This window comes from Heterodontus francisci, unplaced genomic scaffold (assembly GCF_036365525.1).
Source record: "Heterodontus francisci isolate sHetFra1 unplaced genomic scaffold, sHetFra1.hap1 HAP1_SCAFFOLD_493, whole genome shotgun sequence".
In the NCBI taxonomy this organism is placed as follows: Eukaryota; Metazoa; Chordata; class Chondrichthyes; order Heterodontiformes; family Heterodontidae; genus Heterodontus; species Heterodontus francisci.
This window is the reverse complement of record NW_027141629.1, coordinates 32,057-176,235: the sequence shown is the minus strand read 5'-3', so window position 1 is coordinate 176,235 and position 144,179 is coordinate 32,057. Positions and strand designations below refer to the sequence as shown.

The 144,179-nt window shown below is 49.1% G+C and overlaps 1 protein-coding gene across 1 annotated transcript; it reads right to left on the bottom strand.

The window, feature by feature from the left end:
- Positions 1–57,871: 57,871 nt before the first annotated feature.
- LOC137364204 (probable G-protein coupled receptor 139) lies at positions 57,872–140,762 on the bottom strand. The gene is made up of 6 exons (XM_068027577.1): positions 140,693–140,762; positions 137,574–138,454; positions 63,110–63,257; positions 62,151–62,228; positions 59,653–59,763; positions 57,872–57,900 (listed from the first exon to the last, which is right to left on the bottom strand). Exons 1-6 carry the CDS (start codon positions 140,760–140,762, stop codon positions 57,872–57,874), a joined length of 1,317 nt encoding a protein of 438 aa, XP_067883678.1.
- Positions 140,763–144,179: the final 3,417 nt, after the last annotated feature.

Here is a 144,179-nt window from a genome sequence, read left to right as displayed (position 1 = left end):
AGAAAGCAGAGAAAGAGATGGAAAGCAGAGAAAGAGACAGAAAGCAGAGAAAGAGTCAGATTGCAGAGAAAGAGACAGAAATCAGAGGAAGTGCCAGAAAGCAGAGTATGAGACAGAAAGCAGAGAAAGAGACAGAACGCAGAGAAGTAGACAGAAAGCAGAGAAAGAGTCAGAAAACAGAGGAAGAGACAAATTGCACAGAAAGAGACTGAAGAGGAGAAAGAGACAGAAAGCGGAGAAACAGACAGAAAGCAGAGAATGAGACAGAAAGCGGAGAAAGAGACAGAAAGCAGAGAAAGAGACAGAAAGCAGAGAAAGTGCCTGAAAGCAGGGAAAGAGGCAGAAAGCAGAGAAAGAGACAGAAAGCAGAGAAAGAGACAGAAAGCGGAGAAAGAGACAGAAAGCGGAGAAAGATACAGAAAGCAGAGAAAGTGCCTGAAAGCAGGGAAAGAGGCAGAAAGCAGAGAAAGAGACGCATTGCAGAGAATGAGACAGAAAGCAGAGAAAGAGACAGAAAGCAGAGCAGGAGACAGAAAGCAGAGAAAGAGTCAGAAAACAGAGAAATAGACCGATTGCAGAGAAAGAGACTGAAGCGGAGATGGAGACAGAAAGCGGAGAAAGAGGCAGAAAGCGGAGAAAGCGACAGATTGCAGAGAAAGAGACAGAAAGCAGAGAAAGAGACAGAATGCAGAGAAAGAGTCACAAAGCAGAGAAAGACACAGAAAGCAGAGAAAGCGAAAGATTGCAGAGAAAGAGACAGAAAGCAGAGAAAATGCCTGAAAGCAGAGAAAGAGGCAGAAAGCAGAGAAAGAGACAGAAAGCAGAGAAAGACACAGAAAGCAGAGGAAGAGACAGAAAGCAGAGAAAGAGACAAAAAGCGGAGAAAGAGACAGAAAGCGGAGAAAGAGACAGAAAGCAGAGAAAGTGCCCGAAAGCAGAGAAAGAGGCAGAAAGCAGAGAAAGAGACAGAAAGCAGAGAAAGAGATAAAAAGAAGAGAAAGAGACAGAAAGCAGAGAAAGAGACAGAAAGCAGAGAACGTAGCTGAAAGTAGAGAAAGAGGCAGAAAGCAGAGAAAGAGACAGAAAGCAGAGAATGAGACAGAAAGCACAGAAAGTGACAGAAAGCAGAGAAAGTGCGAGAAAGCAGAGACAGAGACAGAAAGCAGAGAAAGAGACAGGTAGCAGAGAAAGAGACAGAAAGCATAGAAAGTGCCAGAAAGCAGAGTAAGAGACAGATTGCAGAGAAAGTGACAGAAAGCAGAGAAAGAGACAGAATGCAGAGAAAGAGACAGAAAGCAGAGAACGTGCCTGAAAGTAGAGAAAGAGGCAGAAAGCAGAGAAAGAGACAGAAAGCAGAGAATGAGACAGAAAGCACAGAAAGTGACAGAAAGCAGAGAAAGTGCGAGAAAGCAGAGAAAGAGAGAGAAAGCAGAGAAAGAGACAGGTAGCAGAGAAAGAGACAGAAAGCATAGAAAGTGCCAGAAAGCAGAGAAAGAGACAGATTGCAGAGAAAGTGACAGAAAGCAGAGAATGATTCAGAAAGCGGAGAAAGTGCCAGAAAGCAGAGAAAGAGACAGAAAGCAGGGAAATAGACAGAAAGCAGAGAATGCGACAGAATGCAGAGAAAGAGATGGAAAGCAGAGAAAGAGACAGAAAGCAGAGAAAGAGGCAGAAAGCAGAGAAAGAGACAGAAAGCAGAGAAAGAGACAGAAAGCAGAGAAAGAGTCAGATTGCAGAGAAAGAGACAGAAATCAGAGGAAGTGCCAGAAAGCAGAGTATGAGACAGAAAGCAGAGAAAGAGACAGAACGCAGAGAAGTAGACAGAAAGCAGAGAAAGAGTCAGAAAACAGAGGAAGAGACAAATTGCACAGAAAGAGACTGAGGCAGAGAAAGTGCCTGAAAGCAGGGAAAGAGGCAGAAAGCAGAGAAAGAGACAGAAAGCAGAGAAAGAGACAGAAAGCGGAGAAAGAGACAGAAAGCGGAGAAAGAGACAGAAAGCGGAGAAAGATACAGAAAGCAGAGAAAGTGCCTGAAAGCAGGGAAAGAGGCAGAAAGCAGAGAAAGAGACACATTGCAGAGAAAGAGACAGAAAGCAGAGAAAGAGACAGAAAGCAGATTAGGAGACAGAAAGCAGAGAAAGAGTCAGAAAACAGAGAAATAGACCGATTGCAGAGAAAGAGACTGAAGCGGAGATGGAGACAGAATGCGGAGAAAGAGACAGAAAGCGGAGAAAGCGACAGATTGCAGCGAAAGAGACAGAAAGCAGATAAAGTGCCTGGAAGCAGAGAAAGAGGCAGAAAGCAGAGAAAGAGACAGAATGCAGAGAAAGAGACAGAAAACAGAGAAAGAGGCAGAAAGCAGAGAAAGTGCCGGAAAGGAGAGAACGAGACACGTTGCAGAGAAAGAGACAGAAAGCAGAGAAAGTGACAGAAAGCAGAGAAAGTGCCAGAATGCAGAGAAAGAGACAGAAAGCAGAGAAAGAGACAGAAAGCGGAGAAAGAGACAGAAAGGAGAGAACGAGACAGATTGCAGAGAAAGAGACAGAAAGCAGAGAAAGTGACAGAAAGCAGAGAAAGTGCCAGAAAGCAGAGAAAGAGACAGAAAGCAGAGAAAGAGACAGAAAGCGGAGAAAGAGACAGAAAGCAGAGAAAGAGACAGAAAGCAGAGAAAGAGACAGAAAGCAGAGAAAGAGACAGAAAGCAGAGAAAGAGGCAGAAAGCAGAGAAAGAGACAGAAAGCAGAGAAAGAGACAGAAAGCAGAGAAGTAGACAGAAAGCAGAGAATGCGACAGAAAGCAGAGAAAGAGACAGAAAGCAGAGAAAGAGGCAGAAAGCAGAGAAAGAGACAGAAAGCAGAGAAAGAGACAGAAAGCAGAGAAAGAGTCAGATTGCAGAGAAAGAGACAGACATCAGAGGAAGTGCCAGAAAGCAGAGTATGAGACAGAAAGCAGAGAAAGAGACAGAACGCAGAGAAGTAGACAGAAAGCAGAGAATGCGACAGAAAGCAGAGAAAGAGACAGAAAGCAGAGAAAGAGGCAGAAAGCAGAGAAAGAGACAGAAAGCAGAGAAAGAGACAGAAAGCAGAGAAAGAGTCAGATTGCAGAGAAAGAGACAGACATCAGAGGAAGTGCCAGAAAGCAGAGTATGAGACAGAAAGCAGAGAAAGAGACAGAACGCAGAGTAGTAGACAGAAAGCAGAGAAAGAGTCAGAAAACAGAGGAAGAGACAAATTGCACAGAAAGAGACTGAAGCGGAGAAAGAGACAGAAAGCGGAGAAACAGACAGAAAAGCAGAGAAAGAGACAGAAAGCGGAGAAAGAGACAGAAAGCAGAGAAAGAGACAGAAAGCAGAGAAAGTGCCTGAAAGCAGAGAAAGAGACAGAAAGCGGAGAAAGAGACAGAAAGCGGAGAAAGATACAGAAAGCAGAGAAAGTGCCTGAAAGCAGGGAAAGAGGCAGAAAGCAGAGAAAGAGACACATTGCAGAGAAAGAGACAGAAAGCAGAGAAAGAGACAGAAAGCAGAGCAGGAGACAGAAAGTGGAGAAAGAGTCAGAAAACAGAGAAATAGACCGATTGCAGAGAAAGAGACTGAAGCGGAGATGGAGACAGAAAGCGGAGAAAGAGGCAGAAAGCGGAGAAAGCGACAGATTGCAGAGAAAGAGACAGAAAGCAGAGATAGAGACAGAATGCAGAGAAAGAGTCACAAAGCAGAGAAAGACACAGAAAGCAGAGAAAGCGAAAGATTGCAGAGAAACAGACAGAAAGCAGAGAAAATGCCTGAAAGCAGAGAAAGAGGCAGAAAGCAGAGAAAGAGACAGAAAGCAGAGAAAGACACAGAAAGCAGAGGAAGAGACAGAAAGCAGAGAAAGAGACAAAAAGCGGAGAAAGAGACAGAAAGCGGAGAAAGAGACAGAAAGCAGTGAAAGTGCCCGAAAGCAGAGAAAGAGGCAGAAAGCAGAGAAAGAGACAGAAAGCAGAGAAAGAGACAAAAAGAAGAGAAAGAGACAGAAAGCAGAGAAAGAGACAGAAAGCAGAGAACGTGCCTGAAAGTAGAGAAAGAGGCAGAAAGCAGAGAAAGAGAGAGAAAGCAGAGAAAGAGACAGAAAGCACAGAAAGTGACAGAAAGCAGAGAAAGTGCGAGAAAGCAGAGACAGAGACAGAAAGCAGAGAAAGAGACAGGTAGCAGAGAAAGAGAAAGAAAGCAGAGAAAGAGACAGAAAGCATAGAAAGTGCCAGAAAGCAGAGAAAGAGACAGATTGCAGAGAAAGAGACAGAAAGCAGAGAAAGAGACAGAAAGCAGAGAAAGTGCCAGAAAGCAGAGAAAGAGGCAGAAAGCAGAGAAAGAGACAGAAAGCAGAGAAAGAGAAAGAAAGCAGAGAAAGAGGCAGAAAGCAGGGGAAGAGACAGAAAGCAGAGAAAGAGAAAGAAAGCAGAGAAAGAGACAGAAAGCAGGGAAAGAGTCAGAAAGCAGAGAAAGCGACAGAAAGCAGAGAAAGAGGCAGAAAACAGAGAAAGAGGCATAAAGCAGAGAATGTGGCAGAAAGCAGAGAAAGAGGCTGAAAGCAGAGAAAGAGACTGAAAGCAGAGAAAGAGACAGAAAGCATAGAAACAGACAGAAAGCAGAGAAAGAGGCAGAAAGCAGAGAAAGAGACAGTCAGCGGATACAGCGTCAGAAAACAGAGAAAGAGGCAGAAAACAGAGAAGGAGGCAGATTACAGAGAAAGAGACTGAAGCGGAGAAAGAAACAGAAAGTGGAGAAAGATACAGAAAGTGGAGAAAGCGACAGATTGCAGAGAAAGAGACAGAAAGCAGAGAAAGTGCCTGAAAGCAGAGAAAGAGGCAGAAAGCAGAGAAAGAGACAGAAAGCAGAGAAAGCGACAGATTGCAGAGAAAGAGACAGAAAGCAGAGGAAGTGCCTGAAAGCAGAGAAAGAGGCAGAAAGCAGAGAAAAAGACAGAAAGCAGAGAAAGACACAGAAAGCAGAGAAAGAGACAGAAAACAGAGAAAGAGACAGAAAGCAGGGTAAGAGGCAGAAAGCAGAGAAAGAGACAGAAAACAGAGAAAGATGCAGAACGCAGAGAAATACACAGAAAGCAGAGAAAGAGACAGAAAGCAGAGAAAGTGCCAGAAAGGAGAGAACGAGACAGATTGCAGAGAAAGAGAAAGAAAGCGGAGAAAGAGACAGAAAGGAGAGAAAGTGACAGACTGCAGAGAAAGAGACAGAAAGCAGAGAAAGAGACAGAAAGCAGAGAAAGCGCCAGAAAGCAGAGAAAGAGACAGAATGCAGAGAAAGTGCCAGAAAGCAGAGAAAGAGACAGATTGCAGAGAAAGAGACAGAAAGCAGAAAAAGAGACAGAAAGCAGAGTAAGTGCCAGAAAGCAGAGAAAGAGACAGATTGCAGAGAAAGAGACAGAAAGCAGAGAAAGAGACAGAAAGCCGAGCAAGTGACAGAAAGCAGAGAATGATTCAGAAAGCGGAGTAAGTGCCAGAAAGCAGAGAAAGAGACAGAAAGCAGGGAAATAGACAGAAAGCAGAGAATGTGACAGAAAGCAGAGAAAGAGATGGAAAGCAGAGAAAGAGACAGAAAGCAGAGAAAGAGGCAGAAAGCAGAGAAAGAGACAGAAAGCAGAGAAAGAGACAGAAATCAGAGAAAGTGCCAGAAAGCAGAGTAAGAGACAGAAAGCAGAGAAAGAGACAGAAAGCAGAGAAGTAGACAGAAAGCAGAAAAAGAGTCAGAAAACAGAGAAAGAGACAAATTGCACAGAAAGAGACTGAAGCGGAGAAAGAGACAGAAAGCGGAGAAACAGACAGAAAGCAGAGAAAGAGACAGAAAGCGGAGAAAGAGACAGAAAGCAGAGAAAGAGTCAGAAAACAGAGGAAGAGGCAGATTGCAGAGATAGAGACTGAAGCGGAGAAAGAGACAGAAAGCGGAGAAAGAGACAGAAAGCAGAGAAAGAGTCAGATTGCAGAGAAAGAGACTGAAAGCGGAGAAAGTGACGGAAAACAGAAAACGAGTCACAAAGCAGAAAAAGAGACTGAGCGCAGAGAATGATTCTGAAAACAGAGAAACATTCAAAAGCAGAGAAAGTGACAGAATGCAGGGAAGGATACAGAAGTAGGGAAAGAGTTAGAAAGCAACGAAAGAAGCAAAGTTCGAGAGGATAGAAAATCATAAAGAGCCAACGAAAGAGACAGAATAAGTCATAGAGATGGTGAAGGACAGAATGAATTTAGAGCAATAGAGAAAAGACAGCAAGAGACAGAAAGAAAAACTGGAGGAATAAAGCGGAGGGAAAGAATGGAGGCACTAAGAAATTGCAGGCACCAGAGGGACCGCCAGAAAGCCAGAGAGAGAGAAAGACACACAAAAAAATCACAGAGAGAGAGAGAAACACACAAAAAAAGAAAAAAAGAGGGACAGAGAGAGGGAGACAGATTGAGAGAGAGAGAGGTTGAACAAGAGAAAACCAGAGAAGGAGAAAGACACACAGAGAATCAAACAGAGAGAAACACGGAGAGAGAGAAAGAAAGATAGAGAGAGAAGGAACACAAAGAGGCAGAAAGGTAGAGAGTTAGAGATTGATATTGAGAGAATTTGAAAGAAAACCAGTGAGAGAGAAAAACACAGATAGAGAGATTGAGAGAGAGATTGCGAGCGAGAGATTGAGTCAGAATGAGGGAGAAAGACAGAGGGAGACAACAAACATGTGATACTCACCATCCCACATTGTTTTCGCTCCATTGTTGGACTCTAGCACCTTCCCTCCATCAGCTCGCCAATGGGGAAAAAATCCTGTACAGGGGCAGTGGGGTGGAATTGTAGAAAAGAGTCAGGACTGGGACAGAGAGAGGGGGATTCAGGCTGGAATCTCTCTCTCTCTCTCTCTCTCTCTCTCTCTCTCTCTCTCTCTCTCTAATACACACACACACAGTGTAATCAGATCGAATTCACCAGGGCACAGAGATACAGAGACTGAGACACAGACACTCACCTTCAGATACTAGCCGCATGGAAAGAAAGAATGGTGGATGATGTTGTCCCAATATATCCCAGAACCGGTCACTCATATAGCTAATCCACCCAAAATGCTGCACATCCAACTCGCTCTCAGCTTCCTCTATCTGGCCACTCCCTCCCAGGTATGGGACAGCCCAAGGTGAGTCTTTGTGTAAGTAGGGAATGAGGGAGTGAGGGTTCATTAGAGCCATATCCCAAATGGACCATTCCAGACAGAAACCTGTCTGCCTGTCTGGCTCTCTCCCTCCCCAAAAACATCATTAACAGTGCAGAAAAACTGCTTTAATTTTAAAGCTGGAGGGGCTGCTTTTGATAATGGTCATTTGACACAAATTGCTTTAATGTCTGTCAATTTTCATCTCCAGTGAACAGAAATCTCATAAAATGACTGAAAATGTCTCATTGTATTTACCTTGAAATTCTAACAGTTTTTTCTTGAGAGGCCTGTTTGACTGCAGCACAAACAGGCAGTTTTTAATCGGTTAATGATGCAGCCAAGAGAACTTTTCCAACTGCTGAAATTTCACACAAAAATTTTGACCCCTTTTTGCAATTATATTTGTCAATGATTATTTGTACTTTATTTGATATCGCTGTATTTATATATTGTCTTGTAATCAATTGAATAAACTTTCTTAACATTTATCGCTTGAATGTTACAGGTGTTACACAGCTGGAAAATGGCCATTTAGCACACATTGTATGAAAGATGTTCCACTTTTCACCGCCTGTTAATATAAAGCTTAGCAATAAAGACCTCCACATTCTGATGAAGAGTTTGTGCTGTTGCAATAAAGTGTCACTTGTTTCCCTTTGCTTCCTGGCTGTTTATTTCATCTGCTATCCTGGGGGATTGAGAAGGATTTTTGATCATCGCTTGTCCACATTCAAGAGGTTCCAGTTCCTCTACAGCTGCTGTACTGGAGAAATAAATTGCATTCAATATATTTCCCTCAGTTTGGAAACATGAGGAGAGACAGTTTACACAAGCAGAGAGAAGAAACAAATAGGCAGGGGGTTATTATGGTCTGGAATTCACTCTCTGACAGGTTCCTGAAAGCAGATTAAATACTAACTTTCAATAAACAATTGGATCAAAACTTCAATTACTCGTAGTTACAGTAGAGATGATACCAGCATAAAAGAGATGTGAAAGAGAAAGATGCCATAACGTTAGTGATGAAGAACTCAACAGAACTTATTTAGAGAGTTTTTATTTGTCAGTGATTGAGTTTTATTTGATGCAGTTGTTAATTTATGCATCACCCTGAATCGCTCAAAATAATTATCCAAACAGGAACCAGCAAAATGTCACAGATTTTTAGAGAGTGTCAAAACATCCATTTAACACAAATTGTTTTTTTTTATTCAGCATCTCAAGTTTACATAAAATACATTGCACAACCATGTGGAAACTTCCAAACCCTCAGCAACAAAGAATGGCCCATCAGAAATAGCTCAGCATCTCCAGCTGCTGGTGTTCCTGTCTCACTGCAGTTACTGCACCCTCACCATCTCCATCTTCTGGTGTCCCTGTCGCACTGCAGTTACTGTCCCCCTCTCACCATCTCCATCTGCTGGTGCCCCTCTCTCACTGCAGTTACTGTTCTCCCTCTCACCAACAACAAAGAACAAAGAAAATTGCACCACAGGAACAGGCCCTTCTGCCCTCCAAGCCTGCGCTGATCCAGATACTCTATCTAAACATGTCGCCTATTTTCTAAGGGTCTGTATCTCTTTGCTTCCTGCCCATTCATGTATCTGTCTAGATGCATCTTAAAAGACTCTATCGTGCCCGCGTCTACCACCTACACTCGCAATGCGTTCCAGGCACCCACCACCCTCTGCATAAAGAACTTTCCACGCATATCCCCCCTAAACTTTTACCCTCTCACTTTGAACTCGTGACGCCTCGTAACTGAATCCCCCACTCTGGGAAAAATCTTCTTGCTATCCACCCTCTCTATACCTCTCATGATTTTGTACACATCAATCAGGTCCCCCCTCAACCTCCGTCTTTCTAATGAAAATAATCCTAATCTACTCAACCTCTCTTCATAGCTAGCGCCCTCCATACCAGGCAACATCCTGGTGAACCTCCTCTGCACCCTCTCCAAAGCATCCACATCCTTTTGGTAATGTGGCGACCAGAACTGCACGCAGTATTCCAAATGTGGTCGAACCAAAGTTAGATACAACTGTAACATGACCTGCCAACCCTTGTACTCAATACCCCGTCCGATGAATGAAAGCATGCCGTATGCCTTCTTGACCACTCTATTGACCTGCGTTGCCACCTTCAGGGAACAATGGACCTGAACACCCAAATCTCACTGTACATCAATTTTCCCCAGGACTTTTTCATTTATTGTATAGTTCACTCTTGAATTGGATCTTCCAAAATGCATCACCTCGCATTTGCCCTGATTTAACTCCATCTGCCATTTCTCTGCCCAACTCTCCAGTCTATCTATATTCTGCTGTATTCTCTGACAGTCCCCTTCACTATCTGCTACTCCGCAAATCTTAGTGTCGTCTGCAAACTTGCTAATCAGACCACCTATACTTTCCTCCAAATCATTTATGTATATCACAAACAACAGTGGTCCCAGCACGGATCCCTGTGGAACACCACTGATCACACGTCTCCATTTTGAGAAACTCCCTTCCACTACTACTCTCCGTCTCCTGTTGCCCAGCCAGTTCTTTATCCATCTAGCTAGTACACCCTGGACCCCATGCGACTTCACTTTCTCCATCAGCCTACCATGGGGAACCTTATCAAACGCCTTACTGAAGTCCATGTATATGACATCTACAGCCCTTCCCTCATCAATCAACTTTGTAACTTCCTCAAAGAATTCTATTTACTTGGTAAGACATGACCTTCCCTGCACAAAACCATGTTGCCTATCACTGATAAGCCCATTTTCTTCCAAATGGGAATAGATCCGATCCCTCAGTATCTTCTCCAGCAGCTTCCCTACCACTGACGTCAGGCTCACCGGTCTGTAATTACCTGGATTTTCCCTGCTACCCTTCTTAATCAAGGGGATAACATTAGCAATTGTCCAGTCCTCCGGGACCTCACCTGTGTTTAAGGATGCTGCAAAGATATCTGTTAAGGCCCCAGCTATTTCCTCTCTTGCTTCCCTCAGTAACCTGGGATAGATCCCATCCGGACCTGGGGACTTGTCCACCTTAATGCCTTTTAGAATACCCAACACTTCCTCCCTCCTTATGCCGACTTGACCTCGAGTAAACAAATATCTGTCCCGAATGTCGCTAACCTCACTATCTCCATCTGATGGTGTCCCCGTCTCACTGTATTACTGTCCCCTCTCACCATCTTCATCTGCTGGTGGCCCTGTCTCACTGCAGGTACTAAGTCTGTTTGCACCTCCAGTGTTTCTAGTTTTTCAGCATTTAGAAAGTACTCTGTTCTGTTCTTTTTTCCCCTAACATTTAAATCCATCCACCACTGTTTTGCCCATTCACTTAAGGTATTAATATCTCTGTAAATGTATGCTTCCAGCTACACTGCTCACAATGCTGCCTATTTTTGTGTCATTGGCGAACTTGGGTATGTGGCATTCAACCCTTCATCTTCAATCATTAATAAATATCGAAAAACTATGACGCAGACGGGTTTTGCACTAGCAGACAGGAGTGAATCATTCCATCCTGGAGTTTTCTTTGATTCCTGATTTATGTTTTAGTTTTTTTTAAAAAAAGCAGAATTCAAATTCACAACAGCCCAGTGTGATTTGAACTGTGGCTTTTCCAATCATCAGCTCAGGCCTTCAAATTAAAACCGTTAAAAAGAGATTGAATCTCCTACTGCTATTGTCTGACTGTCTCTGGTTTTGTATATTGTTTCCTTCATGTGGTGCGCCATAAATACCCTCAATTCTCTGCATTTTCAAGGGACACAAATCAAATTCTCATCTGACACCATGAACCTGTACTTTCAAGTCCATTAAAACACCCCTATTCCCTGGTTCTACAGCTCCAGCACCCGGGTTTCGTTCTGGGTACTGTTTGTGTGGAGTTTGCAAGTTCGCCCTGTGTCCACGTGGCTTTCCACCGGGTACTCTGGTTTCCTCCCACAGCCAAAGACTTTCAGGTTGATAAGTAAATTGGCCATTGTAAATTGCACCTCGTGTAGGGAGGAGAATGGTGAGGATGTGGTAGTGAAAATGGGATTAATACAGGATTAGTATAATTGGCTGATTGTTACTCAGCACAGAGTCGGTGGGCCGAAGAGCCTGTTTAAGTGCTGCATCTCCCTATGACTTCCTTAATGCAGGAATGTCTGAATGGAACAAACTTATAACACATTACCTCAAACGTTTGCTAACACTGGATTAAGCTGAGAAATCCAAGCCCCAAATTGAATCTTTAAGACAGAAAAAAGTCTGTCCCTGCACTCATTTTAACATTGTATCATTTAAGTTATATAACTTCTCCTCAGCCTTCCATCAAAAATGCTTCATTTCACATTTCTTAGCATTGAAGTTATCCTGCCATGGGTCTGTCCATTTCACCAGACTGCCTCTATCCTCCTGAAGTCTGCAACTCTTCCCTATTCTGCTTAATACATTGCAGATGGCACAATATTGAAGTTATGCCCCGTAAACTCAAGTCCAAGTTATTACTATATGTCAAAAATATCATTCGTCCTGATCCAAACCCCTGGGAATACCACTGTACCGCAGTGTACACTGTATGCAGAGATTACAAAAGCAGGGAGGTTATGTTGAACGTTTATAAAGCTCTGGTTTGGCCACAACTGGAGTATTGTGTCCAGTTCTGTTTCCCAAACCTTAGAAAGGAGATGTGGATCCTTGTGAGAGGGCGCAGAGGTGATTTACCACAATGATTCCAGGGATGAGGTATTTTAGCTACAAGGTTAGTTTGGCAAAGCTGAGTGTGTTCTCGTTGGAACAAAGGAGGTTGAGGGATTATTCAATAGACGTATACAAGATTATGTCAGGTAAAGATACCGTCCTCCATTCTGAAACAGCCATTCAAAACTACTCTCTGTGTACTGTACCTTAGCCAATGTCGTATCCACTCTGTGGATGTCCCGTTCATTCTTTGAGCTTTTATTTTGCGAACCAGTCAATTATGAGGCAACATTATGACCTCCTCATGAGCTAGTTGGTCCCAGAATTCTGCATTTACACCGTCACTTCAAAATTCCCAGGGCTGGTAAAGCACAAGTTGTGGTACAGAGTAAAGTTTCATCTAGTATGCTCCGTCAAATATGCACAGGGCAGCTGAAGTACACAATAAGTACAGAGCAAAGCTCTGTCTACCCTTTCCCGAAAACTCCCAGTGCAGGTACAACACGGGTTAGCTGGAGTTACGATCAGTTGACATATACCACCTTCTCGCCTCCTCAGTCTACACCTCTCCCTATCGATCACTTACTGTGTCACCCTCTCTCTCTCTCTCTCTTGCTCTTTCTTCCTCACCCTTATCTCACTGCAGTCAATGCTCCCTCTCATCATCTCCATCTGCTGGTGTCCCTGTTTCACTGCAGTTACTACCCATCTCACCATCTCCATTTCCTCGTCTCCATGTCTCACTGCAGTTACAACTCCCTCTCATCATTCCATCTGCTGTTGCCCTGTCTCACTGTACTTACTGTCCCCTCTCACCATCTCCATGTGCTGGTGGCCCTATCTCGCTGCCATAACTGTCCTTTTCACCATTTCCATCTGCTGGTGTCCCTGTTTCACACCATTTACTACCCCCTCCCAGCATCTCCAACTGCTGGTGTCCGTTTCTAACTGAGGTTACTGCCCCCTCTCACAAACTCCATCTGCTGGTGTCCCTGTCTCACTGCAGTTACGGTCCCGTCTCAGCATCTCCATTTGCTGGTGTCCCTGTCTTACTGCAGTTACTGACCCCTCTCACCACCTCAATCTGATGGTTTCCCTGTCTCAGTGCAGTTACTTCCTCCCGCTGACCTCCTCCAACAGCTGCTGTCTCTGCCTCACTGCAGGCACTGCCCGTTCTCACCCTCTCCATCTCCTGGTGTTCCTGTCTCACTGACGTTTCTTCCCTGCTCACCATGTCCATGTGCTGGTGCCCCCGTCTCACTGCAGTTACTGTCCCTCTCACCATCTCCATCTGCTGGTGTCCCTGTCTCACTGCAGTTACTTCCCACTCTCACCATCTCCATCTGCTCGTGTCCCTGACTCACTGCAGTTACTGCCCACACTCACCATCTCCATCTGCTGGTGTCCATGATTCACTACAGTTTCTGCCCTTCTCACCATCTCCATCTGCTGGTGTCCCTGATTCACAGCGTTGCTGCCCCTCACCATCTCCATCTGCTGGTGTCCCTGTCTCACTGCAGCTACTACCCACTCTCACCATCTCCATCTGCTGGTGTCCCAGATTCACTGCAGTTACTGCCCCCTCTCAACATCTGCATCTGCTGGTGTCCCTGTCTCACAGCAGTTGCTGTCCCCCCCCTCACCATCTCCATCTGCTGGTGTCCTTGATTCACTGCAGTTTCTGCCCCTCTCACCATCTCCATCTGCTGGCGTCCCTGATTCACTGCAGTTTCTGCACTCTCCACATCTCCATCTGCTGGTGTCCCTGATTCACTGCAGTTACTGCCCGCTCTCAGCCTCTCCATCTGCTGGTGTCCCTGTCTCAGTGCAGTTACTTCCTCCCGCTGACCTCCTCCAACAGCTGCTGTCTCTGCCTCACTGCAGGCACTGCCCGTTCTCACCCTCTCCATCTCCTGGTGTTCCTGTCTCACTGACGTTTCTTCCCTGCTCACCTTGTCCATGTGCTGGTGCCCCCGTCTCATTGCAGTTACTGTCCCTCTCACCATCTCCATCTGCTGGTGTCCCTGTCTCACTGCAGTTACTGCCCACTCTCACCATCTCAATCTGTTCCTGTCCCTGACTCACTGCAGTTATTGCCCACTCTCACCATCCCCATCTGCTGGTATCCCTGTCTCACTGCAGTTACTGCCCACACTCACCATCTCCATCTGCTGGTGTCCCTGATTCACTGCAGTTACTCCCCACACTCACCATCTCCATCTGCTGGTGTCCATGATTCACTACAGTTTCTGCCCCTCTCACCATCTCCATCTGCTGGTGTCTTTGATTCACTGCGTTGCTGCCCCTCACCATCTCCATCTGCTGGTGTCCATGATTCACTACAGTTTCTGCCCCTCTCACCATCTCCATCTGCTGGTGTCCCTGATTCACTGCGTCGCTGCCCCTCACCATCTCCATCTGCTGGTGTCCCTGTCTCAATGCAGCAACTGCCCACTCTCACCATCTCCATCTGCTGGTGTCCCACATTCACTGCAGTTACTGCCCACTCTCAACATCTCCATCTGCTGATGTCCCTGATTCACTGCAGTTTTTGCCCCTCACCATCTCCATCTGCTGCAGTCCCAGATTCACTGCAGTTACTGCCCCCTCTCACCATCTGCATCTGCTAGTGCCCTTGTCTCACTGCAGTTACTGCCCACTATCACCATCTACATTTGCTGGTGTCCCTTTCTCACTGCAGTTACTTCCTCCCTCTGTCCTCCTCCATCTGCTGGTCTCCCTGCCTCACTGCAGGCACTGCGCCCTCTCAGCATGTCCATCTGCTCGTGTTCCTGACGCACTGCAGTTACTGCCCCTCTCACCAGCTCCATCAGCTGGTGTCCCTGACTCACTGCAGTTACCGCCCCCTCTCACTATCTCCATCTGCTGGTGTCCCTGTCTCACTGCAGCTACTGCCCACTCTCACAATCTCCATCTGCTGGTGTCCCAGATTCACTGCTGTTACTGCCCACTCTCACCATCTCCATCCGCTGGTGTCTCTGATTCACTGAAGTTTCTGCCCCTCACCATCTCCATCTGCTGGCGTCTCTGTCTCACTGCAGCTTCTACCCACACTCACCATCTCCATCTGCTGGTGTCCCAGTTTCACTGCAGTTGGGGCCCACTCTCACCATCTCCATCTGCTGGTGTCCCTGATTCACTGCAGTTTCTGCCCCTCACCATCTCCATCAGCTGATGTCCCTGTCTCACTGCAGCTACTACCCACTCTCACCATCTCCATCTGCTGGTGTCCCAGATTCACTGCAGTTACTGCTCCCTCTCAACATCTGCATCTGCTGGTGTCCCTGTCTCACAGCAGTTACTGTCCCCCCCCCCTCACCATCTCCATCTGCTGGTGTCCTTGATTCACTGCAGTTTCTGCCCCTCTCACCATCTCCATCTGCTGGCGTCCCTGATTCACTGCAGTTTCTGCACTCTCCACATCTCCATCTGCTGGTGTCCCTGATTCACTGCAGTTACTGCCCGCTCTCAGCATCTCCATCTGCTGGTGTCCCTGTCTCACTGCAGTTACGGTCCCGTCTCAGCATCTCCATTTGCTGGTGTCCCTGGCTTACTGCAGTTACTGACCCCTCTCACCACCTCAATCTGATGGTTTCCCTGTCTCAGTGCAGTTACTTCCTCCCGCTGACCTCCTCCAACAGCTGCTGTCTCTGCCTCACTGCAGGCACTGCCCGTTCTCACCCTCTCCATCTCCTGGTGTTCCTGTCTCACTGACGTTTCTTCCCTGCTCACCATGTCCATGTGCTGGTGCCCCCGTCTCACTGCAGTTACTGTCCCTCTCACCATCTCCATCTGCTGGTGTCCCTGTCTCACTGCAGTTACTTCCCACTCTCACCATCTCCATCTGCTCGTGTCCCTGACTCACTGCAGTTACTGCCCACACTCACCATCTCCATCCGCTGGTGTCCATGATTCACTACAGTTTCTGCCCTTCTCACCATCTCCATCTGCTGGTGCCCCTGATTCACAGCGTTGCTGCCCCTCACCATCTCCATCTGCTGGTGTCCCTGTCTCACTGCAGCTACTACCCACTCTCACCATCTCCATCTGCTGGTGTCCCAGATTCACTGCAGTTACTGCCCCCTCTCAACATCTGCATCTGCTGGTGTCCCTGTCTCACAGCAGTTGCTGTCCCCCCCTCACCATCTCCATCTGCTGGTGTCCTTGATTCACTGCAGTTTCTGCCCCTCTCACCATCTCCATCTGCTGGCGTCCCTGATTCACTGCAGTTTCTGCACTCTCCACATCTCCATCTGCTGGTGTCCCTGATTCACTGCAGTTACTGCCCGCTCTCAGCCTCTCCATCTGCTGGTGTCCCTGTCTCAGTGCAGTTACTTCCTCCCGCTGACCTCCTCCAACAGCTGCTGTCTCTGCCTCACTGCAGGCACTGCCCGTTCTCACCCTCTCCATCTCCTGGTGTTCCTGTCTCACTGACGTTTCTTCCCTGCTCACCTTGTCCATGTGCTGGTGCCCCCGTCTCACTGCAGTTACTGTCCCTCTCACCATCTCCATCTGCTGGTGTCCCTGTCTCACTGCAGTTACTGCCCACTCTCACCATCTCCATCTGCTCGTGTCCCTGACTCACTGCAGTTACTGCCCACTCTCACCATCCCCATCTGCTGGTATCCCTGTCTCACTGCAGTTACTGCCCACACTCACCATCTCCATCTGCTGGTGTCCCTGATTCACTGCAGTTACTCCCCACACTCACCATCTCCATCTGCTGGTGTCCATGATTCACTACAGTTTCTGCCCCTCTCACCATCTCCATCTGCTGGTGTCTTTGATTCACTGCGTTGCTGCCCCTCACCATCTCCATCTGCTGGTGTCCATGATTCACTACAGTTTCTGCCCCTCTCACCATCTCCATCTGCTGGTGTCCCTGATTCACTGCGTCGCTGCCCCTCACCATCTCCATCTGCTGGTGTCCCTGTCTCAATGCAGCAACTGCCCACTCTCACCATCTCCATCTGCTGGTGTCCCACATTCACTGCAGTTACTGCCCACTCTCAACATCTCCATCTGCTGATGTCCCTGATTCACTGCAGTTTTTGCCCCTCACCATCTCCATCTGCTGCAGTCCCAGATTCACTGCAGTTACTGCCCCCTCTCACCATCTGCATCTGCTAGTGCCCTTGTCTCACTGCAGTTACTGCCCACTATCACCATCTACATTTGCTGGTGTCCCTTTCTCACTGCAGTTACTTCCTCCCTCTGTCCTCCTCCATCTGCTGGTCTCCCTGCCTCACTGCAGGCACTGCGCCCTCTCAGCATGTCCATCTGCTCGTGTCCCTGACGCACTGCAGTTACTGCCCCTCTCACCAGCTCCATCAGCTGGTGTCCCTGACTCACTGCAGTTACCGCCCCCTCTCACTATCTCCATCTGCTGGTGTCCCTGTCTCACTGCAGCTATGCCCACTCTCACAATCTCCATCTGCTGGTGTCCCAGATTCACTGCTGTTACTGCCCACTCTCACCATCTCCATCCGCTGGTGTCTCTGATTCACTGAAGTTTCTGCCCCTCACCATCTCCATCTGCTGGCGTCTCTGTCTCACTGCAGCTACTACCCACACTCACCATCTCCATCTGCTGGTGTCCCAGTTTCACTGCAGTTGGGGCCCACTCTCACCATCTCCATCTGCTGGTGTCCCTGATTCACTGCAGTTTCTGCCCCTCACCATCTCCATCTGCTGGTGTCCCTGTCTCACTGCAGCTACTACCCACTCTCACCATCTCCATCTGCTGGTGTCCCAGATTCACTGCAGTTACTGCCCCCTCTCAACATCTGCATCTGCTGGTGTCCCTGTCTCACAGCAGTTACTGTCCCCCCCCCTCACCATCTCCATCTGCTGGTGTCCTTGATTCACTGCAGTTTCTGCCCCTCTCACCATCTCCATCTGCTGGCGTCCCTGATTCACTGCAGTTTCTGCACTCTCCACATCTCCATCTGCTGGTGTCCCTGATTCACTGCAGTTACTGCCCGCTCTCAGCATCTCCATCTGCTGGTGTCCCTGTCTCACTGCAGTTACGGTCCCGTCTCAGCATCTCCATTTGCTGGTGTCCCTGTCTTACTGCAGTTACTGACCCCTCTCACCACCTCAATCTGATGGTTTCCCTGTCTCAGTGCAGTTACTTCCTCCCGCTGACCTCCTCCAACAGCTGCTGTCTCTGCCTCACTGCAGGCACTGCCCGTTCTCACCCTCTCCATCTCCTGGTGTTCCTGTCTCACTGACGTTTCTTCCCTGCTCACCATGTTCATGTGCTGGTGCCCCCGTCTCACTGCAGTTACTGTCCCTCTCACCATCTCCATCTGCTGGTGTCCCTGTCTCACTGCAGTTACGTCCCACTCTCACCATCTCCATCTGCTCGTGTCCCTGACTCACTGCAGTTACTGCCCACACTCACCATCTCCATCTGCTGGTGTCCATGATTCACTACAGTTTCTGCCCCTCTCACCATCTCCATCTGCTGGTGTCCCTGATTCACAGCGTTGCTGCCCCTCACCATCTCCATCTGCTGGTGTCCCTGTCTCACTGCAGCTACTACCCACTCTCACCATCTCCATCTGCTGGTGTCCCAGATTCACTGCAGTTACTGCCCCCTCTCAACATCTGCATCTGCTGGTGTCCCTGTCTCACAGCAGTTGCTGTCCCCCCCTCACCATCTCCATCTGCTGGTGTCCTTGATTCACTGCAGTTTCTGCCCCTCTCACCATCTCCATCTGCTGGCGTCCCTGATTCACTGCAGTTTCTGCACTCTCCACATCTCCATCTGCTGGTGTCCCTAATTCACTGCAGTTACTGCCCGCTCTCAGCCTCTCCATCTGCTGGTGTCCCTGCCTCAGTGCAGTTACTTCCTCCCGCTGACCTCCTCCAACAGCTGCTGTCTCTGCCTCACTGCAGGCACTGCCCGTTCTCACCCTCTCCATCTCCTGGTGTCCTTGATTCACTGCAGTTTCTGCCCCTCTCACCATCTCCATCTGCTGGCGTCCCTGATTCACTGCTGTTTTTGCACTCTCCATATCTCCATCTGCTGGTGTCCCTGATTCACTGCAGTTACTGCCCGCTCTCAGCATCTCCATCTGCTGGTGTCCCTGACTCACTGCAGTTACTGTCCCCCCTCTCACCATCTCCATTTGCTGGTGTTCCTGATTCACTGCAGTTTCTGCACCTGTCACCATCTCCATCTGCTGGCGTCCTGAATCACTGCAGTTACTGCCCACTTTCACCATATCCATTTGCTGGAGCCCCTGTCTCACTGCAGTTACTGCCCGCTCTCATCCTCTCCATCTGCTGGTGTCCCTGTCTCACTGCAGTTACTGCCCACTCTCACTATTTCCATCTTCTGGTGTCCCTGATTCACTGCAGCTTCTGCCCCCCTCTCACCATCACCGTCTGCTGGTGTCCCTGTCTCACTGCAGTTATTGCCCACTCTCACCATTTCCATCTTCTGGTGTCCCTGTCTCACTGCAGTTACTGCCCACTCTCACCATCTCCATCTGCTGGTGTCCATGATTCACTGCAGTGTCTGCCTCTCTCACCATCTCCATCTGCTGGTGTCCCTGATTCACTGCCGTTTCTGCCCCTCTCACCATCTCCATCTGCTGGTGTCCCTGATTCACTGCAGTGTCTGCCTCTCTCACCATCTCCATCTGCTGGTGTCCATGATTCACTGCAGCTTCTGACCCTCACCATCTCACAATCACTGTGAATTGCAACTTTGTCCATTTTGCTGTGGGTCCAGGGGAGGCTCAGTTGAATTCAGCTGTGCATTCCAGTGACACTTTTTCAAAACAATTCATGAATCATCTGCAGAGGAAATCCCACCTCAAACGGTCAGATTATCAGTAAAATGTGATCTCAGAATCAAATTTAAGATCATTTCAGGGCTCAGTGCTGCGAATATAAAATGTACTTTCTGTCCTGTGGAAAGTTTAGTGAATGGGATTTAGTTTCAGAGTTTGAAACCCTTCAGCTCTTTCTATGATTTCATTAATTTAACAATGAGATTGACAGGATATTTCACCACGTATTTCAGCTCCTGTCTGAATTTAGTCTGGGTCACAACGTAAATACATGTGTTGGTGCAGGAACTGAGCATCTGCAGCATCATTGATGTGTAATTTGCGGTATCGTGAGGCTCAGTGTCAGAGAAAGTATCCCGAATATCTACAATTCGCTTATAAATGACATACACAACCCGGGTCAGCCACAACAATATAAAACTGCCGGATATACTGAGGAGTAAAACAATTGATTTTCTCCGATTGTCCATCTCTAGGTCCTTGTTATTCTCTACATTTCTGTGGCTCCGGAATCCCCTGCGGACTTTACTGGACAATAAAATACGTCTGACCGTCAGAATATTGAGCAGCAAAATCAGAAATACCGGGACACAAGGGATTAAAATGAGGTTAAATAATTCAAATGCCCCCCATGTGGGGGAAGTGAAGAAGCTCGGTTTATAAACACAAAGCATGGGAACGTTATCAATAAAGTACCTTGGTTCAAATGCAAAGTAAACTGGGACATTCTCTAAACAGCCCAGCACACTCACTGTTCCTGCAACCACAGCCGCCATTTTCTTGGTGCAATAATTTGTTTTCAGCTTCTCACAGCAAATGGCCACAAATCGATCAAAGGTGAAAAAGACTGTGAGCCAGACAGAAATAAATGTGGCTGCAAAAAACAGAAGGGAGATGAGACAACACATGGGAGTAATGTTCAGGAATGAATCTGGGAAATACATGAAAACAATCCACAACAATATGGGACCACAGATAACGACCAGGAGATCAGCCACTGCCATTGCCACCAGGTAGACAGTGATACATTTGGAGAGACCGCACTTTCCTCGGGACAGGATCACAATCGTCACCAAGTTAACTGGAAGAGAGAGAAAAGGAAACAGAGAAATTACTGATCAGACCTGGAGACAAAGAAGCAGTTTGACAGGATCTGGGCTGAAATTTCCAGCTTTGTTGCTGCATCAAACAATGAAAACTGTTTCATTGACCTGGGCAGTGCTTTGCCACAGTGAAATGTTTGAAACACAATTGTTATTAATGAATTGGGAAGTTGATCTGGAAAGCGAATAAAGTCAGCACTGGAACTACTGAAAGTACTGAGTGAGGATGCAGTACCGGTCGGGAAATGAGAAGGGGTTTTACAGAGATGGAATCCAATGGGTTAAATGGGGATTTATCTCCAGACTGTCGGTCGGGAAGGTTTGAGAACAGCGGGATGTGCAGCTGGTTGGTTTCTGTGGGTTCAGAGAGCCAATAGGGGCCAGTACAAGGTGGGAAAAGTCTGAGAGCAGCTGCGGTGAGTTTGAGGGTTGGAACTTATATGGAAAAGGCAGCTGGAGGTGGAACAAGTGAGTGAGATTGGGAGACAGAGAAGGAAAAGGACATGTTAGAGCTGGAGAGGAGACAGGAGCAGATGGTCTGGGAAAGTGGATAAAAAGAAGCAATGAACAGAGGATTCAACACAGTGAGAGAACAGGCTGAGATTCACAGGGAGAGACTGCTGCAAAGTGATAGTGCACAGCTAATTTATCGATCCCAGTAACATAACTCAATTAATACATTCAAACAATAATACCTGTAGTTATTGGTGCTGTAGAACATTTCATTGGTTATACAATTTAGTCAATACATTTAAATTTGCACAGTCAGTTAAATGTCAATTTAAATATATTTCTGACATCAGCCTCGCTCTTTATTGAATTCAATGGTCACAGAGATTTTAAAGTGCAGTATTTAAATAATGAACTACCATCAGTGAAGAACTGATTTTATTATGTTTATTCAGCCAGTAAGTAAGCAATTGGAACTTTCTACAAAACAAAATGAGGGGCTGACAGAAATGAACACTGAGGGAACAAGTCCAACAGTAAAATTAACACAATCCGACAACTGACAACTTCAACTCTCAGTTTCTCTCACTAATTACTCTGGATATTCTAACACTTTATGTTAGTGATTTATTCACACCTCTGCTTATTCCTCTTTCACTTTCCTTCTGGTTAATTGTTTCCCTCTGTTTCATTCTCACTGCTCCTTTTCTAAGTTGCTCACCCTGGCTTATTGGACTCCTCACACCTTGCAAACTGGTACTTAATGCCACTTTTCACATGCGATGTATTCCTCACATTCTGTGCCTGTGTTCTGTTCACCAGCCCCATCTTCAATGATTCTATTCTCAGAGTCAGTTTTCTCAATGGTGAAACCTCAGTGAATAGTTTAATGTCTCAACAGAGCGCACAAATCTCCATCTGTTCACCTACACTCTTCATTTCATCCACAATGCATGGAATTAACAGAATCTAAAGCTTCTTCCAGACAAACTTCACAATCATTGAAATTCATTCTCCTGGAATTATAAAGTACACCGTTAGAATGTGGGGTTGTTAAATTAATAAAACACCATCGGCGCTGCTGCTGATAATCTGTAGAAAAATGGAAAGACTCTTGATTCCAACTGATACAGTGTAAACCAATAAAACATCACATCAGTACTTTCTGTTTTCCAATGTAGTTTAGTGACAGTGAAGGCTCCACGGTGAAGCAGGGAAGGAGATGTGAAAGAGGAAGCAGCAAACTCAGTTCAGTAGCCAGACCTCTGAAGCAGCGTCAGACATACATAGTATATTTTATAACAGTGATAACCAATAAATACATTGAAATCCCTGTTAAACTGAACCATGTTATTGGGTTTGGGAGAATATTGTGGTGCCTCCTTGTCGCATTGATACCGTGGGAGGTCTTGTTATCAAAGGGCGAAAATTAATATCATAAAAACATTGCACGATTGCTTAGTTGCACATCACGAAAGTGTGAAAATCTCCTGATGCTCTTTTTCTTGATCTTAACCGAGACATCTGATTCAAATATATTAAATAAACACAATAATCCAGTAACTATTCCAGGGTTACTAAAACCAATACCATTAAATATAATGCAGCTCCTGCAAGACCGAAAGAGTAGACAATGAGGAGATTCCAGCAGTAAATTGTTGGTAAAGAACAGGTGGCTGTGTGAAACACAAAGTGATAAATAATACCGAGTACAGCAGCACAGTTAACATCGAGTTACACCGTTATGAACTGATATACAGGCTTACCAGGAACTCCAATTGCAGCAAGTACAGGGTAATAAATCGATGCGATCTGAAGAAGTACTGAATATCCCATTTCTGTGAGAAGCAGAGACTTCTGTTAGTCTGGAACCCACAGCTCCAGCACTATGAGCTGATCCATTCCAACGGGTGCTGATTTATACAGGATATACGTCTCCACTGACACTGTTATACCCCTGATTATTGCTATTATTTACACTCACCTGAACAAATATATTACATCAGCAGATTTACTCTGATGCAAATAATGTGTTGAATAAAACACAATCATTTCAATGTCAATAACCTTTTCTTTCAGCCAATCTGAATACCAGACTTTTCACCACAGCATATTCCATCAGCCACTTTCTTGCCCACTCACTGAAGAAGTCCATACTCCATACTCCATATCCTCTCTGTGTCCTCCTCACAGCTTAATGTCTCACCTCAGTTTGTGTTATAAGCTAATTGGATACATTACACTCCATCCCTTCATCCCCAATCAAATATCCCCATGATTAGCGACCCTGTCTTCATCTGTTTAAGACCAACAATCTATTTCAGTTATTACTGCACTAGATCCTGCGTCTGCTTATAAAGCGCGAGACCCTGCCTCCATTATTACTGCACTAGACAACGTCTCGGTTTGTTACACTCGGCCATGTCTCTGGTTCTGCTGTGTTTCACCCAGTCTCAGTTTGTACTGCATAAGACCATTTCTATGTTCATAATACAATAGGCCCTGTCTTTACCCTGTATCTCACCCCAGGTTTCCCCTCTCTGTGTTCCCTTTGTGCTTGGCTTGGGAGTGTTTACTGGGACATTGCCGGTGGAGATTTACTCTGTATCCCTGGAATTTAGAAGGTTAAGGGGTGATTTGATTAATGTTTTAAAGATAATAAGGGAAAATGATGAGGTATGCAGAAAGTAACTATTCCCACTGGCTGCGGAGTCAGGAACTTTGGGGCATAGTCTAAAAATCGAAACATAGCCTAAAACCATTCAGGAGTGATATGAAGAAAGCTATCAACACACCAGGTGTGATATTTGTTTGGAACTTTCTGACACAAATGGTTATTGATGCTGAGCCACAGTTTTCATTTACTTTTACATATAATGTTGTTGAAAACATATTATTAAAAACAACTGATACACTTTATAAGCAGGGCAGAAGGGAGACAGGGTGTAAGGAGTGCTTGGCAGAACCTTAGTAATAATCCCCACGTTCTGTTCAGTTTATTATTGGGGCTTTCGTGTGAGTGTTTTAGGGTGAGTATTGGATATTGAGTGTTTGATATTTTCAAACTACAGTGACTTTCCCGCAAAGGGCAAGAGTTAAAGGTTCGAAATTAACCACGACATGACTGAAAGCATGGTTGTCCAAGGGGAGAGGGAAGGAGAGAGTGAGTAAAAGAGGGAGAGGGAGAGATAGTGTGAGATAGACTCGGATTAAGTCATGGAAACTCGCTGCCTTGGTGTTGTACAGGGTGATTGTGAGCCTGGATCCTGCTTTCCATCTCTGCCAAGTTTTGTTCCCATTGAGGTAAAAACAGGGGAGAGATGCTGAACAGGCAGCCGATTCACAGCCACCCTCCTCCCCTCCACCTGGTTTGCACCATTGGTACCAAGTCCGAGTCCAACCCAGTGTTTCTTTCCCTTTCTGTGTATCTGCTCCCCGACTGTCTCTGCCTGCCTCCTTGTGGCCCGATGGGGGAAGGGACAGATCAGCCATGATCTCACATGGGGTGGGACAGGATCAAAGGGTTGAATGGCATCCTCCCGTCCCGGTGCCAGTCAGTGTGTGTGTGTTTGTGTGTGTCTCCCTCTGTTTGATTCCCTGAAGCCGATGAGGAGAACAGGTGAAACAACTTTCTGCAGAGAGGGATGTGTCTGGAGCTGGGATCTTCCTGTGCGTTAAAGGATCAGAATGCCAGTTAGCTTCTGGAGGTCCTTGCTCAACGCCCGGCCCTGTGTCTGGCCGGATATGAGTTAAAGGTGCCGGGGGGTCTGGGAGCCAGTTGAGGGAATTCCAGTGGCTTATCCAGACCAGGGATTAAAGTGAATTAAAGACTGTCGGGAGATAGAGGCAAACCGAGGAAAGTGATGGAGGTGGGAATTACACAGTGGGGGAGAGGGGGATGGTGACTGGGACAGGAGTTACACGGGGGGGCGAGTGGGGGCAGCTGTTCACGGGGGAGATGATACAGAGTAGGAATGAGTAGAGCTTTTGCAGGACAGGGAGGGTATTTAGAAAGGGGGTTGTTTACAGTGGGGGCAGCGGGGTGACATAGATTGGGGTCAGTTAACGGAGGGGGGGTTATTAAAATGGGGATCTGTTCCCGTGGGGGCGGTATTTAGATGGGAGTCTGTTCCTGGGTGGGGGGTATTCAGATGGGAGTCTGTTCCTGGGGAGTGGAGTATTTAGATGGGGGTCTGCCACCGGGGTGGGGTATTTAGATGGGAGTCTGTCCCCGAGGGGGGAGGTATTTAAATGGGAGTCTGTACCTGGGGGGGATGTTTAGATGGAAGTCTATTCCCGGGGGTGGAGGTATTTAAATGGGAGTCTGTTCACGGGGGTGTATTTAGATGGGAGTCTGTTCACGGAGGTGTATTTAGAAGTGAGTCTGTTCACGGGGGTTTATTTAGATGACAGTCTGTTCACGGGGGTGTATTTAAATGAGACTCTTTTCACAGGGGTGTATTTAGATAGGAGTTCGTTCACGGGGGTGCATTTAGATGGGGGTCTGTTCCCAGGGGTGTATTTAGCTGGGAGACTGTTCACGGGGGTGTATTTAGATGACAGCTTGTTCACGGGGCTGTATTTAGATTGCCGTCTGTTCCTGGGTTGCGGGGGCATTGTAGCAGGGGTATTATAAGGGGATAATTAGATGGGGGTCTGTACAAGGGTGCAAAAATTTGTGTGGTGGATAAAAATTGCAGGGGGGATGATATTGTGGGGTGGCAAAATATTGCGGGCAGGGAAAAATTGTGGGGGGAGAAATTGCGGGGGATAAATTGCGCGGGGGGTAATTGAGGGGGAAATTGAGGGGGGTTGCGGGGGTGGAAATTGAAAGGGAGAAATTGCGGGGGGGGTGAAATTGAGAGTAGGGGATATTGTGGGGAGGGGGAAATTGCAGGGTGGGAATTGCGGGGGGGAAATATTGCAGGGGGAAATTTCAGGGGATGAAATTGCGGGGGTTAATATTGTGGGAGGGGGAAATTGCGGTGGTGTAGAAATTGTGGGGGGAGTTGAGGGTGGTGGGAACATGAGGGTGGGGGAAATATTGTGGGAGAGGAAATTGCGGCAGGAAAATAATTGCTGGTGGGAGAAATTGCGGGGGGGAATTATTGCTGTGGAATAAATTGCGGGGATAAAGTGAGGGGGGAGTATTGTGGGGGGATGTTGTGGGGGTTGAACATTGCAGGGTGCAAATTGAGTGGGGCAATATTGCGGGGGGGAAATTGCAGGAGAAGTAACTTGCGGGGGGAGCATTGCTGGGTGGGAAATTGAGCGGGGGGAGTATTGCTGGGTTGAAATAGTAGGGGGAAAAACTGCAGGGGGAGAAATTGAGGGGGGAATATTGTGGTGGGGGAAATTATGGCGGGAAAAAATTGCGGGGGGAAATGAATTCCGGGGTGACTAAATTGACAGGAGGGAATTGAGTGGGGGGCATATTTCCTGGGGGAAATTACGGGGTGGGGGAATGGGGTTAGCAAAAGAAAGAGAGAGAAAAAGAAAGAGAGAAATGAAGGAGAGATAAAGAAGGAGAGAAAAGTTAGAAAGAGAAAGAGAGAAGATAGAAAGAGACAAATAAAGAGAGAGAAAAAGAGAGAGACAAAGAAGGGAGAGAAAAAGAATGAGAGAAAAGATAGAAACAGACAGAGAAATGGAGAGAAGACAGAAATAGAGAAAAGACAGAAAGAAAGAAAAGACAGAAAGTCAGAAAAGACAGAAAGTCAGAAATAGAGAAAAGACAGAAATAGAGAAAAGACAGAAATAGAGAAAAGACAGAAATAGAGAAAATTCAGAAAGAGAAAAGACAGAAATAGAGAAAAGACAGAAATAGAGAAAAGTCAGAAAGACAGAAAAGTCAGAAATAGAGAAAAGACAGAAATAGAGAAAAGACAGAAATAAGGAAAAGACAGAAAGAGCAATACAGAAAAGTCTGAAAGTGAGAAAGACAGAAAGTCAGAAATAGAGAAAAGGCAGAAATAGAGAAAAGTCAGAAAGACAGAAAAGTCAGAAATAGAGAAAAGACAGAAATAGAGAAAAGACAGAATTAGAGAAAAGACAGAACAGACAGAAAGTTAGAAATAGAGAAAAGACAGAAAGACATAAAAGACAGAAAGTCAAATATAGAAATAAGTCAGAAATAGAGAAAAGTCAGAAATACAGAAAAGTCAGAAATAGAAAAAAGACAGAAAAGACAGAAAGTCAAATATAGAAATAAGTCAGAAATAGAGAAAAGTCAGAAATAGAGAAAAGACAGAAAAGACGGAAAGTCAGAAATAGAGAAAAGTCAGAAATAGAAAAAAGACAGAAAAGACAGGAAGTCAGAAATAGAGAAAAGACAGAAAGTCAAATATAGAAATAAGTCAGAAGTAGAGAAAAGTCAGAAATAGAGAAAAGACAGAAAAGACGGAAAGTCAGAAATAGAGAAATTACAGAAAGACAGAAAGTCAAATATAGCAATAAGTCAGAAATAGAGAAAAGTCAGAAATAGAGAAAAGTCAGAAATAGAGAAAAGACAGAAAAGATAGAAAGTCAGAAATAGAGAAAAGACAGAAAGACAGAAAAGACAGAAAGTCAAATATAGAAATAAGTCAGAAATAGAGAAAAGTCAGAAATACAGAAAAGTCAGAAATACAGAAAAGTCAGAAATAGAAAAAAGACAGAAAAGACAGAAAGTCAGAAATAGAGAAAAGACCGAAAGTCAAATATAGAAATAAGTCAGAAATAGAGAAAAGTCAGAAATAGAGAAAAGACAGAAAAGACAGAAAGTCAGAAATAGTGAAAAGACAGAAAGACAGAAAAGACAGAAAGTCAAATATGGAAATAAGTCAGAAATGGAGAAAAGTCAGAAATAGAGAAAAGACAGAAAAGACAGAAAGTCAGAAATAGAGAAAAGACAGAAAGACAGAAAAGACAAAAAGTCAAATATAGAAATAAGTCAGAAATAGAGAAAAGTCAGAAATAGAGAAAAGTCAGAAATAGAGAAAAGACAGAAAAGACAGAAAGACAGAAATAGAGAAAAGTCAGAAGTAGAGAAAAGACAGAAAGTCAGAAATAGAGAAAAGACAGAAAGTCAGAAATAGAGAAAAGTCAGAAAAAAAGAAATTACAGAAATAGAGAAAAGACAGAAAGTCAGAAATAGGGAAAGGTCAGAAAGAAAGAAATGACAGAAATAGAGAAAAGACAGAAAGTCAGAAATACAGAAAAGACAGAAAGTCAGAAATAGAGAAAAGTCAGAAAGAAAGAAATGACAGAAAGTCAGAAATAGAGAAAAGTCAGAAATAGAGAAAAGACAGAAAGAGAGAAAAGTCAGAAATAGAGAAAAGACGGAAAGACAGAAAAGACAAAAAGTCAGAAATAGAGAAAAGGCAGAAATCGAGAAAAGTCAGAAAGAGAGAAAAGACAGAAATAGAGAAAAGACAAAGTCAGAAATAGAGAAAAGGCAGAAAGTCAAAAATACTGAATAGACAAACTCAGAGAAATAGAGAAAAGACAAAGTTAGAAATAGAGTAGACAGCAAGTCAGAGAAATCGAGAAAAGGCAGAAAGAGACACAGAAAAAGAGGAGGGAATAAAGAGGAGGGAAAAAAGTGGAGGGAAAGAACTGAGACACAATGTAATTGCAGGCAGACAGAAAGCCACTGAGAAAGGCACACAGAGAATCACAGAGAGACTGAGAGAAAGAAGGAATTAGAAATGCATTGATACAGAAAGACACACAATCACTCAGAGAGAAACAGAGAGAGAGTGAAACACAAATTGAGAGAGAGAGAGAGGGAGAGAGAGAAAGAAGGAGGAACATAGAGGGAGGGAGCGAAACAGAGAGAGAGAGAAACACAGACAGGGAGAAACAGAGACGGAGAAACAGAGAGAGAGAGAGAGAAAAACACACAGTGAGAAACACACAGAGAGAAACAGAGAGAGAGAGGAACACAGAGAGAGAGAGATTGAGAGAGAGAGAGAAACAGAGAGTGAGATTGAGAGAGAGAGAGACAGAGAGATAGATTGAGAGAGAGAGATTGAGGAAAAGAGAGAGCGAAACAGAGAGAGAGAGTGAAACAGAGAGTGAGAGAGAGAAACAAAGAGAAATAGACACAGAGAGATTGAGAAAGAGATTGAAAGAGAGAGATTGAAAGAGAGAGATTGAGAACACATTGGGGAGAGAGATTGAGGGAGAGAGATTGAGGCAAAAGGATAGAGAAAGGCAGAGAGAGACAATAAAGTTGTGGTACTCACCATCCCACATGGTCTGCGCTCCATCGTTGGACTCTAATACCTTCCCTCCATCAGCTCAGCCATTGGGAAAAGATTCTGGAGCCGGAAATTGGGGTGGGAATTGGAGACAAGGGTCAGGACTGGGACAGAGAGAAGGGGATTCAGACTGGACTCTCTCACACACATACACTGTATTCAGCTTACAATTCACCTGGGCGCAGAGACACAGAGACTGAGACACAGAAACTCACCTTCACGAACCAGCCGCATGGAAAGAAAGGATGGAGCCTGATGTTGTCCTAACATATCCCAGAACCTGTCACTCAAAACAGACAGTCCACCCAAAATACAGCTCATCCAACCAGCTCTCTGCTTCCTCCATCTGGACACTGCTTCCCAGGTATGGGACAGTCCAAGGTGAGTCTCTGTATAAACAGGGAGTGGGGGAGAGAGGGATATTCCAGCCATATCCCAAATGGACCATCCCAGACAGAAACCTGTCAGACTGTCTGTCTCTCTCTCCCTCCCCTAAAAACCTCATGAACAGAGCAGAAAAGCTGCTGTCATTTAAAACCTGGAGGGGCCGGTTTGGATAATGGCCATTTAACACTAATTGTATTAAATGTCTTTCACTCTTCACCTCCAGTTAACAGAAAGTTCAGAAAATGACTGAAAATGTCTCAATGCAGTTATCTTGAAATTCTGGCAATGAGTTTTTGCTGGAGAGGCCGGATTGACTGCAGTATAAACAGGCAGTTTTTATTCAGATTTACATTTGCACTGTGTGGGGGTCAGTTCATGGGGGGTATTTTAGGGGTGTCTGGTCATAGTGAGGATATTAGATGGGGGTCAGTTCATGGGAGTATTTGAGGGGTGTCTGGTCATAGTGAGGATATTAGATGGGGGTCAGTTCATGGGAGTATTTGAGGGGTGTCTGGTAATAGTGAGGATATTAGATGGGGGTCTATGCATGGGGGTACCTGAGGGGTGTCCGGTCATAATGAGCATATTAGATGGGCGTCAGTTCATGGGGGGATTAGAGGGGTGTCTGGTCATAGTGAGGACATCAGATGGGGGTCTGTTCATGGGGGTACCTGAGGGGTGTCCGGTCATAATGAGGATATTAGATGGGGGTCAGTTCATGGGGGTATTTGAGGGGTGTCTGGTCATAGTGAGGATATTAGATGGGGGTCAGTTCATGGGGGTATTAGAGGGGTGACTGGTCATAGTGAGGACATTAGATGGGGGTATATTCATGGGGGTACTTGAGGGGTGTCCGGTCATAATGAGGATATTAGATAGGGGTCAGTACAAAGGGTGAAATCAGAACGGGGTCTGTAGATGACGGATATCAGATGGGGGGTCTATTCAAGGGGGAGGGAAGATTTTGGAGGGGGGACTTTGCCAGAAAATTTTAGGGAGAGATTTGTGGGGGGAATCCGCGGGGGCAGGGGTAAAAATTGCAGTGTGTGATAATGTAGGGGCATAAATTCACGGGGGCCAGGCGGTCTACTCCATGTTGGAAATGGGAGGAGCGTTCGCCAGGATGAAAATTTCTCCAAGTTTAAAATGGGAGGGGGAATTCTCCAGGTTTAAAATGGGAGGAGGGTTCTATTCCAGGTTTAAAATGGGATGGGGGTCTTCACCAGGGTTAAAATGGGAGGTGGGTTCTACTCCAGGTTTAAAATGGGAGGGGGGATTCTCCAGTCGATTCATGGGGCCTTTAGATGGGGGACTGCTTATGGGGAGGGTGGGTGGGAGGGTCATAAGATGGGGGCCTGTTCAAGTGGGGAGGCATAATTTGAAGGGGTTTTATGGGGGTTATTGGATAGAGACTTGGGCAGGGGGAACGTAGTAGATGGGATACGTTCTCTGGGGGCTAATTCGATAGGGTATTTACACGGGGAGAGGTAATTCGATGGGATTCGTTCACGGGTGGCGGGTGTGTCAATGTGGGAGGAGTGGGGTGAGGTAATCCTGTGGAAATTCACAGAGGGAAGTCGCTAATGTTTAAAATGGAAGGGGTTGTCATTTCTGCAGGTTTAAAATGGGAGGTGATGTGGATGAGTGCGTATTTATGCAAAGGGTCAGGGAGCGAGAGAGGGCAAGGGGGACAGAGGACAAAGAGAGGGGAAGGAGACAGAGGAAGAGGGAAAAGGAATTTACCGGGAGTTGCTCAGGGGACAGGGGTAATAGATGGGGACGAGGCTATTGGAGTGAGGGAAATTTGCAGGGGGTGAATTTGCAGCGGGGGGAATTTGTGTCAGAAATATTGGCGAGGGGGCAAAATTGGTGGCGTTTGCGGTGGGGGGGGGGCGGTGGTGGGGAATGGGGACATTTGCAGCAGGGAAATTGGAAGGGGAGAGTTTGCCCAGGGGGCGCCAAAATTTATTGGTGGGGGCAAAAGAAATCCAGAAAGAGGGAAAAAGCCAGAGAGCGAGAGAGATCGAAAGAGAGATAGCCAGAGAGTGAGAGTGAAAAAGCCAAAGAAAGAGATGTCAGAGAAACAGCCGAAGAGAAAGCCATTGAGAGAGAGAGAGTCAAGCAGATAGAACCAAAGAAAGACAGGGAATTAAAAAGAGAAAGAGCCAGAGAGAGAGAAAGAGAAAACCAGAGAGAGCGAGAAAGACAAAGCTAGAGAGTAATCTATGGCCAAAGCCAGTGAGCGAGAGTCAAAGACAAAGAGCCAAGAGAGAGAGAGAAAGTTAAAGAGGAAGAGCCAGAGAAATAGAGAGAAAGATAGAAAGTTAAAGAGGAAGAGCCAGAGAAAGAGAGAGAAAGAGAGAAAGTTAAAGATGAACATCCAGAGAAAGAGAGAGAAAGAGAGACAGTTAAAGAGGAATAGCCAGAGAAAGAGAGAGAAAGAATATAAGCCAGAGAAAGGGAGAGAGAGAGAAAGCATCAAAGAGAGAATCAGAGAAGAGAGAGAAACAGCCAACGCAGCAGAGAGGGAGAGATAGAGAGAGAGAGACAGAGGCTGAGAAAGAAATATAGAGAACGTGAAAGGGAGAAATGTTTATCATTATGTGTAGCTTTTTTACTCTATGCCTCCCATCCATAAAGCCTCTATAACTTATTAACTGCTTTTTCAACCTGCCCTGTCACCTTCAACGATTTATGTACATATACACAAAGGTGCCAGGCTCTTGCATCACCTTGAGAATTGAATCCTTTATTTAATTTATGTTTCCTCGTTTTTCCCACTCAACTGTATCACTAAACATTACATTGTATGAAATTTCATCTGCTGCGTGCCTCCCTATTCCGTCAATCTGACTAGATTTTACATAATAAAAGCAAAATACTGCGGATGCTGGAAATCTGAAACAAAAACAAGAAATGCTGGAATCACTCAGCAGGTCTGGCAGCATCTGTGGAAAGAGAAGCAGAGTTAACGTTTCGGGTCAGTGACCCTTCTTCGGAACTCTATCCTCATTACAATGTTGTGTCATTTCAAACAGTATAGTTGTGCGCTTCACAAGTCTTTTTCTTTTTTTTCTTTTTGGGCCTCCTTATCTCGAGAGACAATGGCTACGCGCCTGGAGGTGGTCAGTGGTTTGTGAAGCAGCGTCTGGAGTGGCTATAAAGGCCAATTCTGGAGTGACAGGCTCTTCCACAGGTGCTGCAGAGAAATTTGTTTGTTGGGGCTGTTGCACAGTTGGCTCTCCCCTTGCGCCTCTGTCTTTTTTCCTGCCAACTACTAAGTCTCTTCGACTCGCCACAATTTAGCCCTGTCTTTATGGCTGCCCGCCAGCTCTGGCGAATGCTGGCAACTGACTCCCACGACTTGTGATCAATGTCACACGATTTCATGTCGCGTTTGCAGACGTCTTTATAACGGAGACATGGACGGCCGGTGGGTCTGATACCAGTGGCGAGCTCGCTGTACAATGTGTCTTTGGGGATCCTGCCATCTTCCATGCGGCTCACATGGCCAAGCCATCTCAAGCGCCGCTGACTCAGTAGTGTGTATAAGCTGGGGGTGTTGGCCGCTTCAAGGACTTCTGTGTTGGAGATATAGTCCTGCCACCTGATGCCAAGTATTCTCCGAAGGCAGCGAAGATGGAATGAATTGAGACGTCGCTCTTGGCTGGCATACGTTGTCCAGGCCTCGCTGCCGTAGAGCAAGGTACTGAGGACACAGGCCTGATACACTCGGACTTTTGTGTTCCGTGTCAGTGCGCCATTTTCCCACACTCTCTTGGCCAGTCTGGACATAGCAGTGGAAGCCTTACCCATGCGCTTGTTGATTTCTGCATCTAGAGACAGGTTACTGGTGATAGTTGAGCCTAGGTAGGTGAACTCTTGAACCACTTCCAGAGCGTGGTCGCCAATATTGATGGATGGAGCATTTCTGACATCCTGCCCCATGATGTTCGTTTTCTTGAGGCTGATGGTTAGGCCAAATTCATTGCAGGCAGACGCAAACCTGTCGATGAGACTCTGCAGGCATTCTTCAGTGTGAGATGTTAAAGCAGCATCGTCAGCAAAGAGGAGTTCTCTGATGAGGACTTTCCGTACTTTGGACTTCGCTCTTAGACGGGCAAGGTTGAACAACCTGCCCCCTGATCTTGTGTGGAGGAAAATTCCTTCTTCAGAGGATTTGAACGCATGTGAAAGCAGCAGGGAGAAGAAAATCCCAAAAAGTGTCGGTGCGAGAACACAGCCCTGTTTCACACCACTCAGGATAGGAAAGGGCTCTGATGAGGAGCCACCATGTTGAATTGTGCCTTTCATATTGTCATGGAATGAGGTGATGATACTTAGTAGCTTTGGTGGACATCCGATCTTTTCTAGTAGTCTGAAGAGACCACGTCTGCTGACGAGGTCAAAGGCTTTGGTGAGATCAATGAAAGCAATGTAGAGGGGCATCTGTTGTTCACGGCATTTCTCCTGTATCTGACGAAGGGAGAACAGCATGTCAATAGTCGATCTCTCTGCACGAAAGCCACACTGTGCCTCAGGGTAGACGCGCTCGGCCAGCTTCTGGAGCCTGTTCAGAGCGACTCGAGCAAAGACTTTCCCCACTATGCTGAGCAGGGAGATTCCACGGTAGTTGTTGCAGTCACCGCGGTCACCTTTGTTTTTATAGAGGGTGATGATGTTGGCATCGCGCATGTCCTGGGGTACTGCTCCCTCGTCCCAGCACAGGCATAGCAGTTCATGTAGTGCTGAGAGAAAAGCAGGCTTGGCACTCTTGATTATTTCAGGGGTAATGCTGTCCTTCCCAGGGGCTTTTCCGCTGGCTAGGGAATCAATGGCATCACTGAGTTCCGATTTGGTTGGCTGTATGTCCAGCTCATCCATGACTGGTAGAGGCTGGGCTGCATTGAGGGCAGTCTCAGTGACAGCATTCTCCCTAGAGTGCAGTTCTAGGTAGTGCTCAACCCAGCGGTCCATCTGTTTGCGTTGGTCAGTGATTATGTCCCCCGATTTAGATTTGAGGGGCGTGATCTTCTTGATGGTTGGCCCAAGAGCTCTCTTCATGCCATCATACATTCCTCTGATGTTTCCGGTGTCTGAGGCCAGCTGAATATGACTGCATAGGTGTTGCCAGTAGTCGTTTGCCCAACGCCTAGCTGTTCTTTGTGCAGTACTTCTGGCTGCTTTAAGTGCTGCGGATGTTAAATCGCTGGGGGCTTTCTTGTAGTTCAAAAGTGCAATGCGCTTAGCGGCTATGACAGGTTCCAGCTCTTCATTATGAGATTGAAACCAGTCTGCATTTCTCTTCGCACTTTTGCCGTAGGTGGTCAAAGCTGACTCATAGATGGCGTCTCTGATGTGGGCCCACTTGGTCTCAGCATCCCCTGTGGGAGTGTTTTGAAGGGCTGTTACAAGTGAATTTAGAAATTTTTGTAACAGCTGTGGGTGAGAAATTCTGCTCGTGTTGATGCGCGGGTGGCCCTTCTGCTTGGAATGATGCAACTTCTTTGGTCTGAGTCTAACCTTGCTGCACACCAGGGAGTGGTCGGTGTCGCAGTCCGCACTGTGGAAGCTGCGTGTGATTTGAACACTGTTTAAGGCGGCTCGCATTGTGACAATGAGGTCTAGCTGGTGCCAACGACGTGATCTTGGGTGCCTCCATGAAACCTGGTGACAGGGTTTAGTGTGAAAGAACGAGTTGGTGATGCAGAGGTTATGATAGGTACACAACTCAAGCAGTCTCTGCCCGTTCTCATTCATCCTTCCAACGCCATAGCGCCCAAGGCAGGAGGGCCATGAGTCATGGTCGGCCCCAACCCTGGCATTAAAGTCCCCCAGCAGGAATAGGTGTTCGGTGTTGGGGATGCTGCTAATGATGTTATGGAGTTGTTCATAGAACTGGTCTTTAGCTTCAGGTGCGGAACAGAGTGTTGGAGCATAGATGCTGAGTAGGTGTACTGGACCAGAGGTGGTGTGCAGTCGGATGGACAGTATGCGTTCCGAGCCATTTGAGGGAGGCTCTATCATGCTGAGCAAGGAGTTTCTGATGGCGAAGCCCACTCCATGCTGTCTTGGTTCTTCAGGATCCCTGCCCTGCCAGAAGAAGGTGTAGTCTTGCTCTGCTAGAGAGCCACTCGCGGGGAGGCGCGTCTCCTGAAGTGCTGCAATGTCCACATTGAGTCTACTGAGCTCGTTGTTAATGATGGCGGTCTTCCGAGAATCGTTGATTTGTGTAAGGTCTTCCGACAGGCCAGGAAACATAGTTCTGACGTTCCAGCTTGCAAAGCGAAGGGCTGGTACCTTCTTTCCTTTTTTCATGTTGTTTGGTGCGGTGTATCAGGTCAGTAATATAGACCAGGAAATCAGTAGTTTTTGTACTGACCCCTGGTAAACTTCCCTATATAAATCCTTGCAGTTAAAAAAAAACTATTCTTCACCACTGCTTTCCATTTCCTGTCACTTAACGTGATTGCATTTTTCAAGGCGGTGACTGCATGTGTAGATGAGGGTAAAGTAGTTGTTGCAGTCTACATGGACTTCAGTAAGGCTTTTGATAAGATACCACATAGGAGATTGGTTAAGAAGGTAGGAGCCCATGGGATTCAGGGCAATTTGGCAAATTGTATCCAAAATTGGCTTAGTGGCAGGAGGCAGCGGGTGATGGTCGAGGGTTGTTTTTGTGAGTGGCAACCTGTGGCCAGTGGTGTACCGCAGGGATTAATGCTCGGACACTTGCTGTTTGTAGTGTAAATTAATAATTTATACGTGAATATAGGAGGTATGATCAGTAAGCTCACAGATGATGAAAAAATTGTTGGAGTCGTAAATAGTGAGGAGGAAAGCCTCAGATTACTGGACGATCTCGACGGGCTGGCAAGATGGGTACAGCAGTAGCAACTGGAATTTAAACCTGAGAAGTGTGAGGTGATGCATTTTGGGAGTAGTAACAAGGCAAGGGAACGTACAATGGATGGTAGGACCCCAGGAAGTACAGAGGGTCAGCAGGACATTGGTGCACTTGTTCATAGATCACTGAAGGCAGCAGCACAGGTAGATAAGGTTGTTAGGAAGGCTTATGGGATACTTGCCTTTATTAGCCGAGGCAAAGAATATAAGAGCAGGGAGATTATGATGGAGCTGTATAAAATGCTAGTTAGGCCACAGCTGGAGCATTGTGTACAGTTCATGTCACCACATTATAGGAAGGATGTGACTGCACTGGAGAGGGTGCAGAGGAGATCCCCGAGGATATTGCCTGAGCTTGAGCATTTCAGCTATGAAGAGAGACTGGATAGGCTAGGATTGTTTTCCTTAGAGACTGAGGTGTACAAAATTATGCGGGGCATTGGTAGGATAGAGAGGAAGCAACGTTTTCTTTTAGCAGCGGGATCGATAACTGGGGGCATAGATTTAAGGTAAAGGGCAGGAGGTTCAGAGGGGATTTGAGGAACAAAATCACCCAGAGGGTAGTTGGAATCTGGAATACACTACCTGAAAGGGCGGTAGAGGCAGAAGCCCTCACAATATTTAAGAAGTATTTAGATGAGCATTTGAAATGCCGTAGCATACAAGGCTACGGGCCACGTGCTGGAAAATGGGATTAGGTTAAATAGGTGCTTGATGGCAGGCACAGATACGATGGGCCGAAGGGCCTGTTTCTGTGCTGTTTAACTCGATGACTGTCTGACTCTTACCCAGCTCCACACCCATGCTGCCAATGTCCGTTTTATTCCCTAAGCTTCACATTTGCTGACAAGGCTGTTATGCATCACTTTATCAAACCACTTTTGGACGTCCGTGTCCACCACCTCAACTGAATTATCCTCCTCAATGTTCTCCGTGAACTCATAAAATTAGTTAAACATGATTTGCACTGACCAAATCCATGTTCAGTATGAATTCTTAATTAACCCACATTTATTCAGGCAACTGTTAATTTTGTCTCACAATATGATACCTTAAAGAAAGATCCTGCCACTGACATTAAACTGACTGGCCTGTAATTACAATGCATTTCATTTAGTTTTTGTTTCAGTCTCTCATGGAATATGGACGTCACTGGCAAGGCCAGAACTTTCTGCCCTTTCAAATTGCCCTGAGGGGTTGTGGGGTATTGGGGGGCGGGGTTTGGGGGGTAGTGGGGGTTGGGGGGTTGGGGATGTTGGGCGTCGGGATTGGAGGGTTTGTGGGGTGTTGGTGAGCTGCCTGCTTGAACTGCCGCAGTCCATGTGGTGCAGAGAAAGCAAAAGTGCAGTTTGGAAGAGATTTTCACGTTTTGGACCTGACATGAAGGAACTGCGCTATCGTCCCAAGTCAGGATGGTGTGCGCCTTGAAGGGGAATTTACAGCTGGTGGTGTTCCCATGCATCTGCTGTCTTTGTCCTTGGTGGTGGAGGTCACGGGTTTGGAAGGTGCTGTCGACGGAGACTTGACGAGTTGTTGCAGTGCATCTTGCAGAAAGTACGTTTGATGTTTTATAGAGTCCGTCCAGTTAATTGGTTCAAGTATCTTTTTGTTTTGTACTGAGTATTTAATCAGAACATGCTATGAAGTGAATTATTGATGGAGCAAATCCAGGTCTGTAAAATATTTTGAATATATTCCATAATATTGAGTACTTGAAATAATACTGTGTGAATCTTCTGTGTTCAAATGACTGGAATTAACTAGAAACAGACAATTCGTTCCCAATCAGACTGGTGTTAATTACAATCATTTCACAACTGAAATTGACTCATTTTACTCATGTGTTTTACATATAGAATAGAAAGTGTACATGTATATTTATACAAAATAATCTAACATTTGACAGGTATTTCGATTCTTTAAAGTGAGTTTCCCAGAGAGCCGACAATTATTTATTTAACTCTTTTGAAGGAAAGATAATATGCGACCCATGGTCTGATCGCACTGCTTGGAAATGGGAACAACTTTTCTGTTACCGATTTCAGATCATTTCAGTTGTAAATTGTCATGTCAGTCACTGTCTATTGAATTTGCACAGATCAATTTACACTGAAAACAGGGTCCCTGGACCAGGGAGCAGGTTAGGACTCAATTAAACTTTCTGGAATGGTATGATCCAATGATCAACTTATCTTGGCAAAAGTGGAATGTTCAAGAACTGATCTTTGAGCAAATTGAATTTGCTCCTTAATGTTGAGATTTAAATAGATTCACTCTGCAAGAAGCATAAATACATAGAAACATAGAAAAAGTGCAGCACAGAAGGAGGCCATTCAGCCCATCGTGTCCACGCTGACCGAATAAACTAGCCACCCAAACTAATCTCACATTCCAGCTCATGGTCCATAGTCCTGCAGGTTACAGCAGTTCAGGGACATGTCCAAGTACATTTTAGAATTGGAATTAGAATTAGAACATTACAGCGCAGTACAGGCCCTTCGGCCCTCGATGTTGCGCTGACCTGTGAAACCATCTGACCTACACTATTCCATTCTCATCCATATGTCTATCCAATGACCACTTAAATGCCCTTAAAGTTGGCGAGTCCACTACTGCTGCAGGCAGGGCGTTCCACGCCCCTACAACTCTATGAGTAAAGAAACTACCTCTGTCATCTGTCCTATATCGATCACCCCTCAACTTAAAGCTATGTACCCTCGTGTTTGCCATCACCATCCGAGGAAAAAGACTCTCACTATCCACCCTATCTAACCCTCTGATTATCTTATATGTCTCTATTAAGTCACCTCTCCTCCTCCTTCTCTCCAACGACAACAACCTCAAGTCCCTCAGCCTTTCCTCGGAAGACCTTCCCTCCATACCCGGCAACATCCTAGTAAATCTCCTCTGCACCCTTTCCATAGCTTCCACATCCTTCCTATAATGCGGTGACCAGAACTGCACGCAATACTCCAGGTGCGGTCTCACCAGAGTTTTGTACAGCTGCAGCATGACCTCGTGGCTCCGAAACTCGATCCCACTACTAAGAAAAACTAACACACCATATGCCTTCTTAACAGCCCTATTAACCTGGTTAGCAACCTTCATGGATTTATGCACCTGGACACCAAGATCTCTCTGTTCATCTACACTACCATGAATCTTCCCATTAGCCCAGTACTCTGCATTCCTGTTACTCCTTCCAAAGTGAATCACCTCGCACTTTTCCGCATTAAACTCCATTTGCCATCTCTCAGCCCAGCTCTGCAGCCTATCTATGTCCCTCTGTACCCTACAACATCCTTCGGCACTATCCACACCTCCACCGACCTTAGTGTCATTCGCAAATTTACTAACCCACCCTTCCACACCCTCTTCCAGGTCATTTATAAAACTAACAAACAGCAGTGGCCCCAAAACATATCCTTGCGGTACACCACTAGTAAATAAACTCCAGGAAGAACATTTGCCATCAACCACCACCCTCTGTCTTCTTTCAGCTCGCCAATTTCTGATCCAAAGCTCCAAATCACCTTCAACCCCATACTTCCGTATGTACTGCAATAGCCTACCACGGGGAACCTTATCAATCGCCTTACTGAAATCCATATACACCACATCCACTGCTTTACCCTCATCCACCTGTTTGGTCACCTTCTCGAAAAACTCAATAAGGTTTGTGAGGAACGACCTACCCGTCACAAAACCTTGCTGACTATCGCGAATGAACGTATTCTTTTCAAGATGATTATAAATCCTGTCTCTTATAACCTCTTCCAACATTTTACCCACAACCAAAGTAAGGCTCACAGGTCTATAATTACCAAGGCGGTCTCTACTCCCCTTCTTGAACAAGGGGACAACATTTGCTATCCTCCAGTCTTCCGGAACTATTCCTGTCGACAATGACGACATAAAGATCAAGGACAAAGGCTTTGCAATCTCCTCCCTTGCTTCCCAGAGAATCCTAGGATAAATCCCATCTGGCCCAGGGGACTTATCTATTTTCACACTTTCCAAAATTGATAACTTGTGAACCTCAATCCCATCTAGCCTAGTAGCCTGAATCTCAGTATTCTCCTCGGCAACATTTTCGTTCTCTACTGTAAATACTGACGCAAAATATTCATTTAACACTTCCCCTACCAGATCTGATTCCACACACAACTTCCCACTACTTTCCTTGATTAGCCCTAATCTAACTCTAGTTATTCTTTTATTCCTGATATACCTATAGAAAGCCTTAGGGTCTTCCCTGATCCTATCCGCCAATGACTTCTCGTGTCCTCTCCTTGCTCTTCTTAGCTCTCCCTTTAGATCCTTCCTGGCTAGCTTGTAACTGTCAAGCGCCCTAACTGAGCCTTCACGTCTCATCCTAACATAAGCCTTCTTCTTCCTCTTGACAAGCACTTCAAATTCTTTAGTAAACCACGGCTCCCTCGCTCGACAACTTCCTCCCTGCCTCACAGGTACATACTTATCAAGGACACGCAGTAGCTGCTCCTTGAATAAGCTCCACATTTCGATTGTTCCCATCCCCTGCAGTTTCCTTCCCCATCCTACGCATCCTAAATCTTGCCTAATCGCATCATAATTTCCTTTCCCCCAGCTATAATTTTTGCCCTGCGGTATATACCTGTCCCTGCCCATCGCTAAGGTAAACCTAACCGAATTGTGATCACTATCACCAAAGTGCTCACCTACATCTAAATCTAACACCTGGCCGGGTTCATTACCCAGTACCAAATCCAATGTGGCATCGCCCCTGGTTGGCCTGTCTACATACTGTGTCAGAAAACCCTCCTGCATACACTGGACAAAAACTGACCCATCTAAAGTACTCGAACTATAGTATTTCCAGTCAATATTTGGAAAGTTAAAGTCCCCCATAACAACGACCCTGTTACTCTCGCCCCTGTCGAGAATCATCTTCGCTATCCTTTCCTCTACATCTCTGGAACTATTTGGAGGTCTATTAAAGACTCCCAACAGGGTGACCACACCTCTCCTGTTTCTAACCTCGGCCCAGTCTACCTCAGTAGACGTGTCCTCAAACGTCCTTTCTGTCGCTGTAAGGCTCTCCTTGATTAACAATGCCACACCCCCCCCCCACCCTCTTTTACCATCATCTCTGTTCTTACTGAAACATCTAAATCCCGGAACCTGCAACATCCATTCCTGCCCCTGCTCTACCCATGTCTCCGAAATGGCCACTGCATCGAGATCCCAGGTACCAACCCATGCTGCAAGCTCACCCACCTTATTCCGGATGCTCCTGGCGTTGAAGTAGATACACTTTAAACCAGGTTCTTGCTTGCCAGTACCCTCTTGCGTCCTTGTAACCTTATCCCTGACCTCACTACTCTCAACATCCTGTACACTGGCACTACATTTTAGGTTCCCATTCCCCTGCTGAATTAGTTTAAACCCCCCCCGAAGAGCACTAGCAAACCTCCCCCCCAGGGTATTGGTACCCCTCTGGTTCAGGTGAAGACCATCCTGTTTGTAGAGGTCCCACCTATCCCAGAAAGAGCCCCAATTATCCAGGAAACCAAAACCCTCCCTCCTGCACCATCCCTGCAGCCACGTGTTCAACTCCTCGCTCTCCCTATTCCTCGCTTCGCTATCACGTGGCACGGGCAACAACCCAGAGATCACAACTCTATTGTTCTCGCTCTAAGCTTCCACCCTCGCTCCCTGAATTTCTGTCTTAAACCCCATCTCTCTTCCTACCTATGTCGTTGGTGCCTATGTGGACCACGACTTGGGGCTGCTCCCCCTCCCCCTTAAGGATCCCAAAAACACGATCCGAGACATCACGAACCCTGGCACCTGGGAGGCAACATACCAACCGTGAGTCACTCTCGTTCCCACAGAACCTCCTATCTGTTCCCCTAACTATGGAGTCCCCAATGACTAATGCTCTGCTCCTCTTCCCCCTTCCCTTCTGAGCAACATTTTAAATGAGTTGAGGTTTTCTGCCTCCACCACCGTTCCTGGTAGTGAATTCCAGAAACACACCACCCTCTGGGTGAAAAGGTTTCACCTCTTGTCCCCTCTAATCCTTCTACCAATCACCTTAAATCTGTGTCCCCTGGTAACTGACCTCCCTGCCAGGGCAAACATGTCCTTCCTGTCCACTCTATCTAGGCCCTTCATAATTTTGTACACCTCAATCAATTCACCCCTCAGCTTCCTCAGATCCAGGGAAAACAATCCTCGCCTGTCCAATCTTTCCTCATAGCTGCAACTTTAAAAGCCTGGCAACATTCTTGTGAATCTCCTCTGTCCTCTCTTCAGAGCAATTATGTCCCTTCTGTAATGTGGTGACCAGAGCTGCACATAATACTCCAGCTGTGGCCTAACCAGCGCGCTGTACAGGTCCAGCATGACATCCCTACTTCTGTCCTCTACACCTCGGTCAACAAAGGAAAGCAATCCATATGCCTACTTCACCACTATATCCATCTGTCCTGCCACCTTCAGGGACCTGTGCACATGCACGACACGGTCTCTCGCTTCTTCTACCACTCTCAATATCCTCCAGTTTATTGTATATTTCCTTGCTTTATTTGCCCTCCCCAAATGCAATACCTCACACGTCTCTGGATTGAATTCCCACATTTAAGTCCAAATAGTTAATATATATACCACAAATAGCAAGGGACCCAAACTGAGCCCTTTGGAACGTCACTGGAAACAGCTTTCCATTCGCAGAAACACCCATCGACTACTACACTTTGTTTCCGGGCCCTGAGCCAATTCTGAATTCAACCTGCCATCATTCCCCGGATCCCATGGGCTTTCATTTTTCTGGCCAGCCTGCCATGCGGGCCCTTGTTAAATACCTTACTAAAACATGTAGCCCCCCACCCACGGCACTTCCATCATCAAACCTCCTTGTTACTTCATCAAAAATCTCAATTAAGTTGGCAAAGCATGACCTTCCCCAAACAAATCCATGCTGACTATCCCTGATTAATCCGTGCCTTTCTACGAGACAGTTTATCCTATTCCTCAGAATAGATTCTAACAATATACCGACCACTGAGATCAGACTGACAGGCCTATAATTATTTGGCCTATCTCTCGCACCCTTTTTAAACAATGGGACAACGTTCACAGGCCTCCAATTAGCTGGTATCACGCCTGTATCGAGTGAAGTTTTGAAAAATATCCTCAGCGCTTCCACTACTTTCTCTCTGGCTTCCTTGATCAACCTGGGATGCAGTCCATCAGGTCCTGGTTATTTACCGACTTTCAGGGATGTCAGACCTTCGAGCACTTCCTCTCTCATTATGCTTATCATATCTAATATTTGACACTCCTCCTCTTTAACTACAATGTCTGCATCAACCCTCTCCTTTGTAAAGTCAGAGACAAAAAACTCATCAATTATCCTGCCCACATTTTCTGCATAAGTTCCCGGGTTCATCCCTGATAGGCCCTACACTTTCCTTAGTTATCCTCTTGCTCTTAATGTACTGATAGAACATCTTCGGAATTTCCTTGATTTAACCTGTCAATAATTTTCATGTACTCTCTTTGCATTACTAATTTCCTTTTTCACTTCACCCCTGCACTTTTTATATGCCTCTCGGCTTTCTGAAGTATTAAGGCGGTTGTGAACTCACTTTTCCTGCAAATTATAATCACGGACCTCACGCTTACTGTAAATACTCACCCAGATGCAGTCGCGATCTCACGTTTACTGTACATACCAATCCAAATATATCACTGACCTCACTTGTATTGTAAATACCATCCAGATATATCATTGACGTCACTTGTATTGTAAATACGAAACAGAAATATCATTGACTTCACTTGCATTGTAAATCCCATCCAGATATATCATTGACCTCACTTGTAATGTAAATACCATCCAGAAATATCGTTGACTTCACTTGTATTTCAAATACCATCCAGAGATATCATTGACTTCACTTGCAATGTAAATACCATCCAGATATATCATTGACTTCACTTGTATTGTAAATACCATCCAGAAATATCGTTGACTTCACTTGTATTGCAAATACCATCCAGATATATCATTAACTCCACTTGTATTGTAAATACCATCCAGAAATATCACTGACCTCGCTTGTATTGGAAATACCATCACTTGTATTCTAAACTGGTGATGTAATTTCTTGTTTTGATGCAGGCTGACCCAGTAGAATAAATACAACAGCTTGGGTCAGGTAGTGCATGTTGTAAAGCTTTATATATATCATTGACTTCACTTGTATTGTAAATACCATCCAGATATAACATTGACCTCACATTTACTGTAAATACCATCCAGATACATCATTGACCTCACTTGTAATGTAGATAACATCCAGATATATCATTGACCTCAGTTGTATTGTAAATGCCATCCAGATATATCATTGACCTCACTTGTAATGTAAATACCATCCAGATATATCATTGACCTCAATTGTATTGCAATACGATCCAGATATATCATTGACTTCACTTACATTGTAAATACCATCCAGATATATCATTGAGTTCACTTGCATTGCAAATACCATCCAGAAATACCATTGACCTCACTTGTATTGTCAGTACCATCCAGATATATCATTGCCCTCACTCGTATTGTAAATACGAAACAGAAATATCATTGACTTCACTTGTAAGGTAGACACCATCCAGATATATCATTGACCTCAGTTGTATTGTAGATACCATCCAGATATATCATTGACCTCACTTGTAAGGTAGACACCATCCAGATATATCATTGACCTCAGTTGTATTGTAGATACCATCCAGATATATCATTGACCTCACTTGTATTGTAGATACCATCCAGAAATATCATTGACCTCACTTGTATTGTAGATACCATCCAGATATATCATTGACCTCAATTGCATTGTAAATACCATCCAGATATATCATTGACTTCACTTGCATTGTAAATACCATCCAGAAATATCATTGACTTCACTTGTATTGTAAATACCATCACTTGTATTGTAAATTGGTGATGTCATTTCTTGTTTGGATGTCGGCTGACCCAATAGTGTAAAGACAACAGCTTGGGACAGGTAGTGTACGTTGTAAAGCTTTTTATATATCATTTACTTCACTTGAATTGTAAATACCATCCAGATATATCATTGACTTCACTTGTAATTTAAATACCATCCAGATGTATCATTGACTTCAGTTGCATTGTAAATACCATCCAGATATATCATTGACTTCACTTGTGTTGTAAAAGCCATACAGATATATAACTGACCATAAATGTATTGTAAATAAAATGTGGATATATCACTGACCTCACCTTTATTTAAATACCAATCTCGATGTATCACCAACTTCACCTTGACTGTAAATACCCATCCTGATTGACCACAAACCAAACTTATAATTTAAATACCCATCCATATATATCATGGACCTCATTTATATTGTAATTACCCATCCATATATATCACCAGCCGCATTTTTACGCTTACTGCCCATCCAGATTTACACTTACCTAACTTCTGCTGTAAATACCCATCAGATATATGACGGGTCTCACTTGTACTGTAACTATACATCCAGGTTTTCCTGTGCCCCCACTTTTACAGTAAATAACCATCGAGCTATATCACTGATCTCACTTTTTCTGCTGCTGGTCGGCCACATTTTTGGTGCTTCGCTATTATACTGTTATTACTCATCCAGATGCAGTACAGGCATCAAACGTATTGACACAACCCTTCCAGTTATATCACTGACTTAAATTTACAATTACTGTCCAGCCAGGTAGATCACTGCCATCGCTTCTCCTGTCTTAAGCCATCCCGGTGCAACACTGGTGCATGTTGCAAGATGTCGCTGCCTGAGGAAAAAAGACTCTCTTTCAGTGTACCTTCATTATTTTTATTCTTTCACTGGATGTGAGCGCCGCTGGCTCGACCTGCAATTATTGTCCATATCTAATTTCCCTTGAGAAGGCGATGGTGAGAACTGCAGTCCATGAAGGGTCGGTACACTTCACTGCGCTGTTCGGAAGGGAGTTCCAGGACCTTGACCCAGTGACAGGGAAGGAACAGCGATATAGTTCCAGGTCAGGATGACGTGTGGTTTTGAGGGGAACATGCAGATGTTGATGTTCCCACGACCATGAGTTCGCTGATCAGAGGTAGTGTTGTACAATAGAGGGAGAGTTAGCATGTTCAGTAAATATATCTGTGCTGACCATTGCTTTAATTACATACTGAGAATAGAACATATTTCAGATTTTTCCAAAGATCCTTGGAAGGAACCATGATGTTAAAGCAATAGAAATGTCTGATTCCCCTTGTCAAATACTTTTTCGGATCCAACCTGTTAATTGGGTCAGTGTCCATGTGTGAGTCCTGAGCTTAATCCTGAGAAGTGTACTTAAAATCTATCCCCTAGAATGAAAAGATTACATCAGATCATGGAAATAATTCAAAATCTGTAAAGAAATCAGTTCCCACTTCATATTGTTCTTGTCAGATTGAGAGATTGGTTTCAGCTGTTATTTCTAATAGTCATTCAAATGATTATATTCAATTGTTTGTGTGGGTATTAATTTACATCTATCCAATACCTGATTTAAAATATACAATCGTTTAAAAATACCTAGATTTTAAAGAGTTAATGCTGCTGCTCAATGACTGGAATTAATATTACTCAGTTGGAAAATACATCTCTGCTTTTTATTAGTTACAGTAAGTTGAGAACAACAATTTTACGCAATTCTCCACGAACATTTCTGAGGTCACAGAATATAATTTAATAGATTCTCCAAACTCACACGCAGCTCAATTAAACATATTCAATCCCAATCACTTGTCACATTATATTCACTGATTGCTAAACGTTGGAGGCATCACAGTGTTAGAAATTTGAAAATCAAATATTCTTTCCCAAAATCATGCGAGTGTAGCCCTGGAAATGCTGGACAGATAGTGTTCAGACAGTCTGTACCTGCCCTGGGAATAGACATAGACATAGACATAGAACAGTACAGCACAGTACAGGCCCTTCGGCCCACGATGTTGTGCCGAACCTTCAACCTACTCTAAGATCAAACTAACTCCCTACCCTTCATTCTACTATCATTCATGTACCTATCCAAGAGTCGCTTAAATGCCCCGAATGTATCTGCTACTACTACCACCGCTGGCAGCACATTCCACGCACCCACCACTCTCTGTGTAAAGAACCTACCTCTGACATCTCCCCGAAACCTTCCTCCAATCACCTTAAAATTATGCCGCCTGGTGATAGCCCTTTCCACCCTGGGAAAAAGTCTCTGACTATCGACACTATCTATGCCTCTCATCATCTTGTACCCCTCTATCAAGTCACCTCTCATCCTTCTTCGCTCCAATGAGAAAAGCCCGAGTTCCCTCAATCTTTCTTCGTAAGAAATGCCCTCCACTCCAGGCGGCATCCTGGTAAAGCTCCTCTGCACCCTCTCTAAAGCTTTCACATCCTTCCGATAATGAGGCGACCAGAACTGAACACAATATTCCAAGTGTGGTCGAACCAGGGCCTTATAGAGCTGCAGCATAACCTCGCAGCTCTTAAACTCAATCCCCCTGTTAATGAAAGCCAACACACCATACGCCTTCTTAACAACCCTATCAACTTAGGTGGCAACTTTGAGCGATCTATGGACATGGACCCCAAGATCCCTCTGTTCCTCCACACTACCAAGAATCCTGTCTTTAAGCCAGTATTCCGCATTCAAATGCGACCTTCCAAAATGTATCACTTCACACTTTTCCAGGTTGAACTCCATCTGCCACTTCTCAGCCCAGTTCTGCATCCTGTCAACGTCCCGTTGCAACCTGCAACACCCTTCCACACTATCCACAACTCCAGCAACCTTCGTGCCATCGGCAAACGTACTAACCCAGCCTTCCACTTCTTCATCCAAGTCATTTATGAAAATCAGAAAAGTTTAATGAAGCAGTATTAATTGGTAGTTTGATCTGCACCTCATCTGCTCAGCACATTCCACTCTCAGGTTTAAGGGGACAGTGTAGATGGCGCTTTACCCTCTATTTAATGTGACAGATAAATAAAACATAATTCAGTCGAAAGCTGGCCACTACCTCCCAGTTATGGGCCTATCCAAGGTGACTCTCTGTGTAAACAGGGAATGGGGGAGGCAGGTATATTCTAGCCAATGTTCAAATGGATCATTCCAGAAACCTATCTGTATGTTTGTGTCTCTCTCCTTCCAGAAAAACCTTATTAACAGAGCAGGAAAAGCACTGCAATTTAAAACCTGGAGCAGCCGGTTTGGATAATGGCCATTTAACACAAATTGCATTAAATGTCTTTCACTATTCAACCTCCAGTTTATAGAAAGTTCGGAAAAGCACGACCTTGAAATTCTGACAAAGAGTATTTTTTTTCTTCAGACGCCTGTTTGACTGCAGTTTGAGGAAAAGACAGTTTTAATTTGGATTTTCAATTCCACTTGTGTGACAACGCCTGAAACTAGAGCAAGGTTAATATTGCAGCCAGGAGAAGTCTGACAACTGCTGACATTTCACACAATTCCGACCCATATTTACAGTTACATTTGTCAACGAATCCTCTTGTTCTTGGCCTCCATGTCTCGAGAGACAATGGGTAAGCGCCTAGAGGTGGTCAGTGGTTTGTGAAGCAGTGCCTGGAGTGGCTAAAAAGGCCAATTCTTGAGTGACAGGCGCTGCCGATAAATTTGGTTGTCGGAGCTGTTACACAGTTGGCTCTCTCCTTGTGTTTCTGTCTTTTTTCCTGCCAACTGCTAAGTCTCTTCGACTCGCCACTCTTTCGCCCCGCCTTTATGGCTGTCCACCAGCAAATGACTTGTGGTCAATGTAACAGTGTAACTTCATGTCGCATTTGTAGATGATTTTAAAGTGGAGACATGGACGGTCAGTGAGTCTGATCCCAGTGACGAGCTCTCTGTGCAATGCATCCATGGGGATCCTGCCATCTTCCATGCGGCTCACATAGCCAAGCCATCCCAATCGCCATTGGCTCATTAGGGTGCATATGCTGGGGATGTTGGGCGCCTCGAGGACTTCTGCATTGGAGATACGGTCCTGCAACCTGATGCCAAGGATTCTCATGAGGCAGCGAAGATGGAATGAGTTGAGATGTCACTCTTGGCTGACATACGTTATCCAGGCCTCACTGCTGGAGAGCAAAGTACTGAGGACACAGGCTTGAAACACTCGGACTTTTGTGTTCTGTGTCAGTGTGCGATTTTCCCACACTCTCTTGGCCAGTCTGGACATAGCATCAGACGCCTTTCTCATGCGGTTGTCAATTTCTGCATCGAGAGACAGGTTACTGGTGATAGTTGAGCCTAGGCAAGTTGACTCTTGAAGCACTTCCAGAGCGTGGTCGCCGATATTGATAGATGCAGCATTTCTGATGTCCTGTCCGATGATGTTCATTTTTTTGAGGCTGATTGTTCGGCCAAATTCGTTGCAGGCAGCCACAATCCGGTCGATGCGTCTCTGCAGACACTCCTCTGTGTGGGATGTTAATGCAGATTCGTCAGCAAAGAGGAGTTCCCGGATGAAGCCCTTCCATACTTTGGTTCGGCCACATTTGGAATACTGCGTGAAGTTCTGGTCGCCACATTACCAAAAGGATGTGGATGCTTTGGAGAGGGTGCAGAGGAGGGTCACCAGGATGTTGCCTGGTATGGAGAGCGCTAGCTATGAAGAGAGGTTGAGTAGATTAGGATTATTTTCATTAGAAAGACGGAGGTTGAGGGGGGACCTGATTGAGGTGTACAAAATCATGAGAGGTATAGACAGGGTGGATAGCAAGAAGCTTTTTCTCAGAGTGGGGGATTCAATTACAAGGGGACATGAGTTCAAAGTGAAAGGGAAAAGTTTAGGGGGGGATATGCGTGGAAATTTATTTACGCAGAGGGTGGTGGGTGCATGGAATGCATTGTCAGTGGAGGTGGTAGACGCGGGCACGATAGCATCTTTTAAGATGTATCTGGACAGATACATGAATGGGCAGGAAGTAAAGAGATACAGACCCTTAGAAAATAGGCGACAGGTTTCGATAGAGGATTTGGATCGGCGTAGGCTTGGAGGGCCGAAGGGCCTGTTCCTGTGCTGTAATTTTCTTTGTTCTTTGTTCTTTGTTCTAAGACAGCTTAATATTCTCCGCCAAAAGTGCTGCATTCAGGCCAGTTTTCACCCGGAAAGAGGAGCTTGTGCGCCTCATTAAAATTCACCTTCTGGTACAGAACCCACAGATCTGCCTTCACCACATGGGATGAGGTCCGATTATTGAACCCAATAACACTCAGGTCGCTAATGATTTCAGTGATGTGACAGCTGTCACCTTGTAAATTGATGTCTTTGTATAAATCCATTTCTGGGTCCAGTAAGTTTTCCTTCACCAGGCGCAATCATTGAATCTTTTTATCCATTTCACCAAGATTTGCATGATCTCCTGCACCATAAACAGTGATCTCTCCGGTGTAGTTTGTGCCTGTATAGGCGACCCAGTGTTTCCCCTCCACTTTCAGGGAGGAGAAGCAGGCAGAAACAAGGTCAGGTCCACTGACAATAAACTCATTCCCTTGGCCAGAGTATTGTGTCCAATCAAGCAGGATAATCTTGTTCATCCTGAGTGCGATGTTGTAGATGTTCTGAGATTTTAATGTGAACAGCAGCAGTGAAATCACACCATGGTTTCCTAGCTCCTGGAGTGAGTTTATATACACATTGAAACATCCTTCCTGATAACTCAGCAAATTATACTCGATGCTGGACAGCCACGGGGCAAGTGGTAGCTAACTCCGCCCAGGATTGTGCAAGCACCGAATGGTGAAAGGCAACACAGCAGGAAAGACACTGACAAAAATTTCACAACTTCGTGGAAACAGCATTTCGGCAATTCTACACAAGGTGTCACAAAGATTCGGCTTCTCATGTTCCAGTAATTGTACACACTGTGTCCTTCAATTTCGCACTCCATGTTCCAGAAATTGTACACACTGTGTCCCTCATACCATCACCATCCATGTTCCAGTAAATGTACACACTGTGTCCTTCAATTTCACACTCCATGTTCCAGTAATTGTACACACTGTGTACCTCACTCTCACTCTCCATGTTCCAGTAATTGTACACACAGTGTCCCTCACACACTAACACTCCATGTTCCAGTAATTGTACACACTGTGTCCCTCACACACACACACTCCATGTTCCAGTAATTGTACACACTGTGTCCTTCACTCTCACACTCCATGTTCTAGTAATTGTACACACTGTGTCCCTCACACACTCACTCTCCATGTTCCAGTAATTGTACACACTGTGTCCATCACACACTCACTCTCCATGTTCCAGTATTAGTAAACACTGTGTCCCTCACACACTCACTCTCCATGTTCCAGTAATTGTACACACTGTGTCCATCACACACTCACTCTCCATGTTCCAGTATTAGTAAACATTGTGTCCCTCACACACTCACTCTTCATGTTCCAGTAATTGCACACATTGTGTCCCTCACACACTCACTCGCCATGTTCCAGTAACTGTACACAATGTATCCCTCACACTCTCAGTCTCCATGTTCCAGTATTAGTACACACAGTGTCGCTCACATGCTCACTCTCCATGTTCGAGTAACTGTACACGCTGTGGCCCTCACACACATTCACTCTCCATTTTCCAGTAATTGTACACACTGTGTCCCTCACACTCTCAGTCTCCACGTTCCAGTAATTGTCGACACTGTGTCTCTCACACTTTCACTCTCCATGTTCTGGTAATTATACACATTGTCTCCCTCACGCTCTCACTCTCCATATTACAGTAATTGTACACACTGTGACCCTCACACTTTCACTCTCCATGTTCTAGTAATTTTACACACTGTGTCCCTCACACTCTGACTCACCATGTTTCAGTAACTGTAGACACTGCATCCCTCACTCTCACACTCCATGTTCCAGAAATCGTACACACTGTGTCCCTTACTCTCACACTCCATGTTCCAATAATTGTACACACTGTGTCCCTCACACTCTGACTCACCATGTTTCAGTAACTGTAGACACTGTATCCCTCACTCTCACACTCCATGTTCCAGAAATCGTACACACTGTGTCCCTTACTCTCACACTCCATGTTCCAATAATTGTACACACTGTGTTCCTCACACACTCACTCTCCATGTTTAGGTAGTTATGCACACTCTGGGGGCATAGAGTAGAAAAACAAGGAAGTCGTGTTCAACCTTGATAAAACACTAGTTAGGCTCAACTCGAGTACCGTGTCCTCTTGTGAGGGCACCGCACTTTGCAAAGGACATGAAGACTTTCGTCGAGTTCAGAGGAGATTGACTAGAATGGTCCCAGGGATGAGGGAATTCAGTTAATGTGGAGAGACTGGAGAAACTGGGATTGTTCTCCTTAGAGCAGAGAAGGTTACGACGGAGATTTAATCAAGATTTTCACAATGATGATGAGTTTTGATGGAGTAAATAAGGAGAAACTGTTTCCAGTGTCAGGAGAGTCAGGAACCAAAAGGGCACAGATTTAAGATAATCGGTAAAAGAAGCAGACGGGAAGAATGAGGAGAAATATTGAGTGGTTGTGATCTGGAACGCGCTGCCGGAAAGGGCAGCAGAGCAGATTTAATAGGACATTTTAAAAGGTGAATTAAGTGGAATGTCACAACTGAGTTTATGTTGCAACTGGTGTTTCTGTATTGTGGTGAGGCATTTCACTCATTCTCTCCCTCTCTGTCCCCCTCTTTCTCTCTCTCTCTCTCTGCCTTACTTTCTCTCTCACCAAGGCTCTCCAATTGCAGCAAGACTTCTTTACTCCTGTACTCAAAATCCCTTGCGACGAAGGCCAACATACCTGTCTAGAACAAGCAGACACAGTGTAAGAATAAGTAGTCTCCCTTTTAAAATGGAGATGAGGAGAAATGTTTTTCCTCAGAGGGAAGTTAGTCTGTGGAATCCCTTTCCCTAGAGAGCAGCGGAGGCTGTGTCATCGAACATCTTCCAGGCTGAGGTGGATGGGATTTTTACTCAACAAGGGAGTCGAGGGTTCTGGGGGTCAGGCAAGAATGTAGACTTAAGGCCACAATCATATCAGCCATGATCTGACTGGACGGTGGAGCAGGCACGGGGGCTGAATGGCCTACTCCTGTTCCTCTGCAACAGGCTTGAGGAGGGGCAGAATGGCCTTCTCTTGTTCATGTCTATCTCTGCAAACTGTGAATTAAATTGATGAGTGAAAGATTGACAATGCTTTGGGTGTTAAATGAGACATGTTGGTATAAATCTATCTTAATATTTACCAATGTATTCTTGTAATTTTTTCCACACAGGTAAAATTTCAAGAAATGCTCTCTTAGAATTTTCCAAATATCTCACCAGATAGATTAACTTACTGGAATCTTGCTATGCACATTTTATACAGCTAACCTGTGAAATGGGCAGGCAGATGACGAATGAAGTTTAATGCAGAGAAGTGTGAAGTGATACATTTTGGTAGGAACAATGAGGAGAGACAATATCAAATAAAGGGTACAATACTAAACGGGGAGCAGGAGCAGAAGGACCTGGGGGTACATATACCCAAAGCATTGAAGGTGGTAGGACAGGTAGAGACACTGGGTAATAGAGCATACGGGATGCAGGGATTTATAAGTAGGGGCATAGAATACAACAACCTTTCTGAAACACTGATTCGGCCTCAACTGGAGCATAGTGTCCAGTTGTGGGGGCACCTCTCTTTACAAAGGACATGAAGACTTTCGAAGAGTTCAGAAGAGATTGACTAGAATTGTCCCAGGGATGAGGGACTTCAGTTAATGTGGAGAGACTGGAGAAACTGGGATTGTTCTCCTCAGAGCAGGGAAGGTTAAGAGGAAGATTTAATCAAGATGTAAACAACGACGATGGGTTTCGATGGAGTAAATAAGGAGAAACTGTTGCCAGTGGCAGGCGAGTCAGTAACCAGAGGGACACAGATCTGAGATAATCGGTCAAACAAATACCAGAGAGGGAGATGAGGAGAAATGTTTTTTCACACAGTGAGTTGTTGTGATCTGGAACACGCTGCCTGAGAGGGCAGTGGAAGCAGATTCAATGGGGAACTTTCAAAAAGGGAATTTATTGGAATGTCACAACTGAGTTTATAGGAAGGATGTGGAAGCTTTAGAGAGGGTGCAGAGGAGATTTACTAGGATGCTGCCTGGACTGGAGGGCATGTCTTACGAAGAAAGGTTGAGGGAGCTAGAGCTTTTCTCATTGGAGCGAAGAAGGATGAGAGGTGACTTGATATAGGGGTACAAGATGATGAGAGGCATCGATAGAGTGACAGCCAGAGACTTTTTCCCAGGGCGGAAAGGGCTATCACCAGGGGGCATAATTTTAAGGTGATTGGAGGAAGGTTTCGGGAAGATGTCAGAGGTAGGTTCTTTACACAGAGAGTGGTGGGTGCGTGGTGCCAGCGGTGATAGTAGAAGCAGATACATTAGGGACATTTAAGCGACTCTTGGATGATAGTAGAATGAAGGGTAGGTAGGTCGTTTGATCTTCGAGTAGGTTAACTGTTCGGCACAACATCGTGGGCCGAAGGGCCTGTACTGCGCTGCACTGTTCTATGTTCTATGTTCTATGAGTTTATATTGGATCTGGTGTTGCTATTTGTGATGAGGCATTTCACAACGTCTCTCTCTCTCTGGCTTTGACTCTCTCACTGCCTGTCTCTGCCTCTCCCTCTCTCATCAAGGCTCTATACAATTGCAGCAAGAATTATTTACTCCTGTACTCAAAACCCATTGTACCGAAGGCCAACATGCCTGACGAGAACAAGGGGACACAGTCTAAGAATCAGCCGCCGTGGTGGTGAAAGTGGGGACACACAGCTGAGAGGAGCTGGGAGATAATAGAGCCGAGGCCCGATACCAGAAATCGCTCTGCTCTGTTCAGTGGACCCGCTTGACCAGCAAAAATTAAAGTGTGATGTCACAGGAGAGCTGGTAAGTGATTGGTGGATATTTCTTTCTTCTGTGTCTCTTTTTGTGTTTTTTTTTTGTTTTAGCCAAGTGATTAAATCTGGAGACGTCATTACAGTTTAAGAGCACACATAAATAATTCTTTTTTTTTAAATACTGAGATTCAAGTTAATTAATTAAATAGAATGGAGATGGCTGGGTAGGTGATATGTTGTATCTGTAGTATGTGGGATTTGGTGGACGTCTGTGCAATCCACGGTGACCATTCTACAGCAAGTGTTGGCTGCTCAAGGACCTTCGGCTCAGATTTTATGAGCTGGAGTCTGAGCTGCGGACACTGCGACACATCAGGGAGAGGGAGAGTTACCTGGACACTGTGTTTCAGGAGGCAGTCACAGTTGTTAGATTAATTACATCAAATTTGGACCGTGGTCTAGGACTGGAGGGTGTGACTGCGAGTGAGGAGGTATGGGATCCAGAGTTTAGCTTCGGAAGAGCCTCAGTCAGTGCCCTTATCCAACAGGTACGAGGTTCTTGCTTCCAGTGTGGACAAGGGCACAGACTGCAGGGAGGATGAGCGAACTGACCACAGTACCATGGTTCAGAGCGTCATTCAAGTTGGGGGAGAACAGAGAAATTTAGTTGTAATAGGGGAGAGCATTATTAGTGGAATAGGTACTGTTCTCTGTCGCAAGGATAGAGTGTCCAGAAGGCTGTGTTGCCTACCTGGTGCTGTATATCTGAGTTCTTTTTGCCCTCAGTCTGGTTTAGTAAATATACCGAGTCGGATGTTTGGTTAAAATCAATTACTTTATTTGCGCATTAGCCGGCGGACTTACTCTAACACAGCGGCACTGACTCCACCAGAGTCTGTCGGGTCCACCAGAGTAAGTGACCGTTCGTGATACAGATACTACTGTTTATACATTAAGATTCATGCTACACCTCCTTGTTTAACCAATCAGTGTGATACAATTCAACTTCAACCACGTGATAACGTGCAGTTCATCTGTTATTGAGGTTAACAATACACTCCATTCTCAATACATACTTGTTACTAATATAATATGGTTCTGCACAAGCAAGATAAAAAGCAGACAAGCAAGATAAAATAGCAGTAGCAGTGGAGTCAGCAACGAACATTCGGGTCTCACTCCCCACATCTGTCAGGGTTCTGCTGATACCTTGTGACTGATGGTTGTGGTTAGATTAGCTGCAAGCTGCATTCTGTTATGGCTGTTTCGTAACAATTAAGTCATACTAGCAAAGCTCAGCAAACTTCTCCTATTATTCCTAACTTGGCTAAATTTCTCATTAAGCATAGTGCCATGCCTTTCTGCTCACTTCCACAGTGCCACGGTTAAGGACATCCCCTCGGGATGAGAGAGGAACTTGGAGTGGGTGGGAAATGATCCAGTTGTCGTGGTCCACGTAGGTACCGATGAAATAGGTAGCACGAGGAAATAGGTTCTGCTGTGTGACTATGAGCAGCTCGAGGCTAAACTAAAAAAGCAGAACAACAAAGCTAATAATTTCTGGATTACTACCTGAGCCACGTGCAAATTGGCATAGGGTAGATAGGATTAGAGAGGTACATACGTGGCTCAAAGATTGTTGTGGGAGAAATGAGTTCCGATTCATGGGTACGACTACTGGGGAAGCAGAGAGCTGTTCCATTGGGATGGGCTTCCTTTGAACCATGCTGGGACCAGTGTCCTGGCGAATCATATATCTAGGGCTGTGGATAAGACTTTAAACTAAATAACTGGAGGCGGGAGGGTTTAATTGAAAGGAAGCTTAAAAAATCGAAAGGTAATGAGAAAGCAGAGGTGCAGGGTAGTGAAGGGGCAGACATTAATCAGAGTGGGCAGTGATCAGGATCAGGAACCCTGGCTGCTTTCCTCTCTCTCTCTCTCTAACCCAGGGGTCACTGGACAGTGATCAGGATCAGGAACCCTGGCTGATGTCTCATATCTCTAACTCAGGGGTCACTGGATAGTGATCAGGAGCAGGAACCCTGGCTGATGTTGTGGAAGTGAGCAGAAAGGCATGGCACTTAATGGGAAATATAGCCAAGTTAGGAATAGTAGCTCTGCTGAGCTTTGGCTTTAAGTGGCAGAAACCACAATGTAACCCATTACAGAAATCAATTTTCGAAGTTGTTTGGAATTGAATGAGTGTAAAAAGTCGTTGTTGAGTGTGTTCATTTCGATTTAGTGTTGTTCACCCAGGAATGGGATATAAAATTGAATTATATTTTCAGTTAAAATTTTATTTTTTTTTAAAGTTGGTTTTGCAACTGTGAAAAGGCAATGAACAATTTTCTAAGAGATAAGCTTCAGCCTTGAAGGTCTGAAGATGTTTGGCAGAAATCCAATTTGAAGTTTACAACTCCTGCTTTAATTGGAGTTCCAGTTTAAAATATGTTCTAGTTTTCTTTTGGAGTTTAAATTAAAGACATGTTTTACTGACTGTTTTAAGGAGCAAATGTTAGGAATTGGATATTGGTCCAAGGGAGAGAAGGATAAACAAAGGAGATATAGGAAAGATTCTGTCTGTTTAAAGTTTGTTTAAGAAGCTGGTGTTAAATATTTTGTGTTAAGAATGTTAAATAACTTTTTCTTTAGTTTTTGGTTTTATTACAGTCATTTCAAAGGCGCCTGAAGAATGAACAAGAAAATGACGTAATTTACCTATGTTTTAAAATAAGCACGTGCTATTCTGTTCTGTGTGTAGTTAATAAGTAGTATAAGTTAATAAGTCTGAATTGAATTAATACTGTTAAGGTTAATTGACCTGTTTAAGTTGAAGAACTGGAAATTTCATTTGTTGCCACAATGAACTTTCAAGTTTATTATGTCATGTTTTGGAGGAGTCTTCGGTTCCGGACAGAGGACTCACTCATATAACATTGTCAGATTTGATTTTAAATATTATTGCAGTGAATTGGAATTTGGAATCATCTTTGGTAAAAGAAAAATAATAATCCTTGGATTAAAAACCTCTTATAAAAGATACAAAAATAAAGAGTTTGGAAACAATTGGAGTTTAATCTAAAATGCTGTCTTTCCTGATGAAGATGGTTTCCTTTGAGTTGATAATGTTACTGAAGATTTTGTTGTTTGAAAATCCTAAGGATACAAAAAAAACATTTAAAATGGAGTTTAGTTCTTTTCCATTAAAACAAAAGGGTTACGTAAAGTGACGCAGCAGAGAATCCTTTGCTCCGCCCCCTTGGAGACAAGCAAGAAGTTAACCCTGCTGCAACCATCCTTATCAATGAGACAAAGTGCTTGAGAAGGAGAGATAGTTTCAAGCACTTCTGTCTTTAACGTACAAAAAGTACATCCAAGTCTGGGCATAAGAAATTGGAATCGATAAACAACATTAATTTGATATGGGTGGTTATTCAAAGCATTCAAAGGGAAATTTACTGTTATTTGAATTTGGAATAATCTGAGATGTCGAAAATCCAGTTTAATTTGGCAAGTTATTTAAGGGATTAAAATGTCATCTAAGGTAAAAAAAATACATAAACAATGTACACTAATGTCTGGAATCAAATGGAAATGTTTGATTTCTGTTTTAAGGAATTATGAATATTAATTGCAAAGGTTCACCAGGGCTCAAAATGAAATAGAATTATAATTAATAGGAATTGGCAATCAGATCTGGCTGATGCAAGCAATAATAAAGGAATTCTGGGGATAAACAAATAGTGAAATAAACAGCTAATTTCCAAGAAGCCTCGAATTTCCCAGTGGAAGTCAGGAAAGTGTAGATAAGATGAGCAATTGATAGTTTTCTCTTGGAGATATGAGTTTTTAAAAGAGCTACATTTGAAAGTCTGGCCATAACCTGAGACATCAGGACCCTGCAGGGAGAGGTAAGCAAAGATCTCAGATAGACACCACCAGCGCCCCCCCCCTTTTTCATCACCGCTGATATTTGATCTTTTGATAAGATCACCTGAGATTTCAGAATATGTGGCATGACAGTGGAATACCAGTGTAAGTGTGCAGATGTGATTTGTTATTTGGAAAGCAACAAAAACATTTGTGGCATTTTCAACTTCAAAGGAGAGCAACCCGAAGGATACCAAAAGGATTGAAAAAAAAAGATTAAAATGGAGTGTGGTTCTTTTTCGATCAGAGAAAAAAAAGGTTTTGTAAAGTGACGCAGCTGAGACGATTTTGCTCCGCCCCTTGAGAAAAAAACCCCGCTGCAGCTGCTGTTTTTCCATTTAACCCCCACACAATTTTGCATTGCTGAGAGTAAAATTTATACATATTGGACAATGTTAAATTTTAAATTTCTAAATTGACAGATATAAATGGACAAATTAACCCATTGGGCTCAGGGGCAGAGCAACAATAGATTCTTTGTGTTTTTTAAGCAGGTGACAGCAGTTTCCAAGGCCATGTGAGAATTGATGCCACAGCAAGAGATCCAGCAGATTTGAGAATTTAAGACCTTAATTGCAGACATCAAATATCACAGCATCTTTATCAATGAGACAATTTTCAGCATCTGCAGTATTTTGCTTTTATTTTAGTGGACAATTTAATCTACCAGCTGTGTCAGATTTTGACAGCAAAAGCCCTCCAGGGACCTTTTGTGTCAAAATATTTGGGAGGTATATAAGAGAAGGAGCCAGCAATCAAACCAGCACTCAAAATATATTAAACGGACAACAAGCTCCAATCACCACGATTACCCCCACATCCGAATTACCGACGAGAAAGGTTACGACCCAACAGCCACAAGTGACTGGTCTCCCTTGCCTGGTCTTGACTACAGGACCAGAAAATGGACTTGCGATAATAAAAACTAATAAAATTGTATATGATAATACAAAGCTTGAGTTGGTACCGGTAATATTGAATATCTCAGATTTCCAGCCACCTGGCTGGTGCCCTGAGAAGACCCAAGAGTTGTACAAGGTATTACTGTAACAGTTGCTGAGACAGGAATTTGGTAATGAGGGAATAATGGTCGTATTGATAGGCATTTGGATTATTATTAGATGGGTTACTAACTGGGCAAGGATTGTGGGGAACAAAACCCGAGCACAACGGGACCATATAGATAATTTTGAAAGAGTAGAGATGATAAGAATATAAATTAACTCCTGGATTCCCCAGGACATGTTTGGTCCCCACAGGTAGACATGTATCTCTCATCGGAGGATACTCACATCATGGACAAGTACTAACACCTGGTGACCACCAGGGCAGTTTGTTTAAATTAAAGATATAACCACTAGTGGCGAACGGGAAAGAACCGGACTGCAGTGGCTGTGGGGCCTGATGCTAATATCCGGAGAGGAGAAACAAAGACCCGGTAATGGATGCACAACGGATTAATGAAAGGAGTATTAATATGGACTATGTGAACTATGGGACATGGCACAACATGTTGGATGGGAAGTGTATAACGGCGAGTAAACCTATTTGAATGCATGGCTTATGGTGAATCCGGGCAAAGATGCAGTATGTGGACGGTGTTCCACAGATGACCATGCTAACTGCGTGACCAGATAGAAAGGGGAAGGGGTAACTGAGTGCTGTGTCTTTGATATTGTTTGTGCCCCTCCCATTGGGCAACAGATGATAAGGAAAGTTAAAAGGAACGTGGATAGTGTGTGGGTACATCGAGCCCAGGGGAAGCATTGTATGAGAATGTTAAACATGAGATTGTGCCTGTCCTGGTCAATATCTCAGGGATGCAAATGCTGGGATATTGTACGGAACAGGCAATACATCTGTAGAGTGTATAAAGTAAGATTGTAATGCTGCAGGCTGCCGATGCCATGGGTGCCACTAGATGTAGAGGCCAGGATCAGCTTTATAGAACAAAGTAGAAAATATAGGAATGACAAGGGGAAAAGATTACATAAAATACAATGATATTTTACCCTATGTTATGGAAATTGGAACAGAGGTAATTGGAACAAAATTGTCCATTGTCTGATTGTAGTCTGGAAAACCAGGTGGTCATATATCCTCATCCTATAAATAAAATGGCAGAATCAAAATGTGGATTTAATGCCACTGTAAATTACACCATGCAGACTAGGAAAGCAATTAGTGTTCGAACTTGCTCTGTCAAAGGAGAGACAATTAGTTATGCCATAAAAGGATAATTGTATAACCTTTTCATATATACTTAAAATGAGTTAATGAATGATCAATGTACTTTAATAATGGAATAGTATTAAGTTTGTACAATCGATGATGCAACAGTGATGCTTAAATGAAATTGTAATTGCACAGGTGTACCACCTTTTATGTTTTTGCTCATTAAGTGCTGTTGTAGACAAGTAACTGAAGCTCCTGCAAAAATTATGCCTTTACAGAGTTCCTGCAGTCCCCGCTTGTGGCACAAGTAGGCAACGTATTGAGTGCGACCCCTCCGGGTGTTGAAGGCTGTTTCTAGACAAGTAGAGACCATCAAAGGCACCTAGGTGGGATCAAGGGAAGGATTTTTAAAAGGGTTTTGAAGAATCAAAGGAGGGACTGTGAGAACAGAACTTAGATTTTAGAATTTTTAAGAACAGAATTATATGGGAACATTTAAGATGAAACAATTAATCAATTATGTCTTGCTAACAAGCTAGCTTCAGTGCTGCAGGGAGGGACATCTTATCAGAAATGACTTCATAACTTCAGGGCTGCAGAGGCAACTTGGCCTTGCAGCTGGTACAGCGCGAGAGAGAGAGAGAGATTGTGCTTCAACAGCACTCTTCTTATTTCATCACCCAGACATGACACAATCCTAAGGAACAGTTCGTGTGAGAAACATACTGACCCGGCCACCCCACGGCCCTTGTCCGAGTGTGGCTCAGACTACCCTTCTGATTCAGCAGTTTGCTGAGCTTTTTGCTTCTATATTATACTGTTTAAATGATATTTGAGTACATAGATCCATATAATCCAATTGAATATATATACATTCATATATAAGTTGATCAGTAGAGAGAAGGTTATCATAGAATGATAAAAGGGGGGAATGTGGAAATGAGCAGAAAGGCATGGCACAATGCTTAATGGGAAATTTAGCCAAGTTAGGAATAGTAGCTTTGCTGAGCTTTGATAGCATGAATTAAGGTTGCAGAAACCGCAATGAAATAGTTAAAAGTAAAAGCTGAAGGTGTGAAATTGTATAGACGAGCTAACGCCGGTAATTATAAGGACATCTCTTCCTTTATGGCATGAATGTGTAACACTGCAGAAAGTGTGATAACAGGACGCAGCTTGTAGCTAATATACAAGTTGAAAGGACAGCCACATATTGTACCAAATGGAGTATTTACGCAAGGCATTGTGGGACAAGTTAGTTCGCTGGCAGTCCTGAGCATGGTATGGCTTAGCACAAACACCAAGCAGGGCCCCTCTTCTCAGTGCAATTGCAGACTTCACGAAGCACTCAGGAATGCAACTTGATAAAGATGACAGGATCAACTGTCACAAGGTAGAGACAGAACTCATGATAAATGTTAGGACTGAGACCAGAATGTTTGTTTCTGACTCCTCTGCTTTTGCTAATTATCTTGCTTGTCTGCTTTCCATAATCTTGCTTGTGCAAAACGATATTATGTTAGTAACAAGTATGTATTGAGAATGGAGTGTATTGTTAACCTCAGCAACAGATGTACTGCACGTTACCTCGTGGTTGAAGATGAATTGCACTGCACTGATTGGTTAAACAAGGAGGCAGCATGAATCTTAATGCATAAACAGTAGTATCTGCATCACGAACGGTCACTTACTCTGGTGGACCCGACAGACTCTGTTGGAGTCAGTGCCACTGTATCAGAGTACTTCCGCCGGCTAATGCGCAAATAAAGTAATTGATTTTACCTACAAATCCGACTCGGTATATTTACTGAACCAGACTGAGGGCAAAAAGAACTCAGATTGTCAGGGGCACCAGCAGATGGCGATGGCGAGAGGGGGCAGTAACTGCAGTGAGGCAGGGAAACCAGCAGATGGAGGTGGTGAGAATGAGACAGTAACTGCATTGAGACAAGGTCACCAACAGATGGACATCGTGAGCGGCGGCAGTAACTGCCATGAGACCTGGACACCAGCCGATGGAGATCGTGAGAGGGGGCAGGAATTGCAGTGAGAGAGGGACACCAGCAGATGGAGATACTGAAAGGGAGTACGAACTGCAGTGAGATCGGCACACCAGCAGATGGTGATAGTGAGAGTCGTCAGCAACTGCAATGAGGCAGGGAACCAGTAGATGGGGATGGCGAGATATGGGGTTGGGGGGGGGGGCAGCAAATGCAGTGAGACAGGGCACCAGCAGATGGCGATGGTGAGAGGGAGCTTTAACTGCAGTGAGGCAGGGCAACCAGCAAATGGAGGTGGTGAGAAGGGGACATTAACTGCAGTGAGACAGGGCACCAGCAGATGGAGATGGTGAGAGTGAGCAGTAATTGCAGTGAGAGAGCGACCCCAGCAGATGGAGACAGTGTAAGGGAGTACTAACTGCAGTGAGATAGGGACACAAGCAGATGGAGATGGTGAAAGGGGGCAGTAACTGCAGTGAGACAGGGGCACCAGCAGATGTAAAAGGTGAGATGGTGCAGTAACTGCAGTGAGACAGTGACACCAGCAGATTATAATGGTGACATGGGGCAGTAACTGAAATGAGACAGAGAGAACAGCAGATGGAGATGGTGGGGGGTGGGGGGGGGGTGGTGGAGGGCAGTAACGGCAGTCTGACAGGGACACCAGCAGATGGAAATGATGAGAGGGGGCAGTAACTGCAGTGAGACAGCGACACCAGCAGATTAAAAAGGTGAGATGGGGCAGTAACTGCCGTGAGGCAGGGACACCAGAAGATGGAGAAATGAGAGTGGTCAGTAACTGCAGTGAGGCAGGGAACCAGCAGATGGGGATGGCGAGAGGGGCGGGGCAGCAACTGTGTGAGACAGGGACACCAGCAGATGGAGATGGTGAGAGCGGTCATTAACTGCAGTGAGGCAGGGAAACCAGCAGATGGAGGTGATGATAAGGGGACAGTAAATGCAGTGAGACCAGCGCACCAGCAGATGGACATGGTGAGATGGGACAGTAACTGCAGTGAGACAAGGACACTAACAGATGTAAATGGTGAGCGGGGGCAGTAACTGCAGTGAGACAGAGACACCAGCAGATGGAGATGGTGAAAGAATGCAGTAACTGCAATGAATCAGGGACACCAGCAGATGGAGATGGTGAGAGGGGGACAGTAACTGCAGTGAGACAGGGACACCAGCAGAAGGGGATGGTGAGAGGGGGACAGTAACTGCAGTGAGACAGGGACAGCAGCATATTGAGATGTTGAGAGTGGGCAGTAACTGCTGTGAGATAGGGACACAAGCAGATGGAGATGGTGAACGGGGGCAGTAACGGCAGTGAGACAGGGACAACAGCAGATGGAGATGGAGAGATGGGACAGTAACTGCATTGAGACAAGGCCACCAACAGATGGAGATGGTGAGCGGTGGCAGTAACTGCAGTCAGACAGGGACACCAGCCGATGGAGATATTGAGAGGGGGAAGTAATTGCAGTGAGAGAGGGACACCAGCAGACGTCGATAGTGATAGCGAATACTAAAGGCAGTGAGATAGGGACAGCAGCAGATGGAGGTGGTGAGAGTGGGCAGTAACTGCAGTCAGGCAGTGAAACCAGCAGTGGAAGTGGTGAGAAGGGGACAGTAACTGCAGTGAGACAGGAACACCAGTAGATGGAGATGGTGAAAGTGGGCTGGAACGGCAGTGTGACAGGGACACAAGCAGATGGAGATGATGAGAGGCGGCTATAATTGCAGTCAGACAGGACATACAGCAGTTGGAGATGTTAAGAGGGGGCAGTAACTGCAGTGAGACAGGGAATCCAGTTGATTGAGGTGGTGAGAATGGGACAGTCACTGCAGTGAGACAGGGGCACCAGCAGATGGAGATGTGGAGATGGGCCATTAACTGCAGTGAGACAAGGAAACCAACAGATGGAGATGGTGAACGGAGGCAGTAACTGCAGTGAGACAGGGACTCCAGCCGATGGAGATGGTGAGAGGGGGACAGTAACTGCGGTTAAACAGGGACACCACCAGATGGAGATGGTGAGAGCGGGCAGTAACTACAGTGAAACAGAGACACCAGACGTTGAAGACTGTTAGAGGGGGCAGTAATTGCATTGACATAGGGACACCAGCAGATGGAGATGGTGAGAGTGGGACACTAACTGCAGTGTGACAGGGTCACCACCAGATGGAGACGGTGAGAGGGTGCAGTAACTGTAGTTAGACAGGGGCACCAGCAGATGCAGATGCTGAGTTGGGACAGTAACTGCAGTGAGACAAGGAAACCAACAGATGGAGATGGTGAACGGAGACAGTAACTGCAGTGAGACAGGGACTCCAGCCGATGGAGATGGTGAGAAGGGGACAGTAACTGCGGTTAGACAGGGACACCACCAGATGGAGATGGTGAGAGTAGGCAGTAACTGCAGTGAAGCAGAGAAACCAGCAGATAGAGGTGGTGAGAAGGGGACAGTAACGGCAGTGAGTCAGGGACACCAGCAGATGGCGATGTTGAGAGGGGGGAAGAAACTGTAGTGAGACAGGGACTCCATCCGATGGAGATTGTGAAAGGGGGCAGTAATTGCAGTGACAGAGGGGCACCAGCTGATGGAGATAATGAAAGTGAATAGGAACTGCAGTGAGATAGGGCCACCATCAGACGGAGATGTTGAGAGGGGGGACAGTAACTGCCGTGAGACAGGGACACCACCAGATGGGGAAGGTGAGTGAGGAACAGTAATTGCAGTGAGACAGGGTCCCCACCAGATGGAGATGGTGAGAGAGAGCAGTAACTGCAGTGCACAGGGACACCAGCAGATAGAGATGGTGAGAGGGGGGTCAGTAACTGCAGTGAGACAGGGGCACCACCAGATGGGGATGGTGAGAGTGGGACAGTAACTGCAGTGAGACAGGGTCACCACCAGATGGAGATGGTGAGAGGGTGCAGTAACTGCAGTTAGACAGGGACACCAGCAGATGGAGATGATGAGAGACGGCAGTAACTGCAGTGAGACAAGGACACCAAAAGATGGAGATGGTGACCGGGGGCAGAATCTGCAGTGAGAAACGGACACCAGCAGATGGCGATGGTGAGAGTGGGCAGTTGCAGCAGTGAGACAGAAACATCAGCAGATGGAGGTGGATAGAAGGCGACAGTAACTGCAGTGAGACAGGGACAAAAGCAGATGTCTATGGTGAGCGGGGGACTGTAACAGCATTGAGACAGGGACATCAGCAGATGGAGATGGTGAGTGGGGGACAGTAACTGCAGTGAGGCAGGGACACCAGCCGATGGAGATTGTGAGAGAGGGCAGTAATTGCAGTGAGATAGGGAAACCAGCAGATGGAGATGGTTAGAGTGGGCAGTAACTGCAGTGAAGCAGAGAAAGCAGCACATGGAGGTGGTGAGAAGGGTACAGTAACCGCAGTGAGACAGGGACAACAGCAGAAGGAGATGGTGAAAGGGGGACAGTGACTGCAGTGAGTCAGGGACACCGGCAGATGGCGATGTTGAGAGGGGGACAGTAACTGCAGTGCATAGTGACACCAGCAGATGGAGCTGGTGAGAGGGGGACAGTAAGTGCAGTGAGACAGGGACACCACCAGATGGAGATGGTGAGAGAGGGACAGTAACTGCAGTGAGAAGCGGACACCAGCAAATGGCGATGGTCAGAGGGGACAGTAAATGCAGTGAGGCAGGGACACCAACAGACGGAGATGGTGAGAGGGGACAATAACTGCAGTGAGACATGAGCACCAGCAGATGGAGATGGTCAGAGGGGGCATTAGCTGCAGTGAGACAGGTATGCCAGTAGATGCAGATGGTGAGATGGGGCAGTTACTACAGTGAGACAGGGACACAAGCAGATGGAGATGGTGTAAGGGGGCAGTAACTGCAGTGAGACAGGGACACCAGCAGATGCAAAAGGTGAGATGGGGCAGTAACCGCAGTGAGACAGGGACACCAGCAGATGAAAAAGTTGAGATGGGGCAGTAACTGCAGTGAGACAGGCACACTAGCAGATGGATTTGGTGGGGGGGTGGGTGGTGGGTGGCAGTAACGGCAGTGAGACAGGGACACCCAGCAGATGGCAATGGTGAGAGTCGGCAGTAACTGCAGTGAGGCAGAAAAACCAGCAGATGGTGTTGGAGAGCAGGGGATAGTAACTGCAGTGAGAAGCGGACACCAGCAGATGTAGATGGTGAGAGGCGACAGTAACTGCAGTGAGACAGAGACACCAGCAGATGGAGATGGTGAGAGGGGGACAGTAACTGCAGTGAGACAGGGACACCAGCAGATGGAGATGGTGAGAGGGGGACAGTTACTGCTGTGAATCAGAGTCACCAGCAGATGTAGATGACGAGAGGGGACAGTAACTGCAGTGAGATAGGGACACCAGCAGATGGAGATGGTGAGAGGGGGACAGTAACTGCAGTGAGACAGGGACACCAGCAGATGGTGATGGTGAGAGGGGGACAGTAACTGCACTGAGACATAGACACCACCAGATGGAGATGGTCAGAGGAGGACAGTAAGTGCAGTGCACAGGGACACCAGCAGATGGAGATGTTGAGAGGGTGCAGTAACAGCAGTTAGAAAGGGACACCAGCAGATGGAGATGGTGAGAGGGGGCTGTAACTACAGTGAGACAGGGACACCAGCAGATGGAAATGGTGAGAGGGGGCAGTAACGGCATTGAGACAGGGACACAAGCAGATGCTGATGGTGAAAGGGGGCAGCAACTGCAGTGAGACAGGGACACCAGCAGATGAAAAACGTGAGATGGGGCAGTAAGTGCACTGAGACAGTGGCACCAGAAGATGGAGATGCGGAGAGTGGTCAGTAACTGCAGTGAGGCAGGGAACCAGCAGATGGCGATGGTGGCAGCGGACATTAACTGCAGTGAAGCAGAGAAACCAGCAGATGGAGGTGGTGAGAAGGGGACAGTCACTGCAGTGAGACTGGGGCACCAGCAGATGGAGATGCTGAGATGGGACAGTAACTGCAGTGAGACAAGGAAACCAACAGATGGAGATGGTGAGCGGTGGCTGTAACTGCAGTGAGACAGGGACTCCAGCCGATGGTGATCGTGAGAGGGGGCAGTAATTGCTGTGAGACAGGGACTCCAGCAGATGGAGATGGTGAAAGGGGGCAGTAATTGCAGTGAGACAGGCACTCCAGCAGATGGAGATGGTGAAAGGGGGCAGTAACTGCAGTGAGACAGGGACACCACCAGATGGAGATGGTGAGAGCGGGCAGTAACTACAGTGAAACAGGGACACCAGCAGATGGAGATGGTGAGGCGGTGCAGTAACTGCTGTGAATCAGTGTCACCAGCGGATGTAGATGATGAGAGGGGGACAGTAACTGCAGTGAGACAGGGACACCAGCAGATGGAGATGGTGAGAGGGGGACAGTAACTGCAGTGAGACAGGGACACCAGCAGATGGAGATGGTGAGAGGTGGACAGTTACTGCACTGATACAGAGACACCACCAGATGTAGATGGTCAGAAGGGGACAGTAAGTGCAGTGCACAGGGACACCAGCAGATGGAGATGTTGAGAGGGTGCAGCAACAGCAGTTAGTAAGGGACACCTGCAGATGGAGATGGTGAGAGGGGGCGGTAACTACAGTGAGACAGGGACACCAGCAGATGGTGATGGTGAGAGGGGGCAGTAACGGCAGTGAGACAGGGACACAAGCAGATGGTGATGGTGAAAGGCGGCAGTAACTGCAGTGAGACAGGGGCACCAGCAGATGAAAAACGTGAGATGGGGCAATAAGTGCAGTGAGAAAGTCGCACCAGAAGATGGAGATGCTGAGAGTGGCCAGTAACTGCAGTGAGGAAGGGAACCAGCAGATGGCGATGGTGGTAGGGGACATTAATTGCAGTGAAGCAGGGAAACAAGCAGATGGAGGTGGTGAGAAGGGGACAGTCACTGCAGTGAGACAGGGGCACCAGCAGATGGAGATGCTGAGATGGGACAGTAACTGCAGTGAGACAAGGAAACCAACAGATGGAGGTGGTGAGCGGCGGCAGTAACTGCAGTGAGACACGGACGCCAGCTGAATGGAGATGGTGAGAGGGGGCAGTAATTGCAGTGAGACAGGGACACCAGCAGATGGAGATGGTGAGAGGGGGACAGTAACTGCGGTGAGATAGGGACACCACCAGATGGAGATGGTGAGAGCCGGCAGTAACTACAGTGAAACAGGGACACCAGCAGATGGAGATGGTGAGGCGGTGCAGTAACTGCTGTGAATCAGTGTCACCAGCAGATGAAGATGATGAGAGGGGACAGTAACTGCAGTGAGATAGGGACACCAGCAGATGTAGATGGTGAGAGGGGGACAGTAACTGCAGTGATACAGGGACACCAGCAGATGGAGATGGTGAGAGGGGGACAGTAACTGCACTGAGACAGAGACACCACCAGATGGAGATGGTCAGAGGGGGCCAGTAAGTGCAGAGCACTGGGACACCAGCAGATGTAGATTGTGAGAGGGTGCAGTAACTGCAGTTAGAAAGGGACACCATCAGATGGAGATGGTGAGAGGAGGCGGTAAATACAGTGAGACAGGGACAGCAGCAGATGGAGATGGTGAGAGGGGGCAGTAACGGCAGTGAGACAGGGACACAAGCAGATGCTGATTGTGAAAAAAGGCAGTAACTGCACTGAGACAGGGACACCAGCAGATGAAAAACGTGAGATGGGGCAGTAAGTGCAGTGAGACAGTGGCACAAGAAGATGGAGATACTGAGAGTGGTCAGTAACTGCAGTGAGGCAGGGTACCAGCAGATGGCGATGGTGGTCGGGGACATTAAGTGCAGTGAAGCAGGGAAACCAGCAGATGGAGGTGGTGAGAAGGGGACAGTCACTGCAGTGAGACAGGAGCACCAGCAGATGGAGATGCTAAGATGGGACAGTCACTGCAGTGAGACAAGGATTCCAACAGATGGAGATGGTGAGCGGGTGCAGTAACTGCAGTGAGACAGGGACTCCAGCCGATGGAGATCGTGAGAGTGGGCAGTAATTGCAGTGAGACAGGGACACCGGCAGATGGAGATGGTGAGAGGGGGACAGTAACTGCGGTGAGATAGGGACACCACCAGATGGAGATGGTGAGAGCCGGCAGTAACTACAGTGAAACAGGGACACCAGCAGATGGAGATGGTGAGGCGGTGCAGTAACTGCTGTGAATCAGTGTCACCAGCAGATGAAGATGATGAGAGGGGACAGTAACTGCAGTGAGATAGGGACACCAGCAGATGTAGATGGTGAGAGGGGGACAGTAACTGCAGAGATACAGGGACACCAGCAGATGGAGATGGTGAGAGGGGGACAGTAACTGCACTGAGACAGAGACACCACCAGATGGAGATGGTCAGAGGGGGCCAGTAAGTGCAGAGCACTGGGACACCAGCAGATGTAGATTGTGAGAGGGTGCAGTAACTGCAGTTAGAAAGGGACACCAGCAGATGGAGATGGTGAGAGGAGGCGGTAAATACAGTGAGACAGGGACAGCAGCAGATGGAGATGGTGAGAGGGGGCAGTAACGGCAGTGAGACAGGGACACAAGCAGATGAAAAACGTGAGATGGGGCAGTAAGTGCAGTGAGACAGTGGCACTAGAAGATGGAGATACTGAGAGTGGTCAGTAACTGCAGTGAGGCAGGGTACCAGCAGATGGCGATGGTGGTCGGGGACATTAAGTGCAGTGAAGCAGGGAAACCAGCAGATGGAGGTGGTGAGAAGGGGACAGTCACTGCAGTGAGACAGGAGCACCAGCAGATGGAGATGCTAAGATGGGACAGTCACTGCAGTGAGACAAGGATTCCAACAGATGGAGATGGTGAGCGGGTGCAGTAACTGCAGTGAGACAGGGACTCCAGCCGATGGAGATCGTGAGAGTGGGCAGTAATTGCAGTGAGACAGGGACACCAGCAGATGGAGATGGTGAGAGTGGGACAGGAAGTGCGGTGTGACAGGGAGACCACCAGATGGAGATGGTGAGAGATGGCAGTAACTGCAGTGAAACAGGGACAACAGCAGATGGAGATGGTGAGAGTAGGCAGTAACTGCAGTGAAGCAGAGAAACCAGCAGATAGAAATGGTGAGAAGGGGACAGTAACTGCAGTGAGACAGGTACACCAGCAGATGGAGATGATGAAAGGGAGACAGTAAATGCAGTGAGTCAGGGACACCAGCAGATGGCGATGTTGAGAGGGGGACAGTAACTGCAGTGAGACAGGGACACCAGCAGATGGAGATGGTGAGAGGGGGGACAGTAACTGCAGTGAGACAGAGACACCACCAGATGGGGATGAAAAGAGAGGAACAGTAACTGCAGTGAGACAGGGTCCCCACCAGATGGAGATGGTGAGAGAGGGCAGTAACTGCAGTGCACAGGGACACCAGCAGATGGAGATGTTGAGAGGGTGCAGAAACTGCAGTGAGACAGGGACACCAGCAGATGGAGATCGTGAAATGGGGACAGTAAATGCTGTGAGTCCAGAACACCAGCAGATGGCGATGTTGAGAGGGGGACAGTAACTGCAGTGAGACAGGGACACCATGGGATGGAGATGGTGAGAGGGTGGCAGTAACTGCAGTGAGACAGGGACTCCAGCCGAATGAGATTGTGAGAGGGGGCAGTAATTGCAGTGACAGAGGCACACCAGCTGATGGAGATAATAAAAGGGAGTAGTAACTGCAGTGAGTAGGGACACCACCAGATGGGGATGGTGAGAGTGGGACAGGAACTGCAGTGTGACAGGGTCACCACCAGATGGAGACGGTGAGAGGGAGCAGTAACTGTAGGTAGACAGGGGCACCAGCAGATGCAGATGCTGAGATGGGACAGTAACTGCAGTGAGACAAGGAAACCAACAGATGGAGATGGTAAGCGGGGGCAGTAATTGCAGTGAGACAGGGACACCAGCAGATGGAGATGGTGAGAAGGGGCATTAGCTGCAGTGAGACAGTTACACCAGTAGATGGAGATGGTGAGATGGGGCAGTTACTACAGTGAGACAGGGACACAGGCAGATGGAGATGGTGTAAGGGTGCAGTAACTGCAGTGAGACAGTGACTCCAGCAGATACAAAAGGTAAGATGGGGCAGTAACTGCAGTGAGACAGGGACACCAGCAGATGAAAAAGTTGAGATGGGGCAGTTACTGCAGTGAGACAGAGACACTAGCAGATGGATTTGGTGAGGGGGTGGGGTGGTGGTGGGTGGCAGTAACGGCAGTGAGACAGGGCCACCAGCAGATGGCAGTGGTGAGAGCAGGCAGTAACTGCAGTGAGGCAGAGAAACCAGCAGATGGAGCTGGAGAAAAGGGGACAGTACCTGCAGTGAGACAGAGACACCAGCAGATGGAGGTGGTGAGAGGGTGCAGTAACTGCTGTGAATCAGAGGACGCCAGCAGATGTCGATGATGAGAGGGCACAGTAACTGCAGTGAGATAGGGACACCAGTAGATGGAGATGGTGAGAGGGGAACAGTAACTGCAGTGAGACAGGGACACCAGTAGATGGAGATGGTGAGAGGGGGACAGTAACTGCGGTGAGACAGAGACACCACCAGGTGGAGATGTTCAGAGGGGTCGGTAAGTGCAGTGCACAGGGACACCAGCAGATGGAGATGGTGAGAGGGGGCGGTAACTACAGTGAGACAGTGACACCAGCAGATGGAGATGGTGAGAGGGGGCAGTAACGGCAGTGAGACAGGGACACAAGCAGATGGTGATGGTGAAAGTGGGCAGTACCTGCAGTGAGACAGGGACACCAGCAGATGATAAACGTGACGTGGGGCAGAAAAGCAGTGAGCCAGTGGCACCAGTAGATGGAGATTCTGACAGTGGTCAGTAACTGCAGTGGGGCAGGGAACCAGCAGATGGCGATGGTGGTAGGGGACATTAACTGCAGTGATGCAGGGAATCAAGTTGATTGAGGTGGTGAGAATGGGACAGTCACTGCAGTGAGACAGGGGCACCAGTAGATGGAGATGTTGAGATGGGACATTAACTGCAGTGAGACAAGGAAACCAACAGATGGAGATGGTGAACGGAGGCAGTAACTGCAGTGAGACAGGGATTCCAGCCGATGGAGATGGTGAGAGGGGGACAATAACTGCGGTTAGACAGGGACACCACCAGATGGAGATGGTGAGAGCGGGCAGTAACTACAGTGAAACAGAGACACCAGACGTTGAAGACTGTTAGAGGGGGCAGTAATTGCATTGACATAGGGACACCAGCAGATGGAGATGGTGAGAGTGGGACACTAACTGCAGTGTGACAGGGTCACCACCGGATGGAGACGGTGAGAGGGTGCAGTAACTCTAGTTAGACAGGGGCACCAGCAGATGCAGATGCTGAGATGGGACAGTAACTGCAGTGAGACAAGGAAACCAACAGATGGAGATGGTGAACGGAGGCAGTAACTGCAGTGAGACAGGGACTCCTGCCGATTGAGATGGTGAGAGGGGGACAGTAACTGCGGTTAGACAGGGACACCACCAGATGGAGATGGTGAGAGCAGGCAGTAACTGCAGTGAAGCAGAGAAACCAGCAGATAGAGGTGGTGAGAAGGGGACAGTAACGGCAGTGAGACAGGGACACCAGCAGATGGAAATGGTGAGAGGGGGCGGTAACTACAGTGAGACAGGGACACCAGCAGATGGAGATGGTGAGAGGGGGCAGTAACGGCAGTGAGACAGGGCCACAAGCAGATGGTGATGGTGAAAGTGGGCAGTAACTGCAGTGAGACAGGGACACCAGCAGATGAAAAACGTGACATGGGGCAGAAAAGCAGTGAGCCAGTGGCACCAGAAGATGGAGATTCTGACAGTGGTCAGTAACTGCAGTGCGGCAGGGAATCAGCAGATGGCGATGGTGGTAGGGGACATTAACTGCAGTGATGCAGGCAATCCAGTAGATTGAGGTGGTGAGAATGGGACAGTCACTGCAGTGAGACAGGGGCACCAGCAGATGGAGATGTTGAGATGGGACAGTAACTGCAGTGAGACAAGGAAACCAACAGATAGAGATGGTGAATGGAGGCAGTAACTGCAGTGAGACAGGGACTCCAGCCGATGGAGATGGTGAGAGGGGGACAGTAACTCCGGTTAAACAGGGACACCACCAGATGGAGATGGTGAGAGCGGGCAGTAACTACAGTGAAACAGAGACACCAGACGTTGAAGACTGTGAGAGGGGGCAGTAATTGCATTGACATAGGGACACCAGCAGATGGAGATGGTGAGAGTGGGACACTAACTGCAGTGTGACAGGGTCACCACCTGATGGAGACGGTGAGAGGGTGCAGTAACTGTAGTTAGACAGGGGCACCAGCAGATGCAGATGCTGAGATGGGACAGTAACTTCAGTGAGACAAGGAAACCAACAGATGGAGATGGTGAACGGAGACAGTAACTGCAGTGAGACAGGGACTCCAGCCGATGGAGATGGTGAGAGGGGGACAGTAACTGCGGTTAGACAGGGACACCACCAGATGGAGATGGTGAGAGTAGGCAGTAACTGCAGTGAAGCAGAGAAACCAGCAGATAGAGGTGGTGAGAAGGGGACAGTAACTGCAGTGAGTCAGGGACACCAGCAGATGGCGATGTTGAGCGGGGGGCAGAAACTGTAGTGAGACAGGGACTCCATCCGATGGAGATTGTGAAAGGGGGCAGTAATTGCAGTGACAGAGGGGCACCAGCTGATGGAGATAATGAAAGTGAGTAGGAACTGCAGTGAGATAGGGCCACCAGCAGGCGGAGATGTTGAGAGGGGGGACAGTAACTGCCGTGAGACAGGGACACCACCAGATGGGGAAGGTGAGAGAGGAACAGTAATTGCAGTGAGACAGGGTCCCCAAGAGATGGAGATGGTGAGAGAGGCCAGTAACTGCAGTGCACAGGGACACCAGCAGATAGAGATGGTGAGAGGGGGGTCAGTAACTGCAGTGAGACAGGGGCACCACCAGATGGGGATGGTGAGAGTGGGACAGTAACTGCAGTGAGACAGGGTCACCACCAGATGGAGATGGTGAGAGGGTGCAGTAACTGCAGTTAGACAGGGACACCAGCAGATGGAGATGATGAGAGACGGCAGTAACTGCAGTGAGACAAGGACACCAAAAGATGGAGATGGTGACCGGGGGCAGAAACTGCAGTGAGAAACGGACACCAGCAGATGGCGATGGTGAGAGTGGGCAATTGCAGCAGTGAGACAGAAACATCAGCAGATGGAGGTGGATAGAAGGCGACAGTAACTGCAGTGAGACAGGGACAAAAGCAGATGTCTATGGTGAGCGGGGGACTGTAACAGCATTGAGACAGGGACATCAGCAGATGGAGATGGTAAGTGGGGGACAGTAACTGCAGTGAGGCAGGGACACCAGCCGATGAAGATTGTGAGAGAGGGCAGTAATTGCAGTGAGATAGGGAAACCAGCAGATGGAGATGGTTAGAGTGGGCAGTAACTGCAGTGAAGCAGAGAAAGCAGCACATGGAGGTGGTGAGAAGGGTACAGTAACCGCAGTGAGACAGGGACAACAGCAGAAGGAGATGGTGAAAGGGGGACAGTAACTGCAGTGAGTCAGGGACACCGGCAGATGGCGATGTTGAGAGGGGGACAGTAACTGCAGTGCACAGTGACACCAGCAGATGGAGCCGGTGAGAGGGGGACAGTAAGTGCTGTGAGACAGGGACACCACCAGATGGAGATGGTGAGAGAGGGACAGTAACTGCAGTGAGAAGCGGACGCCAGCAAATGGCGATGGTGAGAGGGGACAGTAAATGCAGTGAGGCAGGGACACCAACAGACGGAGATGGTGAGAGGGGACAATAACTGCAGTGAGACATGAGCACCAGCAGATGGAGATGGTCAGAGGGGGCATTAGCTGCAGTGAGACAGGTACGCCAGGAGATGCAGATAGTGAGATGGGGCAGTTACTACAGTGAGACAGGGACACAAGCAGATGGAGATGGTGTAAGGGGGCAGTAACTGCAGTGAGACAGGGACACCAGCAGATGCAAAAGGTGAGATGGGGCAGTAACTGCAGTGAGACAGGGACACCAGCAGATGAAAAAGTTGAGATGGGGCAGTAACTGCAGTGAGACAGGCACACTAGCAGATGGATTTGGTGGGGGGGGGTGGGTGGTGGGTGGCAGTAACGGCAGTGAGACAGGGACACCCAGCAGATGGCAATGGTGAGAGTGGGCAGTAACTGCAGTGAGGCAGAAAAACCAGCAGATGGTGTTGGAGAGAAGGGGATAGTAACTGCAGTGAGAAGCGGACACCAGCAGATGAAGATGGTGAGAGGGGACAGTAACTGCAGTGAGACAGAGACACCAGCAGATGGAGATGGTGAGAGGGGGACAGTAACTGCAGTGAGACAGGGACACCAGCAGATGGAGATGGTGAGAGGGGGACAGTTACTGCTGTGAATCAGAGTCACCAGCAGATGTAGATGACGAGAGGGGACAGTAACTGCAGTGAGATAGGGACACCAGCAGATGGAGATGGTGAGAGGGGGACAGTAACTGCAGTGAGACAGGGACACCAGCAGATGGTGATGGTGAGAGGGGGACAGTAACTGCACTGAGACATAGACACCACCAGATGGAGATGGTCAGAGGAGGACAGTAAGTGCAGTGCACAGGGACACCAGCAGATGAAGATGTTGAGAGGGTGCAGTAACAGCAGTTAGAAAGGGACACCAGCAGATGGAGATGGTGAGATGGGGCGGTAACTACAGTGAGACAGGGACACCAGCAGATGGAAATGGTGAGAGGGGGCAGTAACGGCAGTGAGACAGGGACACCAGCAGATGCAAAACGTGAGATGGGGCAGTAAGTGCACTGAGACAGTGGCACCAGAAGATGGAGATGCGGAGAGTGGTCAGTAACTGCAGTGAGGCAGGGAACCAGCAGATGGCGATGGTGGCAGCGAACATTAACTGCAGTGAAGCAGGGAAACCAGCAGATGGAGGTGGTGAGAAGGGGACAGTCACTGCAGTGAGACTGGGGCACCAGCAGATGGAGATGCTGAGATGGGACAGTAACTGCAGTGAGACAAGGAAAGCAACAGATGGAGATGGTGAGCGGTGGCTGTAACTGCAGTGAGACAGGGACTCCAGCCGATGGAGATCGTGAGAGGGGCCAGTAATTGCAGTGAGACAGGGACTCCAGCAGATGGAGATGGTGAGGCTGTGCAGTAACTGCAGTGAATCAGTGTCACCAGCAGATGTAGATGATGAGAGGGGGACAGTAACTGCAGTGAGACAGGGGCACCAGCAGATGGAGATGGTGAGAGGGGGACAGTAACTGCAGTGAGACAGGGACACCAGCAGATGGAGATGGTGAGAGGGGGACAGTTACTGCTGTGAATCAGAGTCACCAGCAGATGTAGATGACGAGAGGGGACAGTAACTGCAGTGAGATAGGGACACCAGCAGATGGAGATGGTGAGAGGGGGACAGTAACTGCAGTGAGACAGGGACACCAGCAGATGGTGATGGTGAGAGGGGGACAGTATCTGCACTGAGACATAGACACCACCAGATGGAGATGGTCAGAGGAGGACAGTAAGTGCAGTGCACAGGGACACCAGCAGATCAAGATGTTGAGAGGGTGCAGAAACGGCAGTGAGACAGGGACACAAGCAGATGCTGAAGGTGAAAGGGGGCAGCAACTGCAGTAAGACAGGGACACCAGCAGATGAAAAACGTGAGATGGGGCAGTAAGTGCACTGAGACAGTGGCACCAGAAGATGGAGATGCGGAGAGTGGTCAGTAACTGCAGTGAGGCAGGGAACCAGCAGATGGCGATGGTGGCAGCGGACATTAACTGCAGTGAAGCAGGGAAACCAGCAGATGGAGGTGGTGAGAAGGGGACAGTCACTGCAGTGAGACTGGGGCACCAGCAGATGGAGATGCTGAGATGGGACAGTAACTGCAGTGAGACAAGGAAAGCAACAGATGGAGATGGTGAGCGGTGGCTGTAACTGCAGTGAGACAGGGACTCCAGCCGATGGAGATCGTGAGCGGTGGCTGTAACTGCAGTGAGACAGGGGCACCAGCAGATGGAGATGGTGAGAGGGGGACAGTAACTCCAGTGAGACAGGGACACCAGCAGATGGAGATGGTGAGAGGGGGACAGTTACTGCACTGAGACAGAGACACCACCAGATGTAGATGGTCAGAAGGGGACAGTAAGTGCAGTGCACAGGGACACCTGCAGATGGAGATGGTGAGAGGGTGCAGTAACAGCCGTTAGTAAGGGACACCTGCAGATGGAGATGGTGAGAGGGGGCGGTAACTACAGTGAGACAGGGACACCAGCAGATGGTGATGGTGAGAGGGGGCAGTAACGGCAGTGAGACAGGGACACAAGCAAATGGTGATGGTGAAAGGGGGCAGTAACTGCAGTGAGACTGGGGCACCAGCAGATGGAGATGCTGAGATGGGACAGTAACTGCAGTGAGACAAGGAAACCAACAGATGGAGATGGTGAGCGGTGGCTGTAACTGCAGTGAGACAGGGACTCCAGCCGATGGAGATCGTGAGAGGGGGCAGTAATTGCAGTGAGACAGGGATTCCAGCAGATGGAGATGGTGAAAGGGGGCAGTAATTGCAGTGAGACAGGGACTCCAGCAGATGGAGATGGTGAAAGGGGGCAGTAACTGCAGTGAGACAGGGACACCACCAGATGGAGCTGGTGAGAGCGGGCAGTAACTACAGTGAAACAGGGACACCAGCAGATGGAGATGGTGAGGCGGTGCAGTAACTGCTGTGAATCAGTGTCACCAGCAGATGTAGATGATGAGAGGGGGACAGTAACTGCAGTGAGACAGGGGCACCAGCAGATGGAGATGGTGAGAGGGGGCGGTAACTACAGTGAGACAGGGACACCAGCAGATGGTGATGGTGAGAGGGGGCTGTAACGGCAGTGAGACAGGGACACAAGCAGATGGTGATGGTGAAAGGGGGCAGTAACTGCAGTGAGACAGGGGCACCAGCAGATGAAAAACGTGAGATGGGGCAGTAAGTGCAGTGAGAAAGTCGCACCAGAAGATGGAGATGCTGAGAGTGGCCAGTAACTGCAGTGAGGAAGGGAACCAGCAGATGGCGATGGTGGTAGGGGACATTAACTGCAGTGAAGCAGCGAAACAAGCAGATGGAGGTGGTGAGAAGGGGACAGTCACTGCAGTGAGACAGGGGCACCAGCAGATGGAGATGCTGAGATGGGACAGTAACTGCAGTGAGACAAGGAAACCAACAGATGGAGGTGGTGAGCGGCGGCAGTAACTGCAGTGAGACAGGGACTCCAGCTGATGGAGATGGTGAGAGGGGGACAGTAACTGCGGTGAGACAGGGACACCATCAGATGGAGATGGTGAGAGCCGGCAGTAACTACAGTGAAACAGGGACACCAGCAGATGGAGATGGTGAGGCGGTGCAGTAACTGCTGTGAATCAGTGTCACCAGCAGATGAAGATGATGAGAGGGGACAGTAACTGCACTGAGACAGAGACACCACCAGATGGAGATGGTCAGAGGGGGCCAGTAAGTGCAGAGCACTGGGACACCAGCAGATGTAGATTGTGAGAGGGTGCAGTAACTGCAGTTAGAAAGGGACACCAGCAGATGGAGATGGTGAGAGGAGGCGGTAAATACAGTGAGACAGGGACAGCAGCTGATGGAGATGGTGAGAGGGGGCAGTAACGGCAGTGAGACAGGGACACAAGCAGATGCTGATTGTGAAAAAAGGCAGTAACTGCACTGAGACAGGGACACCAGCAGATGAAAAACGTGAGATGGGGCAGTAAGTGCAGTGAGACAGTGGCACTAGAAGATGGAGATACTGAGAGTGGTTAGTAACTGCAGTGAGGCAGGGAACCAGCAGATGGCGATGGTGGTAGGGGACATTAAGTGCAGTGAAGCAGGGAAACCAGCAGATGGAGGTGGTGAGAAGGGGACAGTCACTGCAGTGAGACAGGAGCACCAGCAGATGGAGATGCTAAGATGGGACAGTAACTGCAGTGAGACAAGGATTCCAACAGATGGAGATGGTGAGCGGGTGCAGTAACTGCAGTGAGACAGGGACTCCAGCCGATGGAGATCGTGAGAGTGGGCAGTAATTGCAGTGAGACAGGGACACCAGCAGATGGAGATGGTGAGAGTGGGACAGGAAGTGCGGTGTGACAGGGAGACCACCAGATGGAGATGGTGAGAGATGGCAGTAACTGCAGTGAAACAGGAACAACAGCAGATGGAGATGGTGAGAGTAGGCAGTAACTGCAGTGAAGCAGAGAAACCAGCAGATAGAGATGGTGAGAAGGGGACAGTAACTGCAGTGAGACAGGTACACCAGCAGATGGAGATGATGAAAGGGAGACAGTAAATGCAGTGAGTCAGGGACACCAGCAGATGGCGATGTTGAGAGGGGGACAGTAACTGCAGTGAGACAGGGACACCAGCAGATGGAGATGGTGAGAGGGGGCAGAAACTGCAGTGAGACAGGACTCCAGCCGATGGAGATTGTGAGAGGGGGCAGTAATTGCAGTGACAGAAGCACACCAGCTAATGGAGATAATGAAAGGGATTAGTAACTGCAGTGACGTAGGGCCACCAGCAGACGGAGATGTTGAAAGGGGGGACAGTAACTGCAGTGAGACAGAGACACCACCAGATGGGGATGGAAAGAGAGGAACAGTAACGGCAGTGAGACAGGGTCCCCACCAGATGGAGATGGTGAGAGAGGGCAGTAACTGCAGTGCACAGGGACACCAGCAGATGGAGGTGTTGAGAGGGTGCAGAAATTGCAGTGAGACAGGGACACCAGCAGATGGAGATCGTGAAATGGGGACAGTAAATGCTGTGAGTCCAGGACACCAGCAGATGGCGATGTTGAGAGGGGGACAGTAACTGCAGTGAGACAGGGACACCATGGGATGGAGATGGTGAGAGGGTGGCAGTAACTGCAGTGAGACAGGGACTCCAGCCGAATGAGATTGTGAGAGGGGGCAGTAATTGCAGTGACAGAGGCACACCAGCTGATGGAGATAATAAAAGGGAGTAGTAACTGCAGTGAGATAGGGACACCACCAGATGGGGATGGTGAGAGTGGGACAGTAACTGCAGTGTGACAGGGTCACCACCAGATGGAGACGGTGAGAGGGAGCAGTAACTGTAGTTAGAAAGGGGCACCAGCAGATGCAGATGCTGAGATGGGACAGTAACTGCAGTGAGACAAGGAAACCAACAGATGGGGATGGTGAGCGGGGGCAGTAACTGCAGTGAGACAGGGACACCAGCCGATGGAGATCGTGAGAGGGGGCAGTAATTGCAGTGAGACTGGGACCCCACCAGATCGGGATGGTGAGAGTGGACAGTAACTGCAGTGCGACAGGGTCACCACCAGATGGAGATGGTGAGAGGGTGTAGTTACTGCAGTTCGACAGGGACACCAGCAGATGGAGATGATGAGAGTAGGCAGTAACTGCAGTGAGACAAGGAGACCAAAAGGTGGAGATGGTGAGCGGGGACAGAAACTGCAGTGAGAAATGGACACCAGCAGAAGGCGATGGTGAGAGTGGGCAGTTGCAGCAGTGAGACAGAAACATCAGCAGATGGAGGTGGTGAGAAGGCGACAGTAACTGCAGTGAGACAGGGACAAAAGCAGATGGAGATGGTGTAAGTGGGACAGTAACTGCAGTGAGACAGGGACCCCAGCAAATGTCTATGGTGAAAGTGGGACTGTAACAGCATTGAGACAGGGACATCAGCAGATGGAGATGGTGAGTGGGGACAGTAACTGCAGTGAGACAGGGACACCACCAGATGGAGATAGTGAGAGCGGGCAGTAACTCCAGTGAGACTGGGACACCAGCCGATGGAGGTGGTGAGAGGGGGCAGTAACGGCAGTGAGACAGGGACACATGCAGACGGTGATGGTGAGAGGGGGACAGTAACTGCGGTGAGACAGGGACACCACCAGATGGAGATGGTGAGAGCCGGCAGTAACTACAGTGAAACAGGGACACCAGCAGATGGAGATGGTGAGGCGGTGCAGTAACTGCTGTGAATCAGTGTCACCAGCAGATGAAGATAATGAGAGGGACAGTAACTGCAGTGAGATAGGGACACCAGCAGCTGTAGATGGTGAGAGGGGGACAGTAACTGCAGTGAGACAGGGACACCAGCAGATGGAGATGTTGAGAGGGGGGACAGTAACTGCAGTGAGACAGAGACACCACCAGATGGAGATGGTGAGAGAGGGCAGTAACTGCAGTGCACAGGGACACCAGCAGATGGAGATGTTGAGAGGGTGCAGAAACTGCAGTGAGACAGGGACACCAGCAGATGGAGATCGTGAAATGGGGACAGTAAATGCTGTGAGTCCAGGACACCAGCAGATGGCGATGTTGAGAGGGGGACAGTAACTGCAGTGAGACAGGGACACCATGGGATGGAGATGGTGAGAGGGTGGCAGTAACTGCAGTGAGACAGGGACTCCAGCCGAATGAGATTGTGAGAGGGGGCAGTAATTGCAGTGACAGAGGCACACCAGCTGATGGAGATAATAAAAGGGAGTAGTAACTGCAGTGAGATAGGGACACCACCAGATGGGGATGGTGAGAGTGGGACAGTAACTGCAGTGTGACAGGGTCACCACCAGATGGAGACGGTGAGAGGGAGCAGTAACTGTAGTTAGACAGGGGCACCAGCAGATGCAGATGCTGAGATGGGACAGTAACTGCAGTGAGACAAGGAAACCAACAGATGGAGATGGTGAGCGGGGGCAGTAACTGCAGTGAGACAGGGACACCAGCCGATGGAGATCGTGAGAGGGGGCAGTAATTGCAGTGAGACTGGGACCCCACCAGATCGGGATGGTGACAGAGGACAGTAACTGCAGTGCGACAGGGTCACCACCAGATGGAGATGGTGAGAGGGTGTAGTTACTGCAGTTAGACAGGGACACCAGCAGATGGAGATGATGAGAGTAGGCAGTAACTGCAGTGAGACAAGGAGACCAAAAGGTGGAGATGGTGAGCGGGATCAGAAACTGCAGTGAGAAATGGACACCAGCAGAAGGCGATGGTGAGAGTGGGCAGTTGCAGCAGTGAGACAGAAACATCAGCAGATGGAGGTGGTCAGAAGGCGACAGTAACTGCAGTGAGACAGGGACCCCAGCAAATGTCTATGGTGAGAGTGGGACTGTAACAGCATTGAGACAGGGACATCAGCAGATGGAGATGGTGAGTGGGGGACAGTAACTGCAGTGAGACTGGGACACCACCAGATGGAGATAGTGAGAGCGGGCAGTAACTCCAGTGAGACTGGGACACCAGCCGATGGAGGTGGTGAGAGGGGGCAGTAACGGCAGTGAGACAGGGACACATGCAGACGGTGATGGTTAGAGTGGGCAGTAACTGCAGGGAAGCAGAGAAACCAGCAGATGGAGGTGGTGAGAAGGGTACAGTAACCGCAGTGAGACGGGGACACCAGCAGATGGAGATGGTGAGAGCCGGCAGTAACTACAGTGAAACAGGGACACCAGCAGATGGAGATGGTGAGGCGGTGCAGTAACTGCTGTGAATCAGTGTCACCAGCAGATGAAGATAATGAGAGGGACAGTAACTGCAGTGAGATAGGGACACCAGCAGCTGTAGATGGTGAGAGGGGGACAGTAACTGCAGTGAGACAGGGACACCAGCAGATGGAGATGTTGAGAGGGGGGACAGTAACTGCAGTGAGACAGAGACACCACCAGATGGAGATGGTGAGAGAGGGCAGTAACTGCAGTGCACAGGGACACCAGCAGATGGAGATGTTGAGAGGGTGCAGAAACTGCAGTGAGACAGGGACACCAGCAGATGGAGATCGTGAAATGGGGACAGTAAATGCTGTGAGTCCAGGACACCAGCAGATGGCGATGTTGAGAGGGGGACAGTAACTGCAGTGAGACAGGGACACCATGGGATGGAGATGGTGAGAGGGTGGCAGTAACTGCAGTGAGACAGGGACTCCAGCCGAATGAGATTGTGAGAGGGGGCAGTAATTGCAGTGACAGAGGCACACCAGCTGATGGAGATAATAAAAGGGAGTAGTAACTGCAGTGAGATAGGGACACCACCAGATGGGGATGGTGAGAGTGGGACAGTAACTGCAGTGTGACAGGGTCACCACCAGATGGAGACGGTGAGAGGGAGCAGTAACTGTTGTTAGACAGGGGCACCAGCAGATACAGATGCTGAGATGGGACAGTAACTGCAGTGAGACAAGGAAACCAACAGATGGAGATGGTGAGCGGGGGCAGTAACTGCAGTGAGACAGGGACACCAGCCGATGGAGATCGTGAGAGGGGGCAGTAATTGCAGTGAGACTGGGACCCCACCAGATCGGGATGGTGACAGAGGACAGTAACTGCAGTGCGACAGGGTCACCACCAGATGGAGATGGTGAGAGGGTGTAGTTACTGCAGTTAGACAGGGACACCAGCAGATGGAGATGATGAGAGTAGGCAGTAACTGCAGTGAGACAAGGAGACCAAAAGGTGGAGATGGTGAGCGGGGACAGAAACTGCAGTGAGAAATGGACACCAGCAGAAGGCGATGGTGAGAGTGGGCAGTTGCAGCAGTGAGACAGAAACATCAGCAGATGGAGGTGGTCAGAAGGCGACAGTAACTGCAGTGAGACAGGGACCCCAGCAAATGTCTATGGTGAGAGTGGGACTGTAACAGCATTGAGACAGGGACATCAGCAGATGGAGATGGTGAGTGGGGGACAGTAACTGCAGTGAGACTGGGACACCACCAGATGGAGATAGTGAGAGCGGGCAGTAACTCCAGTGAGACTGGGACACCAGCCGATGGAGGTGGTGAGAGGGGGCAGTAACGGCAGTGAGACAGGGACACATGCAGACGGTGATGGTTAGAGTGGGCAGTAACTGCAGGGAAGCAGAGAAACCAGCAGATGGAGGTGGTGAGAAGGGTACAGAAACCGCAGTGAGACGGGGACACCAGCAGATGGAGATGGTGAATGGGGGACAGAAACTGCAGTGAGTCAGGGACAACAGCAGATAGCGATGTTGAGAGTGGGACAGTAACTGCAGTGAGACAGGGACACCACCAGATGGAGATGGTGAGAGAGGGCAGGATCTGCAGTGAGACAGGGCCACCAGCAGATGGAGGTGGTGAGAGGGGGCAGTAACGGCAGTGAGACAGGGACACATGCAGACGGTGATGGTGAGAAGGGGGCAGTAAGCGCAGTGAAACAGGGGTACCAGCAGATGGAGATGGTGAGAGGGGGCATTAGCTGCAGTGTGAAAGGTAAACCTTTAGATGTAAATCGAGAGAACAGGCAGTCAATGCAGTGAGACAGGGACACATGCTATTGGAGATGGTGAAAGGGGGCAGTAACTGCAGTGAGACAGGGACGCCAGCAGATGAAAAAGGTGAGATGGGGCACTAACTGCAATGAGCCAGAGAGACTAGCAGATGGATTTGGTGATGGGGGTGGGGTGGCAGTAACGGCAGTGAGGCAGGGACACCAGCCGATGGAAATGATGAGAGGGGGGCAGTAACTGCAGTGAGACAGGGACTCCAGCCGATGGAGATTGTGAGAGGGGTCAGTAGCTGCTGTGACAGAGGGACACTAGCTGCATGAGATAATGAAAGGGAGTAGTAACTGCAGTGAGATAGGGACACCACCAGATGTGGATGGTGAGAGTGGGACAGTAACTGCAGTGTGACAGTGTCACCACCAGATGGAGACGGTGAGAGGGAGCAGTAACTGTAGTTAGACAGGGGCACCAGCAGATGCAGATGCTGAGATGGGACAGTAACTGCAGTGAGACAAGGAAACCAACAGATGGAGATGGTGAGCGGGGGCAGTAACTGCAGTGAGACAGGGACTCCAGCCGATGGAGATCGTGAGTGGGGGCAGTAATTGCAGTGAGACTGGGACCCCACCAGATCTGGATGGTGAGAGTGGACAGTAACTGCAGTGCGACAGGGTCACCACCAGATGGAGATGGTGAGAGGGTGTAGTTACTGCAGTTAGACAGGGACTCCAGCAGATGGCGATGATGAGAGTAGGCAGTAACTGCAGTGAGACAAGGAGACCAAAAGGTGGAGATGGTGAGCGGGGACAGAAACTGCAGTGAGAAATGGACACCAGCAGAAGGCGATGGTGAGAGTGGGCAGTTGCAGCAGTGAGACAGAAACATCAGCAGATGGAGATGGTGAGAAGGCGACAGTAACTGCAGTGAGACAGGGACAAAAGCAGATGGAGATGGTGAGTGGGGGACAGTAACTTCAGTGAGACAGGGACCCCAGCAAATGTCTATGGTGAGAGTGGGACTGTAACAGCATTGAGACAGGGACATCAGCAGATGGAGATGGTGAGTGGGGGACAGTAACTCCAGTGAGACTGGGACACCAGCCGATGAAGATTGTGAGAGAGGGCAGTAATTGCAGTGAGAAAGGGACACCAGCAGACGGAGATGGTTAGAGTGGGCAGTAACTGCAGTGAAGCAGAGAAACCAGCAGATGGAGGTGGTGAGAAGGGTTCAGTAACCGCAGTGAGACAGGGACACCAGCAGATGGAGATGGTGAATGGGGGACAGAAACAGCAATGAGTCAGGGACAACAGCAGATGGCGATGTTGAGAGTGGGACAGTAACTGCAGTGAGACAGGGACACCAGCAGATGGAGGTGGTGAGAGGGGGCAGTAACGGCAGTGATACAGGGACACATGCAGACGGTGATGGTGAAAGGGGGCAGTAATTGCAGTGAGACAGGGACACCAGCAGATGAAATTCTTGAGTTGGGGCAGAAACTGCAGTTAGACAGGGACAGCAGCAGATGGAGCTGGTGAGAGGGGGCAGTAAGCGCAGTGAGACAGGGGTACCAGCAGATGGCGATGGTGAGAGGGGGCATTAGCTGCAGTGCGAAAGGTACACCTTTAGATGTAAATCGTGAGAACAGGCAGTCACTGCAGTGAGACAGGGACACATGCTATTGGAGATGTTGAAAGGGGGCAGTAACTGCAGTGAGACAGTGACGCCAGCAGATGAAAAAGGTGAGATGGGGCAGTAACTGCAATGAGCCAGAGAGACTAGCAGATGGATTTGGTGATGGGGGTGGGGTGGCAGCAACGGCAGTGAGACAGGGACACCACCAGATGGAGATGGTGAGAGAGGGCAGTAACTGCAGTGAGACAGGGACACCAGCAGATGGAGGTGGTGAGAGGGGGCAGTAACGGCAGTGATACAGGGACACATGCAGACGGTGATGGTGAAGGGGGGCAGTAATTGCAGTGAGAGAGGGACACCAGCAGATGAAATTCTTGAGTTGGGGCAGAAACTGCAGTTAGACAGGGACAGCAGCAGATGGAGATGGTGAGAGGGAGCAGTAAGCGCAGTGAGACAGGGGTACCATAGATGGAGATGGTGAGAGGGGGCATTAGCTGCAGTGCAAAAGGTGCACCTTTAGATGTAAATCGTGAGAACAGGCAGTCACTGCAGTGAGACAGGGACACATGCTATTGGAGATGTTGAAAGGGGGCAGTAACTGCAGTGAGACAGTGACGCCAGCAGATGAAAAAGGTGAGATGGGGCAGTAACTGCAATGAGCCAGAGAGACTAGCAGATGGATTTGGTGATGGGGGTGGGGTGGCAGTAACGGCAGTGAGGCAGGGACATCAGCCGATGTAAATGATGAGAAGGGGGCAGCAACTGCAGTGAGACAGGGACTCCAGCCGATGGAGATTGTGAGAGGGGTCAGTAATTGCTGTGAGATAGGGACAACAGCAGACGGAAATGTTGAGAGGGGGGCAGTAACTGCAGTGAGACAGGGACACCACCAGATGGAGATGGTGAGAGGGGGACCGTAACTGCAGTGAGACAGGGTCACCAACAGATGGAGATGGTGAGCGGGGGCATGAAATGCAGAGAGAAACGGACACCAGCAGATGGCTTTGGTGAGAGTGGGCAGTAGCATCAGTGAGACAGAGATATCAGCAGATGGAGGTGGTGAGATGGCGACAGTAATTGCAGTGAGGCAGTGAAAGCAGCAGATGGCGATGCTGAGCGGGGGACTGGAACTGCAGTGAGACAGGGACATTTGCAGATGTAGATGGTGAGTGGGGGACAGTAACTGCAGTGAGCCAGGGACACCACTAGATGGAGATGGTGAGAGGCGGCAGTAACTGCAGTGAGACAAGGACACCAACAGATGGAGATGGTGAGCGGGGGCAGTAACTGCAGTGAGAAACGGACACCAGCAGATGGAGATTGTGAGAGAGAGCAGTAATTGCAGTGAGATAGGGACACTAGCAGATGTAGATGGTTAGAGTGGGAAGTAACTGCAGTGAGACATAGATATAAGCAGATAGAGGTGGTGAGAAAGCTACAGTAACTGCAGTGGGACAGGGACATCAGCAGATGGAGATGGTGAATGGGGGACAGTCACTGCAGTGAGACAGGGACACCAGCCGATGGCGATGTAGAGAGGGGGACAGTAATTGCAGTGAGATTGGGACACCAGCAGATGGAGATGGTGAGATGGGGGCAGTAACTGCAGTGAAGCAGGGAAACCAGCCGAATGAGATTGTCAGAGGGGTCAATAATTGCAGTTCCAGAGGCACACCAGCTGATGGAGATAATGAAATGGAGTAGTAACTGCAGTGAGACAGGGACACCAGCAGACGGAGATGTTGAGAGTAGGGACAGTAACTGCAGGGAGACAGGGACACCACCAGATGGAGATGGTGTAGAGAGGGATAGTAACTGCAGTGAGACAGGGTCACCACCAGATGGTGATGGTGAGCGAGGGCAGTAACAGCAGCGAGACCGGGACTCCAGCAGAAAGAGATGGTGACCGGGGGCAGGAACTGCAGTGAGAAACGGACACCAGCAGACGGCGATGGTGGTAGTGGGCAGTAGCAGCAGTGAGACAGAAACATCTGCAGATGGAGGTGGTGAGAAGGCTACAGTAACTGCAGTGAGACAGGGACAAAAGCAGATGGAGGTGGTGAAATGGGGACAGTAACTGCAGTGAGACAGGGACACCAGAAGATGGCTATGGTGAGTGGGGGACTGTAACAGAAGTGAGACAGGGACATCAGCAGATGGAGATAGTGAGTGGGGGTCAGTAACTGCAGTGAGACAGGGAAACCACTAGATGGAGATGGTGAGAGCGGGCAGTAACTGCAATGAGACAGGGACACCAGCCGATGGAGAATGTAAGAGAGGGCGGTAATTGCACTGAGATGGGGACACCAGCAGATGGAGATGGTGAGCTGGAGCCGTTACTATACTGAGACAGGGACAAAAGCAGATGGAGATGGTGAATGGGGGCAGTAACTGCAGTGTGACAGGGACACCAGCAGATGAAAAAGTTGAGATGGGGCAGTAACTGCAGTGAGACAGAGACACTAGCAGATGGAGATGGTGAGGGGGGTTGGTGGGTGGCAGTAACGGCAGTGAGACAGGGACACCAGCAGATGGCAATGGTGATTGTGGGCAGTAACTGCAGTGAGGCGGATTAACCAGCAGATGGAGCTGGAGAGAAGGGGACAGTAACTGCAGTGAGAAACGGACACCAGCAGATGGCAATGGTGAGTGGGGACAGTAACTACAGTGAGACAGAGACACCAGCAGATGGAGATGGTGAGAGGGTGCAGTAACTGCTGTGAATCAGGGACACCAGCAGATGTAGATGATGAGAGGGGACAGTAACTGCAGTGAGATAGGGACACCAGCAGATGGAGATGGTGAGAGGGGGCCAGTAACTGCAGTGAGACAGGGAAACCAGCAGATGGAGATGGTGAGAGGGAGACAGCAACTGCAGTGAGACAGAGACACCAGCAGATGGAGATGGTGAGAGGTTGTAGTAACTGCTGTGAATCAGGGACACCAGCAGATGTCGATGATGAGAGGGGACAGTAACTGCAGTGAGATAGGCACGCCAGCAGATCGAGATGATGAGAGGGGGACTGTAACTGCAGTGCAAAGGGACACCAGAAGATGGAGATGTTGAGAGGGTGCAGTAACAGCAGTTAGACAGGGACACCAGCAGATGGAGATGGTGAGATGGGGTGGTAGCTACAGTGAGACAGGGGCACCAGCAGATGGAGATGGTAGAGGGGGCAGTAACGGCAGTGAGACAGGGACACAACCAGATGGTGATGTTGAAAGAGGGCAGCAACTGCAGTGAGACAGGGACACCAGCAGATGAAAAACGTGAGATGGGGCAGTAAGTGCAGTGAGACAGAGACACCAGCAGATGGCGATGGTGAGGGAGGCAGTAACGGCAGTGAGGCAGTTTCACCAGCAGATGGAGATGCTGAGCGTGGTCAGTAACTGCAGAGAGGCAGGGAAACAGCTGATGGCGATGGCGGTAGTGGACAATAACTGCAGTGAAGCAGCGAAACAAGCAAATGGAGGTGGTGAGAAGGGGACATTCACTGTAATAAGACAGGGGCACCAGCAGATGGAGAAGCTGAGATGGGACAGTAACTGCAGTGAGACAGGGACTCCAGCCGATGGAGATCGCGAGAGGGGGCAGTAATTGCAGTGCGACAGGGACACCACCAGATGGAGATGGTGAGAGCGGGTAGTAACTGCAGTGAGACAGGGACACCAGCAAATGCAAAAGGTGAGATGGGGCAGTTACTGCTGTGAGACAGGGACACCAGCAGATGAAAAGGTTGAGATGGGGCAGTAACTGCAGTGAGACAGAGACACTAGCAGATGGATTTGGTGAGGGGGGTTGGTGGGTGGTAGTAACCGCAGTGAGACAGGGACACCAGCAGATGGAGCTGGAGAGAAGGGGACAGTAACTGCAGTGAGAAACGGACACCAGCAGATGGAGATGGTGAGAGGGGACAGTAAGTGCAGTGAGACAGGGACACCAACAGATCGAGATGGTGAGAGGGGACAGTAACTGCAGTGAGACAGAGACACCAGCAGATGGAGATCGTGAGAGGTTGCAGTAACTGCTGTGAATCAGGGACACCAGCAGATGTCGATGATGAGAGGGGACAGTAACTGCAGTGAGATAGGCACGCCAACAGATGGAGATGGTGAGAGGGAGACAGTAACTGCAGTGAAGCAGGGAAACCAGCCGAATGAGATTGTGAGAGGGGTCAATAATTGCAGTTCCAGAGGCACACCAGCTGATGCCGATAATGAAAGGGAGTAGTAACTGCAGTGAGACAGGGACACCAGCAGACGGAGATGTTGAGAGGGGGGACAGTAACTGCATTGAGACAGGGACACCACCAAATGGAGATGGTGTAGAGAGGGATAGTAACTGCAGTGAGACAGGGTCACCACCAGATGGAGATGGTGAGCGAGGGCAGTAACAGCAGCGAGACCGGGACTCCAGCAGAAAGAGATGGTGACCGGGGGCAGGAACTGCAGTGAGAAACGGACACCAGCAGACGGCGATGGTGGTAGTGGGCAGTAGCAGCAGTGAGACAGAAACATCTGCCGATGGAGGTGGTGAGAAGGCGACACTAACTGCAGTGAGACAGGGACAAAAGCAGATGGAGGGGGTGAAAGGGGGACAGTAACTGCAGTGAGACAGAGACACCAGAAGATGGCTATGGTGAGTGGGGGACTGTAACAGCAGTGAGACAGGAACATCAGCAGATGCAGATAGTGAGTGGGGGTCAGTAACTGCAGTGAGACAGGGACACCACCAGATGGTGATGGTGAGAGCGGGCAGTAACTGCAATGAGACAGGGACACCAGCCGATGGAGATTGTAAGAGAGGGCGGCAATTGCAGTGAGATAGGGACACGAGCAGATGGAGAAGGTTAGAGTGGGAAGTAACTGCAGAGAAGCAGAGAAACCAGCAGGTGGAGGTGGTGAGAAGGGTACAGCAATCGCTGGAAGACAGGGACACCAGCAGATGGAGATGGTGAAAGGGGGACAGTAACTGCAGTGAGTCAGGGACACAAGCAGATGGAGATGTTGAGAGGGGGACAGTAACTGCAGTGAGACAGGGACACCACCAGATGGAGATGGTGAGCGAGGGACAGTAACTGCAGTGAGACAGGGTCACCACCAGATGGAGCTGGTGAGCGTGGGCAGCAAGTGCAGTGAGACAGGGACACCAGTAGATGGAGATGGTGACATGGGCCCGTTACTATACTGAGACAGGGACACAAGCAGATGGAGATGGTGAATGGGGGCAGTAACTGCAGTGTGACAGGGACACCAGCAGATTAAAAAGTTGTGATGGGGCAGTAACTGCAGTGAGACAGAGACACTAGCAGATGGATTTGGTGAGAGTGTTTGGTGGGTGGCAGTAACGGCAGTGAGACAGGGACACCAGCAGATGGCAATGGTGAGAGTGGGCAGTAACTGCAGTGAGGCGGATTAACCAGCAGATGGAGCTGGAGAGAAGGGGACAGTAACTGCAGTGAGAAACGGACACCAGCAGATGGCAATGGTGAGTGGGGTCAGTAACTACAGTGGGACAGAGACACCAGCAGATGGAGATGGTGAGAGGCTGCAATAACTGCTGTGAATCAGGGACACCAGCAGATGCAGATGATGAGAGGGGACAGTAACTACAGTGAGATAGGGACACCAGCAGATGGGGATGGTGAGAGGGGGCCAGTAACTGCAGTGAGACAGGGACACCAGCAAATGGAGATGGTGAGAGGTTGCAGTAACTGCTGTGAATCAGGGACACCAGCAGATGTCGATGATGAGAGGGGACAGTAACTGCAGTGAGATCGGCACGCCAGCAGATAGAGATGGTGAGAGGGGGACAGTAACTGCAGTGCAAAGGGACACCAGCAGATGGAGATGTTGGAGGGTGCAGTAACAGCAGTGAGATCGGCACGCCAGCAGATGGAGATGGTAAAGGGGGACAGTAACTGCAGTGAGACAGAGACACCAGCAGATGGAGATGGTGAGAGGTTGCAGTAACTGCTGTGAATCAGGGACACCAGCAGATGTTGATGATGAGAGGGGACAGTAACTGCAGTGAGATCGGCATGCCAGCAGATGGAGATGGTGAGACGGGGACAGTAACTGCAGTGCAAAGGGACACCAGCAGATGGAGATGTTGAGAGGGTGCAGTAACAGCAGTGAGATCGGCACGCCAGCAGATGGAGATAGTGAAAGGGGGCAGTAACTGCAGTGAGACAGGGACACCAGCAGATGAAAAACGTGAGATGGGGCAGTAAGTGCAGTGAGACAGAGACACCAGCAGATGGAGATGGTGAGGGAGGCAGTAACGGCAGTGAGGCAGTTTCACCAGTAGATGGAGATGCTGAGAGTGGTCAGTAACTGCAGAGAGGCAGGGAAACAGCTGATGGCGATGGCGGTAGTGGACAATAACTGCAGTGAAGCAGGCAAACCAGCAGATGGAGGTGGTGAGAAGGGGACAGTCACTGTAATAAGACAGGGGCACCAGCAGATGGAGAAGCTGAGATGGGACAGTAACTGCAGTGAGACAGGGACTCCAGCCGATGTAAATCGCGAGAGGGGGCAGGAATTGCAGTGAGACAGGGACACCACCAGATGGAGATGGTGACTGCGGGCAGTAACTGCAGTGAGACAGGGACACCAGCAGATGCGAAAGGTGAGATGATGCAGTAACTGCAGTGAGACAGGGACACCAGCAGATGAAAATGTTGAGATGGGGCAGTAACTGCAGTGAGTCAGAGACACTAGCAGATGGATTTGGTGAGGGGGGTTGGTGGGTGGTAGTAACCGCAGTGAGACAGGGACACCAGCAGATAGCAATGTTGAGAGTGGGCAGTAACTGCATTGAGGCAGAGAAACCAGCAGGTGGAGCTGGAGAGAAGGGGTCAGTAACTGCAGTGAGAAACGGACACCAGCAGATGGCGATGGTGAGAGGGGACAGTAAGTGCAGTGAGACATCGACACCAACAGATGGAGATGGTGAGAGGGGACAGTAACTGCAGTGAGACAGAGACACCAGCAGATGGAGATGGTGAGAGGTTGCATTAACTGCTGTGAATCAGGGACACCAGCAGATGTCGATGATGAGAGGGGACAGTAACTGCAGTGAGATAGGCACGCCAGCAGATGGAGATGGTGAGATGGGGACAGTAACTGCAGTGAGACAGGGAAACCAGCAGATGGAGATGGTGAGAGGTGGACAGTAACTGCAGTGAGACAGAGACACCGGCAGATGGAGATGGTCAGAGGGGGACAGTAAGTGCAGTGCACAGGGACACCAGCAGATGGAGATGCTGAGAGGGTGCAGTAACTGCAGTTAGACAGGGACACCAGTTGATGGAGATGGTGAGATGGACCCGTTACTATAATGAGACAGGGACACAAGCAGATGGAGATGGTGAATGGGGGCAGTAACTGCAGTGTGACAGGGACACCAGCAGATGAAAAAGTTGAGATGGGGCAGTAACTGCAGTTAGACAGAGACACTAGCAGATGGATTTGGTGAGTGTTTGGTGGGTGGCAGTAACGGCAGTGAGACAGGGACACCAGCAGATGGCAATGGTGAGTGGGGTCAGTAACTACAGTGGGACAGAGACACCAGCAGATGGAGATGGTGAGAGGGTGCAACAACTGCTGTGAATCAGGGACACCAGCAGATGCAGATGATGAGAGGGGACAGTAACTACAGTGAGATAGGGACACCAGCAGATGGAGATGGTGAGAGGGGGCCAGTAACTGCAGTGATACAGGGACACCAGCAGATGGAGATGGTGAGAGGGGGACAGTAACTGCAGTGAGACAGAGACACCAGCAGATGGCGATGGTGAGAGGTTGCAGTAACTGCAGTGAGTTCGGCACGCCAGCAGATGGAGATGGTGAGAGGGGGGCAGTAACTGCAGTGCAAAGGGACACCAGCAGATGGAGATGTTGAGAGGGTGCAGTAACAGCAGTGAGATCGGCACGCCAACAGATGGAGATGGTGAAAGGGGACAGTAACTGCAGTGAGATAGAGACACCAGCAGATGGAGATGGTGAGAGGTTGCAGTAACTGCTGTGAATCAGGGACACCAGCAGATGTCGATGATGAGAGGGGACAGTAACTGCAGTGAGTTCGGCACGGCAGCAGATGGAGATGGTGAGAGGGGGACAGTAACTGCAGTGCAAAGGGACACCAGCAGATGTCGATGATGAGAGGGGACAGTAACTGCAGTGAGATCGGCATGCCAGCAGATGGAGATGGTGAAAGGGGGCAGTAAGTGCAGTGAGACAGAGACACCAGCAGATGGAGATGGTGAGAGTGGTCAGTAACTGCAGAGAGGCGGGGAAACAGCTGATGGCGATGGCGGTAGTGGGCAATAACTGCAGTGAAGCAGGGAAACCAGCAGATGGAGGTGGTGAGAAGGGGACAGTCACTGTAATAAGACAGGGGCACCAGCAGATGGAGAAGCTGAGATGGGACAGTAACTGCAGTGAGACAGGGACTCCAGCCGATGGAGATCGCGAGAGGGGGCAGTAATTGCAGTGAGACAGGGACACCACCAGATGGAGATGGTGACTGCGGGCAGTAACTGCAGTGAGACAGGGACACCAGCAGATGCAAAAGGTGAGATGGGGCAGTAACTGCAGTTAGACAGGGACACCAGCAGATGAAAATGTTGAGATGGGGCAGTACCTGCTGTGAGTCAGAGACACTAGCAGATGGATTTGCTGAGGGGGGTTGGTGGGTGGTAGTAACCGCAGTGAGACAGGGACACCAGCAGATAGCAATGTTGAGAGTGGTCAGTAACTGCATAGAGTCAGAGAAACCAGCAGATGGAGCTGGAGATAAGGGGACAGTAACTGCAGTGAGAAACGGACACCAGCAGATGGCGATGGTGAGAGGGGACAGTAAGTGCAGTGAGACATCGACACCAACAGATGGCGATGGTGAGAGGGGACAGTAACTGCAGTGAGACAGAGACACCAGCAGATGGAGATGGTGAGAGGTTGCAGTAACTGCTGTGAATCAGGGACACCAGCAGATGTCGATGATGAGAGGGGACGGTAACTGCAGTGAGATAGGCACGCCAGCAGATGGAGATGGTGAGAGGGGGACAGTAACTGCAGTGAGACAGGGAAACCAGCAGATGGAGATGGTGAGAGGTGGACAGTAACTGCAGTGAGACAGAGACACCAGCAGATGGAGATGGTCAGAGGGGGACAGTAAGTGCAGTGCACAGGGACACCAGCAGATGGAGATGCTGAGAGGGTGCAGTAACTGCAGTTAGACAGGGACACCAGCAGATGGAGGTGGTGAGAGGGGGCGGTAACTACAGTGAGACAGGGACACCAGCAGATGAAAAACTTGAAATGGGGCAGTAAGTGCTATGAGACAGAGACACGAGCAGCTGGAGATGGTGAGGTGGACAGGAACGGCAGTGAAACAGTGGCACCAGCAGATGGAGATGCTGAGAGTGGTCAGTAACTGCAGTGAGGCAGGGAACCAGCAGATGGCGAGGGAGGTAGTGGACAATAACTGCAGTGAAGCAGGGAAACCAGTAGATGGAGGTGGGGTGCGGGGGCAGGGACTGCAGTGAGAAACGGACAGCAGCAGTTGGAGATGGTGAAAGTGGGCAGTAGCAGCAGTGAGACTGACACATCAGCAGATGGAGGTGGTGAGAGGGGGCAGTAACGGCAGTGAGACAGGGAAACTAGCAGATGAAAAAGGTGACATGTGGCAGTAACTGCAGTTAGACAGGGACACCAGCAGATGGAGATGCTGAGCCGGGGCATTAACTGCAGTGAGACAGGGACTCCACCCGATGGAGATTGTGAGAGGGGGCAGTAATTGCAGTGAGACATGGACACCAGCAGTTGGAGATGGTGAGAGCGGGACAGTAACTCCGGTGAGACAGCGACACCACCAGATGGAGATGGTGAGAGCGGGCAGTAACTACAGTGATAATGGGACACCAGCCGATGAAGATTGTGTGAGGGGGCAGTAGTTGCAGTGAGATAGGGACACCAACAGATGGAGATGGTGAGAGGTTGCAGTAACTGCTTTGAATCAGGGACACCAGCAGATGTCGATGATGAGAGGGGACAGTAACTGCAGTGAGATAGGCACACCAGCAGATGGAGACGGTGAGAGGGGGACAGTAACTGCAGTGAGACAGGGACACCAGCAAATGGAGATGGTGAGAGGGGACAGTAACTGCAGTGAGATAGGCACACCAGCAGATGGAGACGGTGAGAGGGGGACAGTAACTGCAGTGCGACAGAGACACCAGCAGATGGAGATGGTCAGAGGGGGACAGTAAGTGCAGTGCACAGGGACACCAGCAGATGGAGATGTTGAGAGGGTGCAGTAACTGCAGTTAGACAGGGACACCAGCAGATTAAAATCGTGATATGGGGTAGTAAGTGCAATGAGACAGAGACACCAGCAGATGGAGATGGTGAGGGGGACAGTAAAGGCAGTGAGACACTGGCACCAGCAGATGGAGATGCTGAATGTGGTCAGTAACTGCAGTGAGGCAGGGAACCAGCAGATGGCGATGGTGGTTGGGGACAATAACTGCAGTGAAGCAGCGAAACCAGTAGATGGAGGTGGTGAGAAGGGGACAGTCACTGCAGTGAGACAAGGAAACCAACAGATGGGGATGGTGAGCGGGGGCGGGAACTGCAGTGAGAAACGGACACCAGCAGATGGGGATGGTGATAGTGGGCAGTAGCAGCAGTGAGACTGAGACATCAGCAGATGGAGATGGTGAGAGCGGGACAGTAACTCCGTTGAGACAGGGACACCACCAGATGGAGATGTTGAGAGTGGTCAGTAACTACAGTGAAAAAGGGACACCAGCCGATGAAGATTGTGTGAGGGGGCAGTAATTGCAGTGAGACAGGGACACCAGCAGATGGAGATGGTGAAAGGGAGAAAGTAAATGCAGTGAGTCAGGGACACTAGCAGATGGCGATGTAGAGATGGGGACAGTAACTGCAGTGAGACAGGGACACCAGCAGATGGAGTTGGTGAGAGGGGTCAGTAACTGCAGTGAGACAGGGACTCCAGCCGATGGAGATTGTGAGAGGGGGCAGTAATTGCAGTGACAGAGGGACACCAGCTGATGGCGGTAATGAAAGGGAGTAGCAACTGCAGTGAGATAGGGACACCAGAAGACGGAGATGTTGACAGGGGGGTCAGTAATTGCAGTGAGACAGGGACACCACCAAATGGCTATGGTGAGAGAGGGACAGTAACTGCATTGAGACAGGGTCACCACCTGATGGAGAAGGTGAGAGAGGGCAGTAACTGCAGTGACACAGGGACTCCGGCATATGGAGTTGGTGAGAGGGTGCAGTAACTGCAGTTAGACAGGGACACCAGCATATGCAGATGGTGAGAGGTGGCAGTAACTGCAGTGAGGCAAGGACACCAACAGATGGGGATGGTGAGCGGGGGCAGGAACTGCAGTGAGAAACGGACACCAGCAGATGGAGATGGTGAGAGTGGGCAGTAGCAGCAGTGAGACAGAGACATCAGCAGATGGAGGTGGTGAGAGTGGGCAGTAACGGCAGTGAGACAGGGACACCAGCAGAGGCAAAAGGTGAGATGGGGCAGTAACTGCAGTTAGACAGGGGCACCAGCAGATGGAGAAGGTGAGAGGGGGCATTTGCTGCCGTGAGACAGGTACACCAGTAGATGGAGATGGTGAGATTGGGCAGTCGGTGTAGTGAGACAGGGAAACAAGCAGATGGAGATGGTGAAAGGGGGCCGTTACTACAGTGAGACAGGGACACGGGCATATGAAAGATGTGAGGTGGGGCAGTAACTGCAGTGAGACAGGGACACCAGCAGATGAAAAATGTGAGATGGGGCAGTAATTGCAGTGAGACAGAGACACTAGCAGATGGATTTGGAAAGATGTAGGAGCAGCAGGTTGGTGGTGATAGGAGATTTTAATTTTCCATCATTGACTGGGATTCACTTAGTTTTAGAGGTCTAGATGGAGCAGAATGTGTTGGGAGCATCCATGAGGGTTTTCTCGAGCAGTATGTAAATAGTCCAACTCGGGAAGGGACCATACTGGACTTCGTGTTGGGGAATGCGCCCGGCCAGGCGGTTGACGTTTCAGCAGGGGAATAGTGATCACAATTCCGTAAGTTTTAGATTACTCATGGACAAAGACGAGAGTGTTCCAAAAGGAAGAGTGCTAAATTGGGGGAAGGCGAACTATACCAAAATTCGTCAGGAGATGGGGAATGTAGATTGGGAGCAGCTCTTTGAAGGTAAATCCACATTTGATATGTGGGAGGCTTTTAAAGAGAGGTTGATTAGCGTGCAGGAGAGACATGTTCCTGTGAAAATGAGGGATAGAAATGGCAAGATTAGGGAACCATGGATGACAGGTGAAATTGTGAGACGAGCAAAGAGGAAAAAGGAAGCATACATAAGGTCTAGGAGGCTGAAGAATGACGAAGCTTTGAAAGAATATCGGGAATGTAGGACCAATCTGAAATGAGGAATTAAGAGGGCTAAAACGTGTCATGAAATATCTTCAGCAAACAGGGTTAAGGAAAATCCTAAAGACTTTTATTCATATTTTTGGTGCAAGAGGGTAACTAGAGAAAGGATTGGCCCACTCAAGGACAAAGGAGGAAAGTTATGCGTGGAGTCAGAGAAAATGGGTGAGATTTTAAATGAGTACTTTGCATCGGTATTCACTGAGGAGAGGGACATGATGGATGTTGAGGCTAGGGACAGATGTTTGATTACTCTCGGTCAAGTCGGCATAAGGAGGGAGGAACTGTAGGGTATTCTAAAAGGCATTAAGGTGGACAAATCCCCAGGTCCGGATGGGATCTATCCCAGGTTACTGAGGGAAGTGAGAGAGGAAATAGCTGGGGCCTTAACAGATATCTTTGCTACATCCTTAAACACAGGCGAGGTCCCGGAGGACTGGAGAATTGCTAATGTTGTCCCCTTGTTTAAGAAGGGTAGCAGGGATAATCCAGGTAATTATAGACCAGTGAGCCTGACGTCAGTGGTAGGGAAGCCGCTGGAGAAGATACTGAGGGATAGGATCTATTCACATTTGGAAGTAAATGAGCTTATCAGTGATAGGCAACATGGTTTTGTGCAGGGAAGGTCTTGTCTTACCAACGTAATAGAATTCTTTGAGGAAGTGACAAAGTTGATTGATGAGGGAAGGGCTGTAGATGTCATATACATGGACTTCAGTAAGGCGTTTGATAAGGTTCCCCATGGTAAGCTGATGGAGAAAGTGAAATCGCATGGGGTCCAGGGTGTACTAACTAGATTTATAAAGAACTGGCTGGGCAACAGGAGACAGAGAGCAGCAGTAGAAGGGAGTTTCTCAAAATGGAGACGTGTGACCAGTGGTGTTCCACAGGGATCCGTGCTGGGACCACTGTCGTTTGTGATATACATAAATGATTTGGACGAAAGTATAGGTGGTCTGATTAGCAAGTTTGCAGACGACACTAAGATTGGTGGAGTAGCAGATAGTGAAGGGGACTGTCAGAGAATACAGCAGAATATATATAGATTGGTGAGTTGGGCAGAGAAATGGCAGATGGAGTTCAATCAGGGCAAATGCGAGGTGATGTATTTTGGAAGATCCAATTCAAGAGTGAACTATACAGTAAATGGAAAAGTCCTGGGGAAAATTGATGTACAGAGAGATTTGGGTGTTCAGGTCCATTGTTCCCTGAAGGTGGCAACGCAGGTCAATAGAGTGGTCAAGAAGGCATACGGCATGCTTTCCTTCATCGGACGGGGTATTGAGTACAAGGGTTGGCAGGTCATGTTACAGTTGTATCTAACTTTGTTTCGGCCACATTTGGAATACTGCGTGCAGTTCTGGTCGCCACATTACCAAAAGGATGTGGATGCTTTGGAGAGGGTGCAGAGGAGGTTCACCAGGATGTTGCCTGGTATGGAGGACGCTGGCTATGAAGAGAGGTGGAGTAGATTAGGATTATTTTCATTAGAAAGACGTAGGTTGAGGGGGGACCTGATTGAGGTGTATAAAATCATGAGAGGGACAGACAGGGTGGATAGCAAGAAGCTTTTTATCAGAGTGGGGGATTCAATTACGAGGGGTCACAAGTTCAAAGTGAGAGGGCAAAAGTTTAGGGGGATATGCGTGGAAGGTTCTTTACGCACAGGGTGATGGTTGCCTGGAATGCGTTGCCAGCGGAGGTGGTAGACCAGGGCACGATAGCGTCTTTTAAGATGTATCTAGACAGGTACATGAATGGGCAGGAAGCAAATAGATACACACCCTTAGGAAACTGGTGACATGTTTAGATAGAGGATCTGGATCGGCGCAAGCTTGGAGGGCCGAAGGGCCTGTTCCTGTGCTGTAATTTTCTTTGTTCTTTCATTTGGTGATGGGGTGGGGTGGCAGTAACGTCAGTGGGACAGGGACACCACTGATGGCAAATGTTCATCCTGGAGTTTAGTTACTAGTGGTGTACCGCAAGGATCTGTTTTGGGGCCACTGCTGTTTGTCATTTTTATAAATGACCTGGAAGAGGGTGTAGAAGGGTGGGTTAGTACATTTGCAGATGACACTAAGGTCGGTGGAGTTGTGGATAGTGCCGAAGGATGTTGTAGGGTACAGAGAGACATAGATAGGCTGCAGAGCTGGGCTGAGAGATGGCAAATGGAGTTTAATGCGGAAAAGTGTGAGGTGATTCACTTTGGAAGGAGTAACAGGAATGCAGAGTACTGGGCTAATGGGAAGATTCTTGGTAGTGCAGATGAACAGAGAAATCTTGGTGTCCAGGTGCATAAATCCCTGAAGGTTGCTAACCAGGTTAATAGGGCTGTTCAGAAGGCATATGGTGTGTTAGCTTTTATTAGTAGGGGGGGTCGAGTTTCGGAGCCACGAGGTTATGCTGCAGCTGTACAAAACTCTGGTGAGACCGCACCTGGAGTATTGCATGCAGTTCTGGTCACCGCATTATAGGAAGGATGTGGAAGCTATGGAAAGGGTGCAGAGGAGATTTACTAGGATGTTGCCTGGTATGGAGGGAAGGTCTTACGAGGAAAGGCTGAGGGACTTGAGGTTGTTTTCGTTGGAGAGCAGGAGGAGGAGAGGTGACTTAATAGAGACATATAAGATAATCAGAGGGTTAGATAGGGTGGATAGTGAGCGTCTTTTTCCTCGGATGGTGATGGCAAACACGAGGGGACATAGCTTCAAGTTGAGGGGTGATAGATATAGGACAGATGTGAGAGGTAGTTTCTTTACTCAGAGAGTAGTAAGGGCGTGGAACGCCCTGCCTGCAGCAGTAGTAGATTCGCCAACTTTAAGGGCATTTAAGTGGACATTGGATAGACACATGGATGAAAATGGAATAGTGGAGGTCAGATGGTTTCACAGGTCGGCGCAACATCGAGGGCCGAAGGGCCTGTACTGCGCTGTAATTTTCTAATTCTAATTCTACCAGCAGATGGAAATGATGAGAGGCGGGCCATAACTGCAGTGAGACAGGGACTCCAGCTGAAGTAGATTGTGAGAAGCGGCAGTAATTGCAGTGACAGAGGGACATCGGCTGATGGAGGTAATGAAAGGGAGTAGTAACTGCAGTGAGATAGGGACAACAGCAGACGGAGATGTTGAGAGGGGGGACAGTAACTGCAGTGAGACAGGGACACCACCAGATGAAGATGGTGAGAGAGGGACCGTATCTGCATTGAGACAGGGTCACCAACAGATGCAGATGGTGAACGGGGGCAGAAACTGCAGTGAGAAACGGACACCAGCAGATGGCGATGACGAGTGAGGGCAGTAGCAGCAGTGAGACAGAGACATCAGCAGATGGAGGTGGTGAGAAGGCGACAGTAACTGCAGTGTGACAGGGACAAAAGCAGATCGAGATGGTGAAAGGGGGACCGAAACTGCAGTGAGACGGAGACACCAGCAGATGGCGATGCTGAGCGGGGGGCACCGTAACTGCAGTGAGACAGGGACATCAGCAGATGGAGATGGTGAGTGGGGGACAATAACTGCAGTGAGACAGGGACACCACCAGATGGAGATTGTGAGAGGGGGCAGTAATTGCAGTGAGATAGGGGCACCAGCAGATGGAGATAGTGAGCGTGGGCAGTAACTGCAGTGATGCAGAGAAACCAGCAGATGGAGTTGGAAAGAAGGGGACAGTAACTGCAGTGAGTCAGGGACACCAGCAGATGGAGGTGGTGAAAGGGGGACAGTAACTGCAGTGAGTCAGGGACAACAGCAGATGGCGATGTTGAGAGGGGGACAGTAACTGCAGTGAGAAAGGGACATCAGCAGATGGAGATGGTGAGATGGGGACTGTAACTGCAGTGAGACAGGGACACCACCAGATGGAGATGGTGAGAGAGGGCAGTAACTGCAGTGAGACAGGGACACCGGCAGATGGAGATTGTGAGAGGGGGCAGTAACTGCAGTGAGACAGGGACACCGGCAGATGGAGATTGTGAGAGGGGGCATTAGCTGCAGTGAGACAGATACACCAGTAGATGGAGATTATCAGATGGGGCAGTTACTGCAGTGAGACAGGGGCACAAGAAGATGGAGATGGTGAAAGGATGCCGTAACTGCAGTGAGACAGGGACACCAGCAGATGCAAAGGGTGAGATGGAGCAGTAACTGTAGTGAGACAGGGACACCAGCAGATGAAAAAGGTGAGATGCAGCAGTAAATGCAGTGAGACAGAGACACTGGCAGATGGATTTGGTGAGTGGGGCGTTGGTGGGTGGCAGTAAGGGAAGTGAGACAGGGACATCAGCAGATGGAAATGGTGAGAGGGGACAGTAACTGCAGTGAGATAGGGACACCAGCAGATGGAGATGGTTCGATGGAGACAGCAACTGCAGTGAGACAGGTATACCAGCAGATGGAGATGGTGAGAGGGTGACAGTAACTGCGTTGAGACAGAGAAACCACCAGATGGAGATGGTCAGAGAGGGACAGTAACTGCAGTGCACAGTGACACCAGCAGATGGGTATGTTTAGAGGGTGCAGTAACTGTAGTTAGAAAGGGACACCAGCAGATGGAGATGGTGAAAGGGGGCCGTAACTGCACTGAGCCAGGGACACCAGCAAATGGAGATGGTGAGAAGGGGCAGTAACGGCACTTAGATAGGGACACCAGCAGATGGAGATGTTGAGAACGGGCTGTAACTGCATTGAGACAGGGACACCAGCAGATGGAGATGGTGAGAGGGGGCAGTAGCTGCAGTGAGACAAGGACACCAGTAGATGGAGATTGTGAGATGGGGCAGTTACTGCAATGAGACAGGGACACCAGCAGATGGCGATGGAGACAGTGGGACAGTAACTGCAATGAGACATGGACACCAGCAGATGGAGATGGTCTGAGGTGGACAGTAACTGCAGTGAGAGAGGGACACCAGGAGATGGAGATGGTGAGAGGGGTACAGTAATCGCAGTGAGACAGGGGCACCAGCAGATGGAAATGGTGAAATGGGACAGTAACTGCGGTGAGACAAGGACATCAACAGATGGAGATGGTGAGCGGGGGCAGTAGCTGCAGTGAGACGGGGAGACCAGACTATGGAGATTCTGAGAGGGGGCAGTAATTGCAGTGAGAGAGGGACAGCAGCAGATGGAGATAGTGAAAGGGAGTAGTAACTGCAATGAGATAGGAACACCAGCAGATGGAGATGTTGAGTGGGGGCTGTAACTGCTGTGAATCAGGGACACCAGCAGATGGAGATGGTGAGAGGGGGCAGTAGCTGCAGTGAGACAAGGACACCAGTAGATGGAGATGGTGAGTGGGGACAGTATCTGCAGTGAGATAGGGACACCAGCAGATGGAGATGTTGAGAAGGTTCAGTAACTGCAGTTAGACAGGGACACCAGCAGATGGAGATGGTTAGAGGCGGCGATAACTGCAGTTAGACAGAGACACCAGCATATGGAGATGGTGAGAGGGTGACAGTAACTGCAGTGAGACAGAGACACCACCAGATGGAGATGGTCAGAGGGGGACACTAACTGCAGTGCACAGTGACATCAGCAGATGGGGATGTTGAGTGGGTGCAGTAACTGTAGTTAGACAGGGACACCAGCCGATGGAGATTGTGAGGGTACAGTAATTGCAGTGAGATAGGGGCACCAGCAGATGGGGATGGTGAGAGTGGGCAGTAACTTCAGTGGAGGAGAGAAACCAGCAGATGGATTTGGTGAGAAGGGTACAGTAACTGCAGTGAGTCAGAGACACCAGCAGATGGAGATGGTGAAAGGGGTTACAGTAACTTCAGTGAGTCAGGGACACCAGCAGATGAAAAAAGTGAGACGCGGCAGTAACTGCAGTGAGACAGGGACACCAGCAGATGGAGATGGTGAGCTGGGACAGTAACTGCAGTGAGACAGGGACACCAGCCGATGGAGATTTTGAGAGGGGGCAGTAATTGCAGTGAGATAGGGGCACCAGCAGATTGAGATGGTGAGAGAGGACAGTACCTGCAGTGACATTGGGTCACCAGCAGATGGAGATGGTGAGAGGGGACGGTAACTGCAGTGAGACAGGGACACCAGCAGATGAAAAAAGTGAGACGCGGCAGTAACTGCAGTGACACAGGGACACCAGCAGATGGAGATGGTGAGAGAGGTACAGTAATCGCAGTGAGACAGCGGCACCAGCAGATGGAAATGGTGAAATGGGACAGTAACTGCGGTGAGACAAGGACATCAACAGATGGAGATGGTGAGCGGGGGCAGTAGCTGCAGTGAGACGGGGAGACCAGACTATGGAGATTCTGAGAGGGGGCAGTAATTGCAGTGAGAGAGGGACAGCAGCAGATGGAGAAAGTGAAAGGGAGTAGTAACTGCAATGAGATAGGAACACCAGCAGATGGAGATGTTGAGTGGGGGCTGTAACTGCTGTGCATCAGGGACACCAGCAGATGGAGATGGTGAGAGTGGGCAGTAGCTGCAGTGAGATAGGGACACCAGCAGATGGAGATGTTGAGAAGGTTCAGTAACTGCAGTTAGACAGGGACACCAGCAGATGGAGATGGTGAGAGGCGGCGATAATTGCAGTTAGACAGAGACACCAGCAGATGGAGATGGTGAGAGGGTGACAGTAACTGTAGTGAGACAGAGACACCACCAGATGGAGATGTTCAGAGGGGGACACTAACTGCAGTGCACAGTGACACCAGCAGATGGGGATGTTGAGAGGGTGCAGTAACAGTAGTTAGACAGGGACACCAGCAGATGGAGATGGTGAGAGGGGGCGGTAACGGCAGTGAGACAGGGACACCAGCCGATGGAGATTGTGAGAGGGTACAGTAATTGCAGTGAGATAGGGGCACCAGCAGATGGGGATGGTGAGAGTGGGCAGTAACTTCAGTGGAGGAGAGAAACCAGCAGATGGATTTGGTGAGAAGGGGACAGTAACTGCAGTGAGTCAGAGACACCAGCAGATGAAAAAAGTGAGACGCGGCAGTAACTGCAGTGAGACAGGGACACCAGCAGATGGAGATGGTGAGCGGGGACAGTAAGTGCAGTGAGAAAGAGACACCAGCAGATGGAGATGGTGAGAGGGGGCAGTAGCTGCAGTGAGACAAGGACACCAGTAGATGGAGATTGTGAGATGGGGCAGTTACTGCAGTGAGACAGGGACACCAGCAGATGGCGATGGGGAGAGTGGGACAGTAACTGCAATGAGACATGGACACCAGCAGATGGTGATGGTCTGAGGTGGACAGTAACTGCAGTGAGACAGGGACACCACAAGATGGAGGTGGTGAGAGGGAGACAGTAACCGCAGTGAGAGAGGGACTCCAGGAGATGGAGATGGTGAGAGGGGTACAGTAATCGCAGTGAGACAGGGGCACCAGCAGATGGAAATGGTGAAATGGAACAGTAACTGCGGTGAAACAAGGACATCAACAGATGGAGATGGTGAGCGGGGGCAGTTGCTGCAGTGAGACGGGGAGACCAGACTCTGGAGATTCTGAGAGGGGGCAGTAATTGCAGTGAGAGAGGGACAGCAGCAGATGGAGATAGTGAAAGGGAGTAGTAACTGCAGTGTGATAGGAACACCAGCAGATGGAGAAGGTGAGAGGGTGCAGTAACTGCTGTGAATCAGGGACACCAGCAGATGGAGATGGTGAGTGGGGACAGTATCTGCAGTGAGATAGGCACACCAGCAGATGTAGATGTTGAGATGGTTCAGTAACTGCAGTTAGACAGGGACACCAGCAGATGGAGATGCTTAGAGGCGGCGCAAACTGCAGTTAGACAGAGACACCAGCAGATGGAGATGGTGAGAGGGTGACAGTAACTGCAGTGAGACAGAGACACCACCGGACGGAGATGGTCAGAGGGGGACAGTAACTGCAGTGCACAGTGACAGCAGCAGATGGGGATGTTGAGAGGGTGCAGTAACTGTAGTTAGACAGGGACACCAGCAGATGGAGATGGTGAGATTGGGCGGTAACGGCAGTGAGACAGGGACACCAGCCGATGGAGATTTTGAGAGGGGGCAGTAATTGCAGTGAGATAGGGGCACCAGCAGATGGGGATGGTGAGAGTGGGCAGTAACTTCAGTGGAGCAGAGAAACCAGCTGATGGATTTGGTGAGAAGGGTACAGTAACTGCAGTGAGTCAGAGACACCAGCAGATGGAGATGGCGAAAGGGGGACAGTAACTGCAGTGAGACAGGGACACCAGCAGATGGAGATGGTGAGCGGGGACAGTAACTGCAGTGAGACAGAGACACCAGCAGATGGAGATGGTGAGAGGGGACGGTAATTGCAGTGAGACAGGGACACCAGCAGATGGAGATGGTGAGAGGGAGCAGCAACGGCAGTGAGACAGGGACACAAGCAGATGGAGATGGTGAAAGGGGTCAGTAACTGAAGTGAGACAGGGACAGTAGCAGATGAAAAACGTGAGATGGGGCGGTAAGTGCAGTGAGACAGAGATACCAGCAGATGGAGATGGTGAGGTGCTGGTAACGGCAGTGACACACTGGCACCAGAAGATGGAGATGCTGAGGGTGGTCAGTAACTGCAGTGAGGCAGGGTTCAGCAGCTGGCGATGGTGGTAGGGGACAATAACTGTAGTGAAGCAGGGAAACCAGCAGATGGAGGTGGTGAGAAGGGGACAGTAACTGCAGTGAGACAGGGACACCAGCAGATGGAGATGTTGAGAGGATGCAGTAACTGCAGTTAGACAGGGACACCAGTAGATGGAGATGGTGAGATGGGGCAATAACTGCAGTGAGACAGGGACACCAGCAGATGGCGATGATGAGAGGGCGACAGTAACTGCAGTGAGACAGGGACACCAGTAGATGGAGTTGGTGAGATGGGGCAGTAACTGCAGTGAGACAGGGACACAAGCAGATGTGGATGGTGAGTGGGGGCAGTAACTGCAGTGAGACAGGGACACCAGTAGATGGAGATGGTGAGATGGGGCATGAACTGCAGTGAGACAGGGACACCAGCAGATGGCGATGATGAGAGGGGACAATAACTGCAGTGAAGCAGGGAAACCAGCAGATGGAGGTGGTGAGAATGGACAGTCACTGCAGTGAGACAGGGACACCAGCAGATGAAAAAGGTGAGATGGGGCAGTACATGTCGTCAGACAGGGACACCAGATGATGGAGATGCTGAGAGTGGTCAGTAACTGCAGTGAGGCCGGGACACCAGCAGATGGGGATGGCGAGAGTGGGGCATCAACTGCAGTGAGGCAGGGAAACCAGCACATGATAATGAGAGGAGGCCGCACTGCAGTGAGACAGGGGCAGCAGCAGATGGCGATGATGACAGGAGGCAGTAACTGCAGTGAGGCAGGGACACCAGCAGATGGCGATGTTGAGAGGGGGACAGTAACTGCAGTGAGAAAGGGACATCAGCAGATGGAGATGGTGAGATGGGGACTGTAACTGCAGTGAGACAGGGACACCACCAGATGGAGATGGTGAGAGAGGGCAGTAACTGCAGTGAGACAGGGACTCCAGCAGATGGAGATTGTGAGAGGGGGCAGTAACTGCAGTGAGACAGGGACACCGGCAGATGGAGATGGTAAGATGGGGCAGTTACTGCAGTGAGACAGGGGCACAAGAAGATGGAGATGGTGAAAGGATGCCGTAACTGCAGTGAGACAGGGACACCAGCAGATGCAAAGGGTGAGATGGAGCAGTAACTGCAGTGAGACAGGGACACTAGCAGATGAAAAAGGTGAGATGCAGCAGTAAATGCAGTGAGACAGAGACACTAGCAGATGGATTTGGTGAGGGTGGGCAGTAACTGCAGTGAGGCAGAGAAACCAGAAGATGGAGCTGGAGAGAAGGGGACAGTAACTGCAGTGAGGAACGGACACCAGCAGATGGCGATGGTGAGAGGGTTAGTTAGTGCAGTGAGACAGCGACACCATCAGATGGAGATGGTGAGAGGGTACAGTAACTGCAGTGAGACAGAGACACCAGCAGAAGGAGATGGTAGAGGGCGCTTTAACAGCTGTGAATCAGGGACACCAGCAGAGGTGGAAAATGAGAGGGGACAGTAACTGCATTGAGATAGGGACAACAGCAGATGGCGATGGTGAGCGGGGGACAGTAACTGCAGTGAGACAGGTACTCCAGCAGATGGAGATGGTGAGAGAGGGACAGTCACTGCATTGAGACAGGGGCAACACCAGATGGAGATGGTGAGAGCGGGCAGCAACAGCAGTGAGACAGGGAAACCAGCCGATGGAGATTGTGAGAGGGGGCAGTAATTGCAGTGAGATAGGGGCACCAGCAGATGGGGATGGTGAGAGTGGGCAGTAATTTCAGTGGAGCAGAGAAACCAGCAGATGGATTTGGTGAAAAGGGTACAGTAACTGCAGTGAGTCAGAGACACCAGCAGATGGAGATGGTGAAAGGGGGACAGTAACTGCAGTGAGTCAGGGACACCAGCAGATGGCGATGTTGAGAGGGGGCAGTAACTGCAGTGAGACAGTGACACCAGCAGATGAAAACAGTGAGACGGGGCAGTAACTGCCGTGAGACAGGGACGCCGGAAGATGAAAAAGATGAGATGGGGCAGTAAATGTCGTGAAAAAGGGACACCAGAGGATGGAGATGCTGAGAGTTGTCAGTAACTGCAGTGAGGCCGGGACACCAGCAGATGGGGATGGCGAGAGTGGGGCAGCAACAGCAGTGAGGCAGGGAAACCAGCAGATGATAATGAGAGGAGACAGCATCTGCAGTGAGACAGGGGCAGCAGCAGATGGCGACGATGAGAGGGGGCAGTAACTGCAGTGAGGCAGGGAAACAAGCAGATGGGGAGGGCGAGAGTGGGGCAGCAACTGCAGTGAGGCAGCGAAACCAGCAGATGGAGATGGCGAGAGGGGGACAGCAACTGCAGTGAGACTGGGACACCACCAGATGGAGATGGTGAGAGGTTGCAGTAACTGCAGTTAGATAGGGACACCAGCAGATGGAGATGTTGAGAGAGGGCTGTAACTGCATTGAGACAGGGACACCAGCAGATGGAGATGGTGAGATGGGTCAGTAGCTGCAGTGAGACAAGGACACCAGTAGATGGAGATTGTGAGATTGGGCAGTTACTGCAGTGAGACAGGGACACCAGCAGATGGCGATGGAGACAGTGGGACAGTAACTGCAGTGAGAGAGTGTCACCAGGAGATGGAGATGGTGAGAGGGGTACAGTAATCGCAGTGAGACATGGACACCAGCAGATGGAATTCGTGAAATGGGACAGTAACTGCTGTGAGACAAGGACATCAGCAGATGGAGGTGGTGAGCGGGGGCAGTAGCTGCAGTGAGACGGGGAGACCAGTCTATGGAGATTCTGAGAGGGGGCAGTAATTGCAGTGAGAGAGGGACAGCAGCAGATGAAGATTGTGAAAGGGAGTAGTAACTGCAGTGAGATAGGAACACCAGCAGATGGAGATGGTGAGAGGGTGCAGTAACTGCTGTGAATCAGGGACACCAGCAGATGGAGATGGTGAGTGAGGACTGTATCTGCAGTGAGATAGGGACACCAGCAGATGGAGATGTTGAGATGATTCAGTAACTGCAGTTAGGCATGGACACCAGCAGATGGAGATGGTGAGAGGCGGCGGTAACTGCTGTGAATCAGGGACACCAGCAGATGGAGATGGTGAGAGGGGACAGTAACTGCAGTGAGACAAGGACACCAGTAGATGGAGATTGTGAGATGGGGACAGTTACAGCATTGAGACAGGGACACCAGCAGATGGCGATGGAGAGAGTGGGACAGTAACTGCAATGAGACATGGACACCAGCAGATGGAGATTGTGAGATGGGACAGTAACTGCAGTGAGTCAGGGACACCAGCAGATGGCGATGTTGAGAGGGGGAAGTAACTGCAGTGAGACAGGGACACCAGCAGATGAAAAAAGTGAGACGGGGCAGTAACTGCCGTGAGACAGGGACGCCGGATGATGGAGCAGCTGAAAGTGGTCAGCAACTGCAGAGAGTCAGGGTAACCAGCAGATGATAATGAGAGGAGGCAGCCTCTGCAGTGAGACAGGGGCACGAGCAGATGTCGATGGTGAGAGGGGCAGTAACTGCAGCGAGGCAGGGAAACCAGCAGATGGAGATGTTGAGAAGGGGACAATATCTGCAGTGAAGCAGGGAAAACAGCAGATGGAGGTGGTGAGAAGGGGACAGTCACTGCAGTGAGACAGGGAGACCAGCAGATGTAAAAGATGAGATGGGGCAGTAAATGTCGTGAAACAGGGACACCAGAGGATGGAGATGCTGCGAGTTGTCAGTATCTGCAGTGAGGCCGGGACACTAGCAGATGGGGATGGCGAGAGTGGGACAGCAACAGCAGTGAGGCAGGGAAACCAGCAGATGATAATGAGAGGAGACAGCATCTGCAGTGAGACAGGGGCAGCAGCAGATGGCGACGATGAGAGGAGACAGTAACTGAAGTGAGGCAGGGAAACAAGCAGATGGGGAGGGCGAGAGTGGGGCAGCAACAGCAGTGAGGCAGGGAAACCAGCAGATGTGGAGGCAGCATCTGCAGTGAGACAGGGGCAGCAGCAGATGGCGACGATGAGAGGGGGCAGTAACTGCAGTGAGGCAGGGAAACCAGCAGATGGAGATGGTAAGAGGGTGCAGTAACTGCAGTTAGATAGGGACACCAGCAGATGGAGATGTTGAGAGGGGGCTGTAACAGCATTGAGACAGGGACACCAGCAGATGGAGATGGTGAGAGCGGGCAGTAGCTGCAGTGAGACAAGGACACCTGTAGATGGAGATGGTGAGAGTGGGCAGTAGTTGCAGTGAGACAAGGACACCAGTAGATGGAGATTGTGAGATGGGGCAGTTACTGCAGTGAGACAGGGACACCAGCAGATGGCGATGGAGAGAGTGGGACAGTAACTGCAATGCGACATGGACACCAGCAGATGGTGATGGTCTGAGGTGGACAGTAACTGCAGTGAGACAGGGACACCACAAGATGGAGGTGGTGAGAGGGGGACAGTAACTGCAGTGAGAGAGGGACACCAGGAGATGGAGATGGTGAGAGGGGTACAGTAGTCGCAGTGAGACAGGGGCACCAGCAGATGGAAATGGTGAAATGGGACAGTAACTGCGGTGAGACAAGGACATCAACAGATGGAGATGGTGAGCGGGGGCAGTAGCTGCAGCGAGACGGGAAGACCAGACTATGGAGATTCTGAGAGGGGGCAGTAATTGCAGTGAGAGAGGGACAGCAGCAGATGGAGATAGTGAAAGGGAGTAGTAACTGCAGTGTGATAGGAACACCAGCAGATGGAGAAGGTGAGAGGGTGCAGTAACTGCTGTGAATCAGGGACACCAGCAGATGGAGATGGTGAGTGGGGACAGTATCTGCAGTGAGATAGGCACACCAGCAGATGGAGATGTTGAGATGGTTCAGTAACTGCAGTTAGACAGGGACACCAGCAGATGGAGATGGTTAGAGGCGGCGCTAACTGCAGTTAGACAGAGACACCAGCAGATGGAGATGGTGAGAGGGTGACAGTAACTGCAGTGAGACAGAGACACCACCGGATGGAGATGGTCAGAGGGGGACAGTAACTGCAGTGCACAGTGACAGCAGCAGATGGGGATGTTGAGAGCGTGCAGTAACTGTAGTTAGACAGGGACACCAGCAGATGGAGATGGTGAGAGGGGGCGGTAACGGCAGTGAGACAGGGACACCAGCCGATGGAGATTTTGAGAGGGGGCAGTAATTGCAGTGAGATAGGGGCACCAGCAGATGGGGATGGTGAGAGTGGGCAGTAACTTCAGTGGAGCAGAGAAACCAGCTGATGGATTTGGTGAGAAGGGTACAGTAAATGCAGTGAGTCAGAGACACCAGCAGATGGAGATGGTGAAAGGGGGACAGTAACTGCAGTGAGACAGGGACACCAGCAGATGGCGATGGTGACAGGATGCAGTAACTGCTGTGAATCAGGGACACCAGCAGATTGAGATGGTGAGAGAGGACAGTACCTGCAGTGAGATTGGGTCACCAGCAGATGGAGCTGGTGAGAGGGGCCGGTAACTGCAGTGAGACAGGGACACCAGCAGATGGAGACGGTGAGAGGGGGCAGCAATGGCAGTGAGACAGGGACACAAGCAGATGGAGATGGTGAAAGGGGTCAGTAACTGAAGTGAGACAGGGACAGTAGCAGATGAAGAACGTGAGATGGGACAGTAACTGCAGTGAGACAGAGACACCAGCAGATGGAGATGGTGTGAGGGGGCAGTAGCTGCAGTGAGACAAGGACACCAGTAGATGGAGATTGTGAGATGGGGCAGTTACTGCAGTGAGACAGGGACACCAGCAGATGGCGATGGAGATAGTGGGACAGTAACTGCAATGAGACATGGACACCAGCAGATGGTGATGGTCTGAGGTGGACAGTAACTGCAGTGAGACAGGGACACCACAAGATGGAGGTGGTGAGAGGGGGACAGTAACTGCAGTGAGAGAGGGACACCAGGGGATGGAGATGGTGAGAGGGGTACAGTAGTCGCAGTGAGACAGGGGCACCAGCAGATGGAAATGGTGAAATGGGACAGTAACTGCGGTGAGACCAGGACATCAACAGATGGAGATGGTGAGCGGGGGCAGTAGCTGCAGCGAGACAGGAAGACCAGACTATGGAGATTCTGAGAGGGGGCAGTAATTGCAATGAGAGAGGGACAGCAGCAGATGGAGATAGAGAAAGGGAGTAGTAACTGCAGTGTGAAGGAACACCAGCAGATGGCGAAGGTGAGAGGGTGCCGTAACTGCTGTGAATCAGGGACACCAGCAGATGGAGATGGTGAGTGGGGACAGTATCTGCAGTGAGATAGGCACACCAGCAGATGGAGATGTTGAGATGGTTCAGTAACTGCAGTTAGACAGGGACACCAGCAGATGGAGATGGTTAGAGGCGGCGCTAACTGCAGTTAGACAGAGACACCACCGGATGGAGATGGTCAGAGGGGGACAGTAACTGCAGTGCACAGTGACAGCAGCAGATGGGGATGTTGAGAGGGTGCAGTAACTGTAGTTAGACAGGGACACCAGCAGATGGAGATGGTGAGAGGGGGCGGTAACGGCAGTGAGACAGGGACACCAGCCGATGGAGATTTTGAGAGGGGGCAGTAATTGCAGTGAGATAGGGGCACCAGCAGATGGGGATGGTGAGAGTGGGCAGTAACTTCAGTGGAGCAGAGAAACCAGCTGATGGATTTGGTGAGAAGGGTACAGTAACTGCAGTGAGTCAGAGACACCAGCAGATGGAGATGGTGTAAGGGGGACAGTAACTGCAGTGAGATTGGGTCACCAGCAGATGGAGATGGTGAGAGGGGACGGTAACTGCAGTGAGACAGGGACACCAGCAGATGGAGATGGTGAGAGGGGGCAGCAACGGCAGTGAGACAGGGACACAAGGAGATGGAGATGGTGAAAGGGGTCAGTAACTGAAGTGAGACAGGGACACTAGCAGATGAAAAACGTGAGATGGGGCGGTAAGTGCAGTGAGACAGAGATATCAGCAGATGGAGATGGTGAGGAGCTGGTAACGGCAGTGACACAGTGGCACCAGACGATGGATATGCTGAGGGTGGTCAGGAACTGCAGTGAGGCAGGGTTCAGCAGCTGGCGATGGTTTTAGGGGACAATAACTGCAGTGAAGCAGGGAAACCAGCAGATGGAGGTGGTGAGAAGGGGACGGTAACTGCAGTGAGACAGGGACACCAGTAGATGGAGATGGTGAGATGGGGAAGGAACTGCAGTGAGACAGGGACACCAGCAGATGGCGATGATGAGAGGGCGACAGTAACTGCAGTGAGACAGGGACACCAGTAGATGGAGATGGTGAGATGGGGCAGTAACTGCAGTGAGACAGGGACACAAGCAGATGGACATGGCGAGTGGGGGCAGTTACTGCAGTGAGACAGGGACACCAGTAGATGGAGACGGTGAGATGCGGCATTAACTGCAGTGAGACAAGGACACCAGCAGATGGCGATGATGAGAGGGCGACAGTAACTGCAGTGAGACAGGGACACCAGTAGATGGAGATGGTGAGACGGGGCAGTAACTGTAGTGAGACAGGAAACCAGCAGATGGCGATGGTGGTAGGGGACAATAACTGCAGTGAAGCAGGGAATCCAGCAGATGGAGGTGGTGAGAAGGGGACAGTCACTGCAGTGAGACAAGGACACCAGCAGATGCAAAAGGTGAGATGGGGCAGTACATTTCGTCAGACAGGGACACCAGATGATGGAGATGCTGAGAGTGGTCAGTAACTGCAGTGAGGCCGGGACACCAGCAGATGGGGATGGCGAGAGTGGGGCAGCAACTGCAGTGAGTAAGGGAAACCAGCACATGATAATGAGAGGACGCCGCACTGCAGTGAGACAGGGGCAGCAGCAGATGGCGATGATGAGAGGAGGCAGTAACTGCAGTGAGGCAGGGACACCAGCAGATGGAAATGGTGAGAGGGAGCGGTCACTACAGTGAGACAGAAACACCACCAGATCGAGATGGTGAGAGGGCGACAGTAACTGCAGTGAGACAGCGGCACCAGCAGATGGAGATGGTGCGAGGGGGACAGTAACTGCAGTGAGACAAAGACACCACCAGATGGAAATGGTAAGAGGGGGACAGTAACTGCAGTGCACAGGCACAGCATCAGATGGAGTTGTTGAGAGGGTGCACTAACTGCAGTTAGGCAGGGACACCAGCAGATGGAGATGGTGAGAGGGGGCGGTAACTGCAGTGAGACAGGGACTCCAGCAGATGGAGATGGTGAGAGGGGACAGTAACTGCAGTGAGACAGAGACACCAGCAGATGGAGATGGTGTGAGAGGACAGTAACTGCAGTGAGGTTGGGTCACCAGCAGATGGAGATGGTGAGAGGGGCGGTAGCTGCAGTGAGCCAGGGACACCAGCAGATGGATATGGTGAGAGGGGGCAGTAATGGCAGTGAGACAGGGACACAAGCAGTTGGAGATCGTGAGAGGGGGCAGTAACTGCAGTGAGACAGGGACACCAGCAAATGGATATCGTAAACCTGTGCAGTACCTGCAGTGAGTCAGGGACACCAGCAGATGGAGATGGTGAGATGGGGCTGGAACTGCAGTGAGACAGGGACACCAGCAGATGAGAAAGGTGAGATGAGGCAGTAACTGCAGTGAGACAGAGACACTAGCAGATGGATTTGGTGATTGGGGGTGCGCGTGGCAGTTATGGCAGTTAGACAGGGACACCAGCAGATGAAAATGGTGAGATGGGGCAGTAACAGCAGTGAGACAGAGACACTAGCAGTTGGATCTGGTGATGGGGGGAGGGGGGGTGGTGGCAGCAACGGCAGTGAGACTGGGACGCCTGAAGACGGAGATGCTGAAAGTAGTCAGCCACTGCAGTGAGGCAGGGCCACCAGCAGATATCGATGGTGAGAGGGGCAGTAACTGCAGCGAGGCAGGGAAACCAGCAGATGGAGGTGGTGAGAAGGCGACAGTAATAGCAGTGAGACAGGGGCAACAGCAGATGGAAATGGTGAGATGGGACAGTAACTGAAGTGAGACTAGGACAACAGCAGATGGAGATGGTGAGAGGGAGACAGCAACTGCTGTGAGACAGAGACATCACCAGATGGAGATGGTGAGAGGGGGACAGTAACTGCAGTGAGACAGGGACTCCAGCAGATGGAGATGTTGAGAGGATGCAGCAACTGCAGTTAGACAGGGACATCAGCAGAAATTGATGTTGAGAGGGTGCAGTAAATGCAATGAGACAGGGACACCAACAGTTGGCGATGATGAGTAGGGGACAGTAACTGCAGTGAGATAGGGACACCAGCTGATGGAGATGGTCAGAGGGGGACAGTAACTGCAGTGCACAGGGACACCAGCAGATGGAGATTTAGAGAGGGTGCAATAACTGCAGTTAGACAGGGACACAGCAGATGGAGATGGTGAGAGAGGGCGGTAACTGCAGTGAATCAGGGACACCCGCAGATGGAGATGGTGAGAGGGGGCAGTAACTGCAGTGATACAGAGACACCAGCAAATGGAGATGGTGAGAGGGGACAGTAACTGCAGTGAGATATGGACACCAGCAGATGGAGATGGTGAGAGTGGGACTGTAACTGCAGTGCACAGGCACAGCAGCAGATGGAGTTGTTGAGAGGGTGCAGTAACTGCAGTTATGCAGGGACGCCTGCAGATGGAGATGGTGAGTGGGGGAAGTAAATGCTGTGAATCAGGGACACCAGCAGATGGAGATGGTGAAAGAGGACAGTAACTGCAGTGAGATTGGGTCACCAGCAGATGGAGATGGTGAGAGAAGTCTGTAACTGCAGTGAGACAGGGACACCAGCAGATGGAGATGATTGGAGGGTGCAGTAACTGCTGTGAATCAGGGACACCAGCAGATGGAGATGGTCAGAGGGGGACAGTAACTGCAGTGCACAGGGACACCAGCAGATGGAGATTTAGAGAGGGTGCAATAACTGCAGTTAGACAGGGACACAGCAGATGGAGATGGTGAGAGAGGGCGGTAACTGCAGTGAATCAGGGACACCCGCAGATGGAGATGGTGAGAGGGGGCAGTAACTGCAGTGATACAGAGACACCAGCAAATGGAGATGGTGAGAGGGGACAGTAACTGCAGTGAGATATGGACACCAGCAGATGGAGATGGTGAGAGTGGGACTGTAACTGCAGTGCACAGGCACAGCAGCAGATGGAGTTGTTGAGAGGGTGCAGTAACTGCAGTTATGCAGGGACGCCTGCAGATGGAGATGGTGAGTGGGGGAAGTAAATGCTGTGAATCAGGGACACCAGCAGATGGAGATGGTGAAAGAGGACAGTAACTGCAGTGAGATTGGGTCACCAGCAGATGGAGATGGTGAGAGAAGTCTGTAACTGCAGTGAGACAGGGACACCAGCAGATGGAGATGGTTGGAGGGTGCAGTAACTGCTGTGAATCAGGGACACCAGCAAATGGAGATGGTGAAAGAGGACAGTAACTGCAGTGAGATTTGTTCACCAGCAGATGGAGATGGTGAGAGGGGACGGTAACTGCAGTGAGAAAGGGACACCAGCAGATGGAGATGGTGAGAGGGGGCAGCAACGGCAGTGAGACAGGGACACAAGCAGATGGAGATGGTGAAAGGGGTCAGTAACTGCTGTGAGACAGGGACACTAGCAGATGAAAAACGTGAGATGGGGCGGTAAGTGCAGTGAGACAGAGATACCAGCAGATGGAGATGGTGAGGTGGGGATAGACGGCAGTGACACAGTTGCACCAGAAGATGGAGATGCTGAGGGTGGTCAGTAACTGCAGTGAGGCAGGGAACCAGCAGATGGCGATGGTGGTAGGGGACAATAACTGCAGTGAAGCAGGGAAACCAGCAGATGGAGGTGGTGAGAAGGGGACAGTAACTGCAGTGAGACATGGACACCAGCAGATGGAGATGTTGAGAGGATGCAGTAACTGCAGTTAGACAGGGACACCAGTAGATGTTGATGGTGAGAGGATGCAGTAACTGCTCTGAATCAGGGACACCAGAAGATGGAGATGATGAGAGGGGGACAGTAACTGCAGTGAGACAGACACACCAGCAGATGGAGATGGTGAGAGAGGGACAGTAACTACAGTGAGACAGGCACACCAGCAGCTGGCGATGGTGAGATGGGGACAGTAACTGCAGTGAGACAGGGACACCAGCAGATGGAGCTGTTGAGATGGGGACAGTAACTGCAGTGAGACAGTGACACCAGCTGATGGAGATGGTGAAAGGGGCACCATAACTGCAGTGAGACGGGGACACCAGCAGAAGGAGGTGGAGAGATGGGGCCAGTAACTGCAGAGAGACAGGGACACCAGCAGATGGAGATGGTGAGAGGGGGCAGTAATTGCAGTGAGACAGGACACCAGCAGAATTGATTGTTGAGAGGGCACAGTAACTGCAGTGAGACAGGGACACCAGCAGATGGTGATAGTGAGACGGGGCAAGAAATGCAGTGAGACAGGGACACCAGCAGATAGAGATGGTGAGAGGGGAACAGTAACTACAGTGAGACAGGGACACCAGCAGATGGAGATGGTGAGAGTCAGGACATTAACTACAGGTAGACAGGGCCACCAGCAGATGGAGATGGTGAGAGGGGGCAGTAATTGCAGAGAGACAGGGACACCAGCAGATGGAGATGGTGAGATGGGGCCAGTAGCTGCTGTGAGACAGGGACACAAGCAGATGGAGATGGTGAGAGGGGGCAGTAATTTCAGTGAGACAGGACACCAGCAGAAATGAATGGTGAGAGGGGACAGCAACTGCAGTGCGACAGGGGCACCAGCAGATGGAGATGACGAGAGGGTGCAGAAACTGCAGTGAGACAGGGACACCAGCAGATAGAGATGGTGAGAGGGGAACAGTAACTACAGTGAGACAGGGACACCAGCAGATGGAGATGGTGAGAGTCAGGACATTAACTACAGGTAGACAGGGCCACCAGCAGATGGAGATGGTGAGAGGGGGCAGTAATTGCAGAGAGACAGGGACACCAGCAGATGGAGATGGTGAGATGGGGCCAGTAGCTGCTGTGAGACAGGGACACAAGCAGATGGAGATGGTGAGAGGGGGCAGTAATTTCAGTGAGACAGGACACCAGCAGAAATGAATGGTGAGAGGGGACAGCAACTGCAGTGCGACAGGGGCACCAGCAGATGGAGATGACGAGAGGGTGCAGAAACTGCACTGAGACAGGGACACCAGCAGGTAGAGATGGTGAGAGGGGGTCAGTAACGACAGTGAGACAGGGACACCAGCAGATGGAGATGGTGAGAGTCAGGACATTAACTGCAGGGAGACAGGGCCACCAGCAGATGGAGATGGAGAGAGGGGGACAGTAACTGCAATGAGACAGGGACACCAGCAGATGGAGATGGTGAGAGGGTGCAGTAACTGCAGTGATACAGGGACACCAGCAGATGGAGATGGTGAAAGGGGGACTGTAACTGCAGTGAGACAGGGACACCAGCAGATGGAGATGGTGAGAGCTGGCAGTAATTGCAGTGAGACAGGACACCAGCAGATGTGAATGGTGAGAGGCGACAGTAACTGCAGTGAGACAGGGACACCAGCAGATGGAGATTCTGAGAGGGGCCAGGAGCTGCAGTGAGACAGGGACACCAGCAGATGGAGATGGTGAGAGGGAGCAGTAATTGCAGTGAGTCAGGGCAACAGCAGATGTGAATGGTGAGAGAGGACAGTAACTGCAGTGAGACAGGGACACCGGCAGATGGAGATGGTGAGAGGGGGCAGGAATTGCTGTGAGACAGGGACACCAGCAGATAGAGATGGTGAGAGGTGTCAGTAACTGCAGGGAGACAGGGACACCAGTAGATGGAGTAGGTGAGAGTCAGGACATTAACTGCAGGGTGACAGGGCCACCAGCAGATGGAGATGGTGAGAGGGGGACAGTAACTGCAGTAAGACAGGGACACCAGCAGCTGGAGATGGTGAGAATGGCACAGTAACTGCAGTGTGACAGGGACACCAGCAGATGGAGATGGAGAGATGGGGCAGTAATTGCAGTGAGACAGGACACCAGCCGATGTGAATGGTGAGAGGCGAGAGTAACTGCAGTGAGACAGGGACACCAGCAGATGGAGATGTTGAGAGGGGGCAGTAATTGCAGTGAGACAGGACACCAGCAGAAGTGATTGGTGAGAGGGGACAGTAACTGCAGTGAGACAGGGACACCAGCAGATGTAAATAGTGAGAGGGGGCAAGAAATGAAGTGAGACAGGGGCACCAGCAGATAGAGATGGTGAGAGTCAGGACATTAACTGCAGGTAGATAGGGCCAGCAGCGGATGGAGATGGTGAGAGGGGGACAGTAACTGCAGTCAGACAGGGACATCAGCAGCTGGAGATGGTGAGAGGGTGCAGTAACTGCAGTGAGATATGGACACCAGCAGATGGAGATGGTGAGAGTGGCAGTAACTGCAGTGAGACTGGGACACCAGCAGATAGAGATGTTGAGAGGGGGACTGTGACTGCAGTGAGACAGGGACACCAGCAGAGGGAGATGGTGAGAGGGGGCAGTAACTGCAGAGGGACAGGGACACCAGCAGATAGAGATCGTGAGAGGGTGACAGTAACTGCAGTGATACAGAGACACCACCAGATGGATGTGGTGAGAGGGGGCATGAACTGCAGTGAGACAGTGGCACCAGCAGATAGAGATGGTGAGAGGGGCGTCAGTAACTACAGTGAGGCAGGGTCACCAGCAGATGGAGATGGTGAGAGTCAGGACATTAAGTGCAGGGAGACAGGGCCACCAGTAGATGGAGATGGTGAGAGGGGGACAGTAACTTCACTGAGACAGGGACACCAGCAGCTGGAGATGGTGAGAGGGTGCAGTAACTGCAGTGATACAGGGACACCAGCAGATGGAGATGTTGATAGGGTGCAGTAACTGCAGTGAGACAGGGACACGAGCAGATGGAGATGGTTAAAGGGGGACTGTAACAGCAGTGGGACTCTAGCAGATGGAGATGGAGAGATGGGGCCAGAAACTGCAGTGAGACAGGGACACCAGAAGATGGAGATGGTGAGAGGGGGCAGTAATTGCAGTGAGACAGGACACCAGCAGATTGAATGGTGAGAGGGGGCAGGAGCTGCAGTGAGACAGGGACACCAGTAGATGGAGATTGTGGGAGGGTGCAGTAACTGCATTGAGACAGGGACACCGGCAGATGGTGATGGTGAGAGGGGGACAGTAACTTCACTGAGACAGGGACACCAGCAGCTGGAGATGGTGAGAGGGTGCAGTAACTGCAGTGAGACAGGGACACGAGCAGATGGAGATGGTTAAAGGGGGACTGTAACAGCAGTGGGACTCTAGCAGATGGAGATGGAGAGATGGGGCCAGAAACTGCAGTGAGACAGGGACACCAGAAGATGGAGATGGTGAGAGGGGGCAGTAATTGCAGTGAGACAGGACACCAGCAGATTGAATGGTGAGAGGGGGCAGGAGCTGCAGTGAGACAGGGACACCAGTAGATGGAGATTGTGGGAGGGTGCAGTAACTGCATTGAGACAGGGACACCGGCAGATGGTGATGGTGAGATGGGCAGTAACTGCAGTGAGACTGGGACTCCAGCAGATAGAGATGGTGAGAGGGGGGTCAAAAACTACAGTGAGACAGGGACACCAGCAGATGGAGATGGTGAGAGGGGGACAGTGACTGCTGTGAGACAGGGACATCAGCAGAGGTAGTTGGTTAGAGGGGGCAGTAACTGCAGTGATACAGGGACACCAGCAGCTGGAGATGGTGAGAGGGGGCAGTAACGGCAGTGAGACAGGGACACCAGCAGATGCAGATGGTGGGAGGGGGCAGTAACTGCAGCGAGACAGGGACACCAGCAGATAGAGATGGTGAGAGGGGGACAGTAACTGCAGTGATACAGAGAGAACACCAGATGGAGATGGTGAGAGGGGGCATTAACTGCAGTGAGACAGGGACACCAGCAGATGGAGATGGTGAGAGTCAGGACATTAACTGCAGGGAGACAGGACCACCAGCAGATGGAGATGGCGAGAGGGGGACAGTAACTTCAATGAGACAGGGACACCAGCAGCTGGAGATGGTGAGAGGGGGACAGTAACTGCAGTGAGACAGGGACACCAGCAGCTGGATATGGTGAGAGGGTGCAGCAACTGCAGTGACACAGGGACAGAAGATGGAGATGGTGAGAGGGGCAGTAACTGCAGAGAAACTGGGACACCAGCAGATAGAGATTTTGAGAGTGGGACAGGACCTGCTGTGACACAGGAACATCAGCAGAGGGAGTTATTTAGAGGGGGCAGTAACTGCAGTGAGATAGGGACACCAGCAGATAGAGATGGTGAGAGGGGGCAGTAGCTGCAGTGAGACAGGGACACCAGCAGAGGGAGATGGTGTGAGGGGGAAGTAACTGCAGCGATCAGGGACACCAGCAGATAGATATGGTGAGAGGGGGACTAAACTGCATTGAGACAGGGCACCAGCAGAGGGAGATGGTGAGAGGGGTCATTAACTGCAGTGAGACAGGGACACCAGCAGATAGAGATGGTGAGAGGGGGCATTAACTGCTGTGAGATAGGGACACCAGCAGATGGAGATGGTTGGAGGCTGCAGTAACCGCTGTGAATCAGGGACACCAGCAAATGGAGATGGTGAAAGAGGACATTAACTGCAGTGAGATTTGTTCATCAGCAGATGGAGATGGTGAGAGGGGACGGTAACTGCAGTGAGAAAGGGACATCAGCAGATGGAGATGGTGAGAGGGGGCAGCAACGGCAGTGAGACAGGGACACAAGCAGATGGAGATGGTGAAAGGGGTCAGTAACTGTAGTGAGACAGGGACACTAGCAGATGAAAAACGTGAGATGGGGCGGTAAGTGCAGTGAGACAGAGATACCAGCAGATGGAGATGGTGAGGGGGGGGGGGGAGGTGGGTGTAACGGCAGTGACACAGTTGCACATGAAGATGGAGATGCTGAGGGTGGTCAGTAACTGCAGTGAGGCAGGGAACCAGCAGATGGCGATGGTGGTAGGGGACAATAACTGCAGTGAAGCAGGGAAATCAGCAGATGGAGGTGGTGAGAAGGGGACAGTAACTGCAGTGAGACATGGACACCAGCAGATGGAGATGTTGAGAGGATTCAGTCACTGCAGTTAGACAGGGACACCTGTAGATGTTGATGCTGAGAGGATGCAGTAACTGCTCTGAATCAGGGACACCAGCAGATGGAGATGATGAGAGGGGGACAGTAACTGCAGTCAGACAGGGACACCAGCAGATGGAGATGGTGAGAGGGGGACAGTAACCGCAGTGAGACAGACACAGCAGCAGATGGAGATGGTGAGAGGGGGCAGTAACTGCAGTTAGACAGGGACACCTGTAGATGTTGATGCTGAGAGGATGCAGTAACTGCTCTGAATCAGGGACACCAGCAGATGGAGATGATGAGAGGGGGACAGTAACTGCAGTCAGACAGGGACACCAGCAGATGGAGATGGTGAGAGGGGGACAGTAACCGCAGTGAGACAGACACACCAGAAGATAGATATGGTGAGAGGGGGACTTAACTGCATTGAGACAGGGCACCAGCAGAGGGAGATGGTGAGAGGGGTCATTACCTGCAGTGAGACAGGGACACCAGCAGATAGAGATGGTGAGAGGGGGCATTAACTGCTGTGAGATAGGGACACCAGCAGATAGAGATGGTGAGAGGGGGACTTAACTGCATTGAGACAGGGCACCAGCAGAGGGAGATGGTGAGAGGGGTCTGTAACTGCAGTGAGACAGGGACACCAGCAGATGGAGATGGTTGGAGGCTGCAGTAATCGCTGTGAATCAGGGACACCAGCAAATGGAGATGGTGAAAGAGGACAGTAACTGCAGTGAGATTTGTTCATCAGCAGATGGGGATGGTGAGAGGGGACGGTAACTGCAGTGAGAAAGGGACACCAGCAGATGGAGATGGTGAGAGGGGGCAGCAACGGCAGTGAGACAGGGACACAAGCAGATGGAGATGGTGAAAGGGGTCAGTAACTGCAGTGAGACAGGGACACTAGCAGATGAAAAACGTGAGATGGGGCGGTAAGTGCAGTGAGACAGAGATACCAGCAGATGGAGATGGTGAGGGGGGGTGGGGGTGGGTGTAACGGCAGTGACACAGTTGCACCAGAAGATGGAGATGCTGAGGGTGGTCAGTAACTGCAGTGAGGCAGGGAACCAGCAGATGGCGATGGTGGTAGGGGACAATAACTGCAGTGAAGCAGGGAAACCAGCAGATGGAGGTGGTGAGACGGGGACAGTAACTGCAGTGAGACATGGACACCAGCAGATGGAGATGTTGAGAGGATTCAGTAACTGCAGTTAGACAGGGACACCTGGAGATGTTGATGCTGAGACGATGCAGTAACTGCTCTGAATCAGAGACACCAGCAGATGGAGATGATGAGAGGGGGACAGTAACTGCAGTCAGACAGGGACACCAGCAGATGGAGATGGTGAGAGGGGGACAGTAACCGCAGTGAGACAGACACACCAGCAGATGGAGATGGTGAGAGAGGGGCAGTAACTACAGTGAGACAGGCACACCAGCAGCTGGCGATGGTGAGATGGGGACAGTAACTGCAGTGAGACAGGGACATCAGCAGATGGAGATGTTGAGATGGGGACAGTAACTGCAGTGAGACAGTGACACCAGCAGATGGAGATGGTGAAAGGGGCACCATAACTGCAGTGAGACGGGGACACCAGCAGAAGGAGGTGGAGAGATGGGGCCAGTAACTGCAGTGAGACAGGGACACCAGCAGATGGAGATGGTGAGAGGGGGCAGGAATTGCTGTGAGACAGGGACACCAGCAGATAGAGATGGTGAGAGGTGTCTGTCACTGCAGGGAGACAGGGACACCAGCAGATGGGGATGGTGAGAGTCAGGACATTAACTGCAGTGTGACAGGGCCAACAGCAGATGGAGATGGTGAGAGGGGGACAGTAACTGCAGTGAGACAGGGACACCAGCAGCTGGAGATGGTGAGAGGGGCACTGTAACTGCAGTGTGACAGGGACACCAGCAGATGGAGATGGAGAGATGGGGCAGTAATTGCAGTGAGACAGGACACCAGCCGATGTGAATGGTGAGAAGCGAGAGTAACTGCAGTGAGACAGGGACACCAGCAGATGGAGATGGTGAGAGGGGGCAGGAACTGCAGTGAGACAGGACACCAGCAGAAGTGATTGGTGAGAGGGGACAGTAACTGCAGTGAGACAGGGACACCAGCAGATGTAAATAGTGAGAGGGGGCAAGAAATGAAGTGAGACAGGGACACCAGCAGATAGAGATGGTGAGAGTCAGGACATTAACTGCAGGTAGATAGGGCCAGCAGCAGATGGAGATGGTGAGAGGGGGACAGTAACTGCAGTCAGACAGGGACATCAGCAGCTGGAGATGGTGAGAGGGTGCAGTAACTGCAGTGAGATATGGACACCAGCAGATGGAGATGGTGAGAGGGGCAGTAACTGCAGTGAGACTGGGACACCAGCAGATAGAGATGTTGAGAGGGGGACTGTGACTGCAGTGAGACAGGGACACCAGCAGAGGGAGATGGTGAGAGGGGGCAGTAACTGCAGAGAGACAGGGACACCAGCAGATAGAGATCGTGAGAGGGGGACAGTAACTGCAGTGATACAGAGACACCACCAGATTGATGTGGTGAGAGGCGGCATGAACTGCAGTGAGACAGTGGCACCAGCAGATAGAGATGGTGAGAGGGGCGTCAGTAACTACAGTGAGGCAGGGACACCAGCAGAGGGAGATGGTGAGAGGGGGACAGTAACTTCACTGAGACAGGGACACTAGAAGATGGAGATGGTGAGAGGGGGCAGTAATTGCAGTGAGACAGGACACCAGCAGATTGAATGGTGAGAGGGGGCAGGAGCTGCTGTGAGACAGGGACACCAGTAGATGGAGATTGCGAGAGGGTGCAGTAACTGCATTGAGACAGGGACACCGGCAGATGGAGATGGTGAAAGGGGTCAGTAACTGTAGTGAGACAGGGACACTAGCAGATGAAAAACGTGAGATGGGGCGGTAAGTGCAGTGAGACAGAGATACCAGCAGATGGAGATGGTGAGGTGGGGGGGGGGGGTGGGTGTAACGGCAGTGACACAGTTGCACCAGAAGTTGGAGATGCTGAGGGTGGTCAGTAACTGCATTGAGGCAGGGAACCAGCAGATGGCGATGGTGGTAGGGGACAAGAACTGCAGTGAAGCAGGGAAATCAGCAGATGGAGGTGGTGAGAAGGGGACAGTAACTGCAGTGAGACATGAACACCAGCAGATGGAGATGTTGAGAGGATTCAGTAACTGCAGTTAGACATGGACACCTGCAGATGTTGATGCTGAGAGGATGCAGTAACTGCTCTGAATCAGGGACACCAGCAGATGGAGATGATGAGAGGGGGACAGTAACTGCAGTCAGACAGGGACACCAGCAGATGGAGATGGTGAGAGGGGGACAGTAACCGCAGTGAGACAGACACAGCAGCAGATGGAGATGGTGAGAGGGGGCAGTAACTGCAGTGAGACAGGGACACCAGCAGAGGGAGATGGTGTGAGGGGGAAGTAACTGCAGCGATCAGGGACACCAGCAGATAGATATGGTGAGAGGGGGACTTAACTGCATTGAGACAGGGCACCAGCAGAGGGAGATGGTGAGAGGGGTCATTAACTGCAGTGAGACAGGGACACCAGCAGTTAGAGATGGTGAGAGGGGGCATTAACTGCTGTGAGATAGGGACACCAGCAGATAGAGATGGTGAGAGGGGGACTTAACTGCATTGAGACAGGGCACCAGCAGAGGGAGATGGTGAGAGGGGTCTGTAACTGCAGTGAGACAGGGACACCAGCAGATGGAGATGGTTGGAGGCTGCAGTAACCGCTGTGAATCAGGGACACCAGCAAATGGAGATGGTGAAAGAGGACAGTAACTGCAGTGAGATTTGTTCATCAGCAGATGGAGATGGTGAGAGGGGACGGTAACTGCAGTGAGAAAGGGACACCAGCAGATGGAGATGGTGAGAGGGGGCAGCAACGGCAGTGAGACAGGGACACAAGCAGATGGAGATGGTGAAATGGGTCAGTAACTGCAGTGAGACAGGGACACGAGCAGATGAAAAACGTGAGATGGGGCGGTAAGTGCAGTGAGACAGAGATACCAGCAGATGGAGATGGTGAGGGGGGGGGTGTGTAACGGCAGTGACACAGTTGCACCAGAAGATGGAGATGCTGAAGGTGGTCAGTAACTGCAGTGAGGCAGGGAACCAGCAGATGGCGATGGTGGTAGGGGACAATAACTGCAGTGAAGCAGGGAAACCAGCAGATGGAGGTGGTGAGAAGGGGACAGTAACTGCAGTGAGACATGGACACCAGCAGATGGAGATGTTGAGAGGATTCAGTAACTGCAGTTAGACAGGGACACCTGTAGATGTTGATGCTGAGAGGATGCAGTAACTGCTCTGAATCAGGGACACCAGCAGATGGAGATGATGAGAGGGGGACAGTAACTGCAGTCAGACAGGGACACCAGCAGATGGAGATGGTGAGAGGGGGACAGTAACCGCAGTGAGACAGGCACACCAGCAGATGGAGATGGTGAGAGAGGGGCAGTAACTACAGTGAGACAGGCACACCAGCAGCTGGCGATGGTGAGATGGGGAGAGTAACTGCAGTGAGACAGGGTCACCAGCAGATGGAGATGTTGAGATGGGGACAGTAACTGCAGTGAGACTGTGACACCAGCAGATGGAGATGGTGAAAGGGGCACCATAACTGCAGTGAGACGGGGACACCAGCAGAAGGAGGTGGAGAGATGGGGCGAGTAACTGCAGTGAGACAGGGACACCAGCAGATGGAGATGGTGAGAGGGGGCAGGAATTGCTGTGAGACAGGGACACCAGCAGATAGAGATGGTGAGAGGTGTCAGTCACTGCAGGGAGACAGGGACACCAGCAGATGGGGATGGTGAGAGTCAGGACATTAACTGCAGTGTGACAGGGCCACCAGCAGATGGAGATGGTGAGAGGGGGACAGTAACTGCAGTGAGACAGGGACACCAGCAGCTGCAGATGGTGAGAGGGGCACTGTAACTGCAGTGTGACAGGGACACCAGCAGATGGAGATGGAGAGATGGGGCAGTAATTGCAGTGAGACAGAACACCAGCCGATGTGAATGGTGAGAGGCGAGAGTAACTGCAGTGAGACAGGGACACCAGCAGATGGAGATGGTGAGAGGGGGCAGGAACTGCAGTGAGACAGGGACACCAGCAGATGGAGATGTTGAGAGGGGGCAGTAATTGCAGTGAGACAGGACACCAGCAGAAGTGATTGGTGAGAGGGGACAGTAACTGCAGTGAGACAGGGACACCAGCAGATGTAAATAGTGAGAGGGGGCAAGAAATGAAGTGAGACAGGGACACCAGCAGATAGAGATGGTGAGAGTCAGGACATTAACTGCAGGTAGATAGGGCCATCAGCAGATGGAGATGGTGAGAGGGGGACAGTAACTGCAGTCAGACAGGGACATCAGCAGCTGGAGATGGTGAGAGGGTGCAGTAACTGCAGTGAGATATGGACACCAGCAGATGGAGATGGTGAGAGGGGCAGTAACTGCAGTGAGACTGGGACACCAGCAGATAGAGATGTTGAGAGGGGGACTGTGACTGCAGTGAGACAGGGACACCAGCAGAGGGAGATGGTGAGAGGGGGCAGTAACTGCAGAGAGACAGGGACACCAGCAGATAGAGATCGTGAGAGGTGGACAGTAACTGCAGTGATACAGAGACACCACCAGATTGATGTGGTGAGAGGGGACATGAACTGCAGTGAGACAGTGGCACCAGCAGATAGAGATGGTGAGATGGGCGTCAGTAACTACAGTGAGGCAGGGACACCAGCAGATGGAGATGGTGAGAGTCAGGACATTAAGTGCAGGGACACAGGGCCACCAGCAGATGGAGATGGTGAGAGGGGGACAGTAACTTCACTGAGACAGGGACACCAGCAGATTGAATGGTGAGAGGGGGCAGGAGCTGCTGTGAGACAGGGACACCAGTAGATGGAGATTGCGAGAGGGTGCAGTAACTGCATTGAGACAGGGACACCGGCAGATGGTGATGGTGAGATGGGCAGTAACTGCAGTGAGACTGGGACTCCAGCAGATAGAGATGGTGAGAGGGGGGGGGTCAAAAACTACAGTGAGACAGGGACACCAGCAGATGGAGATGGTGAGAGGGGCAGTAACTGCTGTGAGACTGGGACACCAGCAGATAGAGATGTTGAGAGGGGGACAGTGACTGCAGTGAGACAGGGACATCAGCAGAGGGAGTTGGTTAGAGGGGGCAGTAACTGCAGTGAGACAGGGACACCAGCAGATAGAGATGGTGAGAGGGGCACTGTAACTGCAGTGTGACAGAGACACCAGCAGATGGAGATGGAGAGATGGGGCAGTAATTGCAGTGAGACAGGACACCAGCCGATGTGAATGGTGAGAGGCGAGAGTAACTGCAGTGAGACAGGGACACCAGCAGATGGAGATGGTGAGAGGGGGCAGGAACTGCAGTGAGACAGGGACACCAGCAGATGGAGATGTTGAGAGGGGGCAGTAATTGCAGTGAGACAGGACACCAGCAGAAGTGATTGGTGAGAGGGGACAGTAACTGCAGTGAGACAGGGACACCAGCAGATGTAAATAGTGAGAGGGGGCAAGAAATGAAGTGAGACAGGGACACCAGCAGATAGAGATGGTGAGAGTCAGGACATTAACTGCAGGTAGATAGGGCCATCAGCAGATGGAGATGGTGAGAGGGGGACAGTAACTGCAGTCAGACAGGGACATCAGCAGCTGGAGATGGTGAGAGGGTGCAGTAACTGCAGTGAGATATGGACACCAGCAGATGGAGATGGTGAGAGGGGCGGACACCAGCAGATAGAGATGTTGAGAGGGGGACTGTGACTGCAGTGAGACAGGGACACCAGCAGAGGGAGATGGTGAGAGGGGGCAGTAACTGCAGAGAGACAGGGACACCAGCAGATAGAGATCGTGAGAGGTGGACAGTAACTGCAGTGATACAGAGACACCACCAGATTGATGTGGTGAGAGGGGACATGAACTGCAGTGAGACAGTGGCACCAGCAGATAGAGATGGTGAGATGGGCGTCAGTAACTACAGTGAGGCAGGGACACCAGCAGATGGAGATGGTGAGAGTCAGGACATTAAGTGCAGGGACACAGGGCCACCAGCAGATGGAGATGGTGAGAGGGGGACAGTAACTTCACTGAGACAGGGACACCAGCAGATTGAATGGTGAGAGGGGGCAGGAGCTGCTGTGAGACAGGGACACCAGTAGATGGAGATTGCGAGAGGGTGCAGTAACTGCATTGAGACAGGGACACCGGCAGATGGTGATGGTGAGATGGGCAGTAACTGCAGTGAGACTGGGACTCCAGCAGATAGAGATGGTGAGAGGGGGGGGTCAAAAACTACAGTGAGACAGGGACACCAGCAGATGGAGATGGTGAGAGGGGCAGTAACTGCTGTGAGACTGGGACACCAGCAGATAGAGATGTTGAGAGGGGGACAGTGACTGCAGTGAGACAGGGACATCAGCAGAGGGAGTTGGTTAGAGGGGGCAGTAACTGCAGTGAGACAGGGACACCAGCAGATAGAGATGGTGAGAAGGGGCAGTAACGGCAGTGAGACAGGGACACCAGCAGATGCAGATGGTGGGAGGGGGCAGTAACTGCAGCGAGACAGGGACACCAGCAGATAGAGATGGTGAGAGGGGGACAGTAACTGCAGTGATACAGAGAGACCACCAGATGGAGATGGTGAGAGTGGGCATTAACTGCAGTAAGACAGGGACACCAGCAGATGGATATGGTGAGAGTCAGGACATTAACTGCAGGGAGACAGGACCACCAGCAAATGGAGATGGTGAGAGGGGGACGGTAACTTCAATGAGACAGGGTCACCAGCAGCTGGAGATGGTGAGAGGGGGACAGTAACTGCAGTGAGACAGGGACACCAGCAGCTGGATATGGTGAGAGGGTGCAGCAACTGCAGTGACACAGGGACAGAAGATGGAAATGGTGAGAGGGGCAGTAACTGCAGAGAAACTGGGACACCAGCAGATAGAGATTTTGAGAGTGGGACAGGACCTGCTCTGACACAGGAACATCAGCAGAGGGAGTTGTTTAGAGGGGGCAGTAACTGCAGTGAGATAGGGACACCAGTAGATAGAGATGGTGAGAGGGGGCAGTAACTGCAGTGAGACAGGGACACCAGCAGAGGGAGATGGTGTGAGGGGGAAGTAACTGCAGCGATCAGGGACACCAGCAGATAGAGATGGTGAGAGGGGGACTTAACTGCATTGAGACAGGGCACCAGCAGAGGGAGATGGTGAGAGGGGTCATTAACTGCAGTGAGACAGGGACACCAGCAGATAGAGATGGTGAGAGGGGGCATTAACTGCTGTGAGATAGGGACACCAGCAGATAGAGATGGTGAGAGGGGGCAGTAACTGAACTGAGACTGGGCACCAGCAGAGGGAGATGATGGGAGGGGTCATTAACTGCAGTGAGACAGGGAAACCAGCAGATAGAGATGGTGAGAGGGGGACATAACTGCATTGAGTCAGGGCAACAGCAGATGCGAATGGTGAGAGGGGACAGTAACTGCAGTGAGACAGGGACAGCGGCAGATGGAGATGGTGAGACGGGGGCAGGAACTGCTGTGAGACAGGGACACCGGCAGATAGAGATGGTGAGAGGTGTCAGTAACTGCAGGGAGACAGGGACACCAGCAGATGGAGATGGTGAGAGTCAGGACATTAACTGCAGGGTGACAGGGGCACCAGCAGATGGAGATGGTGAGAGGGGGACAGTAACTGCAGTGAGACAGGGACACCAGCAGCTGGAGATGGTGAGAGGGGCACTGTAACTGCAGTGTGACAGGGACACCAGCAGATGGAGATGGAGAGATGGGGCAGTAATTGAAGTGAGACTGGACACCAGCCGATGTGAATGGTGAGAGGCGAGAGTAACTGCAGTGAGACAGGGACACCAGCAGATGGAGATGGTGAGAGGGGGCAGGAACTGCAGCGAGACAGGGACACCAGCAGATGGAGATGGTGAGAGGGGGCAGTAATTGCAGTGAGACAGGACACCAGCAGAAGTGATTGTTGAGAGGGGACAGTAACTGCAGTGAGACAGGGACACCAGCAGATGTAAATAGTGAGAGGGGGCAAGAAATGAAGTGAGAGAGGGACACAAGCAGATAGAGATGGTGAGAGTCAGGACATTAACTGCAGGTAGACAGGGCTACCAGCAGATGGAGATGGTGAGAGGGGGACAGTAACTGCAGTCAGAAAGGGACATCAGCAGCTGGAGATGGTGAGAGGGGCAGTAACTGCAGTGAGACAGGGAAACCAGCAGAAAGAGATGGTGAGAGGGGGACTTAACTGCATTGAGTCAGGGCAACAGCAGATGTGAATGGTGAGAGGGGACAGTAACTGCAGTGAGACAGGGACACCGGCAGATGGAGATGGTGAGAGGGGGCAGGAACTGCTGTGAGACAGGGACACCAGCAGATCGAGATGGTGAGAGGTGTCAGTAACTGCAGGGAGACAGGGACACCAGCAGATGGAGATGGTGAGAGTCAGGACATTAACTGCAGGGTGACAGGGCCACCAGCAGATGGAGATGGTGAGAGGGGGCAGTAACTGCAGTGAGATATGTACACCAGCAGATGGAGATGGTGAGAGGGGCAGTAACTGCAGTGAGACAGGGAAACCAGCAGATAGAGATGTTGAGAGGGGGACTGTGACTGCAGTGAGACAGGGACATCAGCAGAGGGAGTTGGTTAGAGGGGGCAGTGACTGCAGTGAGACTGGGACACCAGTAGAGGGAGATGGTGAGAGGGGGCAGCAACTGCAGAGAGACAGGGACACCAGCAGATAGAGATCGTGAGAGGGGGACAGTAACTGCAGTGATACAGATACACCACCAGATGGATGTGGTGAGAGGGGGCATGAACTGCAGTGAGACAGTGACACCAGCAGATAGAGATGGTGAGAGGGGCGTCAGTAACTACAGTGAGGCAGGGACACCAGCAGATGGAGATGGTGAGAGTCAGGACATTCAGAGCAGGGAGACAGGGCCACCAGCAGATGGAGATAGACAGAGGGGGACAGTAACTTCCCTGAGACAGGGACACCAGCAGCTGGAGATGGTGAGAGGGTGCAGTAACTGCAGTGAGACAGGGACACTAGCAGATGGAGATGGTTAAAGGGGGACTGTAACAGCAGTGGGACAGGGACACTAGCAGATGGAGATGGAGTGATGGGGCCAGAATCGGCAGTGAGACAGGGACACCAGAAGATGGAGATGGTGAGAGGGGGCAGCAATTGCAGTGAGACAGGACACCAGCAGATTGAATGGTGAGAGGGGGCAGGAGCTGCAGTGAGACAGGGACACCAGTAGATGGAGATTGTGAGAGGGTGCAGTAACTGCATTGAGACAGGGACACCGGCAGATGGTGATGGTGAGATGAGCAGTAACTGCAGTGAGACTGGGACTCCAGCAGATAGAGATGGTGAGAGGGGGAAGGAACTGCAGTCAGACAGAGACAGCAGCAGATAGAGATGGTGAGAGGGGGGTCAAAAACTACAGTGAGACAGGAACACCAGCAGATGGAGATGGTGAGAGGGGCAGTAACTGCTGTGAGACTGGGGCATCAGCAAATAGAGATGTTGAGAGGGGGACAGGGACTGCAGAGAGACAGGGGCATCAGCAGAGGGAGTTTGTTAGAGGGGGCAGTAACTGCAGTGAGACAGGGACACCAGCAGATAGAGATGGTGAGAGGGGGCAGTAACGGCAGTGAGACAGGGACACCAGCAGATGCAGATGGTGGGAGGGGGCAGTAACTGCAGCGAGACAGGGACACCAGCAGATAGAGATGGTGAGAGGGGGACAGTAACTGCAGTGATACAGAGAGACCACCAGATGGAGATGGTGAGAGGGGGCAATAACTGCAGTGAGACAGGGACACCAGCAGATGGAGATGGTGAGAGTCAGGACATTAACTGCAGTGAGACAGGGACACCAGCAGCTGGATATGGTGAGAGGGTGCAGCAACTGCAGTGACACAGGGACCGAAGATGGAGATGGTGAGAGGGGCAGTAACTGCAGAGAAACTGGGACACCAGCAGATAGAGATTTTGAGAGTGGGACAGGACCTGCTGTGACACAGGATCATCAGCACAGGGATTTGTTTCGAGGGGGCAGTAACTGCAGTGAGATAGGGACACCAGCAGATAGAGATGGTGAGAGGGGGCAGTAACTGCAGTGAGACAGGGACACCAGCAGAGGGAGATGGTGAGAGGGGTCATTAACTGCAGTGAGACAGGGACACCAGCAGATAGAGATGGTGAGAGGGGGCATTAACTGCTGTGAGATAGGGACACCAGCAGATAGAGATGGTGAGAGGGGGCAGTAACTGAACTGAGACTGGGCACCAGCAGAGGGAGATGGTGAGAGGGGTCATTAACTGCAGTGAGACAGGGAAACCAGCAGATAGAGATGGTGAGAGGGGGCATTAACTGCACTGAGACAGGGCACCAGCAGAGGGAGATGGTGAGAGGGGTCATTAACTGCAGTGAGACAGGGACACCAGCAGATAGAGATGGTGAGAGTCAGGACAGTAACTGCACTGAGACAGGGCTCCAGCAGAGGGAGATGGTGAGTGGGGTCATTAACTGCAGTGAGACAGGGACACCAGCAGATGGATCTGGTGAGCGGATGCAGTAACTGCAGTGAGACAGGGACACCAGCAGATGGTGATGTTGAGAGCGGGCAGTAACTGCAGCGAGACAGGGACACCAGCAGATGGAGATGGTGAGAGTGGGCCAGTAACTGCAGTGAGACAGGGACACCAGCAGAAGGAGATGGTGAGAGGGGGCATTAACTGCTGTGAGATAGGGACACCAGCAGATAGAGATGGTGAGAGGGGGCATAAACTGCTGTGAGATAGGGACACCAGCAGATAGAGATGGTGAGAGGGGGCAGCAACTGCACTGAGACTGGGCACCAGCAGAGGGAGATGGTGAGAGGGGTCATTAACTGCAGTGAGACAGGGACACCAGCAGATAGAGAAGGTGAGAGGGGGCATTAACTGCACTGAGACAGGTCACCAGCAGAGGGAGATGGTGAAAGGGGTCATTAACTGCAGTGAGACAGGGACACCAGCAGATAGAGATGCTGAGAGGGGTCAGTAACTGCACTGAAACAGGGCACCAGCAGAGGGAGATGGTGAGAGGGGCAGTAACTGCAGTGAGACAGGGACATCAGCAGATGGAGATGGTGAGAGTGGGCCAGTAACTGCAGTGAGACAGGGACAGCAGCAGATGGAGATGGTGAGACTGGGACAGAGCAACTCCCAACTCAATCGGTCAGATTCTCAGCAAAATATAATCTCTAATCAGGTTTAATATAATTTCTGTGCTCAGAGCTGTGAATATAATATGGTATTTCTGTCCTGTGGGGAGTGTAGTGAATGGAATATGAAATGGGATTTAGTTCCAGTATTTATCTCTTTCTATGATTTCACTAATTTAACAATGATATTGAAAGGGTATTTCACCCCCTTCGTCAGCTCCTGTCTGAATTTAGTCTGGGTCACAGTGTAAATACACGTGTTGGTGCAGGAACTGAGAAGCTGCAGCATCTTTGATGTTTCTTGTGTAATAAAGACAGGGTCAGTGTAGGAAGAATAATACTGTATATCTGCAAATCGCTTATAAATGACGAACACCACCCGGGTCACCCATAACAATATAAAACTGCCGGATATACTGAAGAGTAAAATAATTGATTTTCTCCGATTCTCCATCTCTGGGTCCTTGTGACTTTCTCCATTGCTGTGGCTCCGGAATCCCCTGCGGACTTTACTGGAGAATAAAATACGTCTGACCGTCAGAATATTGAGCAGCAAAATCAGAAATACCGGGACACAAGGGGTTAAAATGTAATTAAACAATTCAAATGCCCCCCATGTGGGGGAAGTAAAATAACTCAGTTTGTAAAGACAACCCATGGGAACATTATCAATCATGTAATCTTGTTCCTGTGTAAAGTACCAGGGGAGAGACTCTAAACAGCCCAGCGCACTCACTGTTCCTACAACCACAGCCGCTGTTTTCTCGGTGCAATATTTTGTTTTCAGCTTCTCACAACAAATGGCTACAAATCGATCAAAGGTGAAAATGACTGTGAGCCAAACAGAAATATCTGTGGCTGCAGAAAACAGAAAGAAAGTAAGAGAACACACAGGAGTAATTCTCAGGAATGAATATGGGAAGTACATTATAACAATTATGTACAATATGGGCTCAGTGATAACGAGCAGGAGATCAGACACTGCCATTCCCACCAGGTAGACAGTGATACATCTGGAGAGACCGCACCTTCCTCGGGACAGGATCACAATCGCTACCAAGTTGACTGGAAGACAGGGAAAAGGAAGCAGAGAAATTACTGATCAGACCTGGAGACAAAGCAGCAGTTTGACAGGATCTGGGCTGAAATTTCCAGCTTTGTTACTGCATCTAACAGTGAAAACTGATTCATTGACCTGGGCAGTGCTTTGTCACAGTGAAATGTTTGAAACACAATTATTAATAATGAATTGGGAAATTGATACAAAAAGTGAATAAAGCCAGCACCGGATCTACTGGAAATACTGAGTGAGGATGCAGTACCGGTGTGGAAATGAGGAGGAGTTCTACAGAGATGGAATCCAATGTGTTAAATGGGAGTTTAGCTCCAGACTGCTGGTCGGGAAGGATTGAGGACAGCAGCATGTGCAGATAGTTTATTGCTGTGGGTTCAGAGAGCCGACAGGGAATGGTACAAAATGGGAAAACACTGAAAACTGTTGCGGTGAGTTTGAGGTTGTGATTTATTTGGAGGTGGAGCCAGTGAGTGTGATTGGGAGGGAGAGAAGGAAAGGAACATGTTGGAGCTGGAGGAGAGACAGGAGCAGACGGTTTGGGAAAATGGATAAACTGAAGCAATGGATGAGGAGACAGAAAATTCAAAACAGTGAGAGGAGAGGGTGAGATTCACAGGGAGAGACTGCAGCAGAATGTTAGAGGAAATCTAATCTTTAGATCCAAGTAACACAACGCAATTAATACATTCAAACAATAATACATGTGGTTATTGGTGTTGGAGAACCTTTCATTGTTTATACAATATAGTCAATATATTTAGTTTGTACAGGCAATTAAATATCAATTTAAATATATTACTGATATCAACCTCATTCTTTATTGAATTCAGCAGTCACAGAGATTTTGAACTGCAGTATTTAAAAATGAATTACCATCAGTGAGGAACTGAATCTGTTATGTGTATTCAGTCAGTAAGTGAGGAATAGGAACTTTCCACAGAACAAAAAGGGAACCTGACAGAAAGAAACGTAGAGGATCAAGTCCAGCAGTAAAATGAACACAATCTGACAACAGACACCTTCAACTCACAGTTTCTCTCACTAATTGTTCTGGATATTCCAGCTCTTAATGATAGTGTATTATTCACACCACTGGTTTTTTTTCATTTTCTTTCCTTCTGGTTAACATTTTCCCTGCTCCTTTTTCATTCCTTCTCTCAGTCGCCCTCCCTATCTCTCTGGAGCACTCATACCCTGCAAACTGTTACATAATGCTGCGTTTCACATACGATTTATTCCTAACATTCTGCACCTGTGTTCTGTTCACCAGCCCCATGTTCAATGATTCTATTCTCAGAGTCAGTTTGTTCAATGGTGCAACTTCTGTGAATAATTTAATGTGTCTACAGAACACCAAAGTCTCCACCTGTTCACCCACACTCATCACTTCATGCACAATACATGGAGTAAACAGAATCGACAGCTTCTTCTAGACAAACCTCTCAATCATTGAAATTCCTTCGCCTGGAATTATAAAGTACACCGTTAGAATGTGGGATTGTTAAATTAATAAAACACCAACATCAGCACTGTAGATGATAATCTACAGATAAATGGAAAGACTCTTGATTCCAACTGATAAGAGTGTAAACCAATAAAACATCACATCAATACTTTCCATTTTACAATGTGTTCCAGTGACAGTGAAGACTCCACAGTGAAGCAGAGAAGGAGATGTGAAAGAGGCAGCAGCAAACTCAGTTCAGTACCCAGACCTCTGAAGCAGCATCAGACAAACACAGAATGAAATAATGCTTTTTCAGAGTGATAACCAATAAATACATTGAAATCCCAGTTAAAATAAAACATGTTATTGGGGAGGGAAGACATTTTTCTGTCCCCTTGCAATACTGAGACTGTGAGAAGTCTCATTATCAATCACTGAAAATAAATAATGCATAGAAATATTCCAGGACCAGTTAGATCCACATAATGAATCTATTAATAGTCCTCATGGTTTGGTTCTTGATCCTAAATGAGCTACCTCATTCAAATACATACAAAATGCAGAATAATCCGGTAAGAATTCCAGGGTTACTTAAACCAATGCCATTCAAGATATAATGGGACTCCTGCAAAACGGAAAGAGTAGACAATGAGCAGATTCCATCAGTAAATTTCTGGAAAAGAACAGGCGGCTGTGTAACACACACAGTGAGAAATAATACTGAGTACAGCAGCACAGTTAACATCGAGTTACACCATTATCAACTGATATACTGGCTTACCAGGAACTCCAATTGCTGCAAGTACAGGATAATAAATGCTTTCTATCTGATAGATTAATGAATGTCCCATTTCTGTGAGAAGCAGAGACTTCTGTTAGCCTGAAACCATGAGCACAGCAGGCACTGTGAGCTGATCCATTCCAGTGGGTCCTGATTTATACAGGGGATACGTCTCCACTGACATGGTTGAACCCATGATCATTGTTATTAGTTACACTCACCTGAACAAACACATTACATCTGTAGCTTTGACTCTGATCTATATAATGTGGTGGATAAAACACAACCATTTCAATCTCAATGACATTTTCTTAGGAAGACCTCTCTCGGGAATAAATATTAAATCTGTACTCATACTGGATGGATGCTACAATTATGAGTGGCGGCATTTACAATTTCCATATTATTGTGTTGACCTTGTTCACCCTTGGCGTTTCTTTTGTGACTGATCTGTCTGCAGTGGACACTGAATCCAGGGACAAAAGCAATCCAGTTTCACTCTGTTCCTGCCTTTTCCCAGTTAAAATGTGAACTTTGAGTCTCTGGTTTTGGACTACGTTCAGGGTTACTGCCATAACCTAGGGGGGAGATACTGTACACATCCATTGGGGAGACTGTCACGTCTTGAAAATATCACTGGGCTAGTAACCCAGAGGCCCAACTTAATGGCCTGGGGACAAGGGTTAAAATCCTACCATGACATCTGCTACAATCGAAATTCAATCAATTACCAAAATTATGCAATTGAAAGCTAGTTTCTGTATTGGTGCCATGAAACTATCACAGATTGCTGTGAAAACCCATTTGGATCGCTAATTGCTTTCTGGGAAGTAAATCTGCCATCCTTATCTGGTCTGGCCTATATGTGGCTACAGACCCAGAACAATGTGGCTGACTCTTAAATGCACTCTGAAATGGCCCAGCAAGTTGTCAAGGGCAACAAATGCTAATCATGCCAGCGGAGCTCACATCACATGAAGGAATACAAGAAAATCTTCTCTCCGCTCGCTCACTGCAGATATTTCCGCTTATTCTATCATGGTTAATAGCTCCAGTAAAATTGGATCTTTGCCAACTCCTGACTCCTTTACTGCAGTTCACTGCTGACCAGACCCCCAATTTCCACCTTCCCTCACTATCAACTTCTCCAAATCCCTGCTTCCATGTCCAACCCTCACCAAGTCCATCTCACCCAACATCTTCATCCTAACTGACCTGTATTGGCTCCCAGTACTCTAAGTACTACAATTTATAATTCTTACCATTGGGTTAAAATTCTTTCATGTCCTCACTGCTCCTCATCTCCAGCCACTCCTCCAAACCTCCATCCGTGGTCTCCCCATACCTCTGACATTGGTATCTTTTAGTGGTACTGCCCCCGTCTACAGTGTGCACAGAATCCAGGGACAAAAACAATTCCATCTTAGTCTGTTCCTGTCTTTTCCCAGTTAAACTGTGAACTTTGAGATTCTGATTCGGGACCACCTTCAGGGTTACAGTCTATAAACTACTGTGGGTGATATTAGGGGGCAAACACTGTACACGTCCATTGGGAGACAGTCATGGCGTGATAATGTCACTGGGCTAGAAATATATCTAACAATTGACGTTTATTGTGAACTAACATTTAGCTTCCTTCAACCCCTTCGTTGCAGTATGGTAAAGTGGGAAAATTTAGGAAATAGGGCACAGTATAGGAAAAAACTAAGGGAGAGGGATTCTGGGAGATTATGCCAAGTTTTAACTTGCTTATTTGCAGAAAAAGAGTGAGACATTGAGAGCAGACAGTGAAAACAGCCTGCGTAGATTTGTCTCGTAATGAGATTTTAAAAAACCTCAAAATTTAAAGCATTGCAATAACGTGGTCAACACAAAGGGAAACTAATTGCACAAATTCAAAAGGTTAGCATCCATCACAAAATTATTCTTGGTTCGTTCAGAAAGGCATTCTTTAATACAAGACTAATCACTGATTGGGAGAGGGGAGGGTTAACTGGAAAGCTGCCAGGCTAAAAGGAGTCATGTCTTTGATATTGTATGGCAGAGAATTTTTGAACAACAATGATACAAGAGAGAGAGACCGACAAATAACCTGAATGGCAAAACCTAAAAGAGAAATAGTTCTGCGCTCTGCTGTCCAATCTCTAATATGGGGACTAGGAGCAGGGGTCACTGTTTAAAAATAAGGCAGAGACATTTTTTTTTCTCAGAGGGTCGTGAGTCTTTGGAATTCTCTTCCTCAAGTCGTAATCTGGTGGACGCAGAGTCTTTGAATATTTTTAAGGCAGAGATAGATAGATTCTTGATAAGCAAGGGGATCGAAGGTGATCGGGGGCAGGCGGAAATCTGGAGTAATCACTTTAGCCATGAACTTATTGAATGGCAGAGCAGGCTCGAAGGGCCGAATGGCCTAATCTTGCCCCTAATTCGCATGTTTGTATGTCGTATCAGTGTTAGACTGTTCATTACTGCCTGAGCTTGTGAATGTGGTTAATCTAAAAACTGAACAAACTTGTCTTTCCCTTTTTACTCTCAATAAAGTCGATTTACAACATGCTTTGTGCTGTCAAGTCTGTTACCACCTGAGACGAGGGTAAAAACCACCCCTATCTTATTGATTGTTAGATTATAACACCCCAGATGGGACTTGGCACATTGTGAATGCTTTTTGAGAGGAAAGAAGGATCTCGTGTTCGTGAGACAGGCCAAGTCGCATCTTGGGAGGAAAACCCTTTTGGCGAATGTAGAGAAATTAATGGACCCACCAGTGATCAAAGGAACGAAAATATGTAAAGAGAATAAATGAAGTCATGTTGTTAAAAATGTTAAAGGAGTCTTCGAGGAGAAATACAAGGAAGTTATAAACGTCATTTAAGATATGGTAGGGCAGAAGAAATCTTTCAATTGAGATTTTTTTCAACAAAGTTATATAATGTGATGCATCTGAGAATGTTTTGCTCCGCCCCCTTTGGAGTCAAGCAAATAAATTAACCCGACTGCAGCTGTATTATTCATTTAATTCACCACACCATATTTGCATCGCTGAGAGTACAATTTATATATTGGACATTAGTAGACTTTCAATTTCTAAATTGACAAATAAAATTGGACAAATTAATTCATTGGGTTTTGGGGCAGAGCTACAAGCGCTCTTTGTGTTTTTTTAAACAGGTGACAACAGTTTCCAGGGTCACATGAGAACTGATACCACAGCAAGGGATCCAGCAGCTTTAAAAATTACAGAACCTATTTGTCGACATCAAATGTCACAGAATTGTCACAATTTAGTTTCAAGGCTTTGCCTTCTCAAAAACTTTGGCTTTTTTTTATCTTCTGTGACAAAGTTATTGAGAAGGAGAGATAGTTTCAAGCATTTCTGCCTTTAATGTAGAACTCCACGCAATAACACCCATCCTGCGCATAAGAAATAGGAATCCGTCAGCAAAATTAAATTGATAAGAGAACTTATCTCAAGCAATCAAAGAAG

What these genes read in the sequence shown, in the direction of transcription:
- LOC137364204 (XM_068027577.1), bottom strand. Translation starts at nt 140,762, where the DNA reads ATGGGACATTCATTAATCTATCAGATAGAAAGCATTTATTATCCTGTA. An exon ending in TGCAGCAATTGGAGTTCCTG is followed by an intron (nt 138,455 to 140,692) that starts GTAAGCCAGTAT and finishes CCTGTCTTCCAG; the next exon opens with TCAACTTGGTAGCGATTGTG. An exon ending in GCGGGGACTGCAGGAACTCT is followed by an intron (nt 59,764 to 62,150) that starts GTAAAGGCATAA and finishes CTGAAATCTCAG; the next exon opens with GTGATCTTATCAAAAGATCA.